Below are 124772 nucleotides of genomic sequence, written 5' to 3' on the forward strand. Positions count from 1 at the left end.
ATCTGTATCTATGACCTTTGCCTTTTACCTTTGTCAGGAATTAAGTTAAAGATAATCAAGCAGAGTAGCCGGGTCGTAACAGTGTGTCAGATTTGCACAGCACCAGGAATATTTCAGAACAAGGTTAAGAATGGAGTTTTATCAAACATGGTAATCAAAATATGCAGTACCAAGGGATCAAGATTACCAAGAGTCGAATAATCAATAGCAATAACTAAAACAGGACTAGTTTCACAGAAATTCCCCTCTCTCAGCCCAGTTAAACCTGGGCAATGGGCAGACGGGAGAATGACCTATAAAAATCCTCCCCTGGCTGCTGATTGAAAGTAAATCTACCTCTACCATTGCTGGACAAAATCTGACACCCTGCTACAATTAGATCATCTGATTCCTACATGTGTATCCTATGCTTCTGTTTTGGCATTATTAATATAGTGTTGTCTTTTGTAGCCTATTAGAATAAGACTGCTAGCGTTCTTGTTTTTAGTACCTAATGTACAATGCCTGACACTGGCAATAGTATTGTTGATATCACTTTGCCTTTAAGAGCTTGCCAGAGTGAGACCAATTAATGCCTACAACTTTATGACCAGGACTAGTGTGATATTCTATTTATAATACACAAAAGCCATGAATATCCTGTAAATTATATCCTTATAAACGGTGACTAGTGATGTCATCAGTTATAAACGGTGAGTAGTGATGTCATTTTTGTCACAAGACTCACTAAAACTTGTGTATTATAATAAATAAAGTACCCCTTGTTGGAAAATATGAGGATTTTAGAAGTTACCTCGGAGTTCCATGACCTGTATAAAAGCTGGTCATGGAACTCCTCTGTGACTTATAATATCCTAATATTTTACAATATTTTATATTGCAACTCTCCAGTGTTTGAAACGATATGCCAAATATATTACTACTTCATTTTAACAGACTGCAACACTATGATGTTTTAGTACATATAGGGCATAAGCCACATTTATGGCAGCTACAGGTATGGAACCTGTTATCCAAAATGCTTGAGGCATGGGGTTTTCTGGTCAATGGGTCTTTCTGTAATTCATACCTTAAATCTACAAGAAAATCATTTAAATATTAAATAAACTTAATAGGCTGGTTTTGCCTTCAGTAAAGATTAATAATATCTCAGTTTGGATCAAGTACAACATAATGTTTTATTACTACAGGTATGGGACCTGTTATCCAGAATGCTCGGGACCTGCATAATTTGGATCTTCATACCTTCGTCATGTAAACATTAAATACACTCAATAGGTTGGTTTTGCTTCCAATAAGGATTCATTATATCTTAGTTGGGATCAAGTACAAGTTACTGTTTTATTATTACAAAGAAAATATAAATAATTCTTACAATTTTGGATTCATTTATTATAAAGGAGTCTATGGGAGATGACCTTTCCGTAATTCTGAACTTTCTGGAAGATGGGTTCCGGATAACGGGTCCCATACCTGTACAAGGAAAAAGGAAATCATTATTTTAAAAATTGGATTATTTTGATAAAATTGAGTCTATGGGAGAGCTTTTTGGATAACGGGCTTCTGAATACTGGATCCCATACCTGTACCACATTGCCTTTAAAAGCCTCTAATATATAGATAAAAAATACCAGCACCTGTATGCCTTTTTTTTGTTTTTGTTCTGTTGCTTGTTAGGTTATATTATAATGTTTCTTCCTTTTATGTTCTATCCAGATCACATATGTCTAGCATATTGTTAGCAAAAGAGAATGATAGGATGCCAAAGACTTGTTCTAAAAAGGATTTCTGGCTTGCTGTATTGAGGCTAAAGTCTAAGGGGCAAATTAACTAAAGGGCAAAGTGGCTAACGCTAATGAAAATTCGCCAGCATGACGTCATTTCATTACTTTGCCGATTTACTAACAGGTGCTGGCGTAAATTCGCTAGCGAAGTGGTCCTACTCTAGCGCTACATTGCACCCTTATGCCAGGCGAAGTTGCGCTATGGCGAAGGGACATAACTACGCTAATTCACTAACTTGCGCATTTTACTGAACTGTACCTCTTGCGCCAGACTTGCCTTTGCCACTTCAGACCAGGCGAAGTGCAATAGAGTAGATAGGACTTGCTTCAAAAAAAGTTGAAATTTTTTCTGTCCCAAAAAACGCTGTCGTCTTTTCCTTTTTTAAGGGTGATAGGCTGAAAAAAAATTTAAATTATTTTGGGGGTACCCTCCTTCCCCCCTACATTTCCTAACATATGGCACCTAAACTATACAGTGGGCACATGTGTAGGGCAAAATAACAACTCTATTTTATTTTATGAAGGTTTCCCAGGCTTGTGTAGTGTAATGTATTTGCTGCTACATATACGTCCGTTGTACTTTAACTTGGCGCCATATGCAAATTAGGCATCGCTAGTGTAACTTCGCTTTGCTTGACGAATTAAAGCTACCTTTCGTCTCCCTGGGCGTAACTTCAGATTTTAGTGAATTTGAAGAATTTGGAAATTTTGAGGTTGATATGAAAGTGATAATAGGGAGAGTAGGGCCTAAGTAAGCTCTGAATCTAACATGCATATATATTAGTTCCATCCAAAGTAAAAAGAGAGCACTGGTTTTAACTGAGAAGCAAATAGAGCGCAATATAATGGATTAAGTTTAGGGTGTGGAAAGGAGAAATGGTAATAGAAGAAAAGAGCCAAACAATACATACAAAAAGGGGGATATATAAAGGATAATTACATGCAGAGTCTACATAGGTCAATGCCTTACAAATGATTCATGGGAGAATGCATTATTTCAAAAGCAGTAATGAATTATAATTGTAAATAAAATAAACATTCTAGCTGATTATTTCTCTGAGTTAAAGCCTATTCACTAAAACAACATAAAAACTAAACTTGACTGTCATAAAACCTTTCCCTATGATGCACCGTTATCTTATTTCTCTTCCTCTGCTGCTAATAAATGACCCCATCAGAAGAGCCTTGTTTTACAGCAGATTGCCTTTTGTTGCCATCGAACATTATTATAAAGGCCATGGTCTAGCAGATGAAATTGCATGGGAAAATAAATAGGTTTTATGGCATTTGTTCTATTAATGGCTCTGTTTTTGAGGGCAGGGTCATCGAGAGTCAAGGATGATATCCTGCAATTATTTCCTGCCAACAGTTTAAGCTATTGCATTTTTTTAGGTGAGACACCTCTGATTTTCTAACATCAGTACTTGAGCTGTCTCAATTTAAGACTAGAAAGAGTGTATAGTAATGTCAGCAAAAATTTAAAAGTCAACATGGTATTTGTGAGTTAATTACTGTCTCCAGGGTCCTGCAGGCAGAGTTATGTGTTTTAACACCAGTTTGGGGCACCCAGGTGTATGTTAATGGAAACATATCTTACAATCCACACTGATCTCTGCAAAGGCTCTGCAAGCTTGCCCTTAGCACAAAGTGGAATCAGAGTATCCAATGCTTTTGATGCACTCTGGTACTTGCAGTGCAGTTGTAGGGTTATATATAGGTGTTAGGACACAACAAGTGAAATTATGGTTAATACATAAAGTTTTACTTTACAGTAACTCAGCACATCTTGACATGTAACCCATACAACTGTACCACTTAACCACTGAGGAATTTACACTTGCTGAATGAAGAATATCATAATTAATGCTGCACGTATTTGACATAATGCAATTTGACTCTTGCTGTTGATAAGCTACAAACTGAGCACAGGATTGACATTCGTTTGGAACCATAGTAATACAAGGCAGTGTTGTCTTCACTGTCCTGCAAATCACTAACTTCTAATTAGTAATGGGCAGAAAAAGTCGCCAGATGCAGCGTATTATTGCGTTTTGCCACTGGTGTATAAATTTGCGAAACTCCAGCAAAAATGTTTGGACGTGCATCGGAAATGTCACTCGCATCAAAACCCTATTCAGACGCCCATTGACGTTAACGCCAGTGTCAAAATTGATGCTGGCATCAATATTCGAGTTGCGCAAATTTTTTGCTGTTTCACTAATTTAGCGGGAAATTCGCAATTTTTCCGGGAAACTAAGAAATTCGCCCATCACTTCTTATAATGTATGTTAAATATCAGTATCTTCCAAAAGATGGTGTGCCATATTCCATAAGCATGCTTTTAAGCCAAAAACTAAACCCCCAAACAATGTAGGTCTCTATAAAAATACTTTGGGGCAGATTTACTAAAGAGTGACGTGGCTAACGCTAGTGACAATTCGCTAGCATTTCCACCCGCAGGGGCGTCATCAATTCACTAACAATCACAAGCGCCAATTCACAAGCAAACCAGACCGTTGCCACCGCAGTTTTGGACTCTATCACCAGTCGTATTTTCGATCTAGCGAACGGGCGTTACTCTGCAAATTCACCAAAGTACGAATTTTACTGAACGTTATATCTTTTTCCAGATTTGACTTCGCCACCTCAGACCAGATGAAGTGCTAAAAAGAACCTAGCTCTTCCTCAATCTTCTGTCACTAACATCATATCCTGTGTGCTGAAAATGCATTAAAGTTCAAAAACGCTGGCGACTTTTCCTTGTTTTTAAGCGGGATTAACTAACTAACTAACCTTACTTGGACTTTTTTTGGGCAACCGGTTTTCTCCACATATTTCTCCACACATGTGTAACATTAATTTTACAGTGGGGTGATGTATAGGGCATTATATTTATTCTCTTGTCTTTATTAAGGTTCCCTGGACATAAAAAGTGGTAACTTCAAGCATTTGCACCAACATTTATAATAAAGACCTCAATACAACTTTAAATTACCAGCCGTATGCCTTATGCCTTTAAATGACCTAAGCATCTTCGCTATGAAATGCTCGCACTGCCGAAGTAATGCTAGCGAAAAGTCACCAGCGTTCGACAAAAATTCCCTTTTTAGTGAATTAGCATATCCGTAGTGCATTTGCACATGGAGAAGTGGTGCAAGGGGTGCAAAGCTGTTGCTGGTGAAAATTCACTCATTGGTGAATCTGCCCCCTGGTATAAAACAGCTTATATGTAGTGATGGGCAAATCTGACCCGAAACAGCAAAATTCAATATAATGCTTGGGCGACAAATTTTTTTTGACAGGCAACAAACGGCGCAACAAGTTTTTGACGCTCAGTACATTTTTTCAAAACTTGGTGAAAAAAATTGGGCTCATCACTACTCATACGTAAAAGCCTGCTTCATGTAAATAAACTACTTTCATAATAATATACATGTTAGTAGTATGTGCCATTGGGTAATCCAAAATAGAAAACTGCCATTTTAAAAAACAAGGGATCCTAGGATTCACGGTGCACACAAAAACACAAACCAAACAAACCATACTGTGCATGTTAGGTCACATGAGCCAATTAACAGACAAGGTTCTGTGTTATACTCCCACACTTCTGCCTATTACAGTTAGAGGCCAATATTTACTTAAATATATATTCTAGTTTGGTAAGATTCATGAATATGCCACTTAACCGAACCGGGCTCTATTAGCCCACACCTTTGGTTGAGGATAATATTTTTTGGCAACAGGTGCCTTTTAAAATCACAGTGATTCATTTCCAGGAAAAGGGGAGCAACTGTTATATTGCCCAATATTCCATCAGGCAAATGTAAAAAAAGGAGCAAAGATTGCTAAAGGTCTAATCACCTTTAGCAACCAATCAGCAGGAAGCATAACCTTCCTAAAAGCAAACATCTTATTAGTTGCTATAGGTTACTGTTCCAGGGCAAACTAAGTGCCTTTTATTACATATGGGTGTATGTGTTAATGTTATTTCACTGTTCTTATAGACTAAAATATATTACAGTTACTACATATTGGGTGGTTTATTGTCTGTTACATTGGGCACAGAAATGACTGCTGCTGCAGTCCCCAGGGAGTTGAATGCCCCCCAGTTCCCAGTTCTAGCCCTGGGAGGAGGCAATTAACTTATCCAAATCTTGCAAAATTCTCACTAAGCAGAGGCTTGTGATCTATTCTTTTAGCACCCCAGTGTGGCCCTGGAGATTAGAAAGGGTTACACATTAATGGAATCTGGTCAAATAAATATGAAACGTTATTAGGGAGACTTTAAACATTAATAGAAAATAGACAACTGTGAAATGTCAAAGAGTAAAAAAAAAAAAAGTTCAAGAATTCGAGTTGAAAGTGCTCTTAGTTTAAAAGGAAAACATCAATATTATGATAGATTGAAATGTGACCTTGCAAAGTTTATTTAAAAAATGTATTGCAATTGGGACTTAGCACGTATCAAAGTCATTTGAAAAGTATGACAATGTTATATTGCATAACAGCAAAAGAAATCGAAAATGATAGTTTCAAATGACTAGAAATATAAAATAATTAGTATGTGCGAATATTTGTTTTGTCTCTTATTATGAAGTTCCACATGAATGCCCCATTTGCTACTGAGCAGTAGAAGGGACATGTTCTTGACACCACGACAACCTAGAACTCAAGTGTGGATCATTAAAATGATGAACTTTGCTTTTTTTTTCTTTGGAGGGATATATACAGGCACACAAAGGACCTTCATGGCAGTTGGATTGGATCAAAAGTCTTGGGAGTGTTTACTTTAATATTAAAGGAACAGTTCAGTGTAAAAATAAAAACTTGCCAAATAGATTTAATAGATTTAAACAATGTTTCTATTATAGTTAGTTAGCCAAAAATGTAATCTAAAAAGGCTGGAGTGACTGGATGTCTAACATAATAGCCACAACACTACTTCTTGCTATTCAGTTCTCTAACTCTGAGTTTAGTCAGCGACTCAACTGTTCAGTGAGTTTGCAATTGATCCTCAGCATTCAGCTCAGATTCAAAAGCAACAGTTATAACCCATATGCCCCCCCTCAAGTCTCTGATTGGTTACTGCCTGGTAACCAATCATTGGAAAGCAAGAGAGCTACAAAGCAGGAAGTAGTGTTCTGGCTATTATGTCAGACTTCCAGGCAGTGAATGAGAGACTAGAAGATTAGTAGGTGAAAGCCTACCATATATACTCGAGTATAAGCCGAGTTTTTCAGCTCCCAAAATATGCTGAAAAACTCTACCTCGGCTTATACTCGGGTCAAGCGCAAAAACGGTCACTGGCGTCTAAGAATAGTCGCCGGCACCTAAGAATAGTCGCCGGTGTCCAAGAATAGTCTCCAAGAATATTCGCCGGCGTCCAAGAATGGTCCCCGGCATCCAAAAACTAGACGCCGGCACCTCCAATGGGAGCAGAAACCCTCAATTTTTTCATTGAAACTTACCAGAAGCTGCTTCATTTCTCACCCTAGGCTTATACTCGAGTCAATAAGCTTTCCCAGTTTTTGGAGGTAAAATTAGGTACCTTGGCTTATACTCGGGACGGCTTATACTCGAGTATATACGGGTAAATAGAAAGACAAGTAATTTAAAAGTAACAAAAACTGTAGCCTTACAAAACAGTAGCTTTTGGCTGTGACCCCATTTGAAAGTTTGAAAGCGCAGAAGAGGAGGGTAACTAATTAAAAAAATGGAAAAAAGACCAGATAAAAAGTTGCTAAGAATGGATTCTTCTATAACGTTAAATGCAAAGTACCTTGAAGTAAAGATAAAGTCCTATCAAAGTCTGTATACAACATTTAATGGGATAAAAAATAAGGTGCTTTTAAGATATAACATTCATGTTTACAGTAACTTTTAGTCATAGACATAGTTATTTGTTATTCTCTTTTGCCTCTTTCCAGCTGTAAAATGAGGGGGGGTAGTATTGTTCTCTGAGGCTACAGTTTAAATGTTTGTGTCACTTTCCAATACTTGTCTTACTAATCAGGCTATTTCCTACTTATTTTCCAGTTTATCATTAAACCACTGATTGGTTGCCAGGGTATCTTGTTGCTAAAATTTCAAATGGGAGATCCATCGAACAAAAAGCTGACTAATAAACAATAAAAAAGGCGAATCACCTCTTTAAAACTATACAAGGCTTAACTGCTCATTACAGACACTTACACATATATATCATTTTCTGTGGATATACTTTAAATTGCAATGGTAAATTCTGTTGGAGACGCATCTTGCCCTCAGAAGTGTATAGAAGGCAATCAGAAAATATAAAGTACTTCTACTGTACTTATTTATACTTGAAGTTAATGATTAGTTTATATATATTATGGGCAGTTCATGACAGATTAAGCTGTTATGCATCAATGGCCAAGTTCCATTTGCCTCCCACTTCCACACAGAGACATCATTGCCAGCTGGAACAATGTGGGACCCATTTATTAAACCTCAATTTTTTTCTGGTCAAAGTTTTAAGGGGGAAAACTCATATTTTTGTGGAAAAAAATTAAAATTTTTAGAGCTCTATCATACCCCAAAGCTGCTAAAAATCCAAATCCAAAAATACTTCATCTCAAACCTGTAGAGGTCATGTAGAAGTGAATGGAAGATTTCCCTGAAGTTGTTCCTTGACATTGTGATCTGCGCTAAGATAATCCGAAAAACGCAAGCTTTCGCAGCAAAAACTTGATTAAATCGAGTTTTCGGAGCATCAATCGAACGATACAAGTTGTGACATTTTGTTGCTCCAATTTTTTCAAGAAAAATTATTGATAAATGAGTTCAATTCGTGGAAAGGAGTGAGGTCAGAATTGTTTTCATAAAAAAATAGATTTATTCGGGTTTTAGTAAATCAGCCCCTATATGTATGTGAAAAATACATTTTTAAACTATTCCTGGGTGCCTTGGAATCTGCATAAAGGAGATTTACATTGGGCCATATAACTTGCCTTCCTTTTCACATAGAGGAATGCCATTAACTTCTGATCTCATAAAAGTCAATCTTCCAGACATGTTTTGTTGGAGTTTTGTAAAATATTAATCATTTACATATATTACTATAAAGATTTAGGGGAGGTCAGATGAGATTTTTTTTAAATTGGGTTTTTTGCTTAAGTGGGAAAAGATCAGGAGCAGAATAACTGTATTGTATTTCTTTCTTTTTTTTTTTTTTTTGTAACTTAGATTCTATTTGATTTTGTCATGTATAGATTTCCAGACATTGCATATTTTTCTAATAACATAGATATGACAGTTTCACATCATTTTGCTATCAAGAATTTGCATATACAATCATCATGTATCGGACAGAAATTAGAAAAACCAAGAAAAGAAAACATATCAACAAGAAAAACAATTATTTCAGTATGAAATAGATGCACTAACAGTCTTCATGTGGATAGAGTGGTACATAACTCTTCACTTGGATTTATTCATGGAGTTTATCCTGTCAAGACTCATGGATTTTATATCACTTAATGTGAGAAATATAATAATCCCATTTTGACCATATTCTCTCGAATTAAGGGGTTTTCCCTCTAAGCCTAGCTGTCATTTCCTCCGTTATTTTCATCTCTCCAATTCGAGCAATTTCCTCATCTATTGTGGGAGCTTCTAGGGATTTCCACTTAGAGGTAAGTGAAAGCCTGGCTGCTGTGTATATATAGTTTAGAAGTTTTTGCTCAGGTGTGAAGATATCTAGATGAGGCAAGCCTATAAGGGCAATTGACAGTTGAATAAGTAAATCAAAACCTATAGGGAAACGTCCTGGTGGACAATGAGTAGGAGGAATGTAGTCAGAGAAGTACAGTCTCCAGAGTTGCCTCCTCGGGATGGGATGTCAAACATGATGTAGGTTCGCCTGCGGTAGAGCCAAGGGCTGAACCGGATTACGATGTGGCTTCCAGGGCCAGTGGCTTGCAAGTTGAGCCTTTCACCTTCTCCCAGACGGGGGACAGTCGCTTCCGAGTGGGGCTGTTCTGCGTGGAAGTAGACTGTTGTGTATCCGGCAAAGGAAGCCAGATGTCGTTAAGGAACTGGGGTACCCGTGCAGGATCTTGCAGGATATACTGTCTGTTACCCTTCATCAGGGCCGCCATCAGGTCCGAAGTCCCGAAGCAGCGAAAAGACCGAAAGTCACGAAAACAGCCGAAGTTTAAGTCCTGAAGTGGCGAAAAGACCCGAAGTCACGAAAGGAGGTGAAGTTGAAGTCCTGAAGCCTTGAGTTAAATTCTACTGAACACCAGTTCAGTTTTAATCCCCTGGCCACCAATGTATTATTTTAATATTCTATAGGCCCCTGACACCTATGTTTTTTTTCTAAAAAAATTTTGGGGCCCCAATATTTTTTGTAACTTGCAAGGGGGGCCCTGGCACCAATGATTTTTTAAAAAACTTTTATGGGGTGCCCTGGCGCCAAAGTTTTTTTTTTTAACTTATAAGGGGACCCTGACCATCAATAGCTTTTTATAACTTGAGTGGGGGGGTTACTTTTTTAGTGCTGATGTCTGTGTGGTCTTTTAACTGTGATGTGGAGTGGGCAGGATATGGGGTGGGGCTTTGGCACCAGTGTGGCCCAAAATTTTTGTTGTACGGGCCCTGTGATTTCTAATAGTGGCCATGCCCTTCATTACTATTAGCTTAAATGGGAAACCCCAGCGGTACGGGACCTTATGCTCTCACAGACGTTGGGTCACTGGGTGCAGGTCCCTCCTCTTGCCAAGTTTGATAGGAGAGAGATCATTAAATATTTGCACTTTGTGTCCTTCATGCTCTATATAAGGAGTGTTGCGGGTTTTAGATAGAATACTGTCCTTGCTCTCAAAATAGTGCAGGCAGACAATAATATCGCGTGGTATGGTTGAATTAGGCTGCCGAGGTCCTAGTTCCATATGGGCCCTATCAAACCGCCATGCCTCAGAGGGTAGGTCTGGGTTAATAGCAGAGAATAGTGAGTGGAGAAATGGTCTGATCTCCTGAGTGCCAACGCTCTCTCAAGGTCTTCTGCATGTGATTTTAAAACAGACATTTCCTCTTTTAAGCTGGCATTCTCAGCTTGCATTGCATTATGGCCATGTATAAGCTCTTCGACATTAGTCTCTAAGGAGTCAGTTCTCTGACCCAGGACAGTTACATCAGCCCGTATCTCTTTAAGTGCAGAACGTAGGGTATCTGCTATGGAAAGTGTAAGCTTGTCATGGAGGTGCGTAAGGTGCTGGGACAGTACCTGTACAGTGATCGGATCAGTCTCCTGTGGAAGAGTTGGCTCATCTGCTCTCAGTATTTGTGCCTGGACTGAGATAGGATCTGCCTCGGAGCATCCCACCGAGCTAGGAGTAGGGGGAGATTCCGGTAAGGCCTCCAGACCTGGCTCCCCTGCGCCATCCACGCCATCTTGATTCCTGCCATGGCGTCGGTGGAATTTCTGTATGTACGGCGACATTGTGCCGACAGTATCTTTAGTGCGGCGTCTCCCCATCATGGTGCAATACCTGTGCGTAAAGCCAGGTGCAAAATTGGAGGCAGAAATAAATACAGGTTTAGGGAGCACCATCCATCACATGCGAGAGACAGTAAGGTGGTGTGCAGGGTTAAATAGTAATATAAAGGAGAAGAAAAGCTAACCCTAAAGACTGCACCTCCCCACCATTGGATCCGATGACTCAAAGAACAATTTAAAACTTAACTTTTACTGGTGATTTACATAAAAACATGAGTCCAGGAAAACATTAAAAGAATTGTTAAGATCAGGGGGAAAAAACGGACTATAATAGGGTTATGCAATATATGCGGGCTGTGAGGCAGAACATAGACCAATCGATAGGTCTTGGGATAACCTCGGGGTAGTAATAGGGGTAATTAACCAATTAACTGGAAAACAATGGGTAACATGCCCAATCCTCGTTGTTTTGCTTCCTCAATTAACCATCCACCCCTTCACCCCCAGTTCACCCCTCCCAGTTCAATGGAAGGAGAAACAAATGAAAACTGTGCCAATAAATATATGAATACTAATAAGGGTCACAGACCCACACAAGAGTCCCCCTGCTGCACACTTCGCAGCCACCAAAATTAGTTACCCCTTTCAAACACATCCCCCCAATTCCATAAGGGAGATGACAAAATAAGGTGGCATCAAAGGTTGACCCACTGTGTATTCAATCCAGACACGTTGTGGTATACGTATGTACTCCCAAATTCTACCCCAGCAAGGCTCTGTTGTTCGCCCTCCCCTTCACCCACAGAGCGTCCCTCCCTCCCGGTGTCGCTTGTAGATCAAAGGCCTGAAACAAGCCGTATTAGTTTTAATCCCCCTGCCTAACTAATCTAAAAGCGCCTGACGCACGTTTCTCTCGCTAACAGCAGGCTTTATCAAAGGCAAAATTAGAGGCGACAGGAGGCTAATTAAGAGCTATAATTCCCGAAAGGGCAGGAACGGAACTCAAGCACGTCTCTCCCAGATCATGCTGCGCATGCGCCCCAACTGTATTGTATTTCTTAATACAGGAATAGTACCCGTTATCCAGAAAGCTCTGAATTACAGGAAGGTCTCAACTCCTCAAACTCATTTTTAAATTTGAATTTTTAAAAATGATTTCCTTTTTTTCTGTACTTGATCCCGACTAAGATATATTTAATCCATATTGAAGGCAAAACAATCCTATTGGGTTTATTACGCTTTTAAATGATATTTTAGTAGACATAAGCATGGAGATCCAAATTACGGCTGAACCAAGTCCAATAAACACAAGTGTCGAATGGAAATATGAAGACAGATATTGTTCACTCAAAGCTCACAACCTGTACACAACTTATGACCTGGGTCCACACACCAATTGTGAAATGCATCAATGTTGTACTGTGTTGTTTTGGATCCACCCATCCATTTTTTGCTTAAGTGGCCTACAAAAAATTAGAGAGAACTTTGCTTTCATCAGGTACTGGTTCAATGCCTTTTACTCAAAACATTACATTTTCTGTTTGTTAAACCTGCATTATCAGTGAAGTATATTCACAACTCTATTACAACAGATAATGATCCTGAGATTTAATCAGCTGTAGTATTACAGCTGATTTATGAATCTTTATGAAATTACATTCAACAATGTTTTAACCTTGAAGAATTCTACGTTTTCTGTATGTGCAGCAGTATTTATCTTGTGATTTCTACAGAACAGATTATCGTTTCTTTGCAATCTTCGGGTGGGAGTCTGTGTTGTTAGAGCAGCTGGCAAAATACACGGCCCTCTATGAAGAGTAGTGCCCTTTTAAATAAATAGATTTAGAAAAGCACAGACTGGTATATTTGTGAAAGAAAAATTAATTTTTAGCAAGAAGAAAACTGGCATCATAAAAATGGCAAATCTTTTTTAAACTGAGGTATTTTTATGAAGATAGACATTTACCAAAATAATGTACAGTATCTGAACTATTTTACCAAAGATTTGGGAATTAATATTAATAACATAATGTAATGTTCCTAAACCTATGCTGAAAAGGTACTGTAAGCATTACATTTCCAATTAGGGGCCTATTTATCAACAGTTTCATTTTACTGGTTTTTGAAACCACGACTAAATTCACTTTGTCTAAAACCACGAATGTCATGAAATGTATTAAAATATACGAATATGAAAAACATGAACAAAAAAGTGCTGTACCATCCAAAAAAATACTAATGCTTCTAAAAATGTTAGTTTTTCATAAAAGAACTAGTGGAAAAACATTTTGAAGACCTCTAGAAGTCCGAATTGATTAAAAGTGGTCCAATAAGATCAGTGCAGCCCTGTTGACTTCAATAGGACCTCAACAGCTTTTACCTGGCAAATTTGTTGCATTAGAGGTTTATGTGGTTTTTATACTTAAGAAATCTAAAAAAAAAATTAGAGTTTCTGCATTAGAGGTTTTTGTGGTTTTATACTTAATAAATCTAAATTTTTTTTTGAGTTTTTGCATTAGAGGTTTTGTGGTTTTTATACTTAATAAATCACAAAAGAGTTTTAAAGAAATAAAGAAAAACCAAACATTTTTAGAGATTTGTGACCAAAATAGAAATCTGAATGTAAGTAAATTGGCGTGTACTTGCCATCATTTTATAGAACAATGGTGGGACAATAGAGTGGATTTCCACAATGGATGGTTTTTGCTCTCTTCCCATTGACTTCTATATAACCTTGTCAGCTTTTACTTACCAAATTTTTCTGGCACCTTTTTGCAGTTTTTTTCTTTAAGAAATCCCAACCAGTGCCGGGCCACGCTGTGCAGGTGCCCTAGGCAGGCCCGGCAGTCATGGCGCCTGTTTAGTGTACATGTGCGCATGCGCAAATTTGCGCCGTACGCATGCGCGAATTTGCGCTCGTGTGCGCATGCAGGAATTTGCGCATGCGCAGAAGCGCACGAATCGCGAAAAATACATAGAGTCGGGCAGAGAAGGGAACCGGACTTGGGGTAGGCAACAGAGGAGTTACGTGCCTGGCGCCCTCCCAGCTTTGCGCCCTAGGCACGTGCCTACTCTGCCTACCCCTAGTTCCGGCCTTGATCCCAACTATTTGAGGTTTCAGAAAATAGGGGCACCTTTTTTTTTAAAAAAGGATAGCATATAAAATCTCCCTGCTTATATTCAAAGCCCTTCACTTCTCTGCTTCTCACTACATTTCTTCACTGTATGTTCCTGCCCATCTCCTCTGCTCCTCTCAGAGTCCCCATCTTTCACACCATCCACATCCACTGCCAACTCTCGTCTCAAATATTTCTATCTTGCTGCTCCTTCCATCCCTCAATTCCTCTGTAAGGAACACTCAATCTCTTCAAGAAAAAACTCAGATTTTACCATTTGGAGAAGTAGAATGTTAGTCTAATCCTGGCAATTAAGGGACAATGCCTTTCGCTACAATTCATATCTGTATGTTATTCACCCACTTAGACTGAAAGCTTGGGGGGCTTGGACCTCCTTCCTAATCTCTTATCACATGGCACATAAGCTCTGTGTACTTACAAACAAGTATATTCATTGTATTAATTTTGTTACTTACCATTCTTGTGTGTAATATATGTAATCTGTATAATATTACATGACGGTGCAAATCAAGCAGGTCTGGAAGAAGAAGGTTTTGGAAGAACAGAAGACTTGTTGTTGGGTACATTAGTTTAAAGCATAGTATTGCTCTATTCCATTTGGGTTATAAAATAAAAAAAAAAACTTTCCAGGTCAAGGAGCCCATTGCAACCAGATGATTGTTTTCAAATATCCAACCAGTAAATGCTATTTGCTTCTTGGTTTCAGTGAGTTATTAAATCACTGGCAAACTCAGTCCTTTTTGATCATATTACCCCCATGTATTCTAACAATATATAATTACCTTATATAAATCAAATAAGCAGGGTTGTCAGTCATGTGAAACTAGAAGCAAAGTTATGATATTGTAAGCAATAAAACATAAATTGCATTAATATTGTGTTGTTGTTGTTGACCCTGAAAATATATGCCGCAATAAAATTGCCATTGTTGCTTCATCAAGCTAAAAGAAATTGAGACTATTAGACTATTGGGACTAATTGCACCAACAAATTGGTTCAGGAGTTTGTTTCACAGAGCAAAATGATTTTACTCAGCACAAAAAGTACAAAACAGAACGACTTTCTTTGCTGATTATCCATCCTCTTGGTTCTGCTGCTGTTTCCTTTATATTCCAGTGATTTATATACAGTAGCTAAAAGCTGAGTAGATATAAACATTAGAATATGTTGGTTGTTATATATTATTTCTATGAGAATCTGTTTTGTTTCTGCACTGTAACTTTGCAGCATGGCAAGTAATTGTCTTTTATTTTTTTATTGTCTGTTTCATTGAATGTCTTTTGCTTCTAAGCTCTTTTTGGTTTATCAGTCGCTTGATATAATGTGGAAAAATATTCCTACAGCTTTAGCTTATGACTACTGATTACTATCCTTCATTTATATAGAGCCGTCATATTCTACAGCACTGCATTCTACAGCAGATTTTATACTTTATCCCCTGCCCCAGTGGAGCTAACACTCAACATCCCTTTCACATTCAGACAAGCTAGCATCATGTTTATCATTAGTCAATTAACCTGCCAGTATATTTAGAGAGAAAACCCATGCAGACACAGGGAAAACATATAAGGGCTTATTCATAGTCACAAGTGCAATGAGCAAAGTGCTCTTTCCAGGGGCCATGCCACACCCCTCTCCCTCCGCTGCTCTTACCTTTTTTGCATTGGAGGGGGTTCGGGGGGCACAATTGAGCTCTTGCATTAGAACATCTGAATTTCCAGTTTATTATCTGGAAATGTGGCTCTTAAAGTTACCAGGAGCAGCTTTTTTCCCATCCCTGGTAACTTGTGGGACAGTGACACCTGAATCAAGGTTTTCACATTTCCTCATAGCAAGTGAGCCCCTGGCTCTTTCATCACAGTGAGTTGCTCAAAAAACACTTTCTCCAAAATGCATTCCTCCCACTCTACTATATTTGTGCCACTCAGTCCTTTCTGCCTTCCATTCTGAATTGAGAGATGCTGTGTCTAGTGACAGAGGTGGTCCTGACCAGGTGGTAGTTCTAGGGTTTCCTCAACTCCCTTTGTCATTTGCTGCAGTTGAGCTGAAAGAATAGGGCATACACGGGAAATGATGCTGGCAAACAAAGGAAATGATGCCAGGCACAACTGACCCTGATTTGTGATGACTCGCACACGCATTTACACTAATTTTGATGAATCAGTCAAAAGACATAGAGGCAGACAATATTTGATTGACAGCTGAAATGAACTTACAACAGCTATGAATGCTTTAATACAAAATAGAAATTGGATTTCCTGTTTAATTTGAAAATTACTTTTATTATACAGATTTTTGTGTCTGAGTCCACTTTAAGCCAAGCAAATCAACCCCACTGCATCTGCAATGACACTGGAATTCTGGGAAAACCACTGCATTGTTGGGACAAAATCACAGTGATTGCACCCAATATTGCACTTTGCTTGCTGCCAGTGGTGTAACTTCGGATGCCAGGGCCCCCCTGCAAAAATTTTCTCAGGGCCCCCTCTGCACAAAATAGTGGGAGAATTTCATGTATAATATCCCCAGAAGTCATAGAAGGATGGCACAGTCAAAATTTCATATATAAATCCCCAGAACTACAGAAGGATGGTAAAGTGTCAATTTCACATATCTCTCTGTAAAGGCTATGAGCAAACTTAAGGGCGGTTACTGCAGAAGTAAGATCATGCCCACTTTGAATATATATTTATAGAAAGGCAATTATTTTAGCTCTTCCTCTAAACCTCTTCCTATAAATCTCATTGTTCTGAAAAAAAGCCACTGATGCAATTTCATTTATAATGCCCATAAAACACTTAGCAGAATGAATGCAGTGGCAATTTCACGTAAAATACCCCCAGAATTCAGATCAAGATAGCACAGTACCAATTATATGTATAAATACCCCCAGAGCTCATAGTAGGATGGCACAGGTATTATTTCAAGTATAAATACTCCAGAACTCATAGTAGGATGGCACAGGAATTATTTCATGTATCAATACCCCCAGAATTCAAGCAGGATAACACATAGTTAGCTTGATGGTTGTGCATGTTTGATCATTTTATTTAGCTGATACAGATATAAAAATAGTCTGCCTCTTTATCAGCATGTTGGAATGTGTGGGATTAATGGGCACTTCTGGTCTATCCTGATGTAGTGGAAAGCTTGTGATGTTTCTAATTGTGTTCAGTATGGAACATAGATCAAAAACATGTGGCAGATTTTAGGTTAATATGTGCTGAGGAAAAACAAAAACAAAGAACTCGCTGAACTAGTACTCCCCAAATCCCCCCCCCAACAGTCCAGATTGTGGCTGGTAACTGCGCAGCAGTAAAAAGTGTCAGGGATCCCTCTCCCCAGCTCCCTTCCCCTGGCTATAGCCTTAACCTCCCATCACCTATATGCCTACAGTAGCTCTTCCCAGGGCCTCACATGCTGACCTGATGAATTACGATGCAGAGCAGCAGGCAGTTATCTCTCTCCCTGAGACGAGTCACGTGGCTGTGAGGAGCCGTAACATCTCCAACTTTATTCAGCGCACAGTCCAGCCAAGCTACTGAGGGAGGGGCGGGCAGTGTCACTGCCATGGAGCAGCAAGACTCGAAATGCATTTTAGGACATGCTGCGCACAAATACCCAATGCGTTCCGTATAAGCAGTAGAGTCTCTCTCTGCATATTGCTCAGTCCCCACCAGCATTAGTTTGGCTGCATGGATCTCCATCCCGGGCCCCTAAAACCAGGTGGGTGGGCCCTAGCCTAGGGCGCCTTGTGGGTAATCCGGCACTGCTGAGGAAGCAGGCCTCGCCGGGCCCCCCCCGCGACTGCGGGGTCTGCTTCCTCGGTAGTTATGCTTGCTGCACTTGTGGATTTAAATGTGACCTACAAACTCACTGATTTGAGTCTTTCATTCTATTTTCTTTTCATGCAATAAACATCCATGAAAAAATATGCTTTTCATGATTTCTAATGCTCTCCTAAAGATCTTTCGGACTACTTTGCTGAGCTGACTGACTGCTGATGGCCTTGCTGGGGGTAAAAGGAGGTGGGCCATATCACTACAACTTGCAGTGCAGCAGTAAAGAGTGACTGAAGTTTATCAGAGCACAAGTCACATGACAGCACTATTTACTGATGCATTTAACAAAAAAAAAATACATGTTTTCCCATGGCAGAATTCCAAGAGTACCTTGTACTTGATCCAAATTGAGATATAATTAATCCTTATTGGAAGCAAAGCAATGTATTTAATGTTTATGTAGGGGACAAGAGGAATCCTTCCCCTGACATCTCTGACATCATCCAGTCCAGTTACAGGCTTGAGAACGTTCCAATTGGCTGGGCACCCCAGTGCATCCTGGCTAGAGAGGGTGTGCCTGACTTTGGATCCAAATGCAAGGGGTCTCCCAGAGAGCTGAACGGAGCCAGCACGAGTAGCTGTAAGACTGTCACATACAGAGAAGCTGTTAAATCTGTGTAATCTGTGGAGGTACAGATTGAGCCCAGCCTGTTCCCTGCCACGCTGCTAGAGACTCAGAAGAGATTTTGATCCTGCTGCAGAGCTGCCTATAATCTCCAGTGCGATTACTTCTGAGAGTGAGCCACTCAAGGGAGTATACTGGCACAAGCTACAAGCTTGGGCCCCAAAGTGTAGACAAGTCTGGTGTATTTACCTGCTACCACGAGACAGTAACCAAATTAGGGTTATATTTGGAGGCACTGCTGAGATGTTGACTGGGAAGCTGGATATGGTTGATGAAAATCTGTCTGCCTTTGGAACTCCACAAACTGTTCGCCAGTGGTGTACTGCATTGGGACTTAACCCCTGAAAGGTTGCTGCTGTGGGGCCCATGGTGCCCAAAGTAAAAGAAGAATTTCTGAATGGGGAACAGATGTTTTACCTCCCAAGGGTGGCTGTGTCATGCCGGGATTCTGCCAGGGTCCTGATGAATGTTCTTATAGACAGCCCAAGAGAGATAGATTGTGACCGGATTCCCCCTGATATTGATGCTGAGAGTGAAGGGCCCTGGAAGATTGTTCTGCCTGACATGTCTGATGACGCAGATGAGTTAACAACCCAGGGTGAAGCCCTTACTACCCAGTATGCAGTGAAGGCACCCGAGCTTGTTCCGCTGAACAAGACATTGTTTGAATCGCCAGCTGAAAAGAGTCAAGTAACGAGATATCCATCCTGTGAGAGCGTGGTCTCCAAGGGGAGTCGGCATAGCTCTGGTGGCCGGCTGGATACCCCAGAGATTGTGAGCGCGCTGGGACAACTGACTGACCAACTGACACAGCTGGCCTGGAATGGTAATTTCAAGAGACTTAAAGTGTTTTCAGGCACAGATCCTGTACCCACAGGTAAAGAGTCCTTTGAGAGTTGGAGAGACTCCACTGTTGTGTCCGTGAGAGATTGGACTGGCCCCAAGACAACTATGATAAGGAAGATCCTTGAGAGTCTCCGCAGTCCTGCCATGGATGTTGTTAAATCCTATATGGTTGGTCACCCCGATGCTACTTCAGGTGAGTTGGAGGAGTTAAAAGCTCAACTGTCTGAGAGAGCCACACCCCCAGCTGAGGCTAAGAAAGTTCCTAAGTGTTACCAGTGTGGCAAGCTTGGCCACATCCAGCCAAACTGTCCAGTTCCTGATGAAGGTGATGAAGGTGAAATCCGCACTGTGTAAAGTATGCCACAAGCGTAGAAGATTCTATGGAAGATGCTACAAGTGCCAAGTGATGGGTCATCAGGCCCAGAGTTACAAAAAGACTTACAAAAATTCTACAGTACAGAAGTCTTATTATGAGCCTTCCATCTGTGAGAGTGACTCCCCTGAAGAGGATAAGGTGTTGAGTTGAGAGAAGACTACTGTGGAGAACCCTGTTGGCATGAAGGTGGCCCCTGAAACCTCTGAAACCCCCGATAGATCTAAAGGACTGGGTTTAGGTCCGATTGGCTGGGCACCCCAGTGCATCCTGGGGAGAGAGGGTGTGCCTTACTTTGGAGCCAAATACAAGGGGTCTCCCAGAGAGCTGAACGGAGTCAGTACGAGTAGCTGTAAGATTGTCACGTAAAGAGAAGATGTTAAATCTGTGTAATCTGTGGAGGAACAGATGGAGCCCAGCCTGTTCCCTGCCACGCTGCTAGAGACTCAGAAGGAGAAAGGTGCCACTGGTGAGATTTGATCTTGCTACAGAGCTGCCTATAATTCCAGTTTGATTACTTCTGAGATCAACCTGGTGAGTGAGCCACTCAAGGGAGTATACTGGCACGGATACAAGCTTGGAGCCCCAAAGAGAAGACAAGTCTGGTGTTTTTACCTGCTGCGTGGAAGCTGCTGCTAACTTCCAAAGGAGAGGTACTTTTGGGAAATGGTACCGCTACCTGGGGAATAAGAGCTCTGGGGAAGGGAGTTTTCATTTGAACTGTGTGGTTATTAACCCCTTCCGGAGGATTGGGACTTTGATATTTAACAAGGACTGTGTTGAAGCAACATAGTGATTTATTTAGTGTCCCACATACCCCAGTGCAGGAGTGCACAATGTTTTAGTTTGCCAATTGTTTACTACAGTTTATATAAAGTTTATATTTGTTCATTTGCAAACTGTGTGTTTTATTATTCCGAGTAGAACCCCCCTGAGGTGTGTTCCTCAGGGTTCACTAGGTGGAGGCACTGCAATGTAATTCCCAGCTCCCAGTACTTTTCATATGCAAAAGGGACTCAGGGCCCCTGGATTGCCAAGAATAAGTTGCTATTTAAAGAGACAGTAACCAAATTAGTGTTAAATTTACATGATTTTTTAGTAGACTTAAGATATAGAGTTCCAAATTACAGAAACATACATTATCTGAAAAACCCCAGGTCCCAAGCATTCTGCATAAGAAGTCCCATACCTGTTTTATGAGGTCTGCAGGATCCTGGACATGCTGAAAACCATACAAATAACTTGGAGGGCTACATCCAGCTTATGAACCTCAAGTTAGACAAGAAGCTTTATAGGAGAAGGAAAGCTACCAAGGCAGTTTATTGCCTGAGTCTCTCTCAGTTTGTTTATGATAGCAGCTGTCATATTAGCTTGGTGTGACATCACTTCCTGTCTGAGTCTCTCCCTTCTCACTTATAGCTCTGGGCTCAGATTACAGCAGGGAGGGGAGGAGGGAGAAGGGAGAAGGGAGAAGGGAGGGGGACAGAGGAACAAACTGAGCATGCTCATCCCGTCCCCTGTAGGTTCAAGTTGAAAGAAGGAAGTCTGATACAGAAGCCCATGTGTAAACAATAGAAGGAAAGAAATGCAGTGCAGTGACAGAGGACTCAGATCAGCATTACTTTGAGGGTTTACTGGTACATTTATATAGACCTTTCTGATAAAGCTCACTTAGTTTAAACTTTTGCTTCTCCTTTAATGGTGCAATGTATCTCAGTGCAAAATGCTACACTTAACTTTTACTATAGTGTAAAAGATAAGTAGGAACCTCTTGAGCTCTATTTGTGCACTGAAAAAAGATTGATAAATAAAATATAAAGAATTATATTAAAAGTAAGCAGCCTTATATTTCTTATGAAACATGTGTTACATGTCTCTAGTTCTGTCATCCACTGATCTAAACCAGAATTAAAAGATTTTTTTCAAAAGCTAAGCAGATGACCCTATTTGGTTATCCTGGTTGAATATATTACAAGTAGGATTAATGATCATTTTCACAAGAAAAGAAAAAAGTGACCCTAAAAAACCTGGAGCAGTGCTGCAAAGCTGCCTTATAAACAGTGGCTTTGATTTCTCTCCAGTGAAGCAGCGAGATGGCTGTAATGATGCCTCACAACCAGAAAATACTAGTAACTGTTCAAATAATATGATGTCCTGCAATAATTGTATTTTCCAAATGGATGCCTAAAGTGTGCAATCATAGAAACCATCTAAACAAAAAGCAGAAGCGGTTTTAGCACTCAAAATATCCCCATTTGTTTGAGAATTGAAGTGACAAAAGAAGTGGAGTGCAGACATTGTGGATCTTTGCAGATCTTGTTAGTGAGTGGAAAGGTAGCCTAGAACTGCCTATACGGCTTCTTAAAATACATTTATCAGAATATAGACCGCTACCAGGGAAACCTAGTTGCATTTTGAAACACTTTGCCCAGAGGAGATTCCTATAATTTCCCAAGACATCTCTTGTAGCCATGCCAACCATTTCAGAGGCCAATAATGTGTACGGGCTGTGACAAAGGCCTGATGTACAGTGTCATTAAAAGCATTATATATCGAGTAGCTCTTAAAAACAAAGGCTACGTGGTATACGTTTCATGTATTCCTGCTATAAGCAATTAAATATGCTGTATATGTGAAAAATCTTATTTGCATTTTGTAGTACAAGACTTGACCTGTAGGACTACAATAAAATGAGTAAGTGAAAAAGCAAAATCTGGGAAGGCGGTACAGAATTTTAAAGGCAATGCAATTGTAACCCTAATTTGGTTACTGTCTCTTTAAATCACAATTAACACTTGGCAATCCAGGGGCCCTGAGTCCCTTTTGCGTATGAAAAGTACTGGGAACTGGGATTTACAGCTCAGCGCCTCCACCTAGGGAACATTGAGGAGTACACCTCAGTGAGTTTCCACTAGGACAAATAAAACACACAGTTTGCCAATGAAGCAGATATTAGCTTTATATAAAACAGTAGTGAAAGAACTTGGGCAATCTAATACAATACAATCCTGCACTGGGGACAAGTGGGACCTACCTAACTCAAGATTAGGTACCTGACTGTTTCTCAAACACAGTCCTTTTTATTTCCAAAGTCCCAATCCTATGGAAGGGGTTCATAACCACACAGTTTAGGTCAATTGAAATGTGCCTTCCCCAGAGCTATTATACCCTACGTTTTTCTAAAAGTAGCAGATAAATACACAAGACCTGTCCTCAAATTGTGGCCCCACATTTTTATGCTTGCCAGTATTCTTCCTTGGGTGGATCACTGTCAAGGATTAGGTAGGGGGCGCTGTAGAGTCTGAAGGGAAAGGGCGAGTCCTTGAGGCAGGGGCTGTATGTGCCAAGGGGAAACTTGAAGGGAAGCAGGAACAGGTAGATGAGGGCGAAGAGTCAGACTGGAACAGGACGGATAGGACGACGATCAGGACTGGACAAGACAGGAAGAAGAGGGCGACGACTCAACAGGAAAGGACTGGACGTGGCAGGAGTGGAACGGCTTGGATGGGACAGGACGGTGCGGGCGTAGATCAAACTGGGGGATAGAGTGCAGAGGGAGACAGGAGCGGATAGCAAGACAGGACTGGAGCAAGAGAGGGAGACTGGAGCAAGATAGCAAGAGAGGGAGACTGGAGCAGGATAGCAAGAGAGGGAGACTGGAGCAGGATAGCAAGAGAGGGAGACTGGAGCAGGATAGCAAGAGAGGGAGACTGGAGCAGGATAGCAAGAGAGGGAGACTGGAGCAGGATAGCAAGAGAGGGAGACTGGAGCAGGATAGCAAGAGAGGGAGACTGGAGCAGGATAGCAAGAGAGGGAGACTGGAGCAGGATAGCAAGAGAGGGAGACTGGAGCAGGATAGCAAGAGAGGGAGACTGGAGCAGGATAGCAAGAGAGGGAGACTGGAGCAGGATAGCAAGAGAGGGAGACTGGAGCAGGATAGCAAGAGAGGGAGACTGGAGCAGGATAGCAAGAGAGGAGTACAAGGTAGGGTTGGAACAAGGTCAAGGCTAGAAAGGTACAAGATAGGAAAGGTAAGCAGGACAAGACAAGGCAGACTAACAAGGGAGAAGGGGCAAGAGCTAGAAACCTAGTTAGGGGCGATGCCGCAGTACTAGAAAACCATGCAATGCTCTGGCAAGGAGTGGTCTGAGAGCTGCCCTTAAATAGGGAAGAGGCAGCCCTGATAGGCTGATTAAGATAGGCAGCAGCTGAACTGGGGCTGGAGAGGCCAATCAGGCGGCAGCTGGGCTGGGACTGCAGAGGCCAGGTTACACACAGTGAGCAACCCTACAGGCTGCTCACCTGGCCAAATGGTTAGGGTATCGAGCCAGAAACCCAAAGGTCCCCGGCTCGACTCCCAGCAATACCTGACAATCACTTACCAGGGTACTCTCAGAGGCAGTCACACTGGAGATTAGAGGCAGCTCTGCAGCAGGATCAATCTCACCAGTGGCACCTTTCACCTCCTGAGTCTCTAGCAGCTTGGCAGGGAACATGATGGGCTCTCTCTGTACTTCTACAGATAGCTGGATGTTTCAGCATACAACCCCTGTTAAACTCTGTCTGACACCCCATACAAATGGCTCCAAAGTCAGGCACTCCCTCTCTCCCAAGGATACACTGGGGCACCCTGCCAATTGGATGGCTCTCCAGCATGTAACTGTGCTGGATGATGTCACAGACATAAAAACAGGAGAAGGATTTGTCTGATCCCCTACAAAATCCTTCCAAAAAACTTTTTAATTGTGCTCCTTACTCTCCATTATAGGCATCCCAGATTTAATTACAGGCTTACTCAGTATTCTTTCTGGTAACTAACACAGGGAGGTTTGACAACTTTCCATAAGTTTCTGCAAAATTACAGTCTGTTGTGTGCTCCCTACACCCCTCTAAAATTGGTTTGGCCAAACAAGGATGGAGACATTATTGCTGGCTTTTCAACATATGCTGCTGTGAATTTATGCCACCTCCTACCTAATGCAAGATCCATGTTATTAAATAGAATAGCAGAAAGGGTATGGTAATAAGGAGCTTGTTCATCTATGACAATACACTTCAAAGATGTATGACCTGTGGCCTAACACTCCAGGCAATGTGATGCCAAAAAAAATCTGGTAGTTAGTGATGGGCAAAATATTTGCCAGGTATGAATTCACAGCAAATTTCCCCTTTTCAACTCCATCTAATAGTTTTGTGAAACTACAGTAAAATTCACTGGCGAAAAATCTGCTGCAACCAAAAGAGACTGACATGCGTCAGAATAGTTGCGCACATAAAATTGTAGTGAGTCAAAATTATTCAGACGCCCATTGACTTTCGCCCATCACTACTGGTATTCCTTCTGGTGATATTATTAGTGGATTATCCAGCCCAGAATCTAAAATTCTACTCTCCAATGTGTTCCTTTTTCTTCCACTGTCATGAATCTTCTAGAATCTGCCCTGTGTGGGGATTCTCAGAAGCTTTCAGAGAACCCTTGTTGCAATATCTTACCAGGCTACTGGCTGCTAGGCAACTACAAATCTTTAATAGATGACATAGAAGGCCAGTTAACTCCAATACACTAGAATATAGGTATGAACTACGGAGAAAAAGGAATCAAGGGAGAAATAATTTTCACACATGTTCATACTTCAGAGGTAATCTCTATAATTACTACACAAGGCAACATGCCTATTTGATACAGTATATTATTTATTTACAATTATAATTATAAATGTTGAAGCAGAAAGAGAGAAAGCCAAGGGAGGATGAGCAAAAAAGCTTTTCATGGCAGCACTGTACTTATCAGCAATGGACATCTCCACTAAGAGACTGAAGTCATATAAACTGAATTCCCAGCTCTGCATATTTTAATACAAAATAAGGTGTAATAATCAAGACATATTGGGGCTTATTTACTAAAACTTTCATGAATCTAATTTTTTTATGAAAACAAGTCCAACCAAACTCACTCCCACTATTTGAACTCATTAATTAATCCTTTTTTTTCTCTCGAAATATCAGAGCAACAAAGTGTCACAAAGAAGGCCCCAGGCAGGATCCGAACCATTGAAGTAATTTATGGAATAAAGCACTTTAAGAAATATGGATATTTGGAGTGTGAACCACCTTTATTGTAAAATCTTTGCTTTAGTTCTGGGCACCCATCTCTAAGAGAGAGCAGCTTTCACACAATTTTTACATATATATATGTATATATATATATATATATATATATATATATATATATATATATATATATATATATATATATATATACACACACATAGCAAACAGTAAACGTGGTAATGCTGTACAAAAAAGGCATTCATAGCTCAATACATTGTGTATACAACAGAAAATAAGAGGATAATCAATAGGAAATTAAGAAAATCGTTTTCCGTTCGACAGAAGAGAAAATGCAGTTTTAGTGCCACCCACTGGTTGCAAAACACAACTGTAATTCAATCACCGTAAAACTCTTCCTCACAACAATCAAATTATTTGGCCCTAGATTTCACGTTATTTTTGCACTTGGGGGAGCAATGCAAAAAAAAAAAAAAGATATCTGCTGAATAGGAATTCCTCTATGTATGCACACTGGACTGCAAGACAAGGAGCTCATGGGTAACCAAGGAAAACTCAGAATATTTAGGCATGCATCTAAGGCATTAAAATTCTACATATTTGTTTGGATCAAAACAATTGCTTCTTTAATTCAATAAAATGTAAGTTAAAAAACTGTTGTTGCTTTAAAGGACCAGTAACATCAAAACATTCTTTTAAAATGTGTTAGCATACATCAAAAAATAAACACCAAGACAAATTAAACTTTAAAATAACAATTAAGAAATGTTACTCCCTGACCGGCAAACAGAGGTCCGCGACGCCTGGGTTGTGCATTTCACAGAGGCAGATAACCGCTTGCTGCTGGGGGGATGCCGGAGCTTGTCTGTGCTCAAGACTCTGCGGGACCGACACATGAAGACCTTGCTGCTGCACAAGTGCAAGAAGCACCCACGGGAGACCGACAGGTGCGCGGGCACCTGCACTGGAAATGGGCAAATAAAAAGGGCCCCAAGATCCCAGCATCCCTAAAGAGACAAATGGAAATAGGCGCCAATTTACTCTAAACTGTTCCACGCTCATATTTTTTTAATTTATGCAGTAGGTATCTGTCCGTCAGTTTTGATGGACAGTTAGGTCTAATACAAAATATTATATATTAGAGCTCATTCTTTTAAAATAACCGTCTCTGTTGGAAATCCTGTTTTGCTGGATGCAGGGTATGTGCCAGAGTCAGTTATTATATTTGTGCTGGAGGAGTTAGCCCTAAAACATTTGCTAGGAAAGGGAGCTCCCCCTAAAATACATATTAGACCTACCTGTCAATCAAAATCTGCATGAAGAAAGCATTGAAAGGGAAAGGTTGCTGACAGTGAGTTACTGAAGAGTAACTTGATTTTTTCATAAATGGTACAGAATTATTAATTGATTAGATTTAGAAAGTGTCTTATTTCAGTGAGATGAGGCTTACATAAAATTTTCATTTTTGAAATAGATTCCCTTTACCCAATCATAGTTTTCTTTTAAAAATTTAAAATAAAAAGATCACCTGTTGCCATTGCTAAAGATGGAGGAAGGGGAGATTCTACTGGCAGAATCACGCTGAAAATTGAGTCAAAATTGTTACCCATGCCCAAAATATCTAATGAATATAATGTATCCAACACTTATAATTGAATAATATGCTGACCCCTGTAACTGTGTACCTACCTTTTTTATTTGCTGTTTAATGTAGACTGTGCTTGTCTGCCCATTGCAAACCCTTTTTTACCTGTTCAACCCCTTTTATGTTGGTTATTCTGTAAAAATTAAGTAAATATTATTACTAAATCAAAAAACAAATTACTATATTGGAAAATCATCTGTCTTTATGAATTATGTTATTTTGCCATACATGAATTTTATAATTGAAGTGCTATATGAATATTGTTTCATTCTTTTTACTGGTTTGATATAAATATCTATATAGTAGGTTTGTGGCATTTATGGAACTATATGAATTAGCCGCATGTGGTGGAATAAAACGAGCAGATCTGCAATTTCAGGATGACATTGTTAAAGCTACTCAAGTGTCTTTAGAGTATTGATCACTTAAGCATTCTCCTGTTGAATTTCTCAGCCGAGGGAGCACTTCACGTTCAGTTGCTGGTGATGTGTTGCAGGTGGTAAAATCTCATTACTAAGCAGAGCACCCTTTAGAATCTGTATGCATGGCCTCATCACCTCTGATTACTAAGTAGCTCTGAATGCACCTCATGCATGGATTTCCAGTCATGTTTGTCCTTATCTTATTTTCATCTGAAGGAAAACGTTCTATCTTATTCATATCTAATGTAAAAAGATTATTTTATCAATGTTGTAAAAACATTGCAATTGAAAGTCCTACATAAAAAACTTTATTAAGACTACATCTAAAATATGGTTATGTTGAATATCTGTACATATTTTGATATCTTGAATCCTGCGATTTGTAAAAAAAGAAATAAAATACAAGAGTTAAAACAAAGAAGAACCATTTCTTCTTACACAGCATGTAGATTTATAATTCAATTTGTATTTTCACTTTAATGTATCTCTTTCTTCTTTTGAAGCTACCATCTCACCTGCTTTCTTGGATATCTTGTCCAGTTTGTATTGTTTCTCTTTAAAAACAATACTGTGATGTTATTCATTTGCCCCTTTAATGTTTACCATCATATTATTCTGTAGGACCAAACCAGTCTTTTAGCATAATTCTAGCTAGCAACTAGCATTATAATGAGCATGTCATCCTACTGACTTGGGGAGACACATAAAAGGAGAGCAAATAGGGTTTCCACTGCCAGAGCTGGTTTTACAATTATACTGGCAATATACTTGCTGGTAAATTTGTAATAACTAGGTTTATATTTACCCAGCCTGCCTCCAATCCATTCCTTTCAGCTTTCATACTCACCAAATCCTCTTCAGATTCCACACTTGATGATGTAACATTGCCCCAACTACATTGTCACTCTACCCCATGAAATCATCATAATCTTTGCCCAATTATGTTGCAGTCCACCCCCTTTTGTGTCTGCCCCATGCCCGACTGGTATAGAGAGAAAGTTAGCAGCTCTAATGGCTAATCATAATTATAGAGGGGTTATGGTCAGCCAGCCCGAGGTATGGCGGGTATGTGTATTTTTTTGCACTTAAAAAAAAGGTAAAATAATATTGATTTACAGTATTTATAGAGTTCTAATGTCATCTTTATGTGAGAATAAAAGCCATGCATTGCAATCTTACTTTACAAACAGCAAATAACTTTACTATAAAATTAATTACACAGCTTCATATTTAGATATTCTTGGTTTTACATGGCATACTATCACATCAGAGGGAAAATATGCCCCCTTTTTTGACATGATCTCATTTGGGGGCACATTTACTAAGGGTCGAATTTCGAAGTGGTAAAATTTCGAAATTCAACCATCGAATTGTAGAAATTCAATAAACAAAGGTTTTTTTTGGATTCAATTTTGCCATTTTCGAACGAATTCAAATCGGTCGAACGAACGTGGAAATCGTTTGAATCGAACGTTTCGAATGATTAAGTCTATCGATCGAGCGATTTTCCAAAAGAAAACTTTGACTTCTAAAAACTTAGCCAAATACTGGCTATAGGTTTAGGAGGTCCCCATAAGCTAACATAGCAATTCGGAAGGTTTAAGGCGGCGGTGTCAAAGTCGAAGTTTTTTAAAGAGAAAGTACTCCGATTTTTGAATGGTCAAATATTCAAAGTTTTTTCAATTCGAATCGAATTTTGGCCTATTCGATGGTCGAAGCACCCAAAAATGACTTCGAAATTCGAAGTTTTTGAATTTGAAAATTCACTTCGAATTCACTTCGACCCTTAGTAAATGGGCCCCTTGGACTTATATAGAAAAGGTAACAAACACTACCTGGACTTCAAGAAATAAATATAAATGCGTTTTTTACACAGATTTAAAGGAAACCATGTTACTTCAACAAACCATTTCCCAACATCCCTTAGGCTCACAGTGTAATTCAACCCCTCCCTCACCATGTTTCATTGTGATTCAATTAATATATATGAAGTTGAACCAAAACTTGTGTTTTATTTTTCATATATGAAGTTGTCTTGAGAATTTCAACCACTGAAAACCCCTTTTGTGTAGATGATTATTTTTATCGGTTGAGTAGATAAAAAACAGCTTTTCACCAAATGATAAATAAATCTGTCATTCTTATTGGTTTCAAATGAAAATACTTATAACTTATTGCTTTATAATATTTTTATATGAATCAAACTCATTAAACCTGCTTGAGTAGGGTTGTAAAGATACTAATAGTATCTTTATACTAATAGTATAAATAGTAACGGTAATTGTGAGGCTGTGATTCTAGCTAATATGCATAAAGGGATACTGTTATGGGGAAAAAATTTTTGTTCAAAATGAATCCGTTAATAGTGCTGCTCCAGCAGAATTCTGCACTGAAATCCATTTTTTAAAAGAGCAAACAGTTTTTTTTATATTTAATTTTGAAATCTGACATGGGGCTAGACATTTTGTTGTTCTTAGATCTACCAGGCAGCTGTTATCTTGTGTTAGGGAGCTGTTATCTGGTTACCTTCCCATTGTTCTTTTGTTTGGCTGCTGGGGGGGAAAAAGGGAGGGGGGTGATATCACTCTAACTTGCAGTACAGCAGTAAAGAGTGATTGAAGTTTATCAGAGCACAAGTCACATGACTTGGGGCAGCTGGGAAATTGACAATATGTCTAGCCCCATGTCAGATTTCAAAATTGAATATAAAAAAATCTGTTTGCTCTTTTGAGAATTCTGCTGGAGCAGCACTATTAACTGATTCATTTTGAACAAAAAATTTTTTTCCCATGACTGTATCCCTTTAAAAGCCCCATGCTCAAAATAAATTCATAGGCATAACAAGGGACTCCTACTTAATGTATGTCCCAGGCAATGTTGGCCCAATCAACACATTTTACAAGAAAAGATTACCTGATTAATGAGGAGGGATCATTGCACTTTATGTATCCAATTATTGAAGGCACAGTTCTTTTAGAAATAAATATTAAGTTTCAGGTAGACTGTGATAGTCTAAGTGATATTCTACTCTTTACCCCTGTAGAGAAAAAAACAATATTATAAAACCAGCTTTTTGTTCAGCACTGATGGTGTACTATACAGTTTACAGTGTCATGATCTGTAGCAAAAAAATATGCAGTTGTTGGGTTAGCAAAGGCTCCCATGTACCCTTGTGTAGTAGCTATACACTGTAGATTGTTTACATTTATTTAATTATATTTAAAAACTGCATTACCATTACAACAGTTAAAGATAGAAGCCTGCATTCAAAAAGATATCAAGGGGCCTAAAGGATCATTAAGGATAGTTGCACAGTTTCACAAAATCTTATCTTAAGTGCTGAGTATGTAGTGTATATACTACAGGTAACTTGCAATCTCACCTATACTTATTGGGTTCTTTTCTTGTAAAATATATTGAGCAGATATAAGAGTGTGAAGCTTTCATAAATCACGTCATTTTTCTAACACACGGATAAGTTTGCAATTCCTCATTACAAAGATGCAGACTATCAGACCTGTCCACCCATTACCAAAAGCAGGTGTAATCAATATGGAACACAAAAAGAAAAAGAGTAACAGCCACTTGGAAAACATGGGCATATACAATTAGGAATCACAAAAATGGGACACTTTGTGGCAAGTGGCAGTGGACCACAATTTTGATCATAAATGAAATTGAAGAAGTAAAAAAGAAATGAAATGGAAGTAAAAATGTTAAAAATGGAAAAAATAAGTACATACACTAATCCTGTCTCTGTTTTTTTCATGATCAATTAGAGAACATAATTGCAGTTATTTTTATTATTATTTTATTCACAACAGTCCACGGTAGTAAAAATATACAATCATTTGGGTCTAGTTCAAAAACTAGCCCAGGCGCAACCAGTAGCTTGTGAGCAACATGTTGCTCTCCAACCCCTTGGATGTTGCTCTCAGTGGCCTCAAAGCAGGTGCTTATTTTTGAATTCCTGGCCTGGAGCCAAGTTTTAGTTTATAGTATAAAAAAGTATAGTATAAAAATCAGATGTACTGCCAAACAGAACCTCCTGTAGGCTGCCAGTCCACATAGGGGCTATCAATAGCCAATCACAACCCTTATTTGGCACCACCCAGGAACATTTTTCATGCTTGTGTTGCCCCCCAACTCTTTTTACATCTGAATGTTGCTCACGGGTGAAAAAGGTTGGGGACCCCTGCTCTTGGGATACAGATATTGTTATATATATGAAACAAACTAGCTCTGCTTTAAAATAGTTAATAGTATAAATCCCCAATTCTTGTACAGAATATTAGAAATCAGGCAGGAAGGGAGCTTTACTGAGAGCATTAGACACAGCAACAAAGAATGATTGAGTTACTCTTTGAAAAGTTTAACATGGCCGAGAGGACCTTGGAAAACAATCTAATTAACTCAGCTGACCCTTATTACTTGCACTGGAGAATCTAAATCCATTGTTGCATCTTACATGGGTTAAACGGCAAAGAGTGCTGAAGAAAACGTATTATTTCATGTTACACTTCCCAGAAGACAGTATAGTGACTGAGGTACTAGAGCATGCAACTAGGTTTAAAGATGCTGGAGAAAATCCCAGACAGGGAAGCCACAGAAATTAAAATACAAATTTTAACATTTGAAAGGTAACAAGCTGCCCTTTGAAGCAAACTTCTTGTCTACATGGTTTAAACCATCACTGAAGTCAACTCACCACTGCAAAAACATAGATAGCCACTCCTGCATCACATAGATGGCCACTCCTGTAGAAGGGCTACTCCTGTATCACAAATGTGGTAAGGTAGACTGTTGAAGGGAAGGTACAGTGAACCTTGCCAGAACCCTTTTTCAGGTTGAGATGGACTGGAAAATGAATGTACTGCTAGTTATACTCTAAATGGAATTGTGTTTCAGTCTTCTCAATTAAAAAGTATGAAGGGATTATTTTGGATAAAAGTCAGCCAGTCTGCTAAAGCAAATAAAGTACCCTGTATAAAAATGGCCATTAACTCAAGGGACAAAAGCATCATTAGTAGTGATGGGCGAATTTGGGGGAACGGGTGAAAAATTTGCGAAACGGCAACGGCGTCTAGTTTTTGATGCCGTCGTCCGTTTTTTGGATGCCAGCATCCGTTTTTTGGATGCCGGTGCACATTCGCCGGCGAAAATGCGCCGGTGTCCAAAAAATGGACGCCGGCATCAAATTTTTTTGCCACTGGCGAATCGCGGGAATTTGCTGCGAATTCGTGCCTGGTGAATAAATTCGCCCATCACTAATCATTAGGCCTCTTAATATATATCTGGTAAAACATCACCTTGAGTATGCAGGACAGCAAGGGCATAACTATGGGGGCCTACCCTATTTTACTCAGTCAGGGCTCCACCTCCCTTTCTGAAATTCTGGGTGACTAGTTCACCTGTGCCATGGGTCACCTACAAGCTCCCATACAGAGGAAGCAGATCCAGGCCCCCAACAGCATTGCAGAACACGTTTCAGCACCAGTACACGGGGAAAAAATTATTGTAATGCTCTCAGCTGGTTATTTTCATAGTCTGATTTATATTTATAGCTACTTGTCAAAAAAAACTCTTAAAAAAAATACCAGCAATATCACTTTAATGGTTATATCCAATTTGCACATCTGGCAAGGCTGGTATAATGAAACGCCAACAAATAAGTGAAGTAAAGGCATTTATGACAGATGAGAAAATGGCTATATGACATCAGGTCACTAGGAAAGTATTGATCATTCAACCAACTCTTCAGTTGTCATCACAAGTATGGGAGTGAAATTATAAATTGTAAACAAGGCTGGGCAATATGCACAGCCAGACAAATCTATGTAATAATTGTAACATTGTTGGTGTCTGTCCATTGATCATACAAGTCTTGGAATAAATGACTTTACCCATTTTCACAAAATCAGTAGAGACAGGAGTGTTAATAACACCGTAGATCTTTTCTTCCAGGACATATCCATGGTGACTCCTGCAATGTGTATCTTAGAGAATCCATGAAAATAATGGGATTACATGTCAAACAACTTGGAGTTATAGTTTATGGAGGTTAAGGGCTATTGGATTTTCACATAACCGTTACTTGCAGCATTGATCAAGGTTCCTGTTACTCTATGAGGCACATTTGCTACTGACACAACTTGAAGTGACTCAATCTGACCGGCAACATGTATTAATTCTCCCCCAAAAAAGGTGCTGGTATGTTTTTAGAGGATAATTGGGTATTCTGAGCTACTCATGTCATGTCATATGGATGCTGGCTGGCAGCAACACAAATACCATTGCTCTACTGTCCAAATATATATCATTGCTCTGGTTTAAAGATATATCTACTGTATATGAAATCAATATATCCAGTGGCCTCTATGCAAATAGTATGGCAATGTATTTGCACAGAAGTAACTACTATGGGTTCTAACTTTGCATATTGCTGTAATAGATCAGTGATGAATTATGATATACAATTTGTGTGTATATACAGTATAGAGTAAGGTTTTATAATGCTTACTCAACTAAGGAAAAATGAACAATATTTCGCTGACTGTAGTAAAACAATAGCCTTATCAGCAGAGCTGTCATCAAAAGCAGTAAAATACATGCTGTCTCACATAATGTGGTGCCCTTTATAGTTGGGCAAGTTTAAGTTACAGAGAGAATAACTGCTCCACAATTGTTTCATGATATCAAGGAGAATTGCAGCTGAGACATTAGAGCCATTATGTGCAGTGCCTTGTCTGAGGTCTATATGAATCAACTCGATCAGCGCTTTTGCCTGCGTGTATTTTATTTCACACAGTTCCAATATTTCCCCTATTCATTCACTGGCTCTGAATGCAAATATCCCTGCTGAGTGCTCCAGACGTTCCAAATTGTCCAGATGGCTGTACATGAGAGTAACGGTACAAAAGCAAAATGTTGATGTGGCTAATGAAACTGCAGTCAACTGATCTGATTCAATGTTGTTTGTTACAAAAACAGAAAGTACCCCAGCACGCCTTTACGTCACTAATAAGGGCAGCAAATAGCAAGGCAAGAATTATTAGGTTAGAGCAAATCATGAAATACTTCTAGAAATGCAGCTTTAAGGAAGTAATATACAAATGTTGATTTGTTACCCAGGCAGAGCGCTCCCATAACTGCTTTGCCCAGCTGACTAAAGAAACCACTACTTGCTCTGCTCTCTGCTGTCAGTTTCATAACACATTACTGTAGGTGTGTAACCCTGATTTTTGGTAGGTGTAGTTCCTATAGGTGCACCCTGGTGCACACTGCCATTACTCTTGGAGGTGGGAAATATAATATACATGCAGAAAGAGTAGAAACTGTCCTTTTATTGAAAAACCCCATGAAAAGTATATGCTAGCACAAACTACTGCAATGTTAGGACCTGTTTATATGATCTTACTAAAAAATACCTGGATCTTAGAAAAATAATATTTACATCTTTAAGAAAAGAAAAGAAAAGAAAAGAAAAGTAGATATGTAGAAAAGTAGATATTATTCATTACTCTACTCACCTATAGAAGGACCAAATTAAGGAAAGGCCATCTCCCATAGACTTTTATTTTATAATCCAAATTTTTAAAAATGATTTCCTTTTTTCTGTAATAATAAAACAATACCTTGTCCTTGATCCCAACTAAGATATAATTAATCCTTATTGGAGGCAAAACTGATTTTCTAGTAGACTTAAAGGGATACTGTCATGGGAAAAACATTTTTTTCCCAAAATGCATCAGTTAATTGTGCTGCTCCAGCAGAATTCTGCACTGAAATCTGTTTTTTATATTTAATTTTGAAATCTGATGAGGGGCTAGACATGTTGTCAGTTTCCCAGCTGCCCCAGGCATGTGACTTGTGCTCTGAAAAACATCAGTAATTTTTTACTGCTGTACTGCAAGTTGGAGTGATATCACCCCCTCCCTTCCACCCCCCCTCCGCAGCCCATCAGCAAAACAATTGGACGGTAACCAGATAAAAGCTCGCTGTCACAAGATAACAGCTGCCTGGTAGATCTAAGAACAACACTCAATAGTAAAATCCAGGTCCCACTGAGACACATTCAGTTACATTGAGTAGGAGAAACAACAGCCTGCCAGAAAGCAGTTCCATTCTAAAGTGATGGCTCTTTCTGAAACCACATGACCAGGCAAAATGACACGAGATTTCTGTCTACACGCCAATATTACAACTAAAAAAAATACACTTGTTGGTTCAGGAATGAAATTTAATATGGTAGAGTGAATTATTTGCAGCGTAAACAGTGTGATTTAGAAATAACAACTAAAAAATCATGACAGAATCCTTTTAAGGTATGAAGATCCAAATTACGAAAATATCTGTTATCTGGAAAACCCCAGGTCCCGAACATTCTGGATAACAGGTCCCACATAAATTTTTTAAAAAGTGTCCTTATTCTGCCATGGCCATTAATACTACTGTGATATAACAAACAAAAATGTCAAAATGATTTCATATATTTCATGCAAGAATGGAGAATCTCTATTCCATTAAGTTGGCGGAGTTGGGTCATGTATCTAAAACAAAACAGAGGGACAGCAGATTAGTAAAAAACTGAAGCTGAACATCATTGGATTATAGTGCTTAAACATGGCATTAATATTTTACCATTTACCTCTTAGAAGCTCTGGGCTGTATTGGTTCAACTTATCCCCTTCACACACACACTGTATTAATGACAATATCTTTGGGGCATAAATCCCTGTAGTATAATTATGCACTGTCTCCATGGTCGATGATGCTGTCCCACCATAATATATTACACCAGGAGCTATTATGCTTATTGTTCTCTCTCATCTGCATTCCCGTTGGCACTTTAATTAATGCTTCTATGGAAACCAAGGAAGTATCTATTTAAATAGGATTTGCAGAATATGTGGTGGCCCTAAGTATTAGTATAAAACACACAGTCAGCACATTTCAGGAGTTTGATATTTTTCACTGAAAGTAATAGAACAATAGAACATTTTCTAATGCTGATTGGTTGAACATCATGGGTGAATGTAAGTATTATCTATTTGAACAGGTGCTGACAGATATACAGTAAGAGACTACCTACTAGGCTGTTAAAAAGGCTGACATAATAAAACTGACTTAAATACAAGGATTCTACAAGGAACATTTCAGATGGACTATTTTAGATATTGTATGTCTGGTAAAAGACAGCACCATTTCTAAGCATTGCCACATGTCTTGTTTTTTTTTCTATGCCCCCACATAGAGATTCACTAGAATGACATATAACAAGACTTCTCAGTAAGCTAAATATAAAATAAGCGCAAAAGTAAAAATAACGTTATGGTATAAAATGTATTTTCATTAAAATGCAGCAACAAAATGTATTTTATTACCTTTATTCTCACACAGACAAATCTGATTGATAAGAGGTACCAACCCTGAACCCAGTATATTATGGCTACTGGAAGTGGGGTTAGTTGAATCTATTTAAAGTGCAGGATCCACTCCACTGACCAAATGTAGTAGGTATTCAGATTCTTCCTCTGCTTTCCATTTAAAGGGGTTGTTTACTTTTGAGTTATCGTTTAGTATGATGTAAAGAGTTATATTCTGAGACAATTTGCAATTGCTTTTCATTTTTTATTATTTGTGGTCTTTGAGATCTTTAGCTTTTGATTCAGCAGCTCTCCAGTTTGTAATTTCAGCAATCTGGTCGCTACCATGCATTGATTTGAATAAGAGACTGGAATATGAATAGGAGAGCGCCTGAATAGAAATATGAGTAAAAAAAAAACAGCAATAACTGTAAATGTGTAGCCTTACAGGGCATTTGTTTTTTAGATGGGGCCTGTGAAAGCTGGAAAGAGCCAGAAGAAGGAGGCAAATAATTCATTAACTATAAATAATGAATAATAATTGAAAAGTTGCGTAGAATTGACCATTGTATAACATACTAAGTTAACAGAAAGGTGAACCACCCCTTTAAGAGGTCTTCTATAGCTTGTCTATAGCTTGTCCTTTGGGTTTGGTTCAATAACCAATGGAAAACAGTTTTCATTTAGGAACAAAGTGCAACATTTGGATACACATTATTCAAATCCAGCATAAAAGTGGATGTCCACACACTGGAAGAGCACATTGGCTCTTGCTTCAAACTGCAAGATACATGAATGGATGCAAGTACTTTTGTGAAAAGAGTCATTCAGTAGTGTAACTACAGCTAACTGGGCCCCCCTGCAAAAAATCTTCAGGGGGCCCGACTTAGCAGGACACGCGCACGCTGACGCACACGTCGACCTTCTTCAGCAGACACATCAACCTCTCCTGCCCCATCCAAAAGCCTCAGCTCTGCCCCCGTCGCTCGATTACTTGCAGCAAGCGGCAATCTTGGAGACAGGACACAGTGTGCAGAGGTATTTCAGTTCAGCAGACCCCTTGGTCTTGGCCCCCTTATCCCCGCCCCCCCTGCGACTGTGGGGATCTGCTGTATTATAGTTACACCACTGGAGTCATTGCTCAATTTTGCATCCATTTTAGCATTTTGCACTTGTGCTTTTGTCCATAAAATAAACCCTCCTAATTATTAATTAATAGAAACTATGAGGGGTGTTTATTCAGTTGCTAAAGGCAGATAGAAAGCAGAATTGGCAACTTGATATAGAGCTATCAAAACTAGGGGTACAATCTTCAAAGATGTTTATAGAAAGAGGGATACTTGCTACAAGTGAAAGCTAATAGGACAGACAGGGAATGGAGGAATTAAATCTTCTGATGCTGACATATTATGTAGTGGGTTAATCCTGAAGGAAAACTGTGAGACAGATAGGGAGAATTGTCACCAGTTAAATCTGCACTACAGCAAATAACAAGTCTCCCCAAAAAGCTTTCGTTTGAATGACAGTATTGCCGGAGGGAAAACGTACAAGGTGCTTCATTTTCTGAAGCGTAGTTGACTCCTGCAATTGGGGAGATTTGTTGCCCGTGGTAGCACACATTTAAACGTGGTTAAATTGACCAATCTCCCCTGTACCCTAATGGGAAAGCTTCAAGGAGTTAAAATCTGAAGATACAAGGTAGTGCTGTTTCTATAAAAGCAACTAGAAAAAGCTAATTGCCCCTGTCCAGGGCTAGCATTCTCTCCAATCCCCATTAGGTGGATACCTTATGCTTGTCTAAACTACAACACCCATATTGATTTTTATTTCTTGAACTTCACAACATTTTCCCTCCAAATAAAAAGTAGACAAAGGTCAGTGGGGCATTTAGGGGCAGTTGTTTGCGTAGAGCAGATAAACAGTACAACACAAACACCATCTCTAGCAAAGGACAGCAACTTGGGAATTTTGTATACAAAAAGGGGAGTTAGTACTCATTTCACATTTTAAATCATGAAGCATTCAATGAGTTGGCAGCCTGCAAACTAGTGAATTAAAGTCATCGGTATCAAGACAGAAGGTTAGATAATAATTGGGTAGATAAGCTTGACAGTACTTTATGGTGAAATGTTGAAAACAATTTAAGACTCTTAAGCAGGTCAATAAGCTTGTCTCTGCAGGTAAGAAAAGTCAGTTAATCTGCCTTACTTGCCCTCTGTCTGACAGGAATTTAAATGTCTCTCCTGATAAATATAATGAATTGTAAATGGAAAACCAATACAGACTGAGATTTGATTCCGTAAATAATCCTAGCCAATGTCTTCAACCCAAAATACTTTTGTTTTGTACTTGCTATACCTCATTAGGCAGAGCAGAATATATGAGATATTATACAGCTATTACCTTGGCTCTGCAGTACACAGTTTTCCCAATGCTATAGCAGCATTCTGCTGTACTGTAGTCCTTTGTGCATCCCCAGCAGCATGGGTCAGAAGTAGTTTCAGGATATCAGACTGTAACAGAGAGGAGGCTGCACCAGGAAACTCAAAACAGATTCCCAAGCAGAGAGCTGTGTTGCCAACGATGGTCTCATCCTCAGAATGCAAAAGACTAAGCAAGGTTCCAAATTCTGAAAAGTGATTAAAACATTATTGAAGCTAAAAATGTAGAAAAGACTTTTACATGATTTAAAGGGACGTTTGCAAAATATAAATAGGCACATTAAATAGGACTTTTGTTGAAATGACATTCTGCCTGTTCTTTTAATTTTAAAAAAAGAACATTTATATTTATTTCTATTTTTTGCCATTATAAAGCACTAATTTGAAAGTTGAGCAATGCTGCAATGTGTTCACCTATAAACAAACAAACCACTCCCTTTTCTAAGCAGCAGCCTTTGAGTAGCTCATTATCGGGAGCTTCTCAGTGGGCATTTAATTTGTTTTATCAGCTTGAAGCTTTGGGACAATAAGTGACAGAAAGTCTTACAGCAAAACTGGCTTCATATTCTTAGTGCCAGAATAACAAAAATATTATATAGATATTTCTTAATTAAAACAAAAAGTATGTTCAGTACAAGCCCCATTCATTCTGCTCATTTTATAAAGAGGTGTATACTGTCCCTTTAAGATACTTCATGAGATGCATATGAGAAACCAATACATTTTAAAGTTCTGAATCTCTTAAGGAGACATATTATGTAAAAAACAAGAATTTACCAGTGCATTGAACTCTTTTAGATATAGAAGGAATGTGCTTTAAAGAGTTGTGTTTCTGGTTACTTTATTGAAAATTTCTGCAAAATCCCTACTAATCCCGCCCATGTGTTCCACTTCCTGCTGCCTCCTTTCCCAGGCTGTGCAGGAGAGCTGGCGGCACTCAGCACATTGCACTGTAGGATGAAACCAATCAGCAGCTAGGCTGTCCTGATAGGGAACTGAAGCCTGTCTTTGCTTGTGTGACTCCACGACTGTGATTGGCTGTCCCCTCTTAGTGTGCTTTCGGTAGGGACTGTTAGGACACACACACCTTTCATTTGAAACTTGGAAAGGGACCATAGCTCCAATAAAGGGGCCTTTTTTAAAGATAATATAAATTTTTGACCAAAAGTAAAACCAGCACATATGGTATACACACAGTAATAGCCTACAAAATTAGGGGGTTATTTATCCTATATGTCTCCTTTAATGTAAATTTATTCTAGACGGTATGGCAGTATCTAAAACCAGGTCATCTGCAGTGTGCAAAGTGGAATTTTTGGATGCAACTGACATGTTTTTACCCATATTTACAGTGCAATTGTGTTTGAACCTGATACAATTTTGGCCAATGATAAAATAAAGAGTTAGCTCCAGTGTCCCCTGAATCAGTCAATGCACTTGCACAAAATTTGGAACAGAAGGCGGGACGAAGGCCACAGAGCATACAGAAGTGCAACATAAATGATAATAAAATGGTAGCTGCACAGAGCAAAAAGGTTTTGGCTGCTAGGGTCAGTGACCCCCATTTGCAAGCTGGAAAGTGGTAGAAGAGAAAATCAAAATTCATAAAACTATAAAGAATAAAAAATGAAGACCAATTGAAAAATTACTGGGACATTCTATAACATGCTAAAAGTTAACTGAAAGGTTAACTACTCTTTTAAAAAGTGCAGGGTCCAGAAATGAACAGGTAAGGAATACAAGAAAATTTGGTTAGGAATGGTAAAAGGTGGCCCTCCAATTTTAAACTAAGTTGCAGACTGAAAAACTGGGAGCTGTAGAGACTGAGATTGCTTTTTCATCAGCATGGATTCAGGCTGATTATTTACCAGCAAGAACAACGTATTGTTTTATTACTATTTTTTTAAATGCCAATTAGTCCAAAATTAAGAATCATTTATTTAAAAAGAATACTAATAGAAATGACATTTCCATATTTTGATGTTTTTTTTGTATAATAGATCTTATGCCTGTACAGGTATGAGACCTGTTTTGGGACCTGCTTTCCTCTATCAGTATACAATCTGCAAGCTTGAAGTGTTCTCCCTTCTGTTGTACAGCACTGCACAATATGTTAGCACTTTATAAATACAAGTATATTTTAATAATGGCATTATATCTTAAGTCGAATACAGTGTGATTGCTTTAATGCTTCTTTCAGCCATGGGTTGGTGCTCGGTCTTTAGACAGACAAATGGTGGCATCATAACATAAGTCTTGTACAATATTTGGTTTAGGTGTGATTAAATAAGTAACAAAATTAAGGGGAAGATTTATTAAGGTTCAAATAGTATAGAATTGTTGGTGTTAAAATTCACACATTCTAATTTTTATCCCCCTATTTGAATGTAAATTTGAATGTGAGATTTATCACACCTCGACCATGGAAACAGTCCTAATTCTAATATTCGTCACCTAAAACCTGTTCATGAACAAGTCAATGGCAAAACTCAAATTGAATACAAATCGAATATGAATATAATTTTCAGATATTTCCTATTCTATCAAATATTAGACGTTCACATTTTTTTTAAATAACCTGTCATTCGAGTTGTGAGTATATTCGAATTTTTAAGAGTAAAAAAAATTCACATGAATTCAAATTAAATCTTTGATAAATCTGCCGATAACTAAAGCAGGCTGACATAACTAGAATTTAATACACCAAGCAACAGGGTTGTTAAAAGTCTGTCAAAAAGAGTGACGGATACCTTTCATGTATTCAATATCTGTTTTCTCCCAAGTTATATTTTATTTCCATCCCTGCAGTGTATTTGAGCCTTTGTTGACGTGGTAATTAAGAGTATTATAAATTAATCAGCACAGTTCTGAACATCTAACATTCATTAGAGGTATTAAATGTTCTGTTCCAGCTTAGCATATCACTATAAAGCATTTTAGCCTCTACCAAAAGAAAGCATGAAGTATAGTAATACATTTATTGAATTTTAAACTTTTTTGTAGTTAAGTAAACTACACATTTTACATTGATACATAGTAAATTTGGGGTAGAAAAAAGACAATGGTCTAATCTACTGATACTTTACTAACTGTAAATATTGAGATTACTGTAGCACTGAAAATTATCTTTGTCCATGAATTTATTAAAACCATTCGTAAAGATGTTAATGCAATCTGCCATCACCACTAGCAAGAACCATTTGTGTTGCTTCAAGTGAATGTTCCATTCCTCAACCCTGAAAAGATAGCCTCTTGTTCTTTTCTATGATCCCCACAATCTTTCCTCTTAAACATTTAGACAAAACTATTTCCCTACGCAAGCACCTTTTCTCCAAAGAAACTCACTCAAACTTGGGACAGAATAGTTGCATTTGGCTTTTATCGTGGAAAAGAAGTCTCACACAAACTAAGAATCACACTGAGGCTTATTTTAATAAACTGGGAAAATAATAAAACAAATGTGTTTGAAATATTCTGAGACAATTCCCGTTGATTATATAGAAACTCTACAGCTTTAATTTGACAAATTTTCATTTGAAGTTTATGCATTATTGTAAAAGTAAAATAAAAAGCAGTGCCCTGCTGCCCTAAGATGAATGTTCACAGAGTGGCCACTAGCCCACCATTTATATTGTTAAGCTTTTCTTCTGTTTATACATCTGGGGATTCTTTATCAAATTAACAATTTACTCCCTGATATCTCTCAAATTAAGCTAGAAAATCCTGATCTTTATCCCTACTTGCATACCTTGCCATACAACATACCCATATGCAAGCAGATTTACTTTTAAAATAATCTTATATTTAGTTTTAGTTTTAGGTATTTGTATTTGTTTACCCTGCTACAGGTATGTGAATATATTATGCAGAAACATATTATCCCAAATGCCCCATTAATAACAATCAATTTCACTTTCTTCCACAAATCAATATAATGTGTGGTTTTCCTATTCTTTTAAAAAGAAAAAAAAAATCAAAATTTATTTAAAATTTACAAAGGGTCGAAGTGAATTTTCAAATTCAAAAACGTTGAACTTCGAAGTCATTTTTGAGTAATTCGACCATCGAATAGGCCATAATTCGATTCGTATTGAAAAAACTTCACAAATTCGCACATTTGAAAATGAAAGTACTGTCTCTTTAAAAAACTTTGACTTCGACACTTCGCCACCTTAAACCCTCTGAATTGCTGTTTAGCCTATGGGGGACCTCCTAGAACCTCTCTGAGTCTTTGGTTTTTAGAAGTCAAAGGTGTTTTTTTTTTCCGTTCAATTCGAAGGATTAAATAGTTCGTTCTGTCGAACGAATGATTTTTACTTTGCTCGAAAATGGCCGTTTTCGATCGAAAAAATACTTTGACTATATAAGTGATGGTCGAATTTTGAAGTTTTTTAACTTCCAAATTTGACCCTTAGTAAATGTGCCCCTAAGGGCAAAACGTTGCCAGGTAAAAATTGTGGAGGTCCTACAAAAGTCAATGGGAGCTGCTCTGATCCTACTGATTTTAAATCAATTCGGACTTTAGAGGGTTTCAAATTTTTTCTTTTCGCTACAAATTGTTGGAAAACCAAAAAATTTTAGAAGTTTTAGAGGTATCCGTATTTTTTAACACATCTTTCATTTTATTTTCCATTCATACTGTTTTTTTATTCGGATCTTTTAATAAATGTCATGACATTTGTGGTTTTAGAGAAAGTGAGTCTAGTCATGGTTTCACAAACCTCTAAAACCACAAAAATTCGACCTTTGATGAATAGGTCTCCACAAATTCCAAAGCCCGGAAATTTATTTTAGGTCAACTTTTGCTGATGATGTTTTGTTAAGTCTCTCCAAGGCAGATTTATAGAAGTGTGAAAGTTAGAGTTCACCACAGAAAATCTCACCCACTTTCTAGTCAATCCTATGGGATTTTTAGAAGCATATTTTCAAAGGTGAACCTTAACTTTCACCTATTGATAAATACACTTCTAAAATTCCATAGGAATGAATAGAAAGTAAGTGAGCTTTTCTGTGGTGAGCTTTAATCTCACACTGATTCATCTGCCCCATTAACAAAAACACTTAATCATAGACAAATATTCCAACCATGGCATAGTCTCTGCTGGAAATCAGTGTATCCCTATGTACTGTCATTCTAACTCCCTAGCATTTCTGTCTCCAGCATTTAGTCTAGAGCTACTTACGTTTATCATACTTCATCAAATCCTTCTTTGCCACAGAATCAACTTTAGTGCACACAGCAAGAACCTTTGCAGCAAAAACAGATGTTCTCTTTCCACCTGCCTGAAGTGAAAAATGAAAAACAAAATGAGTATTTTCTTATGGCTAGATGACAGTTTGGTAATGGTAAGTAAAAAAAGATGTCTTGATCTATTTAACTTCTCAAAAAATGTTCTAGCAATATTGTAGCATTTGTTTTTATATGTTTTGTTTCCCTTGTTTTTGTGACTAGACTAAGACTTTATAAATTGCTAGACAAAAATGTCTGTCACTTCTTGTAAGGATAAAGTTTGATGATGATGACAATTCTTACCTAAAAATGCATAAACTCCTATACAAACCAACATTCTGTTCTCTGCTCAAATATGTTTTCGATATGAAATAAAACAAGTGTGATAAACCATTTTATGTAGCCTTGCCTTTAGCAACTGTAGAGTTCAGACTCCCTGAGGTAAATACAACTGGAATATTTTTACTCAGCTGGGTTTTTAGTCCCTCCCATTTGAAATTGCACTTAGCCTGCTGCATTTGTGGTCATAATTGACCCTTTGTATGCATAAAAAATAATCACTGGGAGGCAAATATATCAAAGGTTGAATTTCGAATTCATGTGAGTTTTTTAAAACTCCCCTAAACTCCCATAAATTTGAAATTCGACCAATCAAAATTTATTATAAAAATCTAATTTTTAAAACTCGGGTGAATTGAAACAACCCGAAAATTTGAATCTAATTCAATCAAACTTGATTCGAGTTTTTTCCCTGAAAAAAAATATTGAGGGGCTGGTTCACTAAATTCGAGTGAAGGATTCGAAGTAAAAAAACTTCGAATTTCGAAGTTTTTTTTGGGCTACTTCGACCATCGAATGGGCTACTTCGACCTTCGACTACGACTGCGACTTCGAAGTAAAAATCGTTCGACTATTCGACCATTCGATAGTCGAAGTACTGTCTCTTTAAAAAAAACATCGACCCCCTAGTTCGGCAGCTAAAAGCTACCGAATGTTAGCCTATGGGGAAGGTCCCCATAGGCTTTCCTAAGTTTTTTTGATCGAAGGATATTCCTTCGAACGTTGGATTAAAATCCTTCGAATCGCTCGATTCGAAGGATTTAATCGTTCGATCGAAGGAATAATCCTTCGATCGTACGATCGTAGCATTTGCGCTAAATCCTTCGACTTCGATATTCGAAGTTGAAGGATTTCAATTCCTAGTCGAATATCGAGGGTTAATTAACCCTCGATATTCGACCCATAGTGAATCAGCCCCTGAATGTCGGGAAGGCTGCAAACTGCTCCAAATTGATCCCTGGACATCTGCCATCGACTTAAACAGCAATTCGGCACATTTTAGGTGGCAAATAGTCAAATTTGAATTCTTAATGGGCCAGAGTATGATGAATTCAAATTACATTTTTTTTAAAAAAAACTTGAATCCTGTTTGAATAACTCTCTAGTTGAATTTGACAGCTTTGACCAAAAAAAATTCGAATTTTCAATTCGTCCCTTGATAAATCTGCACCTTAATCATAAACAAATTGTTCCTCCTGCAGAATGCTAAAATATTTGTTTGTGGAGTCTTACTTGATAAAACAAGTAAGACCCATCCCTAAGCCACAGTCAAGCTAAGGACTAAAGTGGGCTGAATGAGACTACTCAAAAATGCATGACATTGCGTATACAAGTTGTCATTAAGATGCAGTATTACTAAAACTTTTTAAAGAACATGTAGTGGGTTATGAAATAAAAGGATCTAAGTTTGCCCAGGAGCATTAACCGGTAGCAACCAATCAGCAGGTAGAATTTACTGGTCACCTGTTTAAATGTAAGCCTCTTATTGGTTGCTATAGGTTACAGCTCCTGGGCAACCTTAGTTGCTTTTATTACATATGGGGGATAGGGGGTAATTTTATTCAAGTTTTCCTCAGATGGTAAGAACAGGGTTGGTCTGCACACTCTTGCATCCCTTAGTGCTCTTGCATCTGGTCAGAAAGGCAAGTAAATGACCTCTATAATGTGGTAGACATCCTAACAAACCTACTGCAGAATTTAGCCTGATTTTGTAAGGCCAAGTTAGGCCATGTCACTAAATACTTATATTTGTTTTCTCAAAGGGGCAGATTTATTAACATTTGAATTTGATATTTTACGGTGGTTTGACTTTTCAAAGCATATTAAAAGTGACAAATCTGAAAATTCAAATTTAAACATTTGGCATGTTCATGTAAAAGTTTATGGGAGTTATATTTCCAAATTTCAAGCTATTATTCATTTCAGGTTTTTGAGCTTAATTGAGAGACTCATTGACTCATTTCACAGTATTCCAGTTGCTTTTGGAATATCCTGCATGGAGTTGAACCAGTGACCTGATGTTTTCATGCTGTCAGCATTACCTCTGCTCTGAATGAGCAGACACCTAGGGGCACATTTACTTAGCTCGAGTGAAGGATTAGAATGAAAAATACTTCGAATTTCAAAGGTTTTTTTGGCTACTTCGACCATCGAATTGGCTACTTCGACCTTCGAATAAAACGAATCGAACTAAAAATCGTTTGACTATTCAACCATTCGATAGTCGAAGTACTGTCTCTTTAAAAAAAACTTTGACTACCTACTTCGCCACCTAAAACCTACCGAGCACCAATGTTAGCCTATGGGGACCATCCCCATAAGCTTTCTAAGCTTTTTTTGATCGAAGGAAAATCGTTCAATCGATGGATTAAAATCCTTCGAATTGTTCGATTCTAAGGATTTTAATTCAAATTCGAAGGATTTTACTTCGAGGGTCGAATATCGAGGGTTAATTAACCCTCGATATTCGACCAATAGTAAATGTGCCCCCACAGGTCCTGGTTTACTGTTATAGGTATCCTTGTATTCCTGGGTAGGCAAGTTGAGCTCAGCTATCACTAATCTGGCCACAGGTGCTCATGATTCTGTTCCTGTTATCTGGTTCTGATCAAGCCTGTCTGACTATATCTAGCTCCTTCCTCACCGGCTCCTTCCCAGAGTATACATTCGGTGCCCTTGCCTGCCCCTGTGGGAGTTAATGGATTCTCGTGCAGTAAGTATTGACGGCACCCAAGGGCGAGGCCCAAAGCCAAAGGTGACTGTTAAAGGCAGAAGAGCACGCCTAGACAGGAATTCAGTTACTTCCCTGGGTTTGGGTTTGCCAAAGGTGAGTTTTTCATGCTTTTAAGCAAACAAGATTTTTAGTTTTCAAGTCTTTTCCGAATTACCAATTCCAAAAAAAAGAAAATGTGAATTTTGATAAATCTGCTCATATATGTTTTTACCACTCTTTTGTTCTGCACACTTTTCCATGTGTAATACTTGCATGGTTTGCCTTCATTTGTAGACATACCTTTAGCACTTTAACAAGCTTCTTAATAATGCCTCTTTGCACTGCCTGTTCCACAGCTGCAGTGCATTGTGGAAGAACACGGCTTAGAATGCCCACACATCTCTGCAGAAAAACAAAGGGAAAAAAAACGTTTGTATTAAGCAGGAAGACATGAAACACAAGTGAGACAGAGAAAGTGCACTTCTGTAGCAGGTTCAGCAAAGGTATTATACTTTTGAGTACTGTATTCAATTAGGAATTCTTTAATTCCCATCACAGAAAAATCTTTTGATGGGCTTAGATTCAGAGAAATGTGAGAAAGCAAAAATACAGAATAAGGAAATATTTAGCTTACCTTATAAAGCCTGTTTTTAGTTTCCTATCAGTTCTTTAGTATTGCTCTTGTTGCACAGAAAGTAACGTGGGCAGTGGGCACAAGTGCAACCAGGGGTGCTACATTCAAACAGGGGTGCAACTCTTTGGGCTCCATTCTATGAGTGCCAAGAGCTAAACATTAGCTACAGGGCTTAACAAAAATTAGGCCACCTACTATTTACACTATTGACTTGTTCCTTGCAGTAAAATAAGTCTTCACAATCATCCACATTCCTATGCTCACCCACTAATAGTAAATTGAATACTTTTACCTTTGCTCACATTCACACAAGTATTAGAAGTTCACACAATCAAAACACCTTCATCCATTAATAAACCCCCAGGAGTCCAGGCAATGATGGCAGCGTCTGCTTGTTGTATAACAATTTGTGAGCGCAAAAGCTTTTTTTTTTCTGGTCATGAGATACTTCTTTAATTATCAAGCAGTAAATACAGTAGTTGGAAAACCAGCATAAAAAAGAAAATCGACAGAGATAATGAAATACAGGTATGACACCTGTTATACAGATAATGGATCTTTCCGTAATTTTCTTCATACCTTAAGGGGCCTATTTATTATGCAGTGTAAAACAAAATTTGCCAGAAAAATGGTGTAAAAAGCTGTGTAAAATAAATAGTGAATTTAAAGGAACAAGAACATCAAAAAATTAAAGTGTTTTTAAGTATAGAATAAATAATGTAGTGGTAAAACTGGTGTGTTTGCTTCAGAATAACTATTATTGTTTATATAAAGAAGTAGCTGCGTTGCCACGGGGGCAGCCATTCAAGAACAATACAAATAGTAGATAACAGATAAACTATGTATGAATCACATTGTATGATACAGAGATTATCTGTTATCAGCTGGGTAACCTGTGCCTTTTCTCCTTTTTCAGATCTGAATGGCTGCCCCCATGGCTACACAGCAGCTTGTTTATATATACTATAGTAGAGTTGCTGAAGCAAACAAACCAGTTGTACCAGTGCAGGCCAACAGTGTATTATATTTTAATTCATTTAATACATTTTCAGTTGTTGGTGTTACTGTTCCTTTAACAATGTTTGTGATATTTTACAGCAGGTGAATGCCAGATTTGCCACCATTATTTTACACTACTTCATACCTTCATAAGTAAGTTCCAGCTGAAGTTGCTCAAATAAAAATCTTTTTTTTTTATGCAGCGATGTCTGGTGATGTGTGGCAAAATATTCTGCTGTTTTTTTATACCACATAATAAATATGCCCCTAAGTCTACTAGAAAATCATGTAAACATTAAATAAACCCAATAGGCTGGTTTTGCTTCCAATAAGGATTAATTATATCTTAGTTGGGATCAAGTACAAGGTACTGTTTTCTTATTTACAGAGAAAAAGGAAATTCATTTTTAAAAATTTGGATTATTTGGTTAAAATGGAGTGTACGGGAAACAGCCTTTCCATAATCTTTCTGGATAATGGATTTCTGGATAATGGATCCCATGCCTGTACATAATGACTGGAACAATGTACTATAGAATAATGAGGATAAGAGATAAAAAAAAAACAAAAAAAAAAAAAAGAAAATTTATGAGTAACATGTAATTTAAAAACAATTCATGGAGATACTCAGTTAATACTCACTGTCAGGACTGGACCATCTTTAGTGTTCAGAATGTTCAGGCATTTGTTGCTAATTGCAATTCCTCGTTCCTTTTTGGGGGGAAAAATCCACCAGGTAAGGCAACAGTCTTTTATTACAAAAGTACTTTTTTTTTCTTTTTTAAAGGTTTTATTTGTTTAAACAACAACATAATCAACAACATAATCGCCAATGGACACAATAAAACATTGTTTCTTTATACAAAACCATCTTTTATGTTTTTCCCTGGTAAGCCGGAGTACATGGGGGGGGGGAGAAGGAGATTAGGCCGTGGAAATTACACAGTTCCTGCCTCTGATATAATATAACAGTTGTTCTGTGCTGTAGCCGAGTTTAGCGAGTAAGCCCACGGGCCCCAGACTTCATCATGTTTGTCTGGACAACCTCTGCTCATATAAGTCAGTTTATAAAGTGGAAGAGCATCATTTATCAAAGATTTGGGCAATTTCATTTTTCTAGCATACAAATACAACAAAAGTACTTTTTTGTGACAGTCAGCAATGGTAAACACCACAGGCAGTCGAAGACTTGGTACCTTCCATGGCTCTTTTATACTAGATTTAGCATAGACTGATGGACAGAAGGAAGCAGAAGCATAACCACTCATCTCCATGACTTTTATTATTAGAAGAACTTTCAACTTTTCAAGTCTGTAAAATAATGTTGCTTCTTTGTAACACAGTCATGCAAGGAGGGAGTCACTTTCCTGGATCTTTAGACAAGGCACTATGTACCTTTCTAATTATCAAACCCCAAAAAAACAAACTAACCTAAAGGGGAGATCCCCAATAGTGCGATACCTACTCAGGAAAGTGACAATTGGAATTATTAACTTGTAAAGGGAAGTACCATAAATTTGATACATGTTATGTTGCCTCTAGTAGCAAGACCCCATTAGTACTGCACTGAAACATTCATCACAATAATTATATATATATATATATATATATATATATATATATATATATATATATATATATATATATATATATATATATATATATATATATTACTGTATTTATAGTATATCAGTGGTTTTACTTCATGTGACATCATACTTCCCTTTACATACTATTAAATCTGTTGAGAATCATTTCCAGATTTCCCATAGACTTCAAAGGTGTTTTCATATGATAAACCTTGAGATATGCGTCCCTCACTGAATTAAATTTGGCCCATTATGTCAATATCAAATGTGTTTACCGCTTCTAACTTTGGTACATTGGACATCTTCTTTACTGGTATTTTTCTTTTGGTTGAGAAGTGCCTCATTGTGACTGTGATAAGTGTATTTTGGTCATAAAATGCTCCATGTGCTGAATAAAATCCACCTGTCACCATTAATAACAAACAGATTCCATTAAAGAAAGTGAGTAAATGACAGACTAGACTTCCATGATTGTTTGCATCTCCGCTAGGTGATAAACACCAGCAGTTAATGCACCCCATGTGACACAGCCCTAATGTGTAGTATTGAACTGTATGCTGCAGGGCTAAGTAGTGTGCAGTGCCATCCTGTTGGGTTGAATGTTAAGTGATATCCCTCAGGCTGTATAGTGTGAAGCGTAATCCTGCTGAGTTGAGTAGTACTTAATGATATCCTTCTGGGCTCTGCACATGAACATCTTACAGCCTGTGCTTTTAACTTTGCATTCTGTATTCATTGCAGGGTGATGATAAGAGCTTCCACCATTTTTCCAATATAGGCTAAGACAAAAAAGATCTTTCATGCGTGTTTTCTTTAATATGGTGAAAGGGGAATAAATGACCTTCAGGTAAATGTATAAGCTTACACATTACAGTGGCAAAACACTTTTTCTGGGGAATCACATCAACCCCCTTTTTTAAGATTTTGGCTTACTTGTGCCAAACAGTCACTGCAAAGAATTACTTATACAGTAGCTTCACAGCAACACTTATAATTACCTGGATCCAAACTGTTCAAAAAACAAATTAAAAGGGGCATGCTCCTCCATTACAGGTACTGTAATTTCATAGTGTACTGCTTACACAAACTATGACAACATTTTAGGTTAAGATTTGCATTGCAGAGATTATAGTACTGATTTTAATCATAACTAGCTTCCATATTTAACTTACCTGAATAGTCGAATTCATCTCTAAGGACAAGTTTAGCATGAGTCCAAGTATTGCAGATAAAAATTGGCTTTTTTCATCTTCAGCAACTAACAAGCTGCACTCTTCCTGAGTGGGCAAACAAAATGTTCTTATTTAAGACCAGTATATAATATAATTATTATAGAAATATCAGTTGTTTTAAAAGCTTAAGGGGGTTATTTATCAATGGTCAAGTGTTAGAGTTTTTTATACCTCAAATGAACTCGCAACTCGAATTGTATCTTATTTAAGAAAGAACTTGAATGCGAAAAATCCGATTCTGCGATCTCGAGTCCCGCAACTAGAAAACTCGAATTGATGGGAGTTTTCGGCAAAAAAAAACTCGAATTATTCGAGTTTTCAGGAAAAACCCTCTGAAAAAAACTCGAATATCAAGCAGACTGCTAACTAGTGATGGGCAAATTTGCGCCGTTTCGCTTCACCGAAAAATTTGCGGATTTCGCGAAAAATTTGCGAAACGGCGGAAAATTCAGCGAAACGGCGCCGGCGTCTCGTTTTTGACGCCGTCGCCCGTTTTTTCGTCACCGTCGCCCGTTTTTTTGTCGCCGTCGCCCGTTTTTTCGACGCCGGCGCCCGTTTTTGACGCCGGCGCCTGTTTTTTCGAAAAAAAATTTTGATGCCGGCGAATTTTTTCCGCGAATTTTCGCGGGCGTTTTTAAATGGTTCAAGGGACCTCTGCCATTGACACCTAGATGAGTTATTTCCAGGGCCGGTATTTGAGTTTTTTATTTTAACCCAAAAATGTGAGTTTGACCAAAAAATACAACTTGAAAACTCAAATTTTAGGGGGAAAACTCGAACCTTAATAAATCTGCCCCCCAATGTCCAACTTGTCCTCTTTAGGGGATTGTGCAAAGAGCTCAAATCTTTACATCTACTCTGTTTGTTCTACTGTACATTGCTGTATGCACAAGTAAAAAAAAAAGTAAAACATATACATGTGCAAATAAAGTGTAAACTATTGTAATGGTATAAAGCAAGCCTTCTCAGCCTTGAATGTGACTTACCAAAAAAATGATACAGGCATCCCAGCATTCTGGTGATTCAGACGCCTGACTCCTAATATTCACATCCTCTATTAAGTGACCTAGCAGGCCGATGCACTGAAGAACCACTTCTCTACTGACCATATTTGATGACCTCTTTAACACAAAGGAAAGGCAATTATATAGGAGGTGGTTTTATATTAAAAAACGTTGAACATATTTGTATTTTATTTTATAATTGCATTTTAATATTTGTTAATTTGCTTGAAATATGTTGTTGTGTTTCTTTAATATATTTCAGGATAGTGACTATCATGGTAGGAAGTCATGGACAAAAAAAAGCCAAGAATCCCATATATTTCAATATTTATTGCCAAGGACAAAGAATAAGAAAATACTTCTATATGTTGTTATACCCACAATGACTCATTTACTAACACAGATAATAAATTACACATATGATTTTGCCAGTAGCAACCAATCAGCAATTAGCTTTGGACAGTTTACTACAAGTTAGAAAATGAAAGCAAGTGATTGACACTTTTCTATCAAAATATTTAATGCTTTAAATCACTTTAAAAGAGTGAGTAAAAATTAAATAAGTATAAAGAAAAAAAAATAAATAGAATAAGAAAAAATAGAAATTGGAAATAATTTGGTTTCCTCTAAATTAAATCTGTGACCATGTAATTTTGTTTATTAAATATAAATATACTGTATATATAGGAGTAGCATTCATATAAAGAACACTTTATAAAACTTACCAGTATATGTGTAAAGGAAGGCAGAGAAGCAGAAGAAAAGTTAGTCCTAAAACAGGTTTTCACCCTGAGAAAAATACAGAGAATGAATAAATACAAGTGTTATATGTACCATTAAAGTGTTTAAAAGGGAAATGCCATATCTACAAAAATATACCATAAAAGCTGCAATAGCTGTTTTAAATATCTGTTCTGAAACGAGTCATAAACTTTTTATTATACCTTAACCTTTTCCAAGATATTTAGTGAGTTTTAATAAATGGGAAAAAATGCTGTAATGCAACCTATTAGATATTAATGACTGCTTGCTAGAGTTACTAGACTTAGGCAACTGAGACATAATGCCTCTTCTAACATCTGTTTGACTCCTCCAAATGATGAAAATTAGTTTTGGGCGAATCTGTCCCCTTTTGCTTTGACAAATAATTTGCAAAACAAAAAAAATGTGAAGCGCAGTGATGTCAATGGGCGTCAAAATTATTTTGATGTATAACAATTTTTACAGGAATTTTTTCTGCAGTTTCACAAAAAAAATTGTGGTGAAATGCAGAAATTCGCTGCAAATCCATGCCTGGCGAAAATGCCATTTATTGGAGAAGCTGCATTCTAAGAGCATTATTTTCAGATAGCCTCCTCAATGTCCCATGCCCCATGTGTCAGTCTTGTGAGATGAGATAGTGACATTATTCTCTACATTATATAAAGTGAGGCCACCTGGAGAAGGCAGCCACTACTGTGTCTGTTATAAAATGATTAGGGAGCACAACTATCTCTCATGAAATGTTTTGGGGGCCATCACTGTGTCGGTTATAAAATGCTTGGAGCCACATCTCTCTGTCATGAAATGTGCGGGGACCACAATTGTCTGTAATGAAACACATACAGGCCACCACTGTGTCTTTCATGAAAAACTTTGGGGACCACCACTTTGCCGGTCAAGAAATGCATGGGGGCCACAGTGTTTCATGAAATGCTGGGAACCACAATATTCCATGAAATGTGAGGACCATAATGTGTCTATTGTTCAATGTAAAAAGGGTTGTTATTTTGTTAACTGGGTTTGGTTACAAAGTGGGAAAGACTAAGGAGCACATTTATAATGCTTTGTGAAAAACAGCGGGATAATACATCACACATTGCCAGGCATTGCCATGTAAAAAACTGCATAAAATTCTTATGTAATACAGCAGCAAATCTGGCATTCGCATAGCGTAAAATTACACACACTTTGATAAATAAGCCATTTGTTTTGCACATCTTTTTACACATTTTTTTCGGTGAGTTTTGTTTTACACAGCATAATGAATATGCCCACCAAATGTTTGCAGCACAGCAGTTGGCTGTGTCCCTTTTCATGCTGAGAGGTATACTTGTGAAACAAATTTCTTTTAGTAAATTACTGTTAGAGAAGTGCTGGGTCGATGCACATACTTATTTTAACATGCCATGGATACTTACAAAAAAGAACACCAAGGTCACTGACTCACACTATTGCTTTTTTTTTTTTTTTGCTTCTCTGTAGTTTTTTACATATTGTTTTACTATTCTTATATACATGGATAGCACTTTTGTTAATTCAAAAATAGAAAATATAGGTGATTTCTAACCTTTGTGACTGGACATACTACAGCTACAATATTTAGGGGAAGAAATCCATAGGCTGAAATTTTACAGGTATGGTACACGTTATCTGTAAACCCGTTATCCAGAAAGCTCTAAATTATGGGAACACCATCTTCCATAGAGTCCATTTTAAGATAATAATTCTAATTTTTAAAAAATTATTTCCTTTTTTTTCTTTAAAGGGGAACTATTGAGCAAAATGAAAATTTCATCTAAGCAAACTGAAATAAGAAACTTTCTAAATGTAATCAATGTAAAATTCTGTACCGTTTGTGAAATAATCAAGTTTACCTTCACTATTCCTCTATCAGCATCTTTTTCTCCTCATTCTGTCTTCATGCAGCAGTTGGCTATCAGATTAGTCATTGATTGAGTTATATTCAATATACCTTATAGGGGGACTCCTTTTGCCTAGAAGATGTATTAGAGCTCACTATTAAAATTACCAGAAATCCTTTCTCTCTACATGCAGAATTATTATTCATGCAGAGTTATTTTGTTAGATTTTGTTTGTACTGGAATCAGTTATTTGAGTGAGCTCTAATACACCTGTTAGGAAAGGGAGCACCCCATAAGATATTTTAGATCATTCATCTGACACCCAACTTCTGCATGAAGACAGAATAAAGAGAAACAGATGCTGAGAGAGGAATAGTGAATATATACTTGATTATTTTATAAACAATGCAGAATTTTTAATTGATTGTATTTAGAAAGTTTCTTACTTCAGTATGAGGAAGCTTATATTAAATTTTCATTTTCCCAATAGTTCCCCTTTAATAAAAAACAGTATCTTGTACTTGATGGTAACTAAGCTGCATGAATCCATAATGGTGGCAAATTATTTAATGTATGGTGATCAAAAGCAGATTTAAGGTATGGTGAAACAAATTATGAAAATATCCTTTATCCAGAGAACCAGGTCCCCAGCGTTCCAAATAATGGAACCTATAACTGTAATACAACAAATATCTTAAAGTTTACATCTACTGTCTGTAAAATATTTAATGATTTCTTTCATGCAGCATATTCTGCTAAGGATTTACTGTGTTTTCCTTGGAAGTTCAACACTATTCTATTTCAAGCAGAACTGAAGCAGAACAGAATTACTTTTCATCCTGTGATAAACTCTGCAGTATTTCCATAGCAGCACTTGCTCTTCCATCTGAAAGTCTCACACATTCCAGTAGGATTTGCAGCAACCTAAAAACAATTAACACGGTTAGTCAAATATATTAAAATATATTCAAATTTTGGCAAACTCAAGCCCCAGGGGTCTAGGCATGATATTTTGCCTATAACAGCCACCTTTGGGCCTGGCCTTTAGCTACTCAGATGCCTCCAGGGCTTACCTCACAAGAATCAAATGACTACCATCATGGTTGGTGGGTGGCGCTAGGCCTGCTGTTGTTTGTCACCCCCATCCCCTTCCCTTTATTCATGCACATATGCAAATTTTAATCAGACTGGAGTACTGCCAATTAGAACACAGGAAATTGTAAAAAAAATATTGTATTTCCCGTGCATCCCAAGTGTTTCTGAACCAATGTGGATGTGGTTTGATGGCCTGCCGCCCCCCTGAAATCATGCCGCCCTAGGCCCGGGCCTTGGTGGCCTTTCCACAAATCCGGGCCTGACTACCATGGGATCAAACATACACTGCAGACAAAAAGCTGGTAAGGACAGAACTAAATTTAGTCAGAACCAGATAACAACAATAGAATTGTGAAGCAAAACCAAGTATCAACACAATATCAACACAATGGGTAGGCCAGGGGAGCAAGAATCAGGATTCAGAGCTCCAAGGAAAACAGAAAAAGTCCTTATTTCTGCACACCCTCTACAGCACAAGTTTGGATAGTCTTTATAGATTTTTATTACTCTGGCTGGATAAAAATACCACCCATAGATCACCTTGTTTGGATTTGCTGTCGGCATTCAGTAAAATTCTTAATAGTTGATGGAGCTATATCCCATTGTTTGGTTTTAAATATTGTTTGCAAGTCTTCCCATTTAGTTATACATTAAAACTGAGGCTAGTTTGTGATTTATGAGAAAGGAAAGAAGAATACATTATCTACACATTAGGCCATGAGGCATTCAGTAATCAATATACAGTATACAAATACATGTCTATTATGAATAAAAATCCTAACAAGCAACATAAATCCCAAAGTATATTTCCTTTCCTTCTGTTATATAATAATGTACTTGTTGTTAACAAAGCAATCATACTTTTCTTCAGTAGAAACTTGGGTATGCCCATGAATAAGTTAAAGGGATTTTATCATGATTTTTATGGAGTAGTTTTTATTTCTAAATTACACTAACACTGCAAATATTTCACTCTACCATGTAAAATGTACAAGTGTATTTTTTGTTGTTATAATATTGGTGTGTAGGCAGCCATCTCAGGTCATTTTGCCTGTCCATGTGCTTTAAGAGCCATTGCTGCAACTGCTTTCTGACAGGCTATTGTTTCTCGTACTCACTGTAACTGAATGGGGTCACAGTGGGACATGGGTTTTTACTATTGTGTGCTGTTTTATATGCACCAGGGAACTGTTATCTGGTTAAATTCCAATTGTTTTGCTGATGGGCTGCTGAGGGGGGAGAAGGGAGGGGTGATTTCACTACAACTTGCAGCACAGCAGTAAACAGTGCCTGAAGTTTATCAGAGCACAAGTCACATGACTGGGGGCACCTGGGAAATTGACAATATGTCTAACCACATGTCACATTTTAAAACTAAATATGAAAAAATATGTTTGCTCTTTGGCAAGTGCAGAAGTCTGCTGGAGCAGTACTATTAACTGACGCATTTTGAAAAAAACATGTTTTCCCTTAAAGTATCCCTTTAAGTAAAATGGAAGTGCATGTATCATCCTTTTTTGTGAGATTGCACTTGTGTCTGCACTCATAAATGAGCCCTTACATTCCTTGTTGAGTATGTGCTCTCTCTTTATAATAACAAAATATGCATAACACCATGCACATTTTTTCTGTTAGATTGAGGATATATGATGCATAGATGGACTTATGCCTATGATTAAAAGCTCTGAAACTATCATTAACACAACGTAGGTTAATGACACTATAATTATCTTTTGCAAACTCTAATAGACATACAAGCATGTAGCTATGCTCATCAGTTCAAGGGTGTGGATTCAAAGACTGAGGCGTGAAGAATAGAAGTGATAAATGATGTAGTAGGCAGAGGAAGCTCATTATTGCAATAATTACATCAATGAAACTTACCATGAAAATCTGCTGGGTGAATCAATTTTAGTTCAAAACAGCAGAACCAGAAATACGTAATGAGCCACTTACATTGCTACACAATTTATTATGTGCAGTAAAATGACTAGGAATTCACAATTATTTTATATTTCTTTAAATTCAAAACCCAATTCAAAATTCTAAAGTGTTTGGTAAGCGAATAAGTATATTGATCAGTAAAAACCACTGCTATTGTTTTTACAAATGTTAGTTACATTTTGTTACTTGGATGTGCTTGACACTGTCAAGCATGTATATTCCTGAGCAAGATATTGACATATTTAAGTCGAAACTTACTACACGGGGGGGGGGGGGTTATTTATCAAAGGTCGAATTTTAGAGCTTTGTGAGCTATTTTAGACCTCGAATGAACTCATAACTTAAATGGTTTCTAATTTAAGAAAAAACTCTAATGTAAAAAACTCTAATCAGTATAGTCAGGGCGAAAAACTTCAATACTAGAATTGATTGAGTTTTCAGTGAAAAAAAAATTGGAATCTCTCGAATAGATCGAGTTTTCATGCAAAATCTACATACTTGACCATCGTGAAGGATCTTCAAATGGTTCAAGGGACCAATATTTTCGGATTCTAGCTATTTCCGGCATCAGGGTATGATAAATCTTGAAAAATTCAAGATATTTTTTAAAAAAAATCTAATTTTTTAAATTATTTTTTTACGTGAAAATTCGAGTTTTGACTGAAAAATACCCTTGAAAACTCGAATTTTTCCGTCTAAAAATAACTTTGAGTTATTAAAAAATAACTCAATATACTTTTTAAAAAAAATCTAATTTTTTTAATTATTTTTTTACGTGAAAATTCGAGTTTTGACTGAAAAATACCCTTGAAAACTCTAATTTTTCCGTCTAAAAAATAACTCAACCTTTAATGACTGCTCGTAGATAGATATACCATCATGTGTTGTGAGGACTGGAAGATAAACAGTACAAAGACAGATTGTTTTTTCTTACATTACTTTTGGCCTGTTACAATTTGTAGATGTGGAGTAACCTCCTTATGGTATAGGAATGTGTCTTTGCTGGGATGGTATGAAAAAAGGGTAGTCAGAGCCTGGTCAGTATTTTAATTTTAAATTCATTTTGATGGGAACATGGAAGCCTATTTATAAAAGGTCAGATTTTAGTGGTTTTAGAGGTTTTTGAGACTACGACTAAACTCAGAAACTCTAAAACTACAAATGTCATGGAAATTATTAAGAGATTCGGAAAAAAAAGTAAGAACGGCCAAAATTATGTTCTAAAAAATGAATACTTCTAAAACCTCAAAAAATTTAAGTTTATAGAGCAATTCCTAGTGAAGACAAATTTGAAAACCTCTAAGGGGGTTATTTACTAAACTCTGAATGCAAAAATCACGAAAAATTTATGTTTTTTTTTTTTTTATAAAATCTGACTTAAAAAATCACAAATTTTTCGGGATTTATTACAACTTGAAAATGGAAAAGACTGAATCTGAAAATCTGGAATCTCAGACCTGTCGAGGTTGCATATAAGTCAATGGGAGAAGTCCCAATGATTTTTTGATGTGCGCTGGGTTTTCGGGTAAAAATTATGAAAAAAATCATGAAAATCGAAGGAGTCAGAAAAATTTGTGAAACGCAAATTTTTGGGAAAATGATAAATAAGCGTAAAAAACCAGAGTGGATTTGATGGGAGTTTGTAGAAGAGAATATTGAGATAAATTCAGACTTTGATAAATAACTCCCTAAAAGTCTGAATTGATTTAAAACGGTCCAGTAGGATCAGTGCAGCTCCCATTGACTTCTATAGGATATCAACAACATTTACCTGGTGAAGTTTTGTATTAGTGGTTTTTGTGGTTTTTACAATTAATACATCTTGAGTTTTTAGAGCTTTTTTTTTAGGAAAAACCACAAATTTTTGGAGATTCCTGGAAATCTTGGGCACCTTACTGTTACAAGAGATTACTAGGATTTGAGATATATGTAAGAGACAAATGGAGAGCACATTATTAAATATTCAAAAGGGTGCAGTATGCGTGACATAAGTCAAAATAAAGCATGCTCCCTGTTTATATAAATCTTTAGGTAGAACAGTGAAAGATTACGCCCATCGATCTCATGTGAGCAAAGCAAAATGGCATTTTGAGCAATTACTTTTACTTTGTAAATCAGTTGTATACTTGTGAAATATTCAAGAATGGAAATGCCTTCATTCTAGGATACATATGAAAATCAAAAATGTGCTTTACAAAATTTAGCATTTGCTTCAGTGCTACAGTTTATACAATAACAGTGTGTGTAGCCATGGGGGCATTCAAGCTGGATAAGACAAAAAGAAAAGGTTTACAGAGCAAACAACAGTAAATACTCTCAGAAAATACACTAGGTTTAGTTATCACACAGTAAGATAAACAGGGGTCTAATGCCTCAATACTTCTCTACAAGACTATAGACTAATCCTTTCTTATACAAAATACAGTAATATAAAAATTGGCAAGTAGGGTTGCGACCTGTTCGGGTGTCTATGTTTAAACTGCCTGTCCGCAGGCTCCACGGATTCGTGGAAAGGCCATAAAGACCTGGGCCTAGGGCGGCAGAATTTTAGGGGGGACGACGCTGCCCAACCACACCCACATTGGTTCAGAAGCACTGGGGATTCGCAGGAGATACAATAGTTTTTAAAATTTCCTGTGCACAAATTCCCAGTACTCTGAACCGGATGCACTGGTAAAACTGGTCTATAGTCATGGGGGCAGCCATTCAAGTTAAAATAGGCTTAAACCGCACAGGATAGATTGCTGATAACAGATAAGCTCTGTAGGATACAATCAGTTTAGTTCTGACTAGTGATGGGCGAATTTCCCGCGAAATTCGCGAAACGTTGGAAAATTCGCAAAACGGCGGCAGCGTCTCGTTTTTGACGCCGGCGCCCGTTTTTGACCCCGGCGCCCGTTTTTTGACGCCGGTGTCCGTTTTAGCGAGAAAAAAAATTTGACGCTGGCGAATTTTTCCGGGCGGCGAATCGTGCAAATTCGCCGCGAATTTGCGCCTGGCGAATAAATTCGCCCATCACTAGTTCTGACACAGGAATCTAAACCCATTGCATTCTACAGAGTTTATCTGCTTTGTAACATGTGCTTCCTCTCATTTTTTTAGCTAACCAGCAACCCCCATGGCTATGCAGCAGTTTATTTACTGTATATAAATTATAGTAATGTTTCTGAAGCAAAGACGCCAGTGTTATCAATGCAACAGGCACCAGAACATTACATTTTAAATGCCTTAATACACTTTCATTTTTTAGTGTTACTACTGTTCCTATAATATTTTAGACAGAATGTAATTGTTTATCTAATTTATTTTATGTACCATTTGCTTTAGTTTTATGCTATGGTGAATCAAATTCTTTATACCTTTGGTTTTTAGCTGTTGTCACTGTCTATTCACTATTAAGCATGTCTAAAATCTAACCTATCACAATATTGTCTTTCTGTTTCTTATGAAACTACAACACTGCTATGGCACTTTGGTCCCCTGTGATGCATTCATAAAGGTAGGTTTGTGTTGTTATCCCTTGTGTAGGGTCACAAGCAAACGTATGAACTACTGTGCACCTTGAAATACTCACGAGTGCTAAACTTCTTAGTTTGTGTTTTCCTTTACAGGCAAAAATATGCAATACTTATTATGCAAGAGCAATGAACCATTGTCTAGAGTTGCAGTTTTCTACCAAACACTATCTTTGTGCCAGTATATCACACACAAAGGTTGCACTGCCAGTTGTCTATTTTATTTTGGCTGTTACTATTTTTTATGTCTACACTATAAACTCGCTTGCACTTTGCCATGGTCTCCATTGTGGTCTTTAGCTTCTTTAACTTCTACAGGCCAAACAGGGGTATTCGTTGGCAGTTTATTTCTACTTGCAGCAAATAACAGTTCAAAACAAAATCCTTATCACTTAAGGAGAAGTCAACCTGTACGGGGAAAAATCCCTCCCCCCTCCCCTGTATAGGGCCCCCTCCCTCCCTGCCCTCCCCCTCCCCCCCCTGGGCAAATGCTCCTAAATTGTTACTTACCCGTCCTTCCAGGTCCTCTTCTGCGGAGTTCACGGGTGCCATCTTCTCCTGACGGCACTACTTCCTGCTATGGCCGGCATTTTTTTGGTGCATGCGCAGTACGAGACATTTACCGGTAAGGATCAAGATCTTCTGTGCATTCCCCTAAAGTCACAAAGTTTTTCAGAAACTTCGTGACTTTCGGCGCATGCGCAGAAGATCCTTACTGGTAAATGCTTCGTACTGCACATGCACCAAAAATGCCATCCAAATCAGGAAGAAGAGCACTCAGGAGAAGATGGCGCCGTGAACTCCCCAGCAGAGTACCTGGAAGGAGGGGTAAGTAACAAGTTAGGGGGCAGGTAGGCCGGGGGGGACCTACACAGGGGGTGGAGGAGGTTTTTTTCCCTGTACAGGTTGACTTCTCCTTTAATGGACTTTTTCATAACTAACCAAGAGTAGGCCTACCAAGGTCTCCCAAACAGAGAAAATGTCTGAGAAAGTCCCATGGTTGAGAAAGTCACAACCTTGTAGTGATTCAAAATCTCTCAGTGAGCTCACGCATGCAGCATTCCTGTGTCTTTCCCTCAGACTGGAGCTCTTCCTTCTGGCTTGAGCTGCCTTTTTAAATATCCACCTGAGATGCCTCAGGTACAGTACACCTAAAACACCTCGGCTGGACTAGCAGTCCTGGAACCACTCTGTTAGGAACCTGGGATGGGAGATTTGTAAGCTCTGTCCTGGACTATCCTGAGTATTGTGACCTCGCCACTATTTATATATAAATATATATGTATAAATATTTATATATACTGTATATGTGTGTATGTAAACTATATGCAAAACTGCAGTTATACTACAAAATCTGTGAATTAATTTTAACATGGCTAAAAGAAAGGTATGGAAACAAGAGTAAAGCTGGGAGTTTAGTATTTTTTCAGGATACACAATAGGGCTGCATTATCAGGAAACATTCTCCTTACTGTAATCTGTTACACAAACTGTATTTCCCCAAACTTGTTTAGACATGATTGGCTGAAAGGAAACAGCATATGCAGCCCTCTGTTGGCTTCCATTGATTAGCCCACTCTTTGGGTAGTAATGGTTGAAATTATGCAAGAATTGGCTAGTATAGTTTAGTGGGCAGGATGATATGAGGAGAAAGTTGTGTAAAGAAGAAATGTATGCCTATTTAATAATGCAGTGAGGATGTCTGATACTTGGCAGGGAGGAGGCCTGAATAAGCATGGCAGGCAGCTTCAGAAGGTTCTTTTAATCAGGGGTTAGAGTGCTGGTGTTCTGAATGAGTGATGGATGACACAGCAGGAAGAAGATTGGAGAGGGAAAAGCCATGGAAATTTGGAGTAGGGGCAGTCAGAGGGGCTGACCAGGGAGTTGGGACAACATATGATTTCAGGCGGCTTAAAGCGAGACTTACCTGTGTGGATTAATACTTTGCATTAGCAGTGATCTTCCATAATCTGAGACAAAAAAGACACCGATGAGAGCCAATGTCTTGCTTTGGATCTCAGGAACCTGACAGGACAGTAGAGAAGGAATCTTTTCACCCACACTGGTATGGCTGATAAACAAGCGCTGGTTTTCTTCTGCAAAACCATTATCAAGTATTAACATTAGTTTATTCATTCAGTTTATACATTGTAGGCAAAATGTCAAGGTTAAAGTTCATATTTTACATAGTCAGCCTTATGGCACTTGTAGTTCATTGACTTCTAAGAGTCACTAATGATTTTTTATTTTCCTGTATCTCCTTTATTCAACTTTCTGCCCTTTCTGTACTTTTACAAGCCTTCTTAAGCACTTTTAATAACAGTAATCTGTACCAATTTTCATCTATTAGTGCAGCTGACTAGATATACACAACAAACATTGACACTCATACCAAAAGTCAGTCACGGACACTGTAAGAAATTATTTTACTAAAAGAAATGCCATTTAGTACACTAGGAGGAATGCAATTCAAATGTAATTGTTCATTTATTTGGCGCAAAAAAATGCTTTGCGATTGCAACATTATTTACATACACTGTGCATGTTTGCAAAAGTAATTTGTACGCAAACTTTGCGAGGAAGTCGTTGAAGTCTAAAATCGGTCAAAAAGGTTGCAAACAATGAAAATCTTGGTCACTAAAGTTAGCAAGGACCTTTCCAAAATTTTTTTGCAACAAAATATTACATTCCCCCATTTGTCTTTAATTAAACAAACTGATATTAACCCATACGTCTCTAACCTTTTAAAGCTTTGGATTTTGTTCATAAGTTTACAGTTCAAAAACATTTAAAGGAGAACTAAAGTCTAACTAAAGTAGGGTAGAAATGTTGTACATTATGTTTTGGACTTCTGTACTAACCCAAGGCAACCACAGCCCTTTAGCAGTTTCAAGTCTGTGCCTCCAAAGATGCCCCAGTAGCTCCCCATTTTCCTTTACGCTGATTCACTGCACATGCTCTGAGCTGCTGTCAGTTACTGAGTTTAGGGACCAACACACAGTATACTGTATATACAGTACATAAATGTCACAAGGCTGATACTGTACTTAAAATAGATAATTACTACATGGCAGCACAGAAACCAGTGCAACTAGCTTCCGAAATTAATAATCAGCTCTGTAGCATCAGCTTATATCACAAACAAACCTTATTTTCTGCTTGTAAATTTGCGACGGCCCCTAAGCTTAGCTTCTCAACAGCTGCTCAGAGCCCACTGAGCATGTTAGTGTCACAGACACTTTCCAAGATGGTGACCCCCTGAGATAAGTTTGAAGTCCTGGATCATTGCTGCTATTGAGATGCTATAACTTTAGGCTGGTGTAATATATTCAGTATACGAAATATGGCATTTTTGACCATATTAATTTTTGGAGTTTAGCTCTCCATTAAGTACATTATCAGAAGCGTTTATATCTGTGGTTCCCAAACTGGCCACTGGCTGGGTGTTGGCCATCCAAAGCCAGTTTTTACTTGTGACATTTGTGAAATTCATTGAGTGCCTGTATGCGCACAACCCCACACCTGGACTACTTTTTCCACTGGGTGAGTGTTTCTACATTCAGGTCCTTTTGTGCCCTCTTTCATTTCCTTCAAACATTGGCCAACCAAAGCACTGGCTGGGTGGCTGACATTAGCTAGGTATTGATTATGGAGAATGGCTATTAAGTCTGCTAGATACTTAAGAAAGTCCATATTGGAGGACATTTATGGTGATATTTGGCTAAACACTGCTTTGATGTATGTACAATCTTATTTAGGATGCTACTGCTTGCAGAACTTGTTGTACAAGCTCAGAGTCTATAGCCCTTGCAATAGCTACAAGTGTGTCTGGAGTCACATCTACTCTCTGTATATGTCACCATATAGTAAGATCCCGAAAAAAACATTAGGAATATTAAATTAATGTAAACATCTCAAAATGTGAAAATACATGTTATGACATATTATAGAAAAACTACAATATTTATGGATTATTCAATTGATAGCATTATGATACTCCAACTTTCATTTGGCTATATACATTACATGACTAGCAATAAGTATAAAAAGTCAAAGCAAGGAAGATGGCAGTAACAGCGTATGCTGTAGACAAATGTTTGATCCCTGCTCTGCCACTTAAAAGAATGAAGTATCTGCATCCTTGGATGTGAAAGTATACAGTATACAGCATCTTGGATTGCAGATTCTGAGTGTATTGTAAACAATAAACATCAGAAGATACAAATAACAATAGATAATTACCATTTCCACAGCAGACTGTTTTCCACAAATTAAGGGAAGACTCGCAGAGATCTATCTGAACAGCATCTGCTTGTGCTGCATCCAGACTCCTGAAACACAAAGGTATTCTGTCAATAACCAAATAAACCAGCAGGTTCTAACAAGAAAATATCGGTTAATAAACTACATTCCAATGCACTTACTACTAAATAGTAAGAAAAGAAAATAATCTGTACAATCCAGGCTGTTTCTCTTTAAAAAGAAGCATAAACATAACCCCAAAAATTTAAATTGAAGTAGGCTTCTTCACCATGCTCTTAATTTTACCTTTAAAATAGTAACAGATATTTGCTGTTAAATGAGGCATAGGGGCACATTTACTTAGCTCGATTGAAGGAATAGAATAAAAAATACTTCGAATTTCGAAGTATTTTTTTGGCTACTTCGACCATCGAATTGGCTACTCGACCTTCGACTACGACTTTGAATCGAACGATTCAAACTAAAAATCGTTCAACTGTTCGACCATTCGATAACTTACCGAAGTACAATGTTAGCCTATGGGGGCTTTCTAAGTATTTTTTTATCGAAGGAAAATCGTTCGATCGATGAATTAAAATCCTTCGAATCGTTTGATTTTTCCTACGATCGTTCGAACTAACGAATTGCGGTATATCCTTTGGAAGTCAAAGGATTTTACTTCAACAGTCAAATATCGAGGGTTAATTAACCCTCGATATTCGACCAATAGTAAATGTGCCCCTTAGTGTTCAACGCAAAACAAATGTATTTTCCTTTTTGTTTTCGTTTTTAACCCTCTTTAAAACATTATAAAATGAGTGTGTGAATACCCAGTCTGTTCACTTCAAGTAAAATGTACCTTAGAATTATCTTGTTCTCTCCTATTATACTGAATCCTCCATTCATTCGGAATAAGGTCTGTTCAGTACCTAAAAACACAAAGAGCATGCTTCATTATTCCTTCACAAATTGTGTGCTAGGCCTATGTGGGCACCAAAATAAATATAGTACAGTTATACTAAATAAATATATCTTATCATTGAATCTATATATACACCCATTCTATTATAAATTTGCCATATGTAAATCTACTTCTTCAAAAAGTACTTGCAAACTGTGGCCGCTATCATATGAAGCAAATCAGAGAATAGCTGGCTTTTGAATTGTATTTTGCATACAGGTATAGGAGTTATTAGCCAGAATACTTGTTATCTAGGATTTTCCTGGTAAGGGGGTTTCCTGTAATTTACATATCTTAAGTCTGCTAAAAATCATTCAAGCAATAAAAAAATCCAATTATATTGTTTTCCAACAATAAGGATTCATTATATCTTAATTGGAATCAAGGAACTGTTCTATTATTACAGAGAAAAAGGATTTCATTTTTAAAAATTTGAATTATTTGATGGAAAATTGAGTATGTGGGAGATGGTCTTCCCATAATTAGAGATTTCTAGCTAATGGGTTTCTGAATAACGGATTGCATACCTGTACTGTCTTTTTTAACTTTTCTAACTTTTACCACAAAAGTGGGATAGACCAAGTCTCAACAATTATCCTTTGCTGACTGAAATGCAGCCTACATTCCTGTTCTGAAGCACCTGGCTTCACATTATCCATAACCTATAATGCTAAAGAATGCTGAGAGCCACATTTACTAAATTAATCTCATTTGTTTTGGAAAACAAATCCAACCAAACTCCCTTCCATGATTTTAACGCATTCAATAGTTTTTCTCAAAAAAATCTAAGTAACAAAACGTCAAAATTACAAAATTAAGCGTCAGATTGAATCGTACAACTGACGTTCTGTAAATTTGACTTTTTCAGATTATCGCATGAAAACCCTGAATTTTTCAGATTATCCAGTGCAGATCATGATGTCAAGAAACAACTTCAGGGACATCTGCCATTGACTTCTACATGACCTCGAAAGGTTTGAGATGGAGTATATTTGGATTTTGATTTTTAGCAGCTTTGGGGCATGATAAAGAGTTTTTTTTCAACAAAAATTTCAACTTTTCCACCTAAAAACCTCTACCAGATAAAACTGAGGTTTTATAAAAGGGCCCTTTAGAGTCTATCCTGAAAAAAATCTCAAAATAATAATAAAATCAAATGTACAGTTTTGCTGCAACAATAATATATCTGCGTATGATACTTACAGTCCTTAACTACTTCAGTTAGTAGTCTGATGCCTCCTGAATAGTATAAAGGAATCTGATCTGCTTTGGAGAGTTTCTGAAGCAGCTGAGTCACAGACACTGCATCTTCCCTTGCCACTCTCAGTTCCTCCAAAGCATCCTGCTCCTGTTTGAAGTTTGCTTCATTTAAATCTGTCTCATTAATATAATCTATAACAAATGCAAAAATGTATTACAAAAATAAGTATTTCTGGGAAAAATAAAAAAGTATGGGCAGAGCCAGATTTTCATAGCGAGCGTCCCTAGCCACACTGCCATTCGTCGCCCCCATTGATTGTCTCTGCAGAGCATAGGTGTGATTAGGCAGCATGCAGCCCTCTAAAACCCTGCTGCCCTAGGCTTTGGTGGCCTTTCCCCAAATCAGGGCCTTAGTATGGACAGAACAGGCATTTTTATATGTCAGGATTACAAACTATTACTGCAAAACTTGAATACATTTAGAGAAGTAACCAACATGATGCAACATGGAGTGTAGTCTTAGACCACTCAGACCCTGATTTGGTGTTATAATTCACTAAAAAACACACCACCTTCTTCTTTCTTTTTCCAGGGATCCCTTACACCTGGTCTGGGCTGTGCATATGAGCAGTAGAGTAAAATCAGGTGAAACCTTTTCTCTACTGCACATAAGCCCACGATTAGTGGGGTGCTCACTAATAGTCCCCTGGGTCTTCTCATTTTTTTTTAGTAAAGAGAAGCATCAGTCTGGGCTTTGAGGCAAGCAGCTTTATAAGCACAAGGGTTGCCTTGTCCTTTATTAAGCACCGGTATACAAAGGATTCATGCATTACAAGTAGTCTAGTTGACTTAATTCAGAATACAGTGAAGATCATGTTAAAATTGTTAAAAAACTCCCAAAAGAAATTGTGAGGAGGGTGAATGGCTAGGGTGAAACATGCATCTTGATTAAATGGGAACTATTACGATTATAAAAGCAAGCACGTATAAAAAATGTGGCATGGCCGACTGAGCAGGATTGAACATGGCATTTTTAATCGGAAGGACAACTTCTTACATTTTCCCTTTACCCACAATTTTATCATACATTTTTGCTATTCCTCTTTGGCAGTGGTTCCCAATCGGAGGCTTGCAAGCAACATGTTGCTCACAAACCCCTTGGATGTTGCTCTCAGTTGCCTCAAAGCAGTTGCTTATTTTTGAATTCCAGGCTTGGAGGCAACTTTTGGTTGAGTATAAACCAGGTGTACTGTCAAGTAGAGCCTCCTATAGTCTGCCAGTCCACATGGGGGCTACCAAATAGGCAATCACAGTCCTTATTTGGAACCCCATGGTTTTCATGCTTGTGTTGCTCCCCAACTCTTTTTACATTTGAATGTGATTCATGGGTAAAAAAGATTGGGGACCTCTGTTCAGTGCTAATCACTGATCTTCAGGAAATTGTAAGTGTATAGTGGTCCATTAATGTATGAAAATGACTGAAAAGATCAGATCAATGGCCAGTGTCTGCACTTTGTAGTGTCTCTGGCAACTGCCATTAGTACAGTACCTATTCATAACACTTTTTAATGGCGGTTACATTCCATAGCTTTTTACTGCAGTAAGAAAGGAATGCCTTCACATACAGGTTAGTCCGATAAGCAAATCAATATAAACTACATTAGCATAAAAACCTTGTACCATGATAAAACTGGTGAAACACTTCAAGTCTGCAACCCACAGTTGCCACTCCATAGCAATGAATACAATGTCAACACTTGTGTCAGAAAATACCATGGCTGAGCTGATGTACATGACCCCCTCCTCTTTAAGAAAACTTACCTTTTACCAATTTTTCAAGATTTTGGTCAATGTTCAGTAACTTCAGATAACATTTTCTTGCCTACATAGAAAATAACATAATATAAATAATATATACTTTAGATATTCATATGCTCAAATGCCACAACGTTAAGGGGTTCATTTATTAAATCTCGATTTTGTTCTGGTCAAGGTTTTTTAGGAGGAAAACTCTCTAAAATGTTTAAAGATTTATTATACCCCAAAGCTGCTAAAAATCTGAATCTGAAGTTTCTTGACATTGTGATCTGCGCTGGATAATAGCCAAGACTTTTGCTGATATCAGTTGGCTCGTCTCCTGCCATACACGCACCGAATATAGTATAAGACATAGTTTTGTATGATAATATCTGTGCGTCTATGCCACCTTAAAGTTCTGCTTCTAGAATTTTCCTTTTATCTAAGAGAACATGCTCCTTCACTGTTGCAATATATATCATGGCCTATCAAGCAGTAATTAACATATAAATGCCTTTTATTGTTTGTCTCCATATATTCCTGTCTGACTCCTCTGTTCCTGTTAGAGCCACTGCCTGATCACACCATCCACTTCTATTACTATTTACTACCTTAGACCTTTCTTTCTTGGTACTCCTTACATTTAAAATGCCATTACTGAATTTACTCAAAACTACATCTTACTGCACTGGCACTGTCACTTATCAGGTAATGACATTATAAATAAAATAAACATACATTTCAGACAGGGAGGGGAGGCCCACACTGCTAGTGCAGAGAGAGCAATTGTGGCTTTTTACCACCCCCTAGTAACTTTGGCAAGACCAAATAATAGAGTAAATTTAATGAATAGCTCAATAAAAGCTGATTTGACCACTGTAAAAAAGGTATCCAAGTGCACAGAAATATGAATTATACATTTTTATTCCAAGAAGCACAAAAACAGTTTTGTTTTGTTTTTAATGAGAAACCTATAGTACAGTCCCTCCTCCATAGTTATAATCCATTTCCTATTTTTAATTTCATGGAAACCAACTGTGGCACTGACTAGTCTAGATTAGTTTAAATGCAGAAACCATTTTTCTCCACCCCCCTTAGAATCTGTGCATATGCCCTACTGAAAACAAATACATACATACATAAATACAATTTGATGAAAAACCTAATGGAAAAGCAAGCACTATAAAGATGTCTGTGTGCATGAGGCATTAGTCTTCATTATCCAGCTGTTAACAACATTTTCCCAACTTGGCTATTGCGCATTCTAACAATGGAATAGGATGAGTTTCTAACTGCATAGTTAAGCTTCCCTGCAAAATGATGGTCGTGTTTGTATCTTGGGTCAGTTTGAGTACAGTTAGGGCTTGGTGGTTTAGGGTCGGCATAGGTTGACTTTTTATGGACCACCACATCAGTACTCTGTGTACACCAGTGTCTGTTCATGTTTCTGCTCCCACTAATGTATGAAAACTGCAGTATGCCACTGTTATAGCTTGCCTGCTCGACACGCATTTACTTGTAGCGGGCAGCAACTATGGCCTGGACCCCTCTGTCCACAGGCCTGCCCCTCATGACCACAGGGTTTGCTGCATGATAGTTAGGCCACTGGATAAAGACATAGGGACTAAAAGATCATTTTAGGATATGACATGCAAATATGCCTATTGTTTCCCAGTGTTAAGAGCACTGTCCAACAACTCCCATGGTCGGGATGTCATCTTTTTGGCACAACATTGTGTGACTTCAGAACACTGAGTTGGTGCCAAGCTTTGGAAATAAAAGTGGAAGACCCAAGTTCATTGTGCTATTATCGATCTTCCTTGTTAAGGTCCTGGGTGTGCTCCTTATTACCTTGCGGCCTAAATTACTGGTTCCTGACACTTCTGTCTGTCTCTGACCTGTCTGTTCTTTGGCAGCCTTGACCCTTGCCTGAATACTGACTACACTTTTGATTAACACTTTGGATATGACAATACTGGACTTCTGACAGTCAAGTTTTCTCCTTAGTCAGGATTTCAGCTCAGAAGGGAGTGAGGCCTTGACAGTAGTGATGGCAAGTCATCCCGAAACAGCACGAGCCTGACCTACAACCCCCTTCATCTGGGTTCCCTCCTCATTTTATAGACCTGTGCTGACTTGCCCCACCCCACTGATGATGTTACTAAAGGGGCAGGGCAGGTACCCACCTATAAAAGTGAAAGCTGACAGTCTACGGTTGTGGACAGGGAGAGCAAATAACTCAGCAAGGCTGGCCTGAACCCGCCCAACCCATGGGTCCTGAGGGTATTGGGTCGGTCCACACATCACTACTTGAGAGTATAATTGGGCCATAGACCCTATTGATTAAACTCTGTCTGACCTTGAGAAAGGCCTATGACCTTAATGAAGGTCTATGAGCCATAGAAGAATCACATAGGGCACATTCTGAAGGCCCTACTCATTTGGCTGCATTCTACCTCTCAAGCACCCGGGAAGCATGGCAATTCTCCTTCTGTAGCTACTACTGACAAGAAGCCATGCAGTCTACCTGTTCCATATTACAGCAGGGACCCTCAGGCTTGCAGGTGCTTTCTAAACCAAGGCCTAATTCAGTTTGAGCTGTGACCAGCCCATTGTGTGTCGAAGTATACCAAGGTTGATTATGACATCTTTATGCTGGAAGGCAACATCTTGGAATGGGCATCTCCTCTCTGGGATAAGAATGCCCCCCCTTGGTCAACAATGCTAGAGCCTTCTTGTAGACCACCTGTACCAAATTCGAAGCTCTTTCTTGTGCAGCACCTGCCTTGTCTTGTTGAGTCAAGCTGGACTGGCTGGAGTAATAATTATACATCTTTTTTACCGTAAAGTAAAAATGTTTTGAAGTTATATTTCATGGGCAGCCATTTGTCTGTGGACTTACCTCACTGTATTCCTTCAGTCCTAAATATGCCTTCCCCATGTGAACATAAGCCTTGGCACACTTTTCATTGCACTAAAGAAAGAAAGTGATTCCACAAAGTTGTTAATTTACTCTATTCAGTAGGGTTCATTTATTAATGCAAGTGCAGGTGAACTAGTGCCAAAATGGAAGAAACATTTTGTAAATCAGCCCTACAATATTTAAAGCTATTATGACTGTGAGCTAAAAACTGACTATATCCTTTATAAACACAAGTGCCAAACTGAGCACATATTACTAGTATTTACAAATGTACTTGCATTTATACATGCTCGTCTGCAACTCGCAATGAGTGCCAATACGCCCATTCAGCCAGATGATGAATTGAGAGCAATTGTGTACATTGACTTCTGAACCTGGCATTTAATCCAGGTTCCCCTAGTGGGTTGTGTCAATAGCCACAACTGCGTGTTGCCAAGTGCCAGTAATTCCATTATTAACGTGACACTCTGGAAGTAATACTATTTGTACATAGATGCAGTAAGAGAGCATATAGCACAACTTGCAAGCAATTTGGCAAAAGTTCCTAATATGAACCTATACTGGTGTATTTCACACAAGTCACAGTGGACATTACTTAGTGGGAGGAAACTTAGCTGTGTCGGAGGCGCCAATGAAGCAGGATGCCGGGGAAACCAAGCTTGGTATAACACATAGAATCTTTATTAGTCCTGGTTAAAACACAAAGTAGAAGTGCGGGCAGGGGAACCAGCTTTACGCGTTTCGTGACCAAAGTCACTTCATCAGAAGCTTAGGCGCCCAATATGGGTACAAGACTTTTAAAACCACACCAATAAAAAATGCATATTAGTTTAAAATCAAACGGTCACCATACATATGTAAAGAAATCTAATTGATATGATTGGTAAACACCATGCATTTAAATTAAATTGATAGTCATAATTATTATCATAAATATTAAGACAGCAGATGAAACATAATACAGCCCATCATAAATAGCTTTGTGTTTTAACCAGGATTAATAAAGATTCTATGTTTTATACCAAGCTTGGTTTCCCCGGCATCCTGCTTTATTGGTGCCTCCGACAAAGCTACAGGTAAGTTTCCTCTACATGTGAATTACCACAGCCAGAGCGGATCTGTGGGAGGCGTCTCCACAGCAGACTACACCGTCTCCCTGTCGATTGCGGTAATGGCGTCTATCCTCATCCGATTGTCATTACTTAGTGGGAACCTGCCATTACACTAAAATTCTGGGAAAAATACTGCACTGAGGGTAACATGCAGGTGATATGCCCATTAAAAAAAATGCTGCACAATCAAGCTTATGGCTAATGCTACATGGTGTTGAATACTGACCCGCTTATAGGCACAGACTGAGAATCAGCTGGTCCATTGCTTTAATCAGGATGCAAAAAAGGAGCAGATTTAAATGTGAAAATGTATACTCATGTTTCCTCTCTGAAATACTCTGTGTGTGTCTGCGCCCAGGCCAACACAGTGCTTCTTGGTGCAAAAACGCAAGTGAGTAAGTGCCATTAGGGGGCCTGATTCTGGGTCCGAGTTTAAATGCAGAAAGAGAAGCAACCCCATGTAGCAGTACCCTAAGGGGTTAAAATATTAGTTTGGGTGTAATGCATGCTGTTTACTCACTGGGGCTGCAGTCTCCCACTCAGCTAAAGAGTATTCTATATTTTCAAAACTATTTTTTAGTATGATTGAAGCCATTACTAAATATTCAACATAGTAAAGCAATAACATCTCAGATGTGACAACAAAGGAACAATAAATTCTTTATATAAGTAATTACAGGCTGCTGATCTTGTATCTCTCGGTGCCTGCGTCAGAGCCTCCTCCACAATAAATATTCAGCATTCAAGACATTCACTTCTACCCGACACTGAGAATTAGCTGACTTACCCTAACAAGACATCCAAAACTTTATCAGTTCATCAACAATTAGAAGTTCATTATAAGGAACGATTAAGGTATTGGCATGAAGAACTCTTAAAAGTTTGGTTTTATAAATACATCTCTGACCTTGTTTGTACTAATAGTATTAGGCTAATACTGGCAATACTGGTTAGTTAAGACATAGAAAACATGACTGCTCAGGAAGCCTAAATCCTTTCCTTTTAGAATTAAAGGGGACCAGTTGCCCTAAGAAATAATTCCAAATTATTTTTTATCATGTTAGTTGAGCAAAATAAAACTTACCTACACTACATGTATTATTTAATTTTTTTTGTTTTTGTTTCTTTCAGTCTTGGAATTACACAATCACAGCACGCAGGCAGGAGCCATTTTGTGCACACTGTCATTAAGACAAGTTGTATATCATCCCAAAAGCTTGTGTATGCGCCCGAATGGGGGACCTAATGCCCATACACAATTGTAGAGTGTGAGGAAGGAGGGGGAATGTGAGGAGACAGTGACATCTAGGAAGTGCTGAATGGAAAGTCAAAGTAATTGACAGCCCCCCCTCTATACCTCAGGCATAGAAGCGGGGCAGGTAATATTTGATTGACAGCTCAGATATTTAAACTCCTTTATAACAGGTATGGATGCTATAATGAAAAAAACTATTTGGGTTCCATGTTTAATTTGCAAATGGCTTTTGTAATACAGCTTTTTATGTGTAGGTGACAGGTCCACTTTAATACTGCATGTTAATGGAAAGTCATATATTTTTGAAATCACTTGCCCCATATACAGTATATAGCACTGCTGTAGATCTGTAGACAATCTTTTCAATTAAAAACTGCAAAAAATACTGTAAATTGTTTGCGGCAATCTCTCTCACCTGCCAGTTATTGCACCATTCTCCCCCCACACACACACCAGTTATTGTTCCATATATTCTTAAATGTCACAGGCTTTTTATGTGCCATTTCGAACCCAGTTAATATTCTACCTTCATATACATCATTACATCATTACATCATTACATCATCTCTACAAGGGTCATTTATAAACACAACCAAACTAATTCATTAAAGGTACTTGCATCCAAAACACTCCTTGCACATCTGTGTAGTTGTGCTTAGTGCCCTTGAGTTCATCCTGCCTGATTTTGAGGCTTGGATTTTTTATTGCTCTTACTGGGTACAAGAAGGTTCTAGACCCACCTAATCAAAACAGAGTTACTAAATACACACTACAATGTTAACAAAACTTGCCTAAAACTGTATTTAAAATAGAATGCATAGTTTTGGGCAAAAATATTCTTGGAAAGATGTTTCACTGCATTGCGACACTACATGGCAACAGCAGGGAGCTCTCTGTAGGAAGAGAAAGATGGTAGTGGTGGAATAATGTGTGGACACAAGCATATTTGTGGGTGGCTAATGAAGGCTAATTGCAACTTGTGGCATTTTGCATTGCTATTACTCTGTTTTGACCATGGCAATCAACGTGCGGAACAGAACTAGAATCCTTAGGCAAACTGTAACACTAACATTTTTATATATTGTAGTGAGTAAAGAACAAACCTGTATAAATAATGAGTTCTTAGCCTTTTTTTGCAAGTTACATTATTATGAATTATTATTATTTTGATTTCTTGATTTCAGCAATTTGTACACTGCTAATATAATGAATATGTAATGTGCCCCTCAGCTGTTCAGCCTGGGCAGGGGTTCAGAAGTTTAATTTACTGCTGCACGAAGCATCTCCTTCTCTGCTTCTAATACTTCTGTCCTATAAATGAGCAGGGAAGCATCAGGAGACCTGTCTTGCGTCAGTGAACATATATATATATTTATTTATAAATAATTAATGTAAATTGCAAAAGTGCTCAGAAATGCACTCTGAGAATTCTTATTTTGGCATATTGGTATCTATATGTCCCCTCCAAAGGAAAATAACCAGATCAGTTTATTTTTGTTTTCTAATAGGATCCATTTAATCCTCAATTCAAAAGAAATTACCTTAAAAATTGTAAGATTAAAATAAGCTTAAATGGAGGGGTAATCTATGTCCCTCCCAAAAACTTCCAAAGTAGAGTGTGGGTAAAACCCCAAGCTGGCCCCCTACATCAATAATTAAACAAAGTATCCCAGTCTTCCTCTATTAGATACTTTGAAAGTATTATTTGTGACTCCTAGCTCTAATGCTTGTGTCTTCTGTTTGTCTTTGTTGAACCCTTTTTTGTTCCCATCCCCCTTGTTTCCCCCTTAAAACTCCCCCCCTTTTCCCTTCTACCCCCTCTTCATACCCTATATAATGTGCTGTATGTTGTTATGTAAGATTAAAAGCTTAATAAAACGTCAGTTGAAAAAAAGTGTGAGATTAAACAGAGAGTATTAAAAAGAAGACCTTTACCCTTGTTTTAAAGGGATGTTTATTATTCCAGATACAGTATTTCAAGAAATAGCTTACCTTTAATGCCCATTGACAGTCAGTTATAGCATCTTCATATTTCTCCAATTTGATATAGGCCTGAGAACAACATGATACAGTTTATTTTTTACTCGATAAACAAGTGGTTAGTTTAACTATAACTGGTCAATATCCTGTATACAAGACTTTTTGGTACATCATTTGGAACCTAACATATTTTAGTTACCTAGTGTAACATAGAAGTATGAGCATTCAGAAAGCCTTTTTTGAGTGTATAGAGGTTTTGCATCTCAGTGCAAGGAAATTAAAATTCTTAAAAAGGAATGACAAGGAAGAAAGTGTTCCACAGTATAAATATACAAATATCTTCAGATGTTATTAGAGGAACACATCTCCATGTGCTCCCAAATGTCTGTAATTCATTGAAACTGCAAATAGGTATTGACTAAAATACCTTTCTCTTTAAACTCTGCAAGATTAGCTTCAGTCTGCCATTGGCTATAGACTTAATTAGATATTTCCAGTTTCATATTCAGCTACCAAAGGCACCACGTTTCATAACACTCTATTGCATAATTGAAATCGCAGCATCTATGAGAGGATCAATAAAGTGCAATTTAGTTGTGGCCTTCATAAATCCTACGTGTTTTGTACAGTAGTCTTGCTGAACTGTCAGTGCATTGAAGCAAAAATTATTCCAGGTTTAACACTTTCCTAAGGGGCAGATTTACATAGGGTCGAATATCGAGGGTTAATTAACCCTCGATATTCTACTGCTGAATGTAAATCCTTCGAATATCGAAGTCAATGGATTTACCGCAAATAGTTTGTTTGATTTGAAGGATTTTAATCCATCGATCGAACGATTTTTCTTCGACCAAAAAAACATTAGAAAGCCTATGGGGACCTTCCCCATAGGCTAACATTGCACTTCGGTAGGTTTTAGGTGGCGAAGTAGGGGGTTGAAGATTTTTTTACAGAGACAGTACTTCGACTATCGAATGGTCGAATATTCAAACGATTTTTAGTTTGAGTCGTTCGATTCGAAGTCGTAGTCGAAGGTCGAAGTAGCCAATTCGATGGTCGAAGTAGCCAAAAAAAACATTTGAAATTCGAAGTTTTTTTTATTCTATTCTTTCACTGGAGCTAAGTAAATGGGCCCCTAAGTGTTGTGTTTCAATACCTAACAACGCGTAAAGAGTAATTCCCCTTGTAGAATTAACTACTAATTGTTTGTTCTCTATTTATAGAACTAACACATTCCACAGAACTTTACAAAGATTAAACATCATTCACATCTGTCCCTGCTCCTATCATATTTACAAACATTCTTCTTAGTTTCATCAGGAGCCATTTAACCTGCCTGTTAAATGGCATGCTGCCCCTTAAAATGACAAAGGAAAGTCTATTTTTCAGTAAATATATTGATAGTGATTGTTTCAAACATAATCAACAAAACTTTTTGAGCACTGTTTCATCTTTAGTGATACCAGTGCCCTTCAATTTCAGTTCCCTGAACACACACACTGTCATTGCTTAAAGGGGTGGTTCACCTTTAAGTTGGCTTTTAGAATGTTATAGAATGGCTAATTGTCCTTCATTCTTTCTTTTATATTTTTTGAATGATTTGCCTTCTTCTTTTGACTCTTTCTAGGGGTCACTGACCCACATCTTAAAAAACAAATGCTCTGTAAGGCTACAAATGTATTGCTCTTGCTACTTTTTATTACTCATCTTTCTATTCAGGCCTCGCCTATTCATATTCCAGTCTCTAATTCAAATCAATGCATGGTTGCTAAGGTAATTTGGATCCTAGCACCAGATTACTGAAATTTAAAACTGGAGAGCTCCTAAATAAAAAGCTAAATAATTTAAAAACAAATAATAGAAAATGAAAACCAATTGCAAATTGAATATCACTCTCTACATCATTACTAAAATTATTTCAAGCATATTGTTTCAAGCATTAGGTAATTGAGCTTCAAATGTATCTGCAATCCATAGGTCATTAAGGGGCAGATTTATCAAAGGTCGAGAAGAAATTTATAATGAAAAAAATTAGAATTTCAAGCTATTTTTTGTGTACTTCGACTAGGGAATAGTCCAAATTTGATTAAAATTTGAAAAAAAAATGAAAATTCAAAATTGATCATGTACTGTCTCTTTATAAATTCGACTTCAACCATTCGCCATCTAAAACATGCAGAATTGCTGTTTTAGCCTATGGAGGACCTACTAGAACCAATTTGGAGTCAATTAGTGGACTTTGACAGATCAAAGTTTCTTTTGGGAAATACTTTGAATCGAATTCGATCTAATGTGATATTCCTTCAATTCGAATTATTTGAATTTGGCCGAATACGGACCTATCCGACCAAAAAAAACAAAACTTCCACTTAATTTCAGTTGGTCTTTTTGAATTCGAATTTCTACGTTTTTCCATTTGAAATTCGACCTTTGATAAATGTGCTCCTAAATGATGAAATGTTGATTTCACCATCGATGTGAAGGGGTATGATGATATTACTCTATAAAGCTGGGCACACAGATGGCTTGTATGGAAAGACAGGAGGGTACATCCGCAAGTGCAGTGAGCAAAGTGCAATATCGAACGCAATAGTTGTGGTTTTTTTTTTTTCTACAATGAACCATTTTCCCCAGAATTCCAGCAATATCGGGGTCATAAAGGGGCAATGCAATTGGCACAAATTGCACCCATTCTGGCAAAATTTCTGCAACCATGCATTTCATCTCAAATTGGAATCAACTGTGTGGAAGTCCATCTGGCTTTTTTATGGTGTTTGCCATAATTTATGGTGTGATTATGCGCCAGATTTTTTTGGCGCAAGTTTACTGTGTCTATTTGCCTTTTTAATTAATAAATTAAATTGATTTTATCGGATCGGTAAAAAAAATGATGCTTTTCTCCCGAAAAGCTCGAGTTTTTGCATTTTCGGGCTAAACCCAGTACAGACACGAAAGGAACAGTAACGTCAAAAAATAAAAGTGTTTTAAAGTAATGAAAATATAATCCAGTGTTGCCCTGCACTGGTAAAACTGCTGTGTTTGCTTAAGAGACACGACTATTGTTTATATAAATAAGCTGCTGTGTAGCAATGGGGGCAGCCATTCAAAGGAGAAAAGGCTCAGGTTACACAGCAGATAGCAAATAAGCTCTGTCTGTCTAATGGTGTTATCTGTTATCCATTAGCTACCCTGTGCCATATAGCCGTTTTTCAATTTCCGCCATTGCTACAAGGAAGCTTGTTTATATGAACTATAGTAGTGTTTCTGAATCAAACGCATCAGTTTTACCAGTGCAGGGCAACACTACATGATTTATTCATTTCTTTAAAACACTTACATTTTTTGGTGTTACTGTTCCTTTAACTTCAAATTGGGATAGGTGCCTCTCCCATTGACTTATAAAGGACCTCAACAGGTCTGAGATGGTGAATTTTTGGATTCTGGATTTTTGCAGCATTGGGGTATAATAAATCTCGATTGAAAATTTTTGGGGCTCATTTATCAAGACTGGGCAAATTTGCCCATGGGCAGTTACCCCTAGCAACCAATCTGTGATTAGCGTTTTAAAGCTAGCTGCAAGTAGAACAACGAATGCAGCAATTTGATCAGTTGCCATGGGTTACTGCCCATGGGCAAATTTGCCTGGTGTTGATAAATGACCCCCAAAGTTTTTTTTCAGCTAAAAATTCTAGTTTGAGGTTTATTAATTAGCCCCCTGAATGTAAAGGGAACCCTGGCGCTATCATCTGGTCAGGATTGGCTGTAGCTCCAGGATAGATTCAGAACAGAAGGCCAAAAATACTGAGCAGCGCCAAGTACAAATATACGGAAGTACAAGGAGCCCATTTGGTGCAAGTATCTTTAATAAAAGTGGTTCTATTCAAAACGTATAGTGTAGATACACACTCACACTGTGTGGTCTTCCAGAACTTGAATGCCTGGTGCATAGTAATGAAGGGATTCACTGGCACACAAGGCAGGTGTAAGTAGAGGAAAGCCCTTGCAAAGTTTATTGCAGAAGTATAACGTTTCAGGGTAGCACCCTTTTGTCAAGCCTTGCACAACTGACCTCCGGGAAATTGTAGGGAGCCGTAGTGATTGTCACTAAGGGATCAGTATTAGAGAATAATCACTGAATAGGAGCCAGTTAATGAAACTTTTTTAAAAAGGACCCTAGTTCACAAGTTTACTAGTTTATAGCAATACATTTAAGTCACATAAGACATCAAAGTAATTGGATTTTTTAGTTGTACTGTTCCAATAATTCAGAAACTGAAAATAGCATTCCTCTAAGTTAGAGATAAAGGGAAAAATGGCTGCACAACAGAATTGGTTTACTGGCTAGGTTTCTGAGTGAGCAAACCTCGTATGTCTTCACTTTCTATTTGTAATATTATTTCATGGTAGGGATGTTTTCTGAAGATTAAGACCTTTGTGTTCAAACATATCAGCAAATTAAATGGCTCAGAACGGAGTTTTAGATCCAGGCAGACAGAAACTGATGCTGAGAATGTTAAATCATAGCTCTACTTCCAAATAACAATCACTACCCAGAATATAATTTCTGAAAAAAATGGAGACTGCACATTAGAAAAACCATCCCTACAGACATGATTCCCAATACTCTCTATACATGGGAGCAACACATTTGCAATAAAATAAAAGAATAAATAAACATGTACAGAAACACTGCAGGATAAAAAAATAAAAAAAAACTATAAAATAAAATTAAACTAGAAGTGAACTACCATCCCTTCTAAAACACAGGTATGGGATCTATTAATCAGAAACCCAGCATCCAGAAAGCCCCAAAATATGGTAATGCTATTTTCCCTGCAGTCCTAAAGTAAATTAAATAATTAATTCTACAGTTTGTAGAACAATCTCTGTAAAGCAAACTTTTTTTTTTTAACATCATAACCTTTATTGCAAGATTGAACATGACATACAGTTGTACATACCGACAGTGTATTTATGGTATTAAACATTTTGCAAAGTACATTCAATTTGCGAAACTAATTTAGCCTGTTGTCATTTGCATGTCATATTTATATCAATGTACACATAACGTGTGAAACAGATACAGCAAAATAAAACATCATCAATCAACTAAAATGGGAGTCCGTGGTTTGTAACCTCTCACAGTGGGGGTTTTAACAGGTAAAGAGCCGTTTCATGTCTACTTATCTACTAGGAAGAGGGCCAGTTTCCCCATATTAAGTCAAATTTTCCAGAGGAGGCTCTTTTAGTGAACAAATATTGCATCCTATCAATGTAGAGCTTCATTTGTTCCAACCAACCTTTGTGAGTCGGGGCCACCGGATTTTTCCATCCCATTGTTATATGTCTGCGAGCCTGGAAAAGACTTTGCCGAATCGTAGTCAATTGATATTTGTTGTAGTGGAAGCTTTCGCCTACATTTAGTATAGCCAGTTCTGGGGTGGGTCGTATTTCCACCGATACTGCATTTGAAATAGTATTGAATACCTCCCGCCAATAAAGATTCAGGTTGGGGCATTCCCACAACATGTGTATAAAAGAGCCGGTATTTACCCTGCACCGAGTGCAAGTTGGTGGATGTTGTGGATTCATTCTGTTCAACCGCACCGGTGTGAAGTATGCTCTATGAATGATGTATCTCTGAATCATTTTATGATCAGCATTTGGCGAGACAAATCTAGGGGCTTCTAGAGCATCCTGCCATTCTTCGGCTGTCAATGTGGGAATATCCTTCTGCCAAGTTGCAAGTAGATTGGGACTAAGTCTATCATGTTTACAAAATCTCAGCACGTCATATAAGTTGGAAATTAAGTGTTGGTTGTCATGCAGCTCTAATATTCTACAAAAGGGGGGTTTACCCAACTTAAAGGGGTCAGCAAGGAATGCGTGTTTGACCTGCTCATACAGTAACCAGGAAGATTCTGAAATTCCGAACTCCTGTTGGAGTACCGCAAACGGCTTGAGTGAATTGTCAGAGACAATGTGATTAATAGTCATTATACCTTTGCTAGACCATGACCCTGCGGATTCTATGTTTTGGAATTCTTTGAGGAGATGGTTGTTCCATATAGGGGTGTCAGGGTGCTTCGTTTGGGTAAAGCACAAAGATTGGGCGCGTAGCCACATTTTTTGGCCTAGTAGTATTAAGGGATGTTCTTTGCTGACATTCCTACCTGTCTGATTCCTTAGCAGCCTTTGCGCAGTTGGTATCCCCAGTTTCCCAGTCAACCCCAAAAGAGTAGCAGAGAGGCAGCGTGGATCTGCAGTGATCCATGGTTTGATATGAGCAAGTTGGGCAGCTAAAAAATAAAGCTCAAAGTCCGGCAAAGCCGCACCCCCATGCAAAGCTGACCTCTTTAGGATTCCAAGTCTTAATCGGGGTCGTCCTGATCCCCATATAAAGGGTCCCATTAGTTTATCCAAAGCTCGAAAATAGCTTGAAGGGATGGCTATAGGAGAGTGTGATAGTATGTATAGGATCTTAGGGAGAATGGTCATTTTTATCAGACTAATTCTGCCTTGTGGGGTTAGCGGAAGTGAGGCCCATTGCTTAAATTTGGATTCCACCTGGCCCAGTAGCGGGGACACATTCAGGTCCCAATAGGATGATGTTGGCAGTGAAACTTCTACCCCCAGGTACTTAAATTTTGAGACCACAGACAATTCAGGGGTAAGGGGAGCATTAGATTCAGGTCTGGAATCCACTGGAAGCACACTAGACTTGGATAGATTGACCTGTAGGCCCGAAAAATTACCAAAGGTAGTGAGAACCTCCGTCAGTCGTTCCAATGATTTACCGCTATCCGCCAGGTAGACAAGGGAGTCATCCGCGTACAGTTGAATTTTCTCCTGGATGGGCCCAAGTTTCCAACCAACTATTTCTGGATCGTTCCTTATAACGGCCGCAAGTGGTTCGATTGCCACAGCAAATAGGAGTGGTAATAGAGGGCAGCCTTGCCTTGTTCCCCGTGTAAGAACAAAGTGAGGAGAGGATATACCGTTGATGGTTACCAGTGCCGAAGGTTTCGCATATAGCAGCTGGGTAAAAGCTAGGAATTTCGGACCAATCCCCATTTTGTCCATCACCTGCCACAGGTATGCCCATTCGACTGTGTCGAAGGCTTTAGCAATGTCCAGTGCCACTAACAGTCTATTTCCTTTGTTGTCATGATTCATGGATAAATTTGTGTATAGCCTCCGTAGATTTACAGCTGTGCTTTTACCAGGCATAAAGCCAGACTGGTCTGGGCCAATAATGCTTTCTATCACCAGCATAAGTCTCCTAGCCAAGATCTTAGCAAGAATTTGGCGTCACAGTTCAAAAGTGAGATGGGTCTGTACGAGCCACATTCCTGTGGATTCTTACCAGGCTTTGGGAGAACAATAATTGATGCCTCTCTCATTGATGGGGGAAGTTCCCCTCTATCTAGCGCTGCTGAGTAGACAGCTAGTAACTCGGGAGCGAGAGTTGTAGCATAGGTTTTATAAAGTTCAATGGGCAATCCGTCTCTGCCTGGTGACTTTCCATTGGGGAATGCCCCAACCGCTAGCTCAATCTCGTCAACTGTGATCTCAGCGTCCAATGTAGCTCTCTGATCAGGGTTCAAAGTTGGCAGTTCAATTCCTGCTAAGTAATGCGGCAGTTGGTGTCTATAGGGCCCCAGCTGGGATCTATATAAGTGCTCATAGTACGACCCAAAAATACCACTGATTTCTTTGGGGTTATCAGTGACATCTCCAGTCACGGACCGAATCAATGGAATTATTGGAGGGGAGGAGTCTGCTCTGGCCAAGTGTGCCAACATTTTCCCAGTCCTTGCCCCCTGCTCAAATATATTATGTTTCAGAAACATTAATTTCCTTTGGCTAATGGATTCCAAATATTTGTGGTAGTTGTCCTGTTCTCGTTGCAGTTTTAGATGGGCTTCAGGCGTGTGGGTTGCGACCACCTCTTGTTCAGCACGAGCCACCAATTCCTGCAACTGGGCCCCTTTGATTTTAGCTTTGGTTTTGATCGCGTTGATCTCACTGATATATGTCCCTCTCACGTGAGCCTTAAAAGCATCCCAATTTATCAGACCTGTGTCAGGGGAAGCATTAAGCGCAAGATGTTCCTGGAAAGAGTTGCGGATTTCGTCCGTTTTCCCCACAATGCTCAGCCACGCAGGATTAAGACGCCACCCTCTGTTGGAGGTCTGATTTCCCCATGACCATACTATCTCTAGTGGGGCATGATCCGAGATTCCTCTTGGGAGATATTCAATTCGGTGAATGAGTGGCAGCATTTCTCTGGACATTAGTACTAGGTCTATTCTAGACAAGCAAAGATGAGACTTGGAGTAGCAGGAGTACTGCCGAGTGGAGGAGTGGAATATTTGCCACATTTCTAGTAGATTCAAGGAGTGCAGGAAATTATTGAGCTTATGATTTACACCTGTACCTCCGGAGCCATCCCGTCTCCATCTATCAATGGCTGGGTCCGGGGTGGAGTTAAAGTCACCTGCGATCAGAATCATGGATTGGGGGAATTGCAGGCAGTAACTCGTAAATTCCAAAAGTATGTCATCCGTAAATGGGGGGGGGATATAGATATTGGCTAGCAAAAACTCCTTTGAAAAAAGTTTACAGTGCAAAAAAATAAACCTGCCTTTGGGATCTATTCTAATATGCAATAAGGAGAATATAACTCTTTTGTTGATTAATATAGAGACTCCTCCCGTGTACACTGAGTATGTGGAGTGGTAGTGCCAGCCTACCCACGGTTTTTTAAGGGAGAGGATAGAAGATCCAGTTAGGTGGGTCTCTTGCAAGAAAAGAATGTCTGGATTTAGCTTTTTGATATAGGTTAGAGCCGTTCTTCTCTTGATAGGATCATTAAGTCCCCTAGCATTCCAGGAAACAAGTTTTACGTTACTCCCCATGGTGGTTGGTGGTTTGTTTTACCTGTTGCCTCTTGATTGAGTGCCACTGATTGGATACTGACAACATAAACATTATCTGTTTCACACAACATACCCATTTTAAAAAACATAACATCAGCATCAATTTGTATTTTCTGTTATCAAGCAAAATAAACATAGCAATGCTTACCCCTAACACCCTTTCCCACCCCGTCGCTCCTATCCCCAACTTAGGTGCCACTTTTCCCAAAACCAAAACAATGAAACCAGAGTAGATCTAGCTCACAATTGAGTAGTTACCCTGAATAAATGAGGGGAGTGTCGAAATGTTTATCAAGTGCTGCTCCGCCCTGACAATCTTTCATGGGACTTAACAGTCCGAGGGGCATGCAGGGTATCCAAATGGCATAGTGATGGCTTGCAACAGCCACGAAGACAAGCAGCAGGGTTCCAGTAAACAAAATAAGATTCCCAATATAATAGGATTGTCGGGTAGCCTGACTGAAACATGGGGTCACAGTAATTATTCCCATTGTCAAGGGCTCGTCCTAGGGCCATAACCCCAGTATATGAGATAATAGTTCACAGGTAATTGCAAAGAGAACTAAGTCAGCTCAGGGATGGTTGTCAAAGTTAGGCTACCGCAGCAGCATACGCCAATCCTTACTCTGGAGTTGCTGAGTAAATACAATTTGACTAAGTGACGTTCTCTAACAGAGATTAAAGGCCTATTGGCGATTCGTAAAAAATTTAGGAGAATATAGTTACCACACCATGCTGTCCTGGCCACCGACTGCTACATAGAACAACTGGAAACCAAAAAAAAAAAAGGGAGGAAGAAAGAGGAGATCTCAAGCCTCCACACGTTGTCGGCCCAATGAATCCAACCAGGAGCAGGCCTCTGCCGGGTTGTCGAAGAATTTAACACCCGAGGTCGTCTGTATCCGCAGCCGGGAGGGGTACATCATGGAGTATGGGATTTCTCTCTGCCGAAGCCTTTTCTTTACATCCAGAAATCTTGCTCTCATCTTTTGGAGTTCAGCGGAGAAGTCTGGGTATATAGAGACCTTGGAGTTATTCAGCTGGATTGGACCTTTAGCGCGTGCCACTGCCAGCAGCTTGTCCCGGTCCTTGCAGTTATGGATACGTGCTATCAGAGGCCTGGGTGGGGCACCGGGTATCGGTGGCCTAGATGGTATTCTGTGTGCCCGCTCCACCGAAAAAGCAGGGGTTAGGGAGTCTGCACCCGCCCATTCTTTCAGGATTCTTTCCACAAATGACTCCGGGTGATCCCCTTCCTCCCTCTCTGGCACTCCGACCAAGCGAACATTACTGCGTCTTGCCCGGTTTTCCAGGTCATCTACTTTCTGCCGCCATTGTTCCACTTGTCTTTGTAAATCCTGGGTGGATTGCTGTAAAGGGTGACAGGAGTCTTCTAGTGCCGAGATCCGGGCCTCTGCTGCTGAGGTGCGTTCTCTAATACGTTGCATGTCATGTTTAATCAGTGATAGTTCTGCCTTGAGTTCATCCGCTGTGGACATAATGGTAGCTTGGCAGGATTGTTGGCAGTTTTGTACTGCGGTCAGCAGATCTTGCAGAGTGGGCTGCGGCTGCAGGACCTCTTCTTGCGATGTATTGTCTTCTGCAGGAGGGTCCTGCACCATCTTGGGGTCAGAAGCCGGTGAGGCCTTGCGAACAAATTGCTCCAAGCGAGTAGGGATCTCAGTCTTCTTCTTACTCTGTTGGTTCCTGCCTGCCATGTTAGACAAAGGTGCTGTTCCCCTTCAGATCTGGTCTTCGTCACTCAATAGCGAATGTATCACAGGATGTGTTTAGGGCATACGGAGCTCACTTGATGAGTGTTCTACTCCATGCACAGCCGGGCCTTGTCCCCACTTGATTCAAGTATAGAACGGATTGCCATATAATAGGAGATAGACTGCCCAGGAAGGGTTAATAATTAATGGGGCCTCTGTTGGGGTTAGGCATATTCAGGTGTTGCATTAGAGAGCTCTTGAGTGCTTGTAAAGCAAACTTTAAACGCATTGGTGATGTATAAATAAAATGATAGTACAGGAATGGGACCCGTTAGCAAGAATGTCAGGACATAGGGTTTTTACAGTATATCATTTGGATCCCCATAAGTTAAATCTACAAAAAAAAACATTTAAACATTTAGGGAGTAATTTAGAGCTTTGTGAGCTTTTTTTAGCCCTCAAATGAACTCAAATAAACTCAGAAATCGAATGGCTTCTAATTTAAGAAAAAATTAGAATGAAAAAAACTTGTGTAGTAGGTGTGAAAAACTCGAATCACTCAAATTGATCATTGAGTTTTTGAGTGAATCCCACCGAAAAAAACTCAAACATCATGAAGGTTATTAACATCTTCAAATGGTTTAAAGGACCTCTGCCATTGACTTCTACCTGACCTCGACAGGTTTTAGATGGTGTATTTTTGGTTTTGAGCTAATCCAGGTTAGGGGTATAATAAATCTCAAAAAATATAAGTTTTTTAACCCGAAAATGTGATTTTTGACCAAAAAATACATTCCAAAATGTGAATCTTTGTGGAAAATACAACACGACGTTTGATAAATAAAAGGCAACTATAAAAAAATCAATCCCCCTCTGGGTGTCAGCACACTTAATCATCTCCCACACACTTTTTAGGACAGCTGAGTATGCTTAAGCCACAGCCAGACTTCCAGGAAAGAGTCTTACCTGAGCTCTGTTGGTATACAAAACGTGCATGTCTCTTAGTTTCTCCATCCCTTCACTATAGCATTTCACAGCTGTCTCATAATCACCTTTTGAGAAGGCCTCATTTCCTAGTTCTTTCAGAGCTAAGGGAATACACAAAATACACAACACAAATATCATACAGAGAGTACCTTCTACCTGTAACTAACCATTACAGGTATTGTTATTATGTGTGGGGTGCAGTAAACTACTTCCACCATATTACAACTGAAAGCTATTTCTTAGCAATTACAAACAGCAACTGCTAATGACTGTAAAATATACTGTACAAAACAAGGTCCATAAAATATTTATGTAATCAAGAAGATCCAGTGAGACTTTTTGGAAAAATAATTAACCAGAAGCATAGAAATGGTTTCTTTTCTGGAATTCCACACCAAAACAGGAAATTACTTTTGTCTTTATCCTACCATTTGCCATTGCCTTTTTTTCTTTCCGTCTTTCTGCTCGTTCTTTAGCATCCTTTTCTAGATGTTCAAGGAAGTTTTCTAAAATGGAAAAAATCAGAAACATCTATGTGATAACATCATTATTACCAAACTATTATACAGGTATGGGACCTGTTATCCAAAATGATTTGGACCTGGTTTTTTACGTAATTTGTATCTTCATACCTTGGGGTAAATTCACTAAGCGCCGAAAATGTGCTAGCGATGCCTTTGCCGCACTTCGGCAGGTGAAGTTTCGCCAGGGCACCACTAATTCACTAAAATCCAAAGTTGCGCTCAGGGAGGCTAAAGGTAGTGAAGTTACGCTAGCGATGCCTAATTTGCATGCGGCACCAAGTTAAAGTACAATGGACGTATATGTAGCAGCAAATACATTACACTACACAAGCCTGGGAAAGCTTCATAAGATAAAATAGAGTTGTTATTTTGCCCTATACATGTTCCCACTGTATAGTTTAGGTGCCATATGTTAGGAAATGTAGGGGGGGAGGAGGCTACCCCCAAAAAAAATTATGATCTTTTTCAGCCTATCACCCTTAAAAAAGTAAGACGCCAGCGTTTTTGGGACTTAGAAAAAATTTCAACTTTTTTTGAAGCAAGTCCTATCTACTCTATTGCACTTCGCCTGGCCTGAGGTGGCGAAGGCAAGTCTGGCGCAAGAGGTAGCGGTCAGTAAAATCCGCAACTTAGTGAATTAGCGTAGTTACGTCCCTTCGCGATAGCCCACTTCGCCGGACATAAGGGTGTGAAGTAGCGATAGAGTAGGTCTACTTCGCTAGTGAATTTACACCAGCACCCGTTAGTAACCCCTTTAGTAAATTTGCCCCCTTGTCTACTAGAAAATCATGTAAACATTAAATAAACCCAATAGGCTGGTTTTTATTCCAATAAGGATTAATTTGTATCTTAGTTTGGATCAAGAACAAGGTATTGTTTTATTATTACAGAGAAAAAGGAAATCATTTTTAAATATTTGGATTATTTGAATAAAATGGAGTCTATGGGATATGGTATTTCCGTAATTCGGAGCTTTCTTGATAATTAATTTCTGGATAATGGATACCTTACATGTATTTTTAAAACGTGAAAATGCCTTCTGTGTGGGACTGGATACAGCACACCTTTAGTAGCAATGGTGAACTAGTTAAATTTACTACTAGCAAAGCACATCACAATATCTACATTTACATTCACTCTGCTGTATAGAATACTGATCGTTCCTATGAATGCCGTACTGAAAGTGTACTTCTACACCAACTAAATTATTATTCATATAATCAGAAGTAAAATAATTCCCATTTTCTGCAGTCTCATTTATTTTTATGGAAGTGCTATGAGTGCATTTTACCTACAACTTCATTTTGACAGAAAATGGAATGAGCATCATTTTATACTATTTATGTATTATGTTCCTTGCTTGAATGCATGTCATGTTGGGTATTATGAATTATAATAACAAAGTCAACCAATGTTAAATAAAATTACTCAGATATGTTTGCGTCTAACTAAGATGTTTTTCTGGCATCCGAGGTAAATGATTTTGAGTAGTACACATCACAATTCAATTTGTAATTTATGGCCTTGACTAAATTCAATTCAACACGCTTGTTGGTCATTGAAGCCAATGCTGACATTTTGGTTTGAGATGATTTCCTATTTACCTTGCATTGTAATTGGGACAACCAAAAAGTTGCCTTGATGTGACAAGTTAAAATATTTTGCTTGATTTCACTTATGAGTACAAATCGTATTTGTTACTTTTTCCTCTCTGAATTGAATTCTGCTTTGTATGCCTTGAACGTAAGGAAAATCTGCAATACTTTCAAACAAGGGTTGTCTTTCTTTGGTTTTTATAAACAAATAATGAGGAAAGATAACAGTGTACTCAAGAGACATCAAAAGCAGCACCACCTTTTATTTATGTGCCCTTAATGTTCTCAAACTTATGCCACAGTGCTTTGGAAAAGAGATTTGACTGTTTTTGAAGTTGCAGAAGGAGGCCATGCATAAGATACAGGAAGAATAGTGTATGTATTAGAATGTTTTGTCTCTAATTTGCAACTATTTGATATTCAGTAACTGTGGGGTTGGTCCTTCTCCAGAGTTTGCTGAAACTTGCTTGGCTAAAAAAAATATGGCTTTATTTCCTTAAAGGGGAACTCCAGCTTCCAAACCAAAATTTGTAAATTTGACACAGAAACCCCTAATATATCCATTACAGTAACCTGTTTCTTCAAAAAGTATGAATAAATGCAATTCTCTATGCTGAACTCCAGCTGTTCTTTTCTTTCTGCATCATTTGAAATCCTGGCAGGGAAGGAGGGACGAAGCACTGTTGTTACACATTGTAACAACTTCTCCACAGCTTACAGACAGCATGCAGGAACTACATAACCCACAATGCATTGCACTGTGATGTTCTTTTCCTTAGTAAAATCATATGTGCAGGGAATTGTGGGGTTTAGAGGATACAGGCTAAGGACAGCTGGCTGTTGATACAAAGTAACAATAGTCAGTCAGCTCAGCAAAGGAGTTAGGCTAAGGCCACACTAGGCGATAGCGCCGCGATTTGACTCGCGGCGACTTTTCGCCGCGACTTTTCGTCGCGACTTTTAAGCAATCGCTGGGGAAACTTTTGCGCTGGCGTCTATGGGGAATCGTGTAAAATCGCCAGCGTAAAAACACACGCGGCGATCTTTTCTCTACTGTCGCTCGAAATTGCCTCGCTAGGCGATTTCGAGCGACAATAGAAAAAAGATCGCCGCGTGTGTTTTTACGCTGGCGATTTTACGCGATTCCCCATAGACGCCAGCGCAAAAGTTTCCCCAGCGATTGCGGCGAAAAGTCGCCGCGAGTCAAATCGCGGCGCTATCGCCTAGTGTGGCCTTAGCCTTAGAGAGATCAGCAGGAAAGCAGAGGGCTAGGCTTAGGAAACTGTCAGAAACCATTACAAATCATCAAAAGTCTACATAGTTTTTAAATGATGTATATTGCAAAGTTGCTTGAAATTATGTTTACTTTTCAAAAAGCTTAAAGGAACAGTTCAGTGTGAAAATAAAAACTGTGTAAATAGGCTGTGCAAAATAAAAAAAAATTCTAATATAGTTAGTCAGCCAAAAATGTAATATATAAAGGCTGGAGTGACTGGATGTCTAATAAAACAGCCAGAATCCAACTTCCTGCTTTTCAGCTCTATAACTCAGAGCTAGTTAGTCAGCGACTTGAAGGGGGGCCACATGGTACATTTCTGTTCAGTGAGTTTGCAATTGATCCTCAGCATTCAGCTCAGATTCAAAAGCAACAGATGTGACCCATGTGCCCCCCCTCAAGTCTCTGATTGGTTACTGCCTGGTAACCAGGGTAACCAGTCAGTGTAAACCAAGAGAGCTGAAAAGCAGGAAGTAGTGTTCTGACTGACATGTTATAAATCAAATCACTCCAGCCTTTATACATTACATTTTTGGCTATCTATATATCATTCCAAAAATATCCCAACACCAATTTTGAGGTTCAGACTAGTATAAGTAATTTTTGTCCACTTGATCCTCTATAATATAAAGATTTATAGCAGTTAAAGGCCGCTCACCGTTGGTAGTAATTGGCTCGAGTGCACCTGCCCCGAGCCCTGCGCTTATTACACAATCCTTCACACGTTATTTCCAACGGTTATTTGCACTCATAGATAAATACACATTTTCACAATAGAGATATGTGCCTGGTGGCCCCTCCTATTTTTGCACCCTAGGAACATGCCTTTTCTGTTTACCCCTAGTTCTGGCCCTGATGTACTACATTGACTAGACAAAAAACAGAATGGTAATAGTGACAAGAGAGACTTTACTTAATATTGCCTAATATATACTATATTCTAAACTAAAAATATTGTTGATTCAATTCACAATTTTATGTGCTTTGGGGCTTGTAAAACTCACCTAAACGTGTCAATGAAATAAAATGAATATTTAGCTTCCAATATTTTAAAGCCCCATTAACCATTATAGTTGCTTACCTTGCATTTGTATGGAGTCCTTGTTGGCATGATGAGCACTACCCTATAGTCAAATTGTAAAAAGAGAGGAAAATGAGTTATTTCATAAATCACCAGATTTAAACAAGGTAACACCACACATATTGGGTTTTAATCAGTCCTGGCTAAAAAGTGCTATATAGTTATTGTTTTTGGGCAGCTAAAAAAGTCTTAGGGTCCCATGCAATTATGTATATTAAACTTTATTTTTCAAAGAGGTAGGTTAATATAGTCGTGGTCACCATTTTCATACATTTTTGTGCAACATTTAGCAATTCTGGCATTCATGGGACATGAACACTAGACAGGACTCACTTGATAAATACTTGTTCATAAAAATTGTAAATTAGAGCTGAAGAAGCCACTTATATCTAAGCTCAAAAGACATAGTAATGCTTTGAATTTGCAAGGGATAAATGTATGTGAGTGTATAACTGTGGCCTTGGAATTTGGAGACAGTGTGCGATATTATACCTTTAGCCTTAGTTACTTGTATCTGTATTAGAAAGCCAGGCTGATACTGTTAACAATACCACCAATATACAACTGAAAATCACGTTTAAATCCACTAAGGATGAAACAGCTGAATAATGTATTACCCAAGTAATTACCAAACCTGCTGTATCAATAAGTTTAAACTAAAATGTTTACCACCCTATATAATTATATTTTCAAACAGAATCTGAGAAAGAACTTACACACATTCCTTCAGGAGATGCGTTTATGACAGTTCTATTTGTTTTTGTCCTTATTCCATCACCATCCTTGCTCTTCAACAGAGCAAGCTTTTTGTCTGCTTTTAAGAAAGCCTCATGTTGGCGTGACTCATCCAGTGAGTTTAAATCTTGTATGATATCAGCTGTAAAAGAGCAATATATTAAAAACCTGTTGGCTTCTTCTCATTTTTCTTCATAACATTGTACATATAGGACATCTTGCTGTCTAGGCCAGTGTGAAATATGAACTTTGTAAATGGTGTATATGTTGACACTAGGGGGCCCAAATGTATTCTTTTTCCACAAATCTCTTAACATTTTTGATTTTCCTATTTTTGTAAAAAAGCTCTAAAAATGTGAGATTTATTAAGTGCAAAAACCATGAAAATCGCTAATACAAAACTTTGCCAGGTAAAAGTTGTCAAAGTCCTATAGACGCTGATTCTATTGGACCGTTTTAAATCAATTTGGACTTTAAGAGGTTTTCGGATTTTTTTTCCGCTTGGAATTGTCCAAAAAAGGTTTTAGGGGGTATTCATATTTTTTAGGGCATTGTTCGATTTGAACTTTTTTTTATTCGGATCTTTTAATGACATTCGTGGCATTGGAGTTTGTGAGTTTAGTTTCAAAAATATATATATATATACATATATAGTTCAGTGAAGAGCCAGTATTAACATGCCTGGGTGCAGAGTCAAAATTGCGAATATGCCCATAGAAAATGATCCGCACTCACAGGTCTTAAAAATTCAACATTATTTATTTTTTAAAAGTTAAGGACCGACGTTTCGGCCTATCCTAAGTCCTTTCTTCTTTCTTCTCCTTTGAGAAAGGCCTTACCTTTTAAAAAATAAATAATGTTGAATTTTTAAGACATGTGAGTAAAGATAATTTTCTATGGACATATTCGCAATTTTGACTCTGCACCCAGGCATATTAATACTGTCTCTTCAGTGAACTATATGTATATATATATGTATATATATATATATATATATATATATATATATATATATATATATATATATATATATATATATATATATATATATATATATATATATATATATATATAACTATATGTATATATATATATATATATATATATGTATATATATATATATATATATATATATATATATATATATATTTATATATATAAAGTATACCTATTTGTCAAACGTCAGCTTTTAGTGGTTTTAGAGGTTTTTGAAACCACAACTAAACTCACAAACTCCAATATATATATATATTATTTGTATTTTGCAAAAGAATACCTTGTATTTTACAAAGGATGCACACCTCACTAGTATGCATACAAATATTAGAAGACACCCAAGCAGTATAGTCCTCATATCAATCAGTACTGAGTAAGTATGGGTTCTTCTAACTAACTTCTCCCATTTAATTTATAATCTGTTCGGAAGCTTACTGATTTCATCAACGTTGTTTATGAAATTCTGCAAATTTTCATCTGTAGACATGGTGGGAAAGATCCTATAACAATAAAATAAAATATTGGTAAACATATGAAAGTAATTTTTATGCTGTATCATTACAATAAATATAGATGCAAAATTTGAACCTTTCCAGCAGGCTTTATGTAAAGCTTTTCAACAAGAAACAAACAGTGGCTTGCAGTCTTTTAATGCTAATAATTAACTTGGGCAAAGTAGTGTCAGTACAATACTGCAGTAATCTATAGACCTAAGGTCTGTATGTTTAAGCAGTTTTTGTGTTGAACTGGAGGCTTATGGTCCAGATACGGCCCTTTGAGAGTTTTTCATGGCCCGTAGCATGCCTTAGATCCCCACTGATGTTTTTGGATAACACCATTATCTCATGTATATGCATGAGGCCTGCAGTTTTATGTTTTCCAAGCTGCCAATTATACCTAAAGGATTTATGGTCAGCCCTAGTAGAAGATTATCTGTTGGCACAGAAATGGAAGGAATTGCTTCCAAAAAGAATTCAAACTGCCAGCAAAGGACAGCTGTTAATTATAGTGATTTGTGATGGTGTATATAAAGTGTGCCAAGATAGCAATAAAGATGTAAAGAACCATAATGACAGATTAAAAGAAGACTTTAGGGATCTAGATAATAAACAATTTGTAAGCTGTAAAAGTGTTCTCACTTTTAAGCTGTACCTTTCTGCTTTCACGTTATGTGATCCACATTTGACTATACATTATTAATCTATGTGGTTATTACACAAGTTTTCTCTGTACCTGTAATGCACATTGCTAATCTATTTTAACTTCTTCTGCTTTTGCGTACAATTTTACATGATTCCTCTTTAGCAAAAGTATTTCATCACTAATCATTGAACACCCATTATCTTGCTCTTGGTGCAGTTGAAGGTGGAAAATATAAATATCCTATATCCACCTACCCAACATTGTGGTTTGGAACATAAATTATTGGTTACAAAACAATATTACAAGTGGGGTATCTATTAACCAGAAATCTGTTATATGAGTAGCTCTAAAATATGGCAATGCCATTTCATTTTTGAACATATCAAAACATAGCAAACGTAGCAAAACAATCATACTGGGTACTGGGTAATATTGACATTTTTGTAAGTAACTTAAGACTTAAGACCCAGTGATCCACATTACAGAATTAAATTCGAAGAACCACAGGTACTGATAACATATCCATTCTGTATATCTCAGTGCTGTTCAAGATTATACACAATTTCACGTATTTCGGTGCCTGATTATTCTAAAAATATGATTTAAATATGATTTAATCTAATGAGGGTTTGGACATGCTGCTTTCAACAATTGCCTTTTGTAGTTCCAGCAAGGCCTGTTGGCCTCCAGTTTGACAGAACTTCTGTATTTGAATGTTTATACTGCCAATAATTCCTTTCATAACAGATTTTAGAAAATGAGAATAAATGTCTTTGTATCCATGTTGATTTTTATTACTAGAAACAAACAGATATTTTTTTATTTTAATTTATGAGAAGCACAGTGGTGTGAAGCACATATGCATCACATTTTAACAGGATGCCCAGAAATAACATTAGCAGCCCTTTATACTCTGCTATATTGATATCTTTATCAGTTACTGGTCAGGTATTCTCTGCCACAGAAATATGCCCAGTGATTACACTGGCAACGTTACAAGCACATTCATAAATAAGTCTGCTGCCTGCTGTGTGCACTAACTGAAAGAGTTAGCTGATATTAAGTCAAAGATAAACAAATTATTTCCAGTTCCAATTCTTGCATAGAAAGTAGAGAAACACACACACACGTAGCTGCCTGGAGTAAAGGCTGTGTAATGTTCAGTAAGAGGGAAACTCCACAACACAGTTTCAAATTTATCAAGGGTCGAATTTTTAAGTAATGGGAGGTTTTTTTAACTCCCATAACTTCGAAATTCGAATAAAAAAAGACAGACATTTATTTAAAAGTTTTTAACTTCGGGTGAATAGGTTGTATTCGAATTGTTCGAATCACAATTTTAGCGCATTCGATCAAATTTGATACAAAGTATTTGCCCCAAAAAACTTACCACCAGGACTCTTCAGGATTGGCAAGAATTTAAACTTTAAAGGAAAACTATACCCCCAAAATGAACACTTAAGCAACAGATAGTTCATATCATATTAAGTGGCATATTAAAGAATCTTACCAAACTAGAATATATATTTAAGTAAATCTTGCCCTTTTACATCTCTTGCCTTGAGCCACCATTTCGTTATGGTCTCTGTGCTGATCTGAGATCACCTGACCAGAAATACTACAACTCTAACTGTACAGGAAGAAGAGTTGAAGCAAAAGACACAACTCTGTCTGTTAATTGGCTCATGTGACCTAACATGTATGGTTTGTTGGTATGTTTGTGAGTACAGTAAATCCTATGATCCCAGGGAGCGGCCTTATTTTTTAAAATGGCAATTTTCTATTTAAGATTACCCAAAGGCACATACTACTAGAAAAGTATATTATTATGAAAATGGTTTATTTACATGAAGCAGGGTTTTACATATGAGCTGTTTTATGCAATATCTTTTTATAGAGACCTACATGGTTTGGGGGGTATAGTTTTCCTTTAATACACGTGTGAAGAAAACACATGTGCCACAATTTTGCACATAAGTCTTCCAAACTCACATTATTCCTAGCATATTTTTATAACCACCTATGCTCCCCCTTAGTCTGAAACATCACTCCAATAGTCCAATATTTTGACCAGTTATTTTCCATTGTTCTTGTTTTTCTAGTATTTTGTTCAATTCATGTTCATTATTTTTGTTTATATCAGTCTACTTTGACGTACATTTGGGTCTTCGTGGTCTCTGGTGATAGCGCATTCTAGACTATTCCAGATGTGACAGTGGCTGATATAATCCTTTTTTAGATGTAAACAATCTACACAGCTTATTAAAAACAGCAGTGACTTAGCATACAGTTACAATTCTATCACATAGGCCTCTATAAGCTTCTATTTAGGGCCTAACAAAATAATTTACAATTAACATAGTTCAAACTTATCCTTGCAAGAATGTTTTGCCCATGGTGTCCCCACAATTTAAAGGCATTTCTGGGTGCACCATGAGCGCAATTTCCTATGGGCAACATAGCACCTAACCTGCCATTGACCTATACACCAAAGAGCTTCTTCATTCATGTATCTACTATATGTTCCACACTGGACTTGTATATTCAATTTCCAGACTGCACCTACAGATGTTCTTGTTCCACTGCAGTACCGCCGCAAATTGACAGTTTCCAGGCGTGAACACAAAGCACAACTAAATTGAGATTATCAGTAAAGTTTTCAGTGGAATATAAAATCCTTACCTGTCTGCCTTCCAGTAACACAGCACTTCCTGCCCCTGTGCCTTACAATGTGCTAATAAACAGTGAGGCCTGTGTTGCCTAGCAACGTGTCAACATATCCTTTTTCTGTTGTGTAATCTCCGCCTTCCACCAGAGCCTAAACTCCCACTGTTTGACTAAAATGTCATTCATTGTTTTGTCTGCTCACTGGAACTCTGGAGCTTTATAATCTATAATCTAAATTTGGTACCTGAGGCACAGGAACAGTAACTGGCTTAGCCAAGGTCACTTTTTAGTTTGGCCACACAGTGGTATTTTTTCAAGGACAATGTGACAGCCTAGGATAGTTTGCTGCATAGTTTCTGACTCTTCCCTTATAGTCCCTGCTTTGTGTTTTCTATATTCCATATTCTAGAGAAGCGCATCTCACCCACGCAAGTGCTGTGAACAAAGTGCAATTTTGAGCACAATTGCAGACACAAAGAGGCGTTGAATCTGATGTGATTGTGCTGCTCCCGTTGAAATTGCCAAAATTAAATCAATTGCACAGAGTCCGTCTGGTGTCATTTCTGTTGTTCAGTCTGCGAGTGACATGTGCATCGTATTCTTTTGGCGCAAGTCTCCTGCGGCAAGTGATTCTGACCAGGCGGTAGTTCCAGAGTTCTTCTGCGTCAATAAGCACAGCAATGCCTGATTTTTTTTATCTAATGTACAAGTACAGGATCCCTTATCCTGAAATCTGTTATCCAAAAAGCTCCAAATTATGGGGTGGCCATCTCCTATATGCACTATTTATATCAAATAATTAAAATGTATTGAAATCATTTCCTTTTTATCTGTAACAATAATAAAACAGTAGATTGTACTTGGTCCCAGCTAAGATATAATTCATCCTTGTTGGAGGCAAAACAATCCTATTGGTTTAAATCATCTTTAAATTATTTATTTAGCTAACTTAAGGTATGGAGATCCAAATTACAGAAAGATCCCTTACCTGGAAAACCCCAGGTCCAGAGCATTCTGGATAACAGGTCCCTTAGCTATATAAAAAACACACTATCCTGTGTCAAATCAGTACACATAACTTTGTATTGTGTTTTTTAGATCATACATAATAAGAATTACATGTTTTGCAAAGCATGAATTGACCTTTATTAGGAGTTCTTTGTCTTTGGCTCAGAATATGCATGGTCAGCTTTCTTTACAATATAAAAGAAATGTATTGTATTGTTCTAAGATGCAATTTAGGTTTCGATTGAACGTTTTAACATTCCCTATTTTAGAAAGGTTAGTCAGGCCAGAAACTATTTTGCTTCAGTACCTACACTTTGGTTCCAATTTATATCTGCTCACAGAAATAGCATTTCCCAATTTGTGCAGTTTCAACATTTACATTTGCGCTGTGTTCATTTTGATGTGCGAGGAGAGGAAAATGTCAAGAGACAAGGTTTAGGCACTGAGATGGTATTATTATTATAATCTGGTGTAAAGGTAAAAATAAATAATTGTATATATCCACTCATTCCTGTAGAAAGCGATTCACCTACCTTTTTGACCTCTCTGTGACTGTCATAATAATGATAGTGATACTACACAAAAATCTGGGAGATAGGTAAAACTGAAAATCTTTTCAGGAAATTACAGAGCAGCAGGCAAACATAGCTCACATTTATCTGCATCCCTTGATGCCCCAGCCACACTGTTCCTCCTTCCCCAAATCACTCAAGAGGAACACATTTGTATGCAGTGCTCACAGTTAACTGTTCAATAGAAGTGCCAAAAATACCAACAAGGTCCTAATAAAATCAAAGTGTGGCCGAGACTCCAAAAGCGGCAGGCATGTTTATGGTGACCCGGGTTATTGTAATACCATTGTAACACCTAAACACAAAAGACAAAAACAGTAGGGTTCATTTATAAACAATGGGCATATATGCACCTGGGCAGTAACCCATTACAACCAATTAATGATTAACTTTTTTTTCTGCAGTTGCAGGAAGAACAATGAAGCTAACATCTTCCATGGGTTACAAATTTGCCCTGTGTTTATAAATGATCCCCACCAAGTCCTTACATGGCTAACACTAACCAGGCCATATGGAATATGGAACTCTCACAATGGTTTTATACTATTTTTTGAATAGCACATCACTTTGGTTTATTATAATTATTGAGATAAATTCAGACTTTGATAAATAACTGTCAGGACTGCCAGAAGTACCCGACGGCACTGTTTACATTCCCGGGGGTCACAGTGAAGATCCAAGATGGCGGTGCCCATGCTGAACACATGGCTGCAGCGTCGCTGCATGATGATGTCATCAATGGTGCCGGGATCTCGTCATAAAAGGGTGCCCAAAACACTGTGACGGCACCCAAGAATAGGATTCAAGCCACTTTTGATCCGGGGTTCCTGTCCTGCTTTCTCCCAGCCTTGATTCCTGCTCCCAGCCTTGATTCCTGCTCCCAGCCTTGATTCCTGCTCCCAGCCTTGATTCCTGCTCCCAGCCTTGATTCCTGCTTCCAGCCTTGATTCCTGCTCCCTGCCTGTGATTCCTGTTACCTGCCTGTGTTATTGAACTATCCCTGGACTTTGGACTTTTGCATCTGATCTGCCTGCCCTCGTTAACTCCTACCTGTGACCACTACTACTGATTCTGCTTAACCCTTCGGATACCGCGACCTTACTCCCACTAGAGGGCTTCCTCCTTGATCCAGACTACCTCCCTGGAGGGAGCTCCCAGCTCCCTGACAATAACTGCCTAGAAATAGCACCTTCTCATGCCATGTGTTATGTCTGAGGCTTCCTTGCATTTGTGCACCTGTACTTTGCTCACAATGACTAAAAGCAGGCTGAACTGGTGCGCAGGCTCAAAGTACATATCATTTTGTATAAATGTTAGCACTTTGCACTTGTTTTCAAACAAGCCCTGCAAAAGCTGTTAGTAATATATATTCTAATCCTTCTTAGGTTTGGTACAATTGTGGGCTATTTTCTAAATTGACTGGATTTATAGCCCCTATTCATCATCTGCAGGCAGAGAAACCGCTGCCCGGCTGGTCCCCATCTCTTTGTGTAAACGGGGCGGATTTTGGGTCAAAATGCAAAATGTCACATTTCAGAGATGAAATCCACCACGTTTGCCTGCATCCGAGCCAAGACACTGCCTCCGGTGCAGGCAGGCAGGAGCAGTGGGGGGGTCTGGATTCTCAGCCTGCACATGGATTCTCAGAATACACAAAATGCATTACCTGATGTCATATTAATAACACCCTACTGTTTACCATTTATTTAGCATGTACTGCAGAGAAATATGCAGTTGGAAGTGGTGAAGTGGATGAAGAAGAAAGGCCACTGGCAAATTTATAGCTTTCAACTGTCTCACCTCCAACTTGCACCATTTTTAGAAAAATCCTGCCAATCTACTTATAGTCCCCCAAATGCACAAGTAGCAAAAATGATCAGCACCAAGAGTTACAGAAAATATAAATAGCAAAAACAAGGAAAATATATAGTACAGGTATGGAACCTGTTATCCAGAATGCTCAGGACCTGGTGTTTCCGGCTAATGGATCTTCCTAGAAAATCATGTAAACGTTAAATAAACCAAATAGGCTTGTTTTGCTTCCAATAAGGATTAAAGGGATACTGTCATGGGTAAAAACATTTTTTTCAAAATGAATCAGTTAATAGTGCTGCTCCAGCAAAATTCTGCACTGAAATCCTGAAATTTCTCAAAAGAGCAAACAGATTTTTTTTATATTCAATTTTGAAATCTGACATTGGGCTAGACATATTGTCAATTTCCCAGCTGCCCCAAGTCATGTGACTTGTGCTCTGCTAAACTTCAATCACTCTTTACTGCTGTACTGCAAGTTGGAATGAAATCACCCCCCTTCATTTTCCCCCCCAGCAGCCAAACAAAAGAACAATGGGAAGGTAACCAGATAGCAGCTCCCTAACACAAGATAACAACTGCCTGGTAGATCTTAGAACAGCACTCAATAGTAAAAACCCATGTCCCACTGAGACACATTCAGTTACATTGAGAAGGAAAAACAGCAGCCTGCCAGAAAGCATTTCTTTCCTAAAGTACAGGCACAAGTCACATGACCAGGGGCAGCTGGGAAATTGACAAAATGTCTAGCCCCATGTCAGATTTCAAAATTGAATATAAAAAAATCTGTTTGCTCTTTTGAAAAATGGATTTCAGTGCAGAATTCTGCTGGAGCAGCACTATTAACTGATTCATTTTGAAAAATTTTTTTTTTCCCATGACAGTATCCCTTTAATTATATCTTAGTTTGGATCAATTACAAGGTACTGTTTCATTATTACAGAAAAAAAGGCAATCATTTTTAAAAATTTGGAGTATTTGAATAAAATGGAGTCCATGGGAGACAGCCTTTCTGTAATTCGGAGCATTCTGGATAACGGGTTTCCGGATAACAGATACCATACCTGTATAGTAAATTTGTACACTCTCAAAACACACATTGTTTCACTCCTTCAAATCAAAAGTGTGGTTGCACTTTAACTTTTATTAAACAATATTTGAACAGAGTATTTTTTAGTTAAAGTACTAAGCCAACTTATAGTGCATTTCTCTTTAATAACAATTAGACAGTCCCAGTTAGAAAACAACGTTTTTTTATCATGCAAACTCCCACTTATTGCTGAAGAGCAGCCACAATGAATTTTCTGATACAGTGTTGTTTTGAGAGTATACAAATTTACTACACTTTATATTTTTCCTTATTTTTGCTTTTGTTATTTCCATAGCCCCTGATGCTGATCATTGAATTAGATTTTTGAAACAAAATGGCATATATACAAACAAAATATGAAGTGCAATTTTGCACTTGAGATCAGCAATGAGCTATCATAGCAATATGCATTCTTCTAAAAAGCAATATACATTATTTACCTGGTTATCTTTGATGGTGTAAAAATGTTATTTTAATTCTCTTTTATAAATATATAGCCTTAAACTATTTGTTTCTGATTTAGTACATCACCCACTTGATTTGTTTGCAGAGTGCAACATCTAGTCAATATCCAATAGAAATAATGATGCCTGATTATTACAGGTTCAGCTTTGTATACAAAATAAGCTGTCATTCCTCCCTTGCAGATGTGTCATTCAGGGAGTATAAATGGAGTTTACATTGTCCATCTATTCAGTGAACCTGACAGTTCATGCATCAAAATACATACAATTCCAGCAGAAACACCGCAGACACCCACAGCCAATGACTTCATGGTTATTAAGTGGGCTCTGCTAACTACAACTTCTTCAGTTAATGTGAAAGTTGAAAGAAACTGCTCTTCAGAGTCACATCAGTGAGAAGGTTATAGAATATATTAAGAGATGTGGAGGTGGAAATATCACATTCCAAGGCCAAAAAGCAGACAAATTCTCAAAAATGACGAATGTAAGACAAGTTATGAATGTATCTTTTTGAAGCAAAGTGATCCCTCTAAGCTGAATTTCAAATTGGCCAGCCACTGGTAGTGTTTTTTTTATTAAATTGCATATTACTAAATAATGATCTTAATATAGTTCAGAGGTTTTTTTTATTTAGGTATAGCATTCTAAATAGTTTGAGGTTCCAAATCTTCTGAAAAACTATTGTCAGATATATCTATGGATATTTGTTAACTTTAGGGGGCCCATTTACTTAGCTCGAGTGAAGGAATAGAGGGAAAAAATATACGTTGAATTTCTAATGTTTTTTTTGACTACTTCGACCTTCGACTACGACTTCGAATCGAACGATTCGAACTAAAATTCGTTCGACTATTCGACCATTCGATAGTTGAAGTACTGTCTCTTTAAAAAAAAACTTCGACCCCCTAGATGGCCACCTAAAACCTACCGAAGTCAATGTTAGCCTATGGGGAAGGTCCCCATAGGCTTTGCAATCTTTTTTTGGTCGAAGAAAAATCGTTCGATCAATGGATTAAAATCCTTCGAATCAAACAGATTTCAATTCGGCAGTCGAATATCGAGGGTTAATTAACTATCTCTTAAATTAAACATTCGTGCAACCTATCGTAACTTTTGCTACTGCTACCAGGCAAAGACAGAACTGCACGTGTTCAATAACATGGAGGCATTTGAGAGAGAGAGAGAGAGAGAGAGAGACAAATACAAGATTCCTCTGCACTCAACCCATTATCAATATATTTAAGACAGAGACATTTTGTGCATACTGTTACTGAAAAATGCCTTACCCTTTAAACAAAACAGGGATTGTTTGTCCATATATTGCAATATATTTAAGCTGGAAAACTACGTCAAAGTCATCCCATATCTGGCCAGTCCTATGCTCAATTTTATCTGATTCATTAAGAATTCTATTGCTTCATTATACATTTTACACAGGGACTAAGTTTTACCTGCAACTTACTTGCTGCTTTCAAAGTAAAACTCCCAAACTTGGCTGCCCTTTTATTACACACCAGTGGGATCACCTGACTATAGCTGGGAAGGGTGGGAGCTACAACATGGAGCTGGTCACTGCTCCTGTATAACTATAGCAAACAAGGGAAAGTTGTGCTCACCACTAATTTTTAAAACCATTAGGTGGGGGTGCAATGAGGCTGTGACCACAAAATACATATAGACAAATACAAGAGTCCTCTGCACTGAAAATTGAGCCTAGGACTGGCCAGATATGGGATGACTTTGACGTAGTTGGCCAGCTTAAATATATTGCAATATATGGACAAACAATCCCTGTTTTGTTTAAAGGGTAAGGCATTTTTCAGTAGCAGTATGCACAAAATGTCGCTGTCTTAAATATATTGATAATGGGTTGAGTGCAGAGGACTCTTGTATTTGTCTATATGTATTTTGTGATCACACCCTCATTGCACCCCACCTAATGGTTTTAAAAATTAGTGGTGAGCCACAACTTTCCCTTTATATATATATATATATATATATATATATATATATATATATATATATATATATATATATATATATATATATATCACAAACAAGCTGGAGCACTCACATGCAAAGTAGGCAACTGCCTGGGTGCTGGTTACATAATAGTATAAGCAGCAACCAAAAAACCGCACTCACAGGACTTGAATTGTGCAAAAAAGTGGTTTTTTATTCCGACGTTTCGGCTCTAACACTCGAGCCTTCTTCAGGAAGTGAAGGCTCGAGTGTTAGAGCCGAAACGTCGGAATAAAAAAACACTTTTTTGCACAATTCAAGTCCTGTGAGTGCGGTTTTTTGGTTGCTGCTTATATATATATATATATATATATACACACACAAGTTTTAGTGACTTGTGACAGAAATTATATCAGAACTCACCGTTTATAACTGATGACATCAGAACTCACCGTTTATAAGGATATAATTTACAAGATATTCATGGCTTTTGTGTATTATATAGTGGATAATGTACCCCCTACTGTAATTTATAAAGATATTATTAGTCACCGAGGAGTTATGTGACCATATAAAAGCACGAGGCCGCAGGCCGAGTGCTTTTATACAGGTCACATAACTACGAGGTGACTACTATCTGTATAAATTTAAGTAGGGGGTACATTATGCATTATAATCTACAGTTTTTGTGTCCAGTGTCTTCCTTCCTATATATGTGTAGTATTTTACTGGCTTTGCCCTATGTGCTGCAAAATTACGGTTTTAATGCTGTTTTCCTTCCCCCACCCACTTACTTAATTTTATCCCTGTAGTTATTTTTTTGTGGAAAAGTACCTGTTTTTGAATTCCATCAGTTTTTTTCCAATATACGTTGTATCCTGCTCTGGGTCACGACTCACGTCAGTTGCAGGGGAGGGGGAAGGTGAGGGGAAGGAAAGTGTCAGAGGACTGGGGAATGAGGGCTGCAGGCGGAGCAATACCGGAGATTGTGCGAGTGAGACTGGAATGGGGAGCTAAAGGAGCCGACACGGAGGACCATGAAAGTCAAAGTTAAGGTGGTGGGTGGAAGGGAGGGGGAGCGATATAAGGAGAGACACGGAGAGGCACTGGGCGAACAGGAGGGAGCCCATTAATCGATCGTGTGAGGCGAGACCTAGACTAAACAGACACTGAGGGGGCAGGTAGAGCAGGACCTGAGAGTGAAGCAGCTGAGAGATAGTGAGACAGGAGGAGCGCGCCGGTGGTAAGGAAGAGCTGAGGCAGGGAATTCGAAAGAAGGGGGGCAGAGTGGAGGAAGAGAGCAGCAGCGGCAAGTGCTCACTCTCTCTATCTTAGAAACGCCGCGTTCTGACGTCAGAACGCGCCGTTTATAGGGATATAATTTACAGTCTGGTCCCATAGGGAAATGACCAGACTGTAGATTATATATATATATATATATATATATATATATATATATATATATATATATATATATATATATATATATATATATATATATATATATATAGATAGAGATAGAGATATAGATAGATATATATACTGTTATAGTATATTAATGAGTATTGTTCATTGTGAGCCTTTGTTTTCTTCTTACAAAATATGATATTGTGATTTCTTAGTAGCTGGACGAGTAATTTACAGGAGGGAATACACAGGTGGAGAAGCATGTCAAATGTATTTGGCTGATGTGCACATGCATAGCCAGATGCAATTCTCAGTCAATAAATCTTTCGCCTGACCTAATCCATATCTAAATGAGCCTCAGTTATAGATTGATGAAGACATGTGATTGTTTTAGATGTCCTCTGACACCAACATATCCCCTGCTCCAACCTATCAATTACTCTAAACATAACCATCATTAAATCTACTACAGATGGTTCACTGCCTTGGAGTTATAATTAATTCTCCCTTCTCCTTCCACATCCTATAGGATTGCTATAATTTACAAAATCAGCTGCATCTAAAATTTTGCAAGAATACACCCATTTTTTGTGTTAAAAAGTGCTAGTCCCATCTTTAACCATTTCCATTAACATACTGCCTCCTACTTACTCTCTTAGCCCCTCAACAGTGGGACCAAATTGCTGTTACAAGATTCAACAACACTATATGGCCAAAAGTATTCAGACACCTATCTGTCCAACATCTCATTCCTGTCCAACATCTCATTCTTACAGCAGAGCCAGGGGCCCTATTGCATAAAAAACACCCCAGGCCATTATTCCTCCACCATACAAATATTATGCATTCAAGCAGGGAGTGTTATACTGGCTTTTGCCAAACCCACCTGTTGCCATCACATTGTCAAATTCTAAAATGTCATTTATCACTACAGGGGACTTGTTTCTGCAACTCCAGCATACAACGGTGGTAACAATTGCACCACTCCATCTGACTCTTGCCATTACACATGGTCATATTTTGTTTGTTTGCCTCAGGCCACCCATAAAAACCCATATAGTTCTGCTTCTTGCTCTGACACTGCTTCTGAAGACAGTTTGGAACTGAGGAAACTTTTTGGCTACAATTGTGTGATGATTTTAACCATATACTGCAGCGGCCTCACCAGCTGACCCTACTCTGCTCAATCTGATTTGCCTTGTTCTGATCAATCAGCTAGGATAGCTTGATCAGCAAAAATAAAACTTTGCTCAACAGTTCATGTATTATAGCATCACCCTTCCTATGAAATTCAATACTTCCTAATATCAAATATTCACCTACTCCCAAATCTCTCCTCTCCTGCCAAGCGTACAGACCACTTAATCACTATTGCTTTACCATGTGGAAATGGGATGATAATTACTCTATGGGCATCTTTCCAAATAAAATTACAGCTTGTAACTGGCTAAAATCAGGGTTATTCCTAATAGTACCGCAGCCTTCAATGTATGTCACTGACAGATAAAGAATCACAACACCTAGGGGGTTATTTATTAAGTCCAAATGGCAAAAACTTGAAAAAAATCAAGTTTTTCTTACTATAAAATCTTAAGTTTTAGTCGGAAAAAAATTTTTTTTCAGGATTTATTATACCCCAAGGATGGAAAAAGTCAGAATCTGAAAATCCAGCATCTCAGACCTGCCGAGGTTGTATATACTGTAAGTCAATGGGAGAGATCCCTATATTATTTGGAAGTTTCTGTGGTCTGTGCTGGAATTAGTCCGAAAATCCGACTATTTGGGACTTTTCTGGAAAAAATCTGTAAAAATTTGTGCTTGTCCCCGATTCGATTAAATTGTGCTTTTTTTTTTCTTATTAATAAATAAGGTCCAATTGTGGATTCTAGTTTGGTTGGACTTTATTCTAGTAAAATACTCGGGTTTTGATAAATATGCCCCCTAAAGTGAAAGGCTTTGTGCGTTGCATACATACCCACAGATATCAAGTCAACATTGTAAAGCTCAATTGTTATCCTAGCACTTATGGAGCTGACAGTATAATGGCTTATTAGCATTTATTCAAATTCTCTCAGTATTTGCAAAGTATCCTCTCTTCTATGTGTCACAATTATATTAAAACTAGGGATGCACCAAATCCACTATTTTGGATTCGGCCGTACTCCCGGATCGTTCGCGAAAGATTCGGCCGAATACCGTACCGAATTCTAATTTGCATATGCAAATTAGGGGTGGGAAGGGGGGATTTTTTTTACTTCCTTGTTTTGTGACAAAATGTCATGTGATTTCCCTCCTGCCACTAACTTGTCTATGCAAATTAGGATTTGGTTCGGTCGGGCAGAAGGAATCCTGGATTCAGTGCATCCCTAATTAAAATCACTGTTTGGGTTTATAACATTTCTCATTTTCTTGTTTTTAAAAAGCTCTATAAAATGGAAAATAATGTGCAATGGGCATAGCCAAATTATTTATTTGCAATTTATATAGTGTCAGCATTTGATGCATCACCTTAAAGAGAAATGTGAATCATCCACTTGACATTTATTATTCTTATTTTGATCTGCTGTTTGTTTTACTTGCTTTATATTGACTTTACTTTGCTTTGAGTATTACTGCTGCACAATAAATGTGGCTGAATGTGTCAAGGAACATACCTTGCTATAACCTTTTGTCTATTGTGGGAACCCTTTGAAATATTTAAAAAAAGGTCAGCCCAGAATGACACAAGAATACAGCGCGGCTCCCTCTGCTCTCCCCTTCCCCTTCATGACAACCCGGTACTGCTTGCTTCGGGGTGGCTTCAGGGGACTTTTGCCTATACAGAGTTACAACCCACAACTCTTTAGTTAATGTCTAATAATTCCTATTTAACCACAAGTATTTGCTTTTACAAGTTTTATTCAACTGTGCCACTGACTATTTTTTTAGAGGAGTCAAATAATAAAATATGTTATATTTTTCACAAGGCACTTAAAGGCTAGGAAAATGGCTTTCAAAAAGAATTCTATCTTCTAAACAGAACCTGCTGAAGCCAAAAGCCACGGATAATTATTTGTGAAAAAAGTATAAATAACACATTGCATTTACCTATGCCTCGCAAAGACTGAAATGCAGGTTGATTAGCTGTCATGGTAAAACAAACGGTTCTCTATTTATTATACCCCTTAGCCAAGTTTGTAGGAATCACGCTGCCTGGTTTGTGTATAAGCTTTAATAATAGCTTTACTAAAAAGGTACTCAATAAGCATTAAATAATTTATAATATACTTCAGTGTCTAATTCCGTATAAAGCATGAGAACAAAAATTAGCAAGAAAACATATAAATGCAGGGTTCACTTGCTTCTAAAAGGGTTGTTCACTCTAAAATGTAGATGTTCTTTCTACTGACACTAAATAAAACACTTTATTCTTTTTTTGAAACTGTGATACTTGTACAAACATCATCAAAATAAGGCAATAAAGTGAGAGTATGTGATTGTGTATTGTGTTATAGTGTTAACTTTTGAGTGATCTTTTATATTTCCCTCTATAACAGCGATCAGAACACAGTTATATCAATTCTAGAACAGTTTTTCCAGGCTATTGTGAAACACAGGGATGTATCCATGTTAGGGAAAATTCCATTTCTGACCCCATTGAATTGGGCAAAAGTTTGAATAACTCAAATTTTTAGAGGTTTTTGGGGGTTTCAGCCTTTAGGCTTCCCTCAATTTTACTTTCTATATGTGCTAGGTGTTTTTTGCGAGGAAAAGGCTAGGTGCTAATTTAGATACTTAATATGACTCCAAGTGAGCCATGTTAGCCTATTTTATCCATCTCTAACACTTGATTATATTTTTAAGGAATGGTGCTTTATATGACTTTTAGGGATGTAGCGAACGTCGGAAAAAAAGTTCGCGAACATATTCGCGAACTTGCGCAAAAATGCGAGCGGTTCGCGAACGGTTCGCGAACCCCATAGACTTCAATGGGAAGGCGAACTTTAACATCTAAAAAAGACATTTCTGGCCAGAAAAATGATTTTAAAGTTGTTTAAAGGGTGCAACGACCTGGACAGTGGCATGCCAGAGGGGGATCAAGGGCAAAAATGTATCTGAAAAATCTGCCTGTGTGTGCTTGGAAGAGATAGTGTAGGGGGAGAGCTGTTAGTGATTTCAGGGACAGATGATAGTAAGCTTGCTGGCTAGTAATCTGCTTGATACTGCTCTGTATTGGAGGGACAGAAGTCTGCAGGGATTTGAGGGACATTTTAGCTTAGGTAGCTTTGCTGGCTAGTAATCTACTGTTCTCTTTAAACAACTGCCATACGTTGACCTTGTAGGCATTGTTTGCCCAGTTTTTTTGGACGCAGCCACTGAAGCACAGTTGCCAGAAAAAATATGCCATATAAATGCTGAAAATAGTAATTTTTCGCCATACGTTGACCTTGTAGACATTGTTTGCCCAGTTTTTTTGGTTGCAGCCACTGAAGCACAGTTGCCAGAAAAAATATGCCATATAAATGCTGAAAATAGTCATTTTTTGCCATACGTTGACCTTGTAGGCATTGTTTGCCCAGTTTTTTTGGTCGCAGCCACTGAAGCACAGTTGCCAGAAAAAATATGCCATATAAATGCTGAAAATAGTAATTTTTTGCCATATACGTTGAGTCAACGTATGGCAAAAAATGACTATTTTCAGCATTTATATGGCATATTTTTTCTGGCCTCTGTGCTTCAGTGGCTGCGGCCAAAAAAACTGGGCAAACAATGCCTACAGGGCAAATAATGCCTAAAAGGTCAATTTATACACTAATACAGCGATGGATACGGATTACGTAAAATATATTATGGCTGCTTGAAAAAAGTCACTCCGGTGTTTTTTCTGGAGACGGTAATATTATGGATATTTAGACAGAATGTGAACAAGGTCACACAGCTAGATGGCAGTTGGTTGAATAACACACTGGGCAAAAAATGCCTACAGGGCAAATAATGCCTAAAAGGTCAACTTATACACTACTACAGCGGTAGTAAAATAAAAAAAAGTAAAATAAAAAAAAAATGAATATTAAAAAAAAAAAATTAAAGTTGGTGCTGCTGAACTACTAGGAGCAGCAGATTAGCACACCAGTCCCACTCCCCAACACTGCTAGACTAATAGCACTGGGCTCTTATAGTAGTAGTAGTAGTAGTAGTAGTAAAACAACAAAAAAATAAATAAAAGCAGTCCTTACAAGGACTACTGTTATTGCAGCAGTCAGCAGATGAGATCAGAAGCAGGACAGCTGCCCACTGCAGCTACATACAGAGCACTGCAGTAGAAGGTAGATTACTAGCCAGCAAAGCTACCTAAGCTTAAATGTCCCTCAAACCCCTGCAGACTTCTGTCCCTCCAATAACAGAGCAGTATCAAAACGATTACTAGCCAGCAAACTTTCAACTGTCCCTGAAATCACTAACAGGCAGCAGCTCTCTCCCTACACTATCTCTTCAGCACACACAGGCAGAGTGAAAAAACGCTGCAGGGCTTCGGTTTTTATAGGGAAGGGGAGTGGTCCAGGGGAGAGCTTCCTGATTGGCTGCCATGTACCTGCTGGTCTGGGGTGAGAGGGCAAAAAAAAGCGCCAACAATGGCGAACCCAAAATGGCGAACGTCGCGCGACGTTCGCGAACTTCCGGCGAGCGCGAACACCCGATGTTCGCGCGAACAAGTTCGCCGGCGAACAGTTCGCGCCATCTCTAATGACTTTATATAAACCTTGTACTTTGTAATATGTAAATGACAAATGCGACCATTTTGTGAACATTTGCTCGCCCTCCCCACCTTATATTTCTGCTCGTTATTTGAAAATCTTGATTGAATTAAAAATTCTGTGACAAAAAGCATTGCAGATACTAATGAGGTCTGAAGTTTGTAATGCGAGACATAAATTGGACGTAGAGTTCTTCCATAGTCAACACTGGGCGACTTTTCTGCAATTTATCTCTTGTATATGAAAATGCCTCAAAAAAATCCTGAACATCACAAGATGAGCAGCTGCTCTTTCTCTCTGTGCTACTCATTCACCGTGATATTAATCTCCCTGATAAAGCAACATTTGATTTTACACAGGCACAGGTGGGAGTCTGCAGAGATGATTAAAAGTTTCCCAAGAAACTTCTAAATTTAGCGAAAATGTAACGCCTGTGGTTTTTAACCCAACTCGGAGAAACTCTCCAGCCCAGGGCTCACTGAATGGCAGTTGTTTGAGTCTGCAGTCATAGGTCATGAGGTCTTATTAATAATTTAAAGAAAAGTAGTTAAACAGTCTTAAAGCAAGCAAGAAATTATACAAAAATTCTCAATTATACACAGGTACCACTGTATATACAGCCTAAATAGCGCCTGCTAGGCCACATAACTATTTCTCTCAATGTGGAATGATTACACATCTGTAAAAAAATTATGCAATAATGGTCTCAGCATTCAAAACTATTACTCAGGCAATCCAAGACCCCAAAGAAATAAACCCGATTCAGTTCTCTATAAATAAGGAGGTAGAGGCTCACCAGCAAAGACTCCCAGAGGAATCTAGATGATGCAGAAGCCTATTTATCAACAGTCTCATTTTAGTGGTTTTAGAGGTTTTTGAAACCACCACTAAACCCACTTTCTCTAAAATCACAAATTTCATGAAATTTACTATAGGATCCAAATTTAAAAAGCACAAATGAAAAAAAGTGTTAAAAAAAATTCGTAATAAAACAATAGCTTGTACTTGATCCAAACAAAGATAATAATTAATCCTTATTAGAAGCAAAACCAGCTTATTGGGTTTATTTAATATTTATATGATTTTCTAGTAGATTTAAGGTATTAAGATCCAAATTACGGAAAGGCCCATTATCCGGAAAACCCCATGTCCCGAGAATTCTGGATACTAGGTCCCATACCTGCCGCATTGATTTAAAATGGTCCAATAGGATCACCGAGTTTTTCATGGTTTTACACGTAATAAATATAGAAAAATATAGAAAAAACTGAAAGTTTTAGATTTTTAGACATGTGATAGTGTTACTAACTAGGCCCCTTAGTGTTCTCTCCTCATTCAAGGTTAGTGTATAATACATGTCTAATCCATGCACCAGGGCACTCTCTGGCGCAAGTAGCACTTTCACCTTTTCTTGGAAAAATACCTGCATTGCTATCTCTGGTATGTTTTTCTACCATTACAATATAGAGAACCTATTATCAGGCAGGTGGCAAATGTAGGTACAGAGTCCGAGGAATCAATCAGTTCTGGGGTGGTTAATGGCACATAATGTATACCCCGGTAAAGTCCTGCAGCGGGTCGGGTACCTGCAGGTTGCCCGCAAAAAAAGCAGGTACCCTGCGGAATGAGGGTAGGCGGGTATAGATGAGGGTCTGCAGGGTCATGGGTCGGGTTGCGGGTTTCTTCCTGCTGCAGCTTTCCTTCCACTCATCTCCCATCTGACTTCAGGCACAGCTCTCTTACATCACACGGCACGCTTCTGTCCCTCTCCGTCTTGGCAATCGGCCACTTTTGATGATGTCACTTCCAGTTTGCAGCAACATCACTACCGGTGGTCAGTGGGTTGCGGGTCAGGTTGTGGATAAGGCAGTTGCGGGTCCGGTAGCGGATAAAAGTGGGTAAATATGCGGGTTATGGTTCGGGTTGCGGGCTCACGTTTGATTTGGGTCCGGGTCTTAGAAATTGGTTCCGCGCAGGACTATATACACCGGCCTTGGAGAAGAGGAAAAAAAAGAAGAAGAAGAGAAAAAGTTTTAGGGGTTTTAGCAGGCTCTTGACATAAGATCCATAGGTTTGCAGGCCATGTGAAGTAACATCAAAACCCCATGCGTAATACTTTTGTTGGGTATTATTTTCTTTTAAATAAATCTAGTTTGTTGGGGAGTGTAGGTAGGTATTTTGAGTGATGCACTAACACTGGGTTAATCAAATTTCTTGACTGAGGAGTCTGATAACCTTCCTGGGAAGGCATTTTTAAAATTTTTGATAACATCGCATATTTTTTACTGGTCCTGTCCCAGAAGAAGGAAAAATCTGTAGATAGAGTACAAATGTAGAGATGGTGAATTATTTATCTGCACGTCCCAAACAGAATTATTGGGGCTCGATGATGCAGACCTTGCTTGAATGTTGCCTCCTGTGAGAGAGAAAAAAAGGCTTTTACATTCACTTACTTAAAAATTCATTTGGTTTGAGAAACCCAGTGGTGTGTGTATCTCGTTGTACTTGTTTGTGTTCATCTCACAGACAGACGCCAGACAATGGTTTATTTGTGCTATGGATCAAAATTCCCACGAGCGCAGGCTCCTTGTAAAGTTGCACTTTGTAAGGACACATTTATGATCCCTATGTGCAGGGCTGCCAAATATATTCCACTCAGAACATGCTTTCTTCTATACTAGTGCCAGTTTGCCAGTGGGTGCCCTCTTTCAGATATAGGGTTGTTAGTACAAGGTGAAGGGGGCCTTTGTGCAAAGGAATATTAGTGCCTGTCTTGTGCATGCTGTGCCCACAGGAACTACTACATACACGGCATTCCTGACACACAGGAACAGCTACAACTTTAGCGCTTGTATTGATGCACTAGGCATATAAGAAATGAAGGCAAATAGCTGCATGATCTGGCACAGATTTTTGAGCAAGAATTGTGCCAGTCCTTTAAATGTTCCTGACAATGTCCTGTGACCAAATTTGAATGGCTGAAAATCCATCAGAATTATCATAAATCCGCCTCTAACATTTCTTTGGATCCTATACTTTTTATAAACAATGAAACTGTTCCATACATAATAACCATTCTAAGCAATCCATCAAATGGATACATAATAACGTATATGAATGGTAATAAAAACGGAATCATAAAAAAAAGTAAAAAATGTGTCAATAGCTCAAATTTACAGACGTCTGCAAAGGTCATCTGGCTCTCAAGGGGAATGTACAGTAGGAGTGTGATTGTAAATTCAGCCAGGCAGAGCGGTATAGCAGTGCTCAACCTTTATAGCAGCCAGATGATGTATATAGCATACACATGGACATTTAACAGTTAACTTATCTGGATTTCCTCTATGAGGACTGTACCAATGGGAGCACATGGGAATATTGAGTGCAGATAAAATAGGACATGTACAATGTGTTCCAGTTGATTTCTGTATTCTCAAGCAGTGAAAATCCCCCAAAAAAGTCACCCCTATAGGATCTCAGTTTAAATACCCATGTATAAAGGCCTGATTTCCATCAGCTCAATAACATTACACACAGGCAGAACTAGCCCCAGTCAATGTTAATGTATTCAGGCTTTGCAGTTCAAATAAAAAAATTAATTCAAATGATTTTGTTATTATTTGCTATTACTGGTGTCCATGGGGACATGACTGGGAATACTAGTGATCTTTACTCATTGAATGCTTTCCCCTTTCTGAACTGGCTGCACATGTCTTTTTGCTTTTCACAGACTCGTTAGCAATATGAGAGCTTTGTTACAGGCACAGAGGCAGGGGGTCAGTTGGATCCTCCTCTAGATATCCTGGTGCTTATAGCCTTAGGTCTTTACTACATATGAGTTCAAAGGACATTGGGTGCTTTTTTTTTAAAGAAAATAAATCAGCCAAAGGCTTTGTAGTTGCTTTGTGTCTCATTTGCACATCAAACTATTTGTACAGCAGGGAGCATGGCACAAACTCATTTGTAGAAATGGAATGGAGAGAAATGGAACATATGCTAATACACAACACAAACAGGGCATCGTATACAAATCATATATTGTAATTTGTCTGCAACTGAAAACCCAGCACATCAGTTATTTACCTGTGGATTGATGTGACATGTAAGCAAAGCAGACGCATAAATGGAGAGTCCCAGTCAGTTTACAAAACCCTCAGACTGGTAGCAAACTCTGTGTTTTCTCTGAATGTGCTTCTAAGGATGATCTGCTGCCATCAGCCCTGTGTTATGTGACAGAGAGGAACGGCATCCACCTGTCAGGGAACATATGGACTGAATTTCTGCTTAAAAACACAAATGCGTGGTGTGTGTAGCCGTGCTGTGCCTATCAGTGCACCTAGACCACAGGCAGAAGATCTGCCTTGTCTCTATCTGCATTTCTACTAGATGGAGAAGATACCAGTTATACCAATAACCTGTAAGTTTCTGACTCATATTTCTTATTTGTTCAAAGTGTAATGTAAACAATAGGCTCAAGCTGCAATTTTTGTTGCACTTTGCACCCTTCCTTCCATGCTACTTGTAGGGTTGGAGGTCTCTGCCCTCTGCTTGGAAGACGTGCAGCCTCCCTCATAAGTTACAGCACTGACTGACACAGGCAACAATGTTGTCATTATGTGTGGGAGGTCAGGACACATGTAGGTGTCTCCCTTTCTGTCTCCTAATGTGCGCATTTTTCAGACACAAGTTAGGCAGAGGCTGAGACGTAGGGTGCAAAGTGCAAAATAATGGCAGACTGTGAAAAGAGAAAATATAATTCTAAGTACCTGGATACTGCTTAGATATGCTTAAAACTACACACAATATTCAGCCGTGTTACAATTCTACATGCACAATAAAGGGCATCCTGCTACCATAAATACCAAATGCCAATTATAAATATCTCCCCATATACAGGTATGGGATCCATTACCCGGAAACCCCTTATCCAGGGAGCTCTGAAGTACAGAATAGCGTCTCCCATATACACCATTTTATCCATATAATCCAAATATTAGGGATGCACCGAATCCACTTTTTTGGATTCGGCCGAACCCCCGAATACTTCGTGAAAGATTCGGCCGGATACCGAACCAAACCAAACCCTAATTTGCATATGCAAATTAGGGGCGGGAAGGGGAAACATTTTTCACTTCCTTGTTTTCTGACAAAAAGTTACGCAATTTCCCTCCCCAATGCTAATTTGCATATGCAAATTAGGATTTGGTTCGGCCAGGTAGAAGGATTCGTCCGAATCCGAATCCTGCTGAAAAAGGCTGAATCCGAACCGAATCCTGGATTCGGTGCATCCCTACCAAATATTTTAAAATGATCTGGGGTACCAATAAACTTTTTGTTCTTTTGTATTTTTTAAATGTCATAAATGACCCAATTTCAGTCCATAAACTGCGGCCTTATATAGTACTTTAGGAAAAGGCACTATTCTGTTAGCAAGATCCCACCAACAAAATATTATGTATCATAATAAATCATCAGGGCTGAACACAATTTTTACTCAATATACAGCGCTTAGCAGATAATTGTGTTAATTGGGATAATTCCAGAGAACTGCAGTTGTAACACAGGGAGTCTGCTGGCTTGTGAGCTCCAGCAAGAAGCTGTTGTATGGAAATCTTTACATCTGCTGTGAGACACCCCCATTCCCCAATGTGCAGCAATACACCTGCCTGTGTCTGTATATTTAACCAGGAACAGATGGGCCAGTAGGATCTACCATATTTGTTTGTATTACTCTACACTGCTTTGTTTCCCCTCTGTTTCTTGGATATTGTATGCATTTTTTCAGATATTAATTTATTCAAACAACTGGCCATTTTTTGCAACAACGGATTTCATAAAATGTAAAAATGCTTATTTTATTTCCCAAACTCAGCTTACAACGTAACCTTGGAAGCCATGAATAATGTATCGGGGCTCTGCCAGGATGTTGCACATTTTAAGCACCTGTTCAATCTGACCTGAAAACTCTTTCGATTAAGAACAGAATTGTGAGCAAGACAAGACATGTCTAATGGCCGATCTCTAGAGACATTCCATTTTCTAGGACAAACACATGGTAATAGCCATGTTGCTCAGTCCGTTATCTCCTTCAGAAGCAAAAATGTGTTTGTGGCAGGCGGATATCTACTGTCAGGGTCTCCTAAGAACAGCAGAGCAAAACCAATAAAATGATGTTTTTCATTTATGAATCCGTCTGAGAATTAAATAGCAGTTGTTGGAGAAGTGTTTGTGATGTTATTATCCATAAGGATAAAAGAGTATTAAAAGAAATAACAGGTATTTCCCTGCACGTATTCAGGGCAGTTAAAAATAGAAGAATTTACCCCCTACTGTATACTAATGAATACTGGGTATATGCCATAATTTATTATAATTATTAACATATATTTATAAAACACCACCATATGCAATAACCAGGATAAATACTGGCAATGTTTGCTCCAGCCCAATAATCCACAGCAGCCTATTAGATGTTTGCCTTTAAGACCTGTTAAGACCTTTAAGACCTGTTAAATGGAATTATTATTTGGTTGCTATTGGTTTTAGTAAAGTTATTCAATTTTTTTTTATAAATTAAGGTCGTTTATGAAGTATGAACAAATGAAACACAATACAATTCACCTTGTCGGTAACAATGAAGAGTGCAATTTACTTTACATAGCAAGGAACATAGGAAAGAGGCAAATTGAAATTGACAAGAGCTGGAACATTTCGGAGAAACGGTAAAAAAAAGTGTAGACACGTGTGAATTACAACTGAGGCAAACCTAATTCACTACACGCCTTTATTGCTCTGTGTTGCACTGTGGTACGTTAAGGGGGATATATGTCCATCCTGGGCCTCCAGATTTTATTAAATTTAGTGAGGAACCCTCTTTTAATGTCAACTAGTTGTTTAACTCTGCAAACATCTTGCATTGCCTGTTGCCAGTTAGAGAAAGCAGAAGGAGCAAGGTTCCTCCAATTTTGCCTAATTACCCTTTTAGCCAATAGAAATGCCTCTTGGAGAAAGACAGACTGGTATTGATTCAGCTTAGGTCCTGTATCACGGCCACAATACAAAGTGTGGATGTTCTATGAATAGTAACCTGAAATACTACATCCAATGTGTTTGTGATTTCCCCAACAGTATGGAGTTATCTTACTGCAACTCCACATCATGTGTATGAAGGCCCTCTTATCTAAGGTACACCTCGTACAGACATCAGAGGTATTCAAATTGATGTGATGAAGTCTAACGGGGTATAAGAAGCTCTCGGGGACATATATATAATATAATTAGGAGATACCTAATAATTAGGAGACCAGCTGGATGGATTACCGTGCCTCATCTAGGACAGTGCCCAGATCTGTTTCCCATTTATTCTGTAGGACTTCTAGGGCGTACCCATGAACATTTTGTGGTAGCCTAGCATATAGCATAATAATATGTTTAAGGTATAGGTGAAAGGTTAAGGTATACAAGATAGGGATGGGTGAAAAATGAAAGGCTATGGTGCTTATGGGTAGCCTTAAAGGAACATCGATAAATCGATAGGCTGTGCAAAATAAAAAAATATATATTTTTTTCAAAACGCATCAGTTAATAGTGCTGCTCCAGCAGAATTCTGCACTGAAATCCGTCAAAAGAGCAAACAGATTTTTTTATATTTAATTTTGAAATCTGACATGGGGCTAGACATATTGTCAGTTTCCCAGATGCCCTCAGTCATGTAACTTGTGCTCTGATAAAATGTAGTCACTCTTTACTTCTGTACTGCAAGTTGGAGTGATATCACCCCCTCCCCCAGCAGTCTAACAACAGAACAATGAGAAGGTAACCAGATAACAGCTCCCTAACACAAGATAACAGCTGCCTGGTAGGTCTAAGTACACCACTCAATAGTAAAATCCAGGTCCCGTTGCGACACATTCAGTTACATTGAGTAGGAAGAACAACAGTCTGCCAGAAAGCAGTTCCATCCTAAAGTGCTTGCACTTTCTAAAAGCACATGACCAGGCAAAATGACCTGAGATGGCTGCCTACACACCAATATTACATTTGCTAGTTCAGGGCATTGTAAAAAGTATAATTTAGAAATAAAAACGACATCATAAAAATCATGACAGAATTCCTTTAAGGTTTTTTTCAGACAATAAGTTAATAAGGTAGTGGTAGTAACTGGGCTGGTAAGGAATTAAGGGACAAATTCACTAAGCACCGAAAATACACTAGAGACGTCTTCGTCGCACGACGCCTTTGCTAATTCACAAAAATCCGAAGTTGTTCTCAGGGAGGCAAAAGGTAGCGAAGTTGGGCTAGCGTTAATTCGTCAAGCAAAGCGAAGTTACGCTAGCGATGCCTAATTTGCATGTGGCGCCAAGTTAAAGTACAATGGACATACAGTATATGTAGCAGCAAATACATTACACTACACAAGCCTGGGAAAGCTTCATAAGATAAAATAAAGTTGTTATATTGCCCTATACATGTGCCCACTGTATAGTTTATGTTGCATATGTTAGGAAATGTAGGGGGGAAGGAGGGAACCCCCAAAAAAATTTGCAATCTTTTTCAGCCTATCACCCTTGAAAAAGTATAAGTTTTTGGACTTAGAATAAATTGTAACTTTTTTTGAAGCAAGTCCTATCTACTCTATTACACTTCGCCTGGTCTGAGGTGGCGAAGGCAAGTCTGGAGCAAGAGGTAACGTTCAATAAAATCCACAACTTAGTGAATTAGCGTATTTACGTCACTTCACCATAGCGCAACTTAGTCTGGTGTAAGGGTGCAAAGTAGCGGTAGAGTAGGTCCACTTCGCTAGCGAATTTATGCCAGCACCCGTTAGTAAATCACTGGCGAATTTGCGCTAGCATTAGTCGCTTTGCGCTTTAGTGAATTTGCCCCAAAAAGTATAGACAAGTAGTGCAGCTTTCAATCGTTCTGAGGGGCCAATTAATGTTTGTATTCTGTTAATTTCCCCGAATTGTATTGTGGATTATACCAATTACTCTAAACCACAAATACATTTGTAATTTATTAAGATAAAAACCACAAAAAACACTAATACAAAACTTTGACATCTGAAAATGGTTAAGGTCATATAGAAGTCAAAAAGTTTTCAATGTTTGTTTTTTGCTTCTAATTGCATTTATTGCTGTGGGGTTTTTTTTCCATTTGTGCTTTTTATGTTCTGATCTTTTACTAAATTACACGGCAATCGCGGCTTTCGAGAAAATTAGTCTATTCATGGTGAAAGCCTTCCCAAACTTCTGCCACTACTTTTGTGAAAGCGGTACTTTAATAAATCAAATGGAAATCAATGTCTTTCCTCTGCCATATTCTGTGGTGTCAATGTTATAAAGATTAGGTTAACTGAGTGTGTTCAAATTAACTATCCTTATGACTAAGTAGCACCAGAGAGCTAAACACAGTCCAGGGGACTGCAGGAATTACTCAAGCAAGCTTCAGCTCAATCAGAATTTTAAAAGATTCCAACAGCCAACAACTGGGAAAATGATCAGCTCAAGAAATGAGAAACAAAAATTCCAGACACAAAATTGCATCCACCACTTCTTAGTACAAATGCATTGCAACCATAACAAGGTCATTGGGCATGAATGGAAATAGCTCACTATCAAACAAAATGTCTAAAATACTCTTGAAAAAATCTGTAAAATTCAAATGTTTATTCCATCAATATCATAGTAAAAATACATACATACTGACCACGTATGATCCACCTTACGCGTTTCGTACCCTCCATTACTTACAGTACTCATAGGTATTAACGTTTGAATTTTACAGATTTTTTCAAGAGCATTTTTGACATTTTGTTTGATAGTGAGTTAATAGTGCCTTGAAAATTGGGTCAGGTCCTTTATACTCAGCTGCCTTATTATAGGACTGGCAATAAAGACCCCCCGTGTCTATTCAATTTGTTGATGAATGGAAATAGACCCTGTTCACAAGTCACCATTTATCTATAGGAGAACCCTGATTTTATGTTTCGCAGGGGGCGGTGTCAAAATGGTGTAAATTCCAGGAAAACATAAAATCTGAGAAAACAAGGATGCCACTTGCCTATACGGGACTGCAAAATAATGGTTTCAATTCTGGAACTGGCATCAAATTGGGTTCTACTGTATTTGTTTATTAAAGGAGTTGTTCACCTTTAAATTAACTTTTAGTATGATGAGATTGATATTCTGATACAATTTGCAGTTGGTTTTCATTTTTTATTATTTGTCTGTTTTATTTATTTAGCTTTTTATTCAGCAGCTCTGCAGTTTGCAATTTCAGCAATCTGGTTGCTCGGGTCCAAATTATCCTAGCAACCATGCATTGATTTGAATTAGGGACTGGCATATGAATTTGAGAAGGCCTGAATACAAAGATGAGTAATAAAAAGTAACAATAACAATACATTTGTAGCCTTACAGAGCATTTGCTTTTAAGATGGGGTCAGTGTCAGAAGAAGAAGGCAAGTAATTCAAAAACTATAAATAATGAAGGCCAACTGAAAAGTGACATCGATAGTTGAATTATGAGGCTTTAGAAGCGACATAAATACAGTCTACAGACAGAGGCTGCAACGCTCATAGACATGCACATACTCCCAGTTATGGAAGCTTGCTGACCTCTTCTGACAAATTTGAGGAAGCTTCCAAAACAAATGTATTTGT

The 124772-nt window shown here is 38.2% G+C and overlaps 1 protein-coding gene across 2 annotated transcripts; it reads right to left on the reverse strand.

Moving 5' to 3' along the window:
• Positions 1-36426: 36426 nt before the first annotated feature.
• ttc12.L (tetratricopeptide repeat domain 12 L homeolog) lies at positions 36427-100153 on the reverse strand. 2 transcript variants are annotated; one of them, XM_018225955.2, is made up of 22 exons: positions 100074-100153; positions 96684-96748; positions 95234-95394; positions 94518-94560; positions 90470-90547; positions 90021-90142; positions 78410-78469; positions 74030-74101; positions 71152-71212; positions 69334-69522; positions 68029-68098; positions 67170-67258; positions 64855-65023; positions 57205-57297; positions 54475-54538; positions 53732-53866; positions 52686-52790; positions 50567-50635; positions 48592-48693; positions 45193-45292; positions 39972-40197; positions 36427-36752 (listed from the first exon to the last, which is right to left on the reverse strand). In XM_018225955.2, exons 2-22 carry the CDS (start codon positions 96733-96735, stop codon positions 36677-36679), a joined length of 2136 nt encoding a protein of 711 aa, XP_018081444.1. In that variant the 5' UTR covers positions 96736-96748; positions 100074-100153; the 3' UTR covers positions 36427-36676. The 2 variants fall into 2 exon arrangements, with proteins under 2 accessions (XP_018081444.1, XP_018081446.1); XM_018225957.2 differs by lacking the exon at positions 74030-74101.
• Positions 100154-124772: the final 24619 nt, after the last annotated feature.

Source organism: Xenopus laevis, chromosome 7L, assembly GCF_017654675.1.
Source record: "Xenopus laevis strain J_2021 chromosome 7L, Xenopus_laevis_v10.1, whole genome shotgun sequence".
In the NCBI taxonomy this organism is placed as follows: Eukaryota; Metazoa; Chordata; class Amphibia; order Anura; family Pipidae; genus Xenopus; species Xenopus laevis.

Coding starts and splice junctions, on each gene's coding strand:
- ttc12.L (XM_018225955.2), bottom strand. CDS start 96,735: ATGTCTACAGATGAAAATTTGCAGAATTTCATAAACAACGTTGATGAA. Junction 78,470..90,020: donor TGTATACCAACAGAGCTCAG/GTAAGACTCTTT, acceptor TGTTGTTCTCAG/GCCTATATCAAATTGGAGAA. Junction 68,099..69,333: donor AACTGAAGTAGTTAAGGACT/GTAAGTATCATA, acceptor TTGTGTTTTTAG/GTACTGAACAGACCTTATTC.